The sequence below is a fragment of the Centruroides vittatus genome, unplaced genomic scaffold, assembly GCF_030686945.1.
Source record: "Centruroides vittatus isolate TY-2023 unplaced genomic scaffold, ASM3068694v2 contig_801, whole genome shotgun sequence".
In the NCBI taxonomy this organism is placed as follows: domain Eukaryota; kingdom Metazoa; phylum Arthropoda; class Arachnida; order Scorpiones; family Buthidae; genus Centruroides; species Centruroides vittatus.
In genome coordinates, this window is record NW_027122519.1 from 102,405 (window position 1) to 246,583 (window position 144,179).

At 30.5% G+C, this 144,179-nt stretch overlaps 5 protein-coding genes and 1 long non-coding RNA gene across 6 annotated transcripts; 2 read left to right on the forward strand and 4 right to left on the reverse strand.

Moving 5' to 3' along the window:
• Nucleotides 1-9,360: 9,360 nt before the first annotated feature.
• On the forward strand, nt 9,361-62,821 carry LOC136982038 (glutamate receptor 1-like). The gene is made up of 9 exons (XM_067278468.1): nt 9,361-9,408; nt 10,952-11,061; nt 14,811-14,895; nt 21,435-21,590; nt 25,822-25,966; nt 26,555-26,781; nt 39,025-39,290; nt 39,354-39,611; nt 61,636-62,821. The coding sequence occupies exons 1-9, from the start codon at nt 9,361-9,363 to the stop codon at nt 62,819-62,821; spliced, it is 2,481 nt and encodes an 826-aa protein (XP_067134569.1).
• On the forward strand, nt 49,062-81,630 carry LOC136982039 (glutamate receptor-like). Its single transcript, XM_067278469.1, has 5 exons — nt 49,062-49,104; nt 76,155-76,257; nt 79,047-79,156; nt 79,482-79,566; nt 81,466-81,630. Exons 2-5 carry the CDS (start codon nt 76,210-76,212, stop codon nt 81,628-81,630), a joined length of 408 nt encoding a protein of 135 aa, XP_067134570.1. The 5' UTR covers nt 49,062-49,104; nt 76,155-76,209.
• Nucleotides 81,631-89,947: 8,317 nt separating this feature from the next.
• Nucleotides 89,948-97,684, reverse strand: LOC136982040 (cysteine-rich venom protein-like). The gene is made up of 9 exons (XM_067278470.1): nt 97,524-97,684; nt 96,399-96,658; nt 96,237-96,324; nt 91,226-91,383; nt 91,048-91,145; nt 90,874-90,971; nt 90,643-90,792; nt 90,324-90,580; nt 89,948-90,232 (listed from the first exon to the last, which is right to left on the reverse strand). Coding segments are annotated over exons 1-9 (1,200 nt in total). The 5' UTR covers nt 97,525-97,684; the 3' UTR covers nt 89,948-90,142.
• A 3,696-nt stretch (nt 97,685-101,380) lies between these two features.
• LOC136982041 (protein jagged-1-like) lies at nt 101,381-104,506 on the reverse strand. Its single transcript, XM_067278471.1, has 9 exons — nt 104,422-104,506; nt 103,358-103,630; nt 103,018-103,290; nt 102,728-102,763; nt 102,488-102,646; nt 102,249-102,392; nt 101,863-101,931; nt 101,648-101,744; nt 101,381-101,547 (listed from the first exon to the last, which is right to left on the reverse strand). Exons 1-9 carry the CDS (start codon nt 104,504-104,506, stop codon nt 101,508-101,510), a joined length of 1,176 nt encoding a protein of 391 aa, XP_067134572.1. The 3' UTR covers nt 101,381-101,507.
• A 36-nt stretch (nt 104,507-104,542) lies between these two features.
• LOC136982029 (uncharacterized) lies at nt 104,543-105,183 on the reverse strand. Its single transcript, XR_010881825.1, has 2 exons — nt 104,729-105,183; nt 104,543-104,698 (listed from the first exon to the last, which is right to left on the reverse strand). It is a non-coding gene; the product is annotated as an uncharacterized lncRNA (long non-coding RNA).
• An 11,011-nt stretch (nt 105,184-116,194) lies between these two features.
• Nucleotides 116,195-143,510, reverse strand: Droj2 (DnaJ heat shock protein family (Hsp40) member A4-like). Its single transcript, XM_067278474.1, has 7 exons — nt 143,359-143,510; nt 132,604-132,742; nt 129,863-130,151; nt 127,254-127,481; nt 122,270-122,500; nt 121,982-122,181; nt 116,195-116,923 (listed from the first exon to the last, which is right to left on the reverse strand). The coding sequence occupies exons 2-7, from the start codon at nt 132,733-132,735 to the stop codon at nt 116,801-116,803; spliced, it is 1,203 nt and encodes a 400-aa protein (XP_067134575.1). The 5' UTR covers nt 132,736-132,742; nt 143,359-143,510; the 3' UTR covers nt 116,195-116,800.
• Nucleotides 143,511-144,179: the final 669 nt, after the last annotated feature.

Here is a 144,179-nt window from a genome sequence, read left to right on the forward strand (position 1 = left end):
ACAACCAAATAGAGTCGACTGTGGATATATGAAATCGTTTTTGCTGTCTCCTTAGCATTTGATATAAAACCCCATACTCAATCGATATAAACGCGTTTACATTTGTTAAAAATTTTTAATTCTTCTAAATTACAGCATTTTCCACAAATACCATTTATAGAGATATTGTTGGAAAAATTAAACCCTTGACAACTTCCCTGAATAATTTAAAATATATTTAAAGAATTATATTTAAATCTATCTATCCATTTATTTCTCTACTATAGAAAGTTCAAATACATTGTAGATGAGGGGACTAATAAAACTGCTGAAGCATAAAGTGAAAAAGCCAGTGACATTTCCAAAAACATACCTATCACATCACATACAATATGAATTTATATAAATTCTTAAATGAATGGCCTACATATCTGATCTGTTGTTGCTATTGAGTAATTAGTCGGTTATCCATTAGTCAGGATTAATGGTTGTCAGTTATCGGAAAAAATAAATTTAAATAATTACTACGTTCAAAAAAATATTGTCCAAAAATTTATCCTCAATGATTTCGTTCATTTATTATTTTTTATTCTCAAAATAAAGCAATACAAAATAAAAAAAGTCTTCTTTTCTCTTTATTTTGTGAATTTGTGTTTACTGTCCTAGAAGTTTTATCACATACACATTATTATTTTTATTTGCATGCTGGCAAAGAAAGATATCTGTGATAGATTAGTGTATAAAATACACTCGTTGTCTGAAAATGGGACAGCGTATGGAAAAATCAATGGTAAACGTGGATTTCCAATATGGATGTGAACTTCGTAGTTACAAAATCACCACAGAAGTTTATTTTATAATGGTTATAGGCTTTTGAATAGATCTTTCTCTAAAAAGATCTATTCAAAAAACTGTGCGTATCACCTATTGTTATAGAACTAGTATAATCTGCCTAAAAGAACGAAGAAACATGAGCATTGTCTGAATTACGATGAATACTTCACGCATTGTTCGTATTGTAACATATGCAGTTATAAAAATCCGTTGCGTGAGAGACTACAATAGATTTATAGCATGTACGCTTTCTTCCACATCAGACAGTGTTATCAATCTTTTCTTTCTGTTCATAAATTGTCTATACTTGCTTTTTTTCGTTTGTATTTTGCTTTGTATTGTTGGCTAAACCTGAATTGCAATTGACGATTTCTATGAAGTTATATTTCTGTAAAGTATTTACATTGTCAGTTAGACTAATTGATCTGCATAAAATGATAAAATCGAATTCACTTTATCTATATATATAATCGAGACGAGTTGATGATAATAATAATGATAATAATCAGTGCAGAGCCCAAACGGTTAAGAGTTGAAAGTTGAAATTTGGTACACAGTTAGGGTACGTCACGAGAACGCACACTAAGAAGGATTTTTCGAAATTCCTCCCCACGGGAGAGAGGGACAGGATTAAGGCTTAACACTTCCATTGTTGATGGAAGTGTTAAGTAACAATCGAAGTGTCAACAATGGAAGTGTTAAGTAACAATGGAAGTGTCAAGTAACAATGGAAGTGTCAACAATGGAAATATCAACAATGGAATTGTTAAGAGAAAGCGACGTGCAAGACGCAGTTGCAGTTTTTTCGTTTTTGCGGGAAATCGAACATATTTTTAGACCCATCTAAAAAATTCTCTAATTAGTCTGGAAAATGGGGTCTCAATTCTTGCATTCAGTGAAAACGGGTAAGGTTGACTATAACGTAATAATCTTAATTTTTGCTAAAACGGTTAGGAGTTGAAAGTTGAAATTCGGTACATAGGATACCAAATTTAAGTACCAAAGTGTTAAGTAACGATGATAGTGTGAAGTAACAATGGAGAACAAGAGAAAGCGACGTGCAAGATTTACGGGCTTTGGAAAAAAAGGAAAAAGAAAAAGAGTAGTATGTTAGAACACATTCAATTTTCAAATTTAAACAGATTGGTTCGGTTTTTCTCGACTTTTCTTCTTCAGAACATTCGATGAAAATCGAACAATATTAGAACATTCGATTTTCAAATTCGACCTTTCCTTAGAAATACTTAGTTCGTTAATGAAATTACTCTTTCTTTTGTGACTATAACGTAATAATTTCAATCTTCGCTATCGTTACTTTTGCCCGAGCAACGCCGGGCCTACCTGCTAGTTATTTAATAATTAAGATGACAGTTTTTAATGATTGTGACGACTGCATCTAATGTCCATTCATCACAGGTTTCCAGGGATCATCAAATTTTAGTACAACTGTTACGGTTTCCCGAAACGTTAAAGCCACCCTCACGTAAAGATTTTTCGGGGATTTACATAATAACATTATAGTTTTTATTATGTAAAGGTACGTATAAGCTTATATAAGAATATAAAATATTTATAGATTACCTAAAATTCTATAATTTATTTTTAGTAATATCTACTACTTTGAATTTTATTAATTGAGAGCAATATTTAAAATTTGTATACATTTATTAACTGATATTTATTTATATGTAAATAGCAATTTATAGTTATAAAAGAACAACTTTTGATCAGACGATATCTAAATTCGGTGATGATAATTATATAAATTATTTCGAACTGATGAAATCTTATAATTTGGAATTTTTTAAATTTGAAATGACTAATTAGGGCCTATATGTAAATTCTTAAAATGAAAACGGCTAAATCTTTTTTAATTATATTCCAATATCTCGACGCTATTAACATTCTTGAAAACACTGCTTCCAACTCCACGTTTACAGAATTCTTACAAATTTTTACTATTAAAATTATTAAATTACCTTAAAAACATGGTAAAATTTACATAACAAATAATATTTATAATTTTACTTAATTATTTTGCTTGTCCTTTGATAATTTCAAAATTACCAAAGGACATGCAAAATAATATAAGATATTCAGAACAGGGAAATGTTTAGGAACAAAATAAGGAACTTCAAGGGCTTTCAGGAGAAGGAAAATAACAGACGTGGAAGACTCTTCACTCAGGAGCAAAGACAACAGCAGAGCGAGAGAATGAAGAGGTATTGGAAAGAAAGGAAGAAAAACAAAGGGAAGGGAAGAGGGAAAAGCAAGTCATAATTAGTTGTTTGTACGTGGTCCAAAGATGGCCGGAATCGACACAAGAAGAAGATGCAAATAGAAAATTCATAATTTTTTAAAATAAAACGTGATACTAAATTTATTCTAATTTTTATGTCACGATTGATCACTGTTGAAATGTTTTCAACTTTTAAAAACTGATCAGAATAATAATTACATGACAGATACATTATTCATTAGTAAATATTCTGGCGTCATAGTTTTATACAATAGTCTGTTTGATGAATAGTTAAACACATTGATTGTTAAAATGTAAAAATATGAGGTTATAGTACTGTAGACATAGACGGTTAATATAGCCTATTGTTAAAATGCTATTTCTTTCATTTTTTACTTTTCGTCTTAAAACTTAATATTTACAATATAACAACAAATCTCCATTAATTTGACTGTAAGTAAATACTAATACTAATGTATTTCTGAATTTTTTCGTGTTTCAATGCTTACATTTTTTTGAGTTATTTCATATGAGAAATTTAGACTGCGAATGTAAAACCTAAAATGTAATACAAAATCTTACAATTTTTATAGTGGTTATATAAATTTCTTATATTTTCATTATAATTTTTTATAATAATTAACTTTCCTTTTAAATTTTTGTTTTTATTTCCATTTTATACAGTTAGTCACTACGCTGATATAATCTATATAAATGCATAAGAGATTTAGCAATTTGTTTAAATTTATATAAATTCTTAAACGAATAATTTTGAAAAAATTAATTTTACGTAAATTGAAACAGAAGTTCGAGATATTTGCCGATTAATGAAAAATATTTGCATGAAATTTTTGTGTAAGATAATATAAACTTTAGAGGATTAAATACTCGAAATATTAAATCAAAATTTTCAATATATGCACATTCATTATATGCACAAAAAAGAATTTCTAAAATGTTCTTATCGACAATTGAAATTTCAAATAATTACAATAAAAATTTAATCACAGAAATATATATAATAGGTATTTTAAATAGCAAACGTTATAGAGTAATTAAATTGGAGATTTTTTACTTGTAGAATATTAGAAATTATTTTAATGTAATTAGTTATAATTAAAAGTTCTGTTTTTAGTAGCTCATTGATCCTTTACAGTAATTATATATATTACATTGTTTAATTTAGTGTTTGTTTTCAACGTACGGAGATACGTAAACAAGTATTGAACGGAATAACAATTAATCAAAAATGTTTTTGTTTATTCCGCTAAATACTTTAAGCATTATTTAAAAACAATTAAAAAATTAAAATTTATATTCAGTATTTCAGCATCTATTAAAAAGTAGGTATTTTTTTATTGACCAACTAAAGGCACTTCATTTCTTACTCATTTCGAAATCAATGAGACTGTTTTATCTGAAACTATTAATTTTTGAAGTTATGTAACTGTTGAAACAAGCATGATTGGAGACACACTATCATTTCAGACATGGGCAGTTTTCATATAAATAGGTCTTAAAGCGTCATACTACCGCTCTGAAGATATGGGATCATCTCAGAAGAGTGATCTGTTCTGCATATATCGGGTCGTCCCTCACAACCCGACTGCCTCATTGTGTGCGCGACCAAATCTAAGATGGGTATAATTAAAACACTTCTTTGTGCCACAGGGTAGAAAGAATCAAAAGTGAAAAAAATTCGCATGTGATTTACCCATTAATAAATATGCTATACATTATCTATATTTATAAGATTAAGCCAAACATTTCACATGCATTCAAATTCAATAATAAGAGGGAAACATATAACAGGAAAAAAGTATGGCGATCGGTCAAAAAATGACTCCCCAAAATTTTCTGTATTTATGGATATTAGTGTGTGTCTGTGATGATGCACGATTTCGTTCACCCTCTTAGAAGCTGTAGGGGGTCGAATGTCATACTTCCAGTAGGGTCGGACTTAATGACGATTTTACTCCTTATCGGCTCTCCCGCACACTAAATCCTTAAATACAGAAAAAAACCTGATTTTTTTTTTTTTTTTTGCATTTCTCCGACGTTTCAAGCTCCCTTGAAACCAAAAATGTAAAAATATGAAAGTCATTTTTTTGACCGATTGCCATAATTTCCCTCTAATATATAACAGTAAAAAGGAAAAGTAAAATAAAATAATAATCCTGGATCGATAGAATCAAAATAAAATTGTATTAATATTTATTCTTTGTTTTCTCGGGAATATTTAAAAATAAATATTCTTGGGTTTGTCTGTAATATTCTTGGGTATTAAATCATACAAAAGAAAAACTTTTTTAATGATAAATCACGTAGCTGTATCTTAAAAAAAAATACACAACAAAATTTAAGCATTGTTCAATATACTTTTATGTTAATATTAAACTTAAAACAGTCGTTGATTGAAAAAATAAAATAATAAAACGAAGACAAAACGTCATTTATTTTTTGCAATTATTGTAATACGAATTTAAAGATTAGAAATAAACGTGCTGATCAATTGAATGCAAAAAAAATATTCAAATTTAATTAAATAGAGTATAACAAAGTAGCATTATATAATTAACTTTTAACATGTTAAAAACGAAACAAACTGTATATTTATTCTATTGATGTTTTCAGAGTGAATTATATTATACTTACGTTAACCGTTATTGGTCATTAAGTTGTTTACTTCAAGTGATATAACAAAGTCAGTGTTCTAATAAACAGTTTAGAGTTATATCGTATAATAACTTTATAAATAACAAGTAAGTAACAAAAGAAAATAGAATATCTTTAATTTTAAAATTTTAATAAGTAATTAATAATAGAAAAATTATGACAAACTTTTACTTTTTGAAAAGTTATATGATGTAATTTAGGCCTTAGAGCGGCGTTTTTAATCTGGTGTATGCAAAAGGCCAAATGTAATTTAAAATCGGCAATTTTTTTAAATTCTTGTCTTTTGCAGAATCAAATTCATTAGCTTATATACGCAAATCGTAAAAAGCTGCTGAAAGTTTTAGAGTTTTGGGCAGTAATTTTCAAATTAGAACAGACAGGAACAATAGTCCATCTGTCTGTCTATCAGCCCTTCGTTAATTTCGAGAACGAAGTTAGATTGATGAAAATGGATACCAGACCGTCTGGTATCTATTTTCATTAATCTTAGCTTTTCACGTCTGGTCCAGACGTGAAAAGCTACAGGGCAAAAACCCTATTAACGATATACAAACTTATGGTTGAGACTTGAAGTCTCGTGATATTTTAATTAAAAGATAATTACAAGTTGTAATGATGGCACAATAAATAATTGCTCGTATATTTTACGTATTTCTTACTTTAACTTTGATTTTGTAATATATAAAGTTATTTATAATAGGTCTAATTATAATCTCTGGATAATTTACAGTATTTTTTTTTTTTTTTTTTTGTTATTGTTAACATTATAATATTTAATTTAAAACAATCTGTATTATTATCATTTATTTGAGAAATTATTTAAAAAATAATGTAAAAACCGTTTGAAAAACGTATTTTATATTTTTAAATTCAATTTATAAAAACGCAATTTTCCATTATCGTGAAACTAGTGAATGTAAGTGTTAAAATAAAAAAAATCGAGAATCGCTTTCATGGAGAGTATTAATTAAGTAATATATAAGGACCCCAAGAATTTGTATGGGCTTTGGGGATAGATTGAAACCTCTTTGCTTCTTAGCGAGTCCCATTACTCTTTGTTTTTTGAACAAATAAAATAGATGGAATGTTTCTTTATTAATAAAAAGAAGTCTTAAAAATTTTATTTTCTGTTAGTAAAACTATTATTAATTTTATAGCGGGTAGGTAGGAATTACTAAGTTTTCTCTAGGACTGGGAGAAAATACCCAAGTCACCCCTCTCAACGGTTCAGGCAATACAGTAAAAAGTTGAAAGGACTCTTGCCTGTTTTTCCCTACAGTTGAATGGGGAGTTAAGAGAACCAGGAAGGAATTTTGATAATTTTTAATTATCCTACCATATAAAATTTAAATAATAATAAAAGCTTAAAAGGAGTAATTTTGTTAAATTATAATAAATTTTTCTATTTTTCAAAAAAGAATACCTTGACTTGTCTGGCATGAGCTTCTAGGCTATATCGCCCCGTGGTAAAGTGTGACGGAATTGTCACGTAATAGTAGTAGTATGCGTTTATGATGGTCGTTACGTGGGGAATAATGCCTTCCGGGAGATCTTTTAAGGGTAACTGGCTCCTATTCAGGCGTTACAGGCGTGGAGAAAACCCGAAAAACCCCACATGGCCAACCTGTCCTGGCACGGTGCGAACCCACGACCGAACACCCAGTGTTCAGGAAACGGAACATCTTTGCCACTGGTGGGCCAAAAGAATACCTGTTTACAAAATTTACAAAATTGTATAGCGCCTTTTATTCTAATCATTCGTTAAAAAATACATTTTATATTATTGATAATTATAAAAATACAGAGACCTTATTTTAAGATAAGATGAAGTTTTTTAAATTGTGGAAATCAATAACGAGTAAAATTTTCATAACTACCTGGAGATATGATATATGATCATCTCCATTCCTCAATCTCTTACCAAAATTTAATAGCGTCAGTACCCCATATATGAAAGTAAGGTTGCCAAGTTTGAAAATTTTTGGTTCATCAAGTCCTGAGATATAATTCAAAATAGACGTCGACACAAACACACACACACACATATATATATACAATTTTGTAAAGAAATTTTCTTACATTTTTAAACTCCTTGAATGTCAAAATGTTGAGAAGAAAAGGGTGCTATTTTTAATAATTTTTTCTTTAAAAAAATCACAAATATGTGTGTGTTTTGCTAATAATGTTTCTATTCAAACTACTTTTTATTAACTAAGAAAGTATTTGAATGTTGTTAAGAAACATAGAATTAGAGTGCAGCCGCTTTTTACTGTATACATGAATTATGTATCTGGAATGCGCAGTTAAGCAAACATTCGTGCAAATTAAGATCAATTATCCTATAAAAATAAATTAAAAATTCGCGGTTCGAGTACAGAAGTAATTATTAACGTAAAATTTTTCAATTTATTTTAAGTACCTGAATAAAAATTTAAAAATTCTTATATAATTAACACGTAAATAAAACCATAAAATATTCAGGTGTAAGATAAGTGTAAAAATCAACAAAATTATTTTGATATCCTCACAATGACAGGGATGCAATTTTTAATTTATTTAATTTAAATATAAATACTGTATATGCTCTCAATTTTTAGTAGTGTCTTTTTTCCTGTACATCATACTTTTCCTCATAACAACCTCTTATTGATTACCTATCTAACTTCGTTCTGAAAAAAAAATTTGGGTTGAAATAAAATGACTTTCTGTCTAGAGTAGAAGCTGTTATATGGTTAATCTGGGCCGTCGTCTTTGTTACGGAGCTGGCACTCCAGGGGGTGTGCAAAAAGAGACGTCCATGACTCATGTAAGAGCGGAGATCGCTCGGGTCAAGAAAGTCCAAAATAAAATATTTAAAGTAAGTGTGCCTATGCTTCTGTGTCTTCCAAGGTTTTAAGTACTTTATAAACGGTTTACAAACATAAACTAACCACTTAAAACAGTCTTTACCCTTTCCATACAAGGTCTCGCCTTTATGTAAGTCCATTCTCAATTTTAAGGAGGGACAGACATACAGACATGTGGACTCTCGTCCATATGCCTGTATGTCTGAGAGTGGGATTTTATAGGTCAATTTGAAAATATCACTTCTACTTGGTTTGTTTCTCTTGATTTAGCAGCCATTTTAAGCTTTCTTTTAACATCCTACGAGAAAATATAACGCATTATTTTAATTTTTACGCGTAAATTAACATATATTTATTACCAATACTTTTGAGATAGTGTAAATAATGGTTAAATTAAATTTAATATTAAAAGTTAAAATAAAGGTTTAAATAACAGGTTTATTCGATTACAAAATTGGGCAAAAGATTACAGGTCAGACAACTAAAAGAAACGTTGTGTTTTCGTTGTTTATTTGCTGAATAAACACCTACAAAATTTTTGGTATATACAACACATTCGTAAGTAGATATTTGACATTTATTGTTATTAATTATATAATAAAACGTACTCACATTTTAAAAACAATGCATGTAGGTCAACCTTCATAACATTTTAATATTCGTATTTTTTCATTAGCTAACATAATAATAAGGAAGATTTACGAGATGGAATGTTTTTATGAGATGAATACGAAATAGATCGATTTAGAAACTAATTAGAACTTTTCTCGTAAATTTCAGACCGAAATGAAGAAACCCATGGAAAACGTTACTGTTCGTGTTGCAACGTTTCAGGTACGATCAATTTGAATGAATATTATAATATTTGTATGTGATTGTTAAGAAACAACTTTAGAAGCTCTTGAAAGAATATTCTTAGCCATTAAATAGAATAATTTCTATAATAAAATTAAATTATCAAACCATTCCATCATTCATTGTATTAGTGACTTTTTAATTATTAGTGAAACTAAAAATAGTAAATGAACATTTAATTAAAACAATTTAATGTTATAACTATAGACCTATATATATATACATATATAGGTCTATAGTTATAGCATTAAATTGACAAAAAAACACTCAATACTTTTTTTGTCATTTTAGTATTTCTGTTACTGCTTAGATTTTGGATTAGTTTTTCGTTTTCAATAGGATAGATTTTTCATTTTCACGTGTTTCTCAGTTGTTAGGCAGAAACGAATAGTTTCTTTCATTTAATCGATTTAAATTTACTCATTTTCAACTTCCACTCGATCACCTTCTTGTTTTTCGCTGGCTTTTGTAAATTTTCAGTTTTTAGGGTTTTTTCAGTAAGTTAGTCTTGTCTTAGTTTAGGTCTAAACTAGATAGCTCTCTTTTTGTAGTTAGTTAAGACTTCAAGTGTTTAGTTTCCCCTATAATTTTGGTTTTTCTCAGTCAACTAGTTTTCGAGTTTTTTGGGTTTTTCTGGTTTTACTGCATTGAGTATTCTCGGTTTTTCAGTTTTTTCTGAATTGTTCTTCAGCCTTTTCGGTGGTAAGTTCATAGGCTTTACTAGGCTAGTTTCAACTGCCTAGCCATTTTCATAGCTTTTTCGTTTGTTAGTATTTTAGCATTTTCGTGATTTTTTATTTTTGTAGTTAGTTTTCCATTTGTAATTCGTTCCCTCAGTAGGTGTTTTGTTTTCCTGTTAGTTTCGTCTTTCTAGGCCAACCCATTTTCGATATTTTCGGGTTTCTCGGTTTACTGTTTTGCATTATTTTGGTTTTCAGTTCTCCTGTTCTTTTCCTTCGTTCAACTTATAAGTTATTAGATTCAAGGTCGTTTAAGTAGTTTCAAGGTCTTTCTGGATGGCGTGTCCATTTAGTTCCGGAAACAGTGGGGCTTGGAGCCCAGCTCGGACGTCTTCTGGACCGTAAAAAGCTTAAGGAGCTAAAGGACATTCTTTTGGGAAACTGCCCAGGAGAATGCAGCTCTGCTGTTCGGAAAGAGAACAGAACAAAAATTCGTAAAGCTGCAAATGATCTATTATTGCTTGCAGACGAGACTATCCGGGCATCGGTTTATCGTCTCAACAACGATGTTGATATGTTGAATAGTTTAATTAGCGAAGCAGTTTCGAAATCTCTAGCTGATAGTGTATGTTGTATTAAGCAAGAGTATTCCGAGAAGGTCGGCTCTCTCATTGTTACAAAAAAGGGCGGAAAGAGTTTAAAAAATCTACGAGGTATATTAATTTATTTATAATTGTAACCGAAATTAAGAGACTTCTATAATTACTATTATTTATCAATATCTTTATAAAAGAAATAAATTTTAGCTCATATATTTTAATTCAATTCATATTCTTCGACAGATGGAAAATGTAATCGAATTTAGAGAAATTAATAACAAAACAGAATTTATCAGACGTAGTGGAGATCTTGCTGATTTTTTTCTACTTTTACAAGAAGGCTTGGGATTCAGGTAGGAATTTTTGAAAATAAAACATCATAAAATATATGCATATAAATAAAAGAAATTATAATACATAAAAAGTAAATTATAATTATATAATTAAACCATAATATAAGTATATAAAGAAAAATTAAATTTTAATTTACGAGAATTTGCTGGAAATTCTTGTTAACTCGAACTCACATAGTTTGAAATCCCGTCAGTTCATAACTGTACTATTTTTTCCGACTAGAGATATAGTGATTTACAGTACATGATTTTTATCCTCTTTATGCCCTGTGGGCACTAAGAGAGCTTCTTATAGCAAGTCCATTACGAGTTCGGCCAAGCCCACAATGGAGCGGCCGGGTGATGGACAGGGCCGACATATCCGGTCGGACCACCCCCGAAAAACTTCTGGGGATTTTTGGACCAGTTCGAATCGATCTCGGGTTCCCCAGAGAGGTAGGCTGCCATCTTGGCCGCTTGGCCATCCGCCGTTGCTATTTACATGTTAAGGAATTTGGTAGTTCAAAATGTCCGAACCGTGATATGCGTACTGTACGTTAACTCGTTCATTTGTATGGAAGTGCCTCCTTGATATAAGAAAACAATAGACCAAAAAAACTTTAATCTTGTCAATATGGCTTTTCTTTTACGGTAACACATTTTCGGGTTTCATCTTACCCACGGACTACCCGTTTTTTTCTTATCTCATAAAATACGGCTGGTTTTCGGGATGGCAAAATTGGGCTATTGAGATATAGTCAAATCTCGGTTTACAAACTTAATTCGTTCCTAACAGTTGTTCGGAAACCGATTTTTTCTCAAACAAAAATAAAATACGATGCAAAATGGGTTAATCACTTCCTGACACTCCCCAAAACAAAACCTTTTTTTTTTTTTTCTACCTCTTTAGCTGTATTTCATGCATAAGATGTTTATAAGGGCAATATAATATTATATGTAGTAATATTTTATCTATATCTATACCTATATTTATTCTATATATAGATTCTGTCACCTGCAACCGGAAACGAAAAAAAAACGAAACTGTTTATAAAGCAGCGCTATAAATCGAAATTTAATCCTTACTGTTCAGATGAAATATAATCAAATCAATCAGCATAGACAACAGGTCCTTTATCCACACTTTCCGAACTATTGTGTTTAATTGATTTGATTTCAAAATTAATTAAATTTAATTTTATTGTTACTTTTAGTTTCAGTTTCAGTGTAAAGGGTGTTTAAGTACCTTTTGTAAACTTTATTTTTAGTTCTAGTTTAATTAACTGGCTACCTAGTAATAATAAATATTAATATTATATTATATAATAGTATATTAATTAATTTTTGTCATTTAATTTACCTTAAGCATACTTAAACATAAATTCTTGAACGCCACTTGTATTACGTAAATATCAATTAAAGCGGTTTATATTAATTAATTTGATTTAAATAGCAATGTCATCGATGATTCGTTACGTAATGCAAGGCGATCTCGGCGCCACTAACTTCTAAATCGTTAGTCCTGTCATTGATTGGTCGGTTTTCTTTAACATAGCAAGCATAGGAAATTGACCGTTGATGACAGACTCTGCCGGAGAAGCTTCTTCAGAAACCGAGTTATTCAGGCAACCGAAGCAAATGTGGCGTTCATAATTTTGTTCGTAAACCGAATTGTTCGTAACCCGAGGATTGACTGTACAAAGGTAAAATAACTCTATGTTATTTTACCTTTGTCGTTTACTTTTATGCCTATAAGGATATTATTATATCGAAACAAAATTTTTATTTAAAATGTTACCCAAAGTAACAAAAGTTCAAATTTATGCGAATTAATACTTTTTATAACGATTCTACTAAACGGCGTAACTTTATGATAATTTGGATGACAGTCAATTTTTTTGTTAGGAGTTATTCTTTGATTAAGAAAATCTTGGCACTTTAAGCGAAATGTACAAAATTCATATCTTGTGGGAAAAACTTTGAAGCGCGTACCTTACTTTTACTGCAGGAAAACTCCTAAGAAAAAAGTTTTAACTGTCATCTAAATTCTCATGATGTTTTACTTGGTGCAATTTTTACATCTCAGATGTATTTGTTTGGATTAAAATTATACAGAAGTTAATTTTTGATGTTTACCTAATAAAATCTAGGAATCTTGTTTATGTGTGGCGACAAAGATATAAAAATAAATGTATTTTTGGATAAATTTACGAGTTTTGAAACTGTGTTAATAATGCGAAAACTACACGAAAAACTTGTAGAAAATCAATCTTGAATATCATAAACTAAATAATTATTATAATAACACAAAGTGCTCAGCAAGTAATTAATTAGAAACAAACACCTTTTTTCGTTGCCGAGATATATTTAATTCACAAACGAACGTTTTCGGCCTCATCTATAAGCCATCATCAGGTCGAACAACAAAAATTGCTTACGTTCCATACATGGAATACAAAATTCAAACTAAACGTTTTTTAAAAAATGGAACTAATTAACGGAAAAAATAAATAAACATATAGTGAGAAACTAGAAAAACAAAAATAACAGTAACAGACGAACATAATATCATAGTAAATACTAATAAAATGGCAAGTTCATTAATTCAAGTTTCCTGTAAACTTCTTAACCGTGAACCTCCACGCCGATGGTAGGCTTTCAGCGTCCCTTGCATTCAAACACTTTTACTTCAGCCTGCTCTTATATATCTCAATCTTTTCTGCAGTTATTGCCAATATTGGGGAAGAGATAGGTTTGATAATAGATGCGTCATCCCAGTTTACAACAGACCCTTGAGTTTGCGCCATTTGTGATAACATCGTTGCATTCGACTGCTTTCTTATACTATATATACGCTTTTTGAGCCGCAGTCCCAAGCTCTTTGACGTTACCCCGATGTAGTCCTTTATTTTTTCCGTTAATTAGTTCCATTTGTTAAAAAACGTTTAGTTTCAATTTTGTATTCCATGTATGGAACGTAAGCGTTCCAATTTTTGTCTTTCGACCTGATGATGGCCTATAGATGAGGCCGAAAACGTTCGTTTGTGAATTAAATATATCTCGGCAACGAAAACAGGTTTGTTTCTAATAAATAATTATTGTTAACTTTGTTCAGAAAAATTTATTTATTGTCTCAAAATAAAAAACATATTTGTTCAGGTAAAATTTAAATATAATTTAATATATTTATTGGATTACAGTTAAAATATATACAGTAAGTCCTCTACTTACGAACTTAATCCGTTCGTAGCAGTCGTTCGCAAATCGAAATGTTCGTAACTCGAAAAGACGATGTTTGGCTCAAAGACTCAAATACAACGTTGTTTTTACAATTATGTAATGTTTAGGCTACTTGAATAATGTTGAATTAAGATTGTTAAAGGGAAGTATAAATTCAAATCAATCACGTGTACAGTACATTATTTATTAAAATTACTCATTTAAAACAACTACAAATGTACAGTACATATATATGTACTGTAAATGTTTTAACGTAAAACTTCAAAAATAAACTTGACTATACATAAAAAAATAACCAACTGCACTTTAACCCGCCATCTGTCGGCTTTGTTCGTAACTTCGAAAGTTCGTAAGTCGAATGTTCGTAAGTAGAGGACTACCTGTATTTAATTAAATGAGTTTCTTTAAACCGATGCACCAACACTTTTTGAATAGGAAGATTTTTTTCAAAAAACAATTACTATTATATTATTATTTATAATTATGAGAGTTTTAATTATTAAATATTTCATTAAAATGTTTTATTACAGCACATATCTATTTGAAGATGTTGATGAAGGTATTAAATTAAAAAATGGGACTTGGACTGGTCGCAATGGACGTGTTCACAGAGATGTATGTATTTTTTTCACACTATTCTTAAAAATATTTACAAGAATCAAAACAAGAACAAAAATATACGCTTCTTAACTTATCTTTATCCATAGGACAATCTTCATGGAACATTGTTCTTACATTCCTATATTTACTTTGAGAACGATAATTTTAAGCAATATAACTAATTCAAATGTTAAAGCAAGTCAAAGGGTCATTTTAAAACTCAAAGAATTTGCAACTTTTCATTAACTAAAAAGCATAAACTAGAAAGTTTGAACCGCAGAGAATAATTATAAGATGGCTAGTGATAACGTTAACGATTATAGGTCTCTATACATAAAAAAATAAAACAGGAACAAACATATAGCACAAGTTTTTTTACAAAAATTTCCACATACTCATACAAATGCAGATGCGCTAATTTGGATACCTGTAAGAAAGATTGGCAAAATGCAACCCATATACAGTAAAGCACAAATAAAAGAACAACAATTAAAAGACCCCTTTTTGTAGGCAGATTAGATAACAATTAGTGGGAGTCCCGTTCTCCCAGGGAACAAATTTAGACATCGAAAATTATTATTTAGACGCGGATGATACACTCTGTCATAGGAAAGAAAATCCCGAGAGAAACGAAAAATGGGATAGAATAGTCATACCCAAAATAATGGTAGACTGTGTTTTAAAATTGTTTCATGATATCCCCAGCTCGGGACATTTAGCGTGAAAAAAATGCAAAAAAAAAAATTGTAGACATAATTCTTTCGGCCCAAAATGAACAAAAATATTACATATTGCTGTGACAGTTGCCAGGAATGTGCAATTAGGAGAAGGCCCAAATACGGACATCAAGTCCCATTGCAGACATTCCCTCGAGTATCGAGACTCTTCGAACGCACTGCTCTGGATATCCAGGGTCCCTTTCCTATTACTAATAACGGCAACAAGTATCTATTGGTCTTCATTGATCATTTTTCTAGATAGGCAGAAACCATCCCGTTGCCTCATATTACTGCAAAAACCGTGGCAAAAGCGTTTGTTATACAAGTTATTCTTAGACATTCAGCCCCAAAGCAATTGCTCACAGATAGAGGATCCAATTTTGTCTCTAAAGTCATGAGGGAGGTCTGCGAATTGCTACGCATAGAAAGGCTCCTTACTACAGCTTATCACCCCAGTGCAACGGAATGTTCGAGCGATTGAACAAAACATTGATCGACATTCTAATATTACGTTCACACACAATCCACGACTCACTTCGATCTCGATTTACTTACAATCTGCATTGTGACCGTCGCTAGTCGAACGTCCTGTTGCACCAACAAACAAAATGGAAGTCTTGGTTACAAATAAATACAGTATTTTTTTCTTGCCATTTATTTAATAATAGACAGATGTCGTCTCTCCAAATACAGTATCTTTTTATTTCTCTGTCGATAACCCGACACGTGTTCTGCCGCCATTTTGTATTTTCTCGTGCGCGTGGGATCTCTCTTATAACTGGATCTAGTTTCAAGAACTCTCTTGAGTCAATCGCGATTGAATGTCGTTTCAGTCAAGATTGAAACAATCGAGGGAGGTCGCACCAAGGCATAGTCTCCGACCTTGGTCACAATCTAAATTGAAATGCTCGGTGGGAATGGGGTATTACGCACTACGTTGACATGGACCAGAGAAACTGGAATGAGATGATTCCCTATGCTGTCTTTGCGTACAACACAACGGTACACTCGAGCACTAATGAAACACCCTTCTTCCTTTTGTACGGACGCGATCCGACTTACCCCTTTGACATAGTGACAGAACCCAATAGACCCCGATATGATATAAGCAGAAATTGTGCAAGCGAATTGAAAGTGAGGATGACCTCATCTGACAAGTTAGTTCAAGAGCACGCGGAAAAAGCTGCAAATGATAGGAACACCTATCATCAACGCAAACATAAGCCCTATAAATTTTCAATCGGAGACAGAGTTTTCGTGAACGAAGTAGCTGTTCCCTCAGGCTCAAAACGGAAATTAGCCCCTCGATGGCACGATCCATATAGAATAATTGCAGAAACGAGTCCCGTAGATTTTATAGTCCAACACATCCAATCCGGGAAGAAATTGCACAGGCATGCTAACAGAATGAAACCTGCGATCGCTAGGCTGGAATTTGAGCCACCAGAGGCAGGAGAAGATAGAACAGATGCGCAATATGCAAATTTGTCACCCCTAACCGTAGTACAACTACAGACAGAACCAGTCAATCCCTGGGATGAGATCATCCTCGAATCATTGCAGCAGAGACAGACAGATACTACAAACACCACCAGATATGTGGAGGCTGATCAACCCTGACCGTGTAACATCCTGCGTACCACTATGCTCTCTGATGTGAAAGACCAGTGAGTACATATCCCTGGATCCTTCCCAAATCATCTGGAACAATTCAGCCGAAAGTGACGATGGTGCGAGACGCAGACATTTCCGAAAATCCACAGGATGAAAGTCTCCCACACTTGCCACCTAACACTCCAATCGAATTATTCATCAGTTGTAAATGGTAGCTTTTCTTTCTTGCAAAAGAGAGGATATCATCTTCCAAATGGAGAGAGGTCCATTATAAATACGCGTGCGCATTTAAACAAATTGTTGCGATTTGTGTTCAACTAAATAACAGGGAGAAAAAAAGCCAAGTGATCGTCGTAAGCACTATAATGTGTTTGTAGTCAACAAGAATCAAGCGAGACACGGTTTCAAGTCATTAATTAATTAAATTGTTGCGAAATCAGAGCTTTAGTAATGTGAACGCTTTTTGATAGATAATTAAGGTGAATCCTGAAAAAAGTTTACTCGTTCTTGTTGATGATATGTGTTGCAAACGAAATCTTAAATTTTGTACCTTTGTCAAAAAAAGGAATTATGTTTTGTGAATCTCGATTTCACATCTCAGTCTGAAAAGAATATGTGAAATCGAGATTCATACACTCGTGGTTGAAAACCAAAAATTGTCACGAATCTGAGACAAAACTTCAGCTGGAAAAACATTGTCACGAGAAACAATCAAGCAAAATCTCTCCTAGATTGAGCGATTCATATAGTCCAACTGTGATGAAAATTGTCCCTCCTACTTCAAACGCGCGCAAGACAATCAAGTCTGTCTCAAGGAAAAGCAACAGTTGATTGAGCAGACTCAACGAAACATGACTATATTCAGAGAAAATATCGAAGCCGTTATCAAAATCAACCATCCAGAGTCGAACATTCCACAGAATCAAAGGAAATGTCCCCTCAGAACTACGAGACTTTGATTTACAATCATCTGCATAGGAAACGGATAGTAAAAGCTGTCACACATTCACCCGGAAAAAGCGCTGTCTGCAGAGGATGACGAGGTTATTAGACACCAACCGTCCTTGCAGACATCCTTTCATTCTTTGTCTAGTAAAAATGGAGAACAGTTTCTCCAAAATACTTGACAACATTCTGTTGAAAACTGGAAACTTCCAAACAGAAAAAGAAAAATGCACCACGGAAGACACGTGACCATCAGAGATGAAGTCAACATGCCCAGGTGTCCTGGAAGTAGCAAAGAAACTCATTTTCTGAATGACAGAGAGACCAGACAAACCCCTCTTCGGCCTTTTTGGAAAAAAAATTGAAACCACAGGGATTGATATGGATTGCTCAATCTCCAAATAAGAAAATTTTATGTTGTCAAAAGAATCTGCACCTTGACAGAAGTTAAGAGATGTTACGCGAACTCATCAATCAATCGAAATTTTATACAATCAAATGAGAATGAGATGTTGAAAAAAACACACATACACAATTTCAATGTAACGCGAGATCAGACACACGCGAAAGAACAACAAAACTGTAGACCATTGTTGATGTTATGTCACTTCCGGAAAGACGGAAGCATGGATTGACAGCTTCCAGAGCTGCTAGGTAAAATGTCGCTAACGTCGGAGCCACATTATTAAATGGTGGGGGGCCCTGTGAAATCCCAAAACGGGTTGACATTAAACACTTATATTAGAAAATTGTTAAAACGAAACTAGAAAAAAAAATCCTTTATTGTTAAAAACCGATCAAAGATAGGATTAGTTGTGCTAGTTATATGAAACCTCGACAAGAAAAATGCTATTGATGTAAAACAAAACGCAATTATTGTAAATGATTAATAATTGTAAACGCACGTCCTCCAGTAGAGATGGACCTTTGACAAGGCGCTCGTATACAAATAATTAGAACATAGAAATTTTGAAAAGTGGAAAGGTTAATGACAAAAAGGAACACCGCGTCAGGTTGCTAAAATTATAAAACGTTACAGACTAGACAACAATGGGGAAAATATAAGCGCAAGTTCCAAAGTTCCATCAACACTTTCCATTCAGAATTAACGGATGGTGTCAAGTAGATTCTTCGAAGCGGATCTTTCTCGTGACTCAAACAAGGGTCGTCTTTCACTTAGGAACAGACGTGGGACAAATCGGGGAGCGGGAAAGAGGGACGTAGAACCAATCAGGTAGACAAAAAGGGACAAAACGGAGATTGATAAGGCTGATTTTGAAGGACACGACAGAGACTCTCCGAGAAGTTTCGGAAGCAAAAAGACATGTGCGCCAATTCATGGAAGTTTCCGTACTTGTGTCCATCGAGAGAGTCGTGTCGCCGCCACCATCCAACAAATCTCCTCACCAGCCGCTACCCCAGGGCCTATTTTCGAGCGACATTAAAAAATACCCTCGACACTTAGAACTTTCGAACATTTACTTGTTTAAAGAACTTTGTGAATAGTGTAAGTTATTTCGTGTTTATATAAACGGGGATTTTTGTGAGATACTTGTCATCTGTTTCTCCTCTGCAACACCCACACACTCGAACGACCCTAGGTCATCCTGTCATGGGATTAACGATTTCCCCTAGAAGTCGGCGAACTTACACTGGTGTCCGAAAAGTTGGATTTTAAGTCCCCAATCTTCACTAAGTCAGTGAACTTACAAAGCAAAAAAATGTACTAAACTGAAAACGTCATGACTGAAAGTGCAGAGTAGCTTTGGAGACTATATCCGGATCATATATTCCCATGATCGCTCTCTACGGAGCTTGAAAAGAAACACATTGCAGAATACCCTTAAATACAAAATAAAAAATCCAGCAACGAAATGCTTAACTTTCCCAGAAGCATTTAAAACTGCATATGTGGTGCCATTTGTTTGATATGTTATTTAAAACATTTATATTTTAAATTATTATAATTTTACAAAAGCTAAATTTTGAGGATCGGGGATGAGTTTTATAAAAAAAAAAAAAAGTCTAAATGCTAATATGCTAATCTATATAAATAAAAATGTGAATGTTCGTTTGTTCCTAATACTGTAGCTAATCTCTGAAAGTTTTTCACCGATTGTTTTGAAATTTTGACACAACGTTGCATTCGAATACGCGCGTGTTTTTATATAATATAGAAGTCGAAATTGCTCTCCCACGGGGGAGAGGAAAAATATTAAGGCTTGCCGTGAAGAACTGGGCTTCTATTATACTATTTTTGATGCGGTTTTTTGCGTTTTTGATTGGGTTTTAATAGGGTGCATCAAGAGATTGTACATTACACTAAAAAGGATTTTTCAAAATTCTCCCACCGCGGGGAAGTGTTATACATTTATATAGATACATTTTGAACCACAGCAACGCGTGGCAAGTACTGCTAGTAACGAATAAAATCGTCATCAAGTCCAACCCTACTTCAGATGTGATACACGACCCCCCTTTATCATCCCATCTCCTTCACCTTTAATTACCAAACTTTAATAGCATCAATGTCTTAATAAACAAACTTCCCTGCAAAATTTCAGAAATTTTCGACAAAAACGCAGAATTATTAAACTTCAAAGAAGGATAACAAAATCTCGTGCTCCATACACACACAAACATTTATACACACAGAAAATGTCTCCGAATATTTTTGCATTTCTCAACGTTTCAAAATGCCCTAAGTCAAAAAAAGATAAAAAGTTTTCAGGGGTCATTTTTTGACCAATAGTCATACTGTTCCTCTATTATATATAACAGAGCGAGAAAATAAAAGTTCTCAAACAAACATACTGTAAATCACTGTACGATTACGATTTCGCTGGATATTTAGTTTGCAATGGAACATATGAGAAAATGATATCTAATGGATTTGACCATTTTTATGCACGCAAACGGTTTTACTCAGGCACACTGTAACTTATTTATGGCGTTAACAATTTTTCATGTTTTTACAGTTTTTAATGCATCTGCAATTAAGTCTTTATAAGTTTCTTTTCGCGAAAAAGAACATAAGCCAAACTTGATCTTTTATCTTTATCTCTAAAATCGAATCGTTTTTCTACATGAAATTACAGGTGTTACAGGCAAAGTTACAGTACAATGTTTACGAATTTTACAATAAAATTGACAAAATACATCTTATATTTTTCTATATTAAAACTTATATAATAAAATATTACAATATTTTACTGAAATATAATATATATTGTATAATAAATTATCTAAAATAACTTAAACGATGTTTTCAATTAGGAAGCGGATATTGGATTTCCTACAGGAATTACATACGATAGATTAGAAGCAGTGGATTATACTGACATCTATCATGTATTGAGAGTGAATTTTTACACTAAAAAGCCTGAAGAATTATCAAAAATGCTAGCAGTAATATATCCATTTGAGATTTCGGTATGATAAATAAATTTTATTATAACTAATTATTTAATTTGAATAAATAATTTTTATGCAAAACCTTATATCAAACTAAAATTGTATACTATAAATCATCAAAAATTAAACTTTTTCATACATTAAGCTTTTAATTCAGCGATAATTATCAAGTTGGAATTTTCACAGGAACTATGATTATATTGTTGCATTCAATTTGAGAAAATACAGAACAGTTGTAATTGTTACTGCAATTCTTTACACAAGTTACAGCTGTGATAGTCTTTCCATGTCTTTCACATACAGAACACTTGCAACTAAAATATTGTGCTTTTATTTCGATTGTCGTTTCTTAGCCAATATGAGCATCTGACTCTCTTACTGAGTCCGTACTGTTGTTCTGATGTTCATGGAGGTTTTGTGATATAATTTTTCCGTGCAACGGATTCTCGTGTTGTTTCAAATGACGGCACTAATCGCATATCCTATGTGCAAATTAGTTAGTATTAAAAGAATTAATTATAGTCAAATATTATAGCAATAATTTCGATAAAATTTTAGTTATTGCTTACTAAACTCAAGTTGTATATTATACGAAAAAATTATAGAATTAATTATCTTATTCAATAAAACAACCGACTGTGGCCTTTTTACAAAGTTCTTAAGTTCTTCTTACCTTATTATAGTTTTTAGTCTTTTAGAATCAAATTTACGGATTTTTTAAAATGTATACCAAGGGTTCCGAAAAGATCTCAAGCATTGTTTTACTTCTATTCCAATGAAAGTTTTGTGAGCATACATACATAATATTAACTCTAAGCAAATGTCGCGCACATACAAAAACAACGGAAAACATAAAGTTTATAATCACAACAGAATCCTTAGAGGTTATCACTTCATATATTAAAGCTTAAGAATTAAAAATTTCGAAATCTATTGTTAGCCTAAAAATGCCATTATATTAAAATTTTAATTTATTTGTTGGCTGAAACTTATTCAAAACTACAACTGTTTATACATTTCCAATAAAAAATAATCCGATAAAAAATGAAATTGCTTAATTTGTTTGTATTAACCAACTTACTTGTTTGATACTGAATGAAATATTCAGTATCAAACAAAAAATATTTTGTAGACAAATGTTGATAATCTAGCACGGAAGTAATAACTAAGTTTTATATCAAACAATTATTTTAAAATAAATATTCTGAAATAATCATCGTTAATATTAATACTGTGAAATATATCCCGCATAGATTACTTTGTGTCTAAAAATATACTTGAGATCTCACATTTTCTATCAATTATACTAAATTAATGATATAATTTACAAGTACTATCTACAATAATAACATGCGAATGATTTAGAAAATGAAACTTAATGCATGTTTGGCATATTGAGACCAGGCTAAATTATTTTAAAAAAAAGGTGTTTGACGTGAACAAGTTATGATTAATGGAAGCATTTAAAATTTCCAAGCATCTAGAAAGGGTGAATGTATTAATTTCAAAAAAAAGGAAAAAAACGATATCCAAACCATGGCAGTCTCTAGTTCACAACCCAAAGAGGCAAAGAAAATGACATAGAGTCGACTTAAAAATTTTTGTTGATAACATGTGTATTTATTTTATTTTTTTATTTATTTTAATGCTTTCATTTAAAAAATACGTAAATTATCTGTTTGTAGAACTTTTAAAATACGTAAATCGTTTTTTTTTCGAATTTTGTAAATTTAAAGATAGAGATTAGAACTCAGTTCGATTTTTTAATTTGTATTTTAATATGTTTTTAACCTGAGGCAAACCTATGAACGGGATCGAAAAATTTTGTTTTGATTAAACTAGTGCTGGTGAAGTATGTAAGATGCAGTGTGATTGGGAAGCTTAATGCATGGAATGCATCAGTTACAGGCTTATTGAAAAGTTGAACGGATGGATTTAAAACTTTTATTTCTATTTTCTGCTTAAAATCAAGGATCAAACTGCATTGAAATGCTTGGTTGTTTATCGACAACGGCAGTTATCAAACTGAAATGTTAAAAAATGCTGCTGTTTAGGGTGTTGCGGTAACAAGAATCCAGTGAAGATGCTGTGACTATTCGGTGTGATAAACGGAAATCTGTATTTTAACATCTAACACATTCAGGTTAGAAAAGATTTTTGGGCAGTTCTGGAATGTAATCTCTTCAAACTCAAAAATAGGCTACCATGTATTTACAATATGTAGGCCTATTCGAAACGTTTTACAATATTTGCTATGTATAGTGTTTTAACTACTACGTATTTACTAATACAGATTTCTAATAAATTTTTACACTTTATGAATTTGAAATGAGCAAAATGTATATATTGTGTTCAATTGACGAAATAGTTACTTTATCTTTCGTTTCAATGTTGCATATTGTATTAATAATTTTTTAAATTAATTAAAAATCTACTAATGTGAGGTAGTTAATAAGGATTTATCATACCAGTAATAATAAGCACAATCACCCAGGTATCAATGGAGTATATTTAATAAAAACAAGAAGGGGTGTACATTAAAATCGATTACATTAGCGATTAACATGAAATAATAAATGAAATGATATCAGTGATAAGTCTATAGATTTCATCGTTTAATGTATGTGGGTTTGTGCTCAAATATCGACTGTGATCTAGGCAAATTATTCTATAAATTAAATTAATATAAATATATTGTTATGTTTGTATTTGTATATATATATGTTACAGTAAAAACCCGTTTTTAGTTAGAACGCGTTTTAACTAGTTGAAACTAGTTTATACTCGATGTCTTTGTTAAAACCCGCTTTGTCTAGTTAAAACTAATTTTAACTCAAATTCATTTTTGACTAGCAGTAAATTCCAGTTTTAACTAGACAAAATGGGTTATAACAAAGACATAAGACATCCAGTATCAACTAGTTTCAACTAGTTAAAACGCATCCTAACTAAAAACTAGTTTTGACTGCAACATATAGAGTGATTCGGGGTAAGATGATAAGCGGGGGAGATGCCTACTTTTTGATATTTTCCAATATTGAGTACGGAAACCTGTGGTTGGCTACCGTTACCTCATTTTCTACATCTGAGAAGAATAAAAGCAAGATAATAACGAAGTTTTTGTGGTGAAATGTTTCTAGAATTATTTTAAAACTAAAAGTTAAAATAGAATTTATTAAAAATTGCGAAAAACAATTAATGTGTGAGTTAAGGTTCTAAATTTTCCATTGTGAGCTACCGCCAATCCCGATCGGACATGCTAGAACACGTGACTCCACTAGGCATCTTACCCTAACAAATGGGAAAGATGCCACATTTTTCTTGGGGTAGCATGCCTATTTTTTGTTAATTGAATTCCACTATGCCTATTTTTAATAAATTTTTGTTTTCTCGTTTTATTGAAGGATATGCATAGAAATTATATAAGGACTTCTCAAAATGGTTTTTGGACTGAAAAAAGCTTTCAGCTAGCTATAGAGCACGTTAGAACGGGCGGAAACTTAACAATACTTATACTGCGCTGTTATACTTACTATGAAGTACTTTGTGCTACATATGCAATAAATTAAATTTGGTTAAGATATTCGAAAATTAATTTTATGCGATTATATTTATCTTACCCTAATGGCATTTGGCATCTCACCCGGATACTTAGGGTGAGGTACCTAAAATGCCAGACAGTAAAAAAGTCGTCATTGCAAACACAATATACAATTATTTTTCATATACTCCAAAGTTTTATTCAAAAAACATGCTCAAGAATATGATATTTTCGTTAGAGGCCTCCAAAACCCAAATTATTGCTATAATTTCCTTCATAAGCGAAATGTTAGGCATCTTCCCCCGAATCACTATACATAACTTTATTTATTTTCCCCAAACATATTTACGTAGCTAAAATTAGTTTTAACTAAAATCAAAACATGTACAGCAGTAAATTAACAGTCAAACTAGAATTTACTGCTAGTCAAAAATGAATTTGAGTTAAAACTAGTTTTAACTAGACAAACGGGTTTTAACAAAGACATCCAGTATAAACTAGTTTAAACTAGTTAAAACGCGTTCTAACTAAAAACGGGTTTTGACTGTAACATATATATATTATATAATATAAATACATTTATGCTTATTATCACTGATGTGATAAGTCATTATTATATACCTCACATTAGTAGAATTTTAATTAATTTAATTATACCAAGAGCAAAAAGCAATTTATACTAATAATTTTTTTATTTAATTATTTTAGGTATGGATAGCAACAGTCATATTTTTCGTAATTAGCAGTTTGTCATTTTATTTTATCATGAACCAGAGCAGAAAGTTGCACGGAAAGAGAGAAATAAAGTTTTACGACATCACATGGGCTCTTTTTGGAACATTAACTGATCAAGGTAGAGTAATACAGACGAGTTATCCGGGTGTCCACTTATCCGCATAAGTGGACACCCAGATAACTCGTCACTGGTCGGTTACGTAGTGAATTTTTTGTGGTCCCGGCCGACTTACATAGGCATTAATGTTATTAACCTTAAAAAACTCTGTTTACTCGACATCGTTTAACTCGTCACCACTGGATAAATCAACATACTTTTTCTGTTTCACACTTTTTAGAATTCTGATAAGTCGACTCTCCCCCTGAAAAATGAGTTCACACCACATAGCTTATTGTACGGTGTAAACTCATTTTTTCAGGAGGGAGTCGACTTATCAGACGTCAAAAGAGTGTGAAACAGAAAAAGTATGTTGATTTATCCACTGGTGACGAGTTAAACGATTTCGAGTAAACCGAGTTTTTTAACATTAATAACATTATTGCCAATGTAAGTCGGCCGGGACCACAGAATGCTGACTAATTAACCTATGGTGACGAGTTATCCGGGTGTCGACTTATGCAGAGTCGACTGTAATTCATTTTAATTTTAATATTTAATAACTTTATAAAATAACTAAACAATTAAAATATTTACTTATTTATTTAGGAAATGACATTTTTGAAATGAATAGAAGCAATAGAATTATGATATTTGCGTGGCTAATTTCGTCGTTTGTACTTCTGTCCAGTTACAGTGGAGCGATTATGTCTTTCATTATTCATGCTGGTCACGAAGAAGTTCCTCGTACATTTGAAGAATTAATTGCAGCAATAAAAGAAAATAAATATACAGCTGGAGCTTTATTTCATACTGGAGTGGGAAAATATGTTGAAGTAAGATTTTAACCATATGCTAATTCAATCTAAATTATTGTGATAACAATCTTGTTTCTATAAAAATCACTGTGTACTTTGATCAATTGTTCGGGACATTCAAACGTATTAACGCAATTGATAAATAATTGCGTATAAAGTCAAACCTAGCAGAATAGAGCATAATAAATGCAGAGACAGAGATTTCGTCATTTCACACTTTTGTAATCTCACTCGTGCTTAGTCCAACGAACACACTTAATTGTTTACTGTACTAACGTTTAGTTATGACACTAGACGTTGCAATGAACGAATATAACACTAAACATTAAATTTGATGCGTCTCCGAAACTCTTCATCTTAAAAAAGCAGAAAAGATCCTGTCTGGACCAGTGACATGCCGTCATTGGAAGCGGTGGAAGCGCTGCTTCCACCTTCCAATGACTTTCCCTTGTATTTTATAAAGTATAAATTTTCATATTTTAACGTACTTTGAACTAATTAAAATTAATATTTTATTATAACTGCATTATGTATCTTTTACAAATTTCTATACTACACGTGAAAAAAACGATAAGATTGCTATTGTATATTCGAATAATTCAGTGGCGGAAGAAATGTCGAAACCTGGTCAGTTTACAATCAGCCAGATTATATAGGCATTGGCACATGCGGTTTACAAAGCACCAACCTCATCCAGTTTAGCTGGTAGAAGCAACACACGCATAAGCATCCAATTTTATATCCTGGACCGGTTCTGGGCTGTTAGCGGCCTGCCTGCTAGATATTCGGCCGCCTTCGCCCGATTATGTGAATCTTAAGTAGACTAGATCAACGGCGGGCAACCGCCGGCCCGCGGGCCAGCTACGGCTCGCGAAAAGTTTCTATCCGGCCCGCGAGATCTTTAATAGATTATTAAATTGGAAAAATAACCAATTAATAGTTATTTTTCCAATTCTTTATAATTTTCGAAAACGATAAGAGAAAGAAATGTAGTAATTAACTTTTTATTTATTTAACATTTGCAGACTAAAGAAAATTACAAGTCACAGGAAGGCGTCAATTAATTACTACGGCCCGCGGAACAAACGTAAAATTTATTCTGACCCATGTTATAGAAAAGGTTGCCCACCCTAGACTAGATTTATAACTTAACCCAACCGATAGAAGTTTATTGACATGTTTTTATGATAGTTCTGTATAGTTGACAAGAGTTTTAAGAAAACTCCATTAAAATATTTGATATATTTATTCTGCGTTTATTCTGCTCTCCCATCTTATATTACTTACGGATTTCAATGTTAAACTGATGATATTACGATTTAGTACGTTTCATCTATAAGGGGATGTAGAAAAAAACGCATACAATTCTTGTACAATGTTAAAAAATTAACTGTTACTTTGGCGGCATCATTTACAACCAAATTTAATGAATGAGACGTAGAATGGTACAAAAAAAGCTCTAGAATTTATTTTCCTTAAATTTACGATTTATATAACCATTGTCATAAAAAAAACAATCCTCATACCGGTACTCCAATATCCAATATCACTTCCTAAGCCTTTTAAATTTCCGGTACTCCATAGGAAAAATAGCCTACGAGCACACCGCAAACACATACTTGAGCTCGCACACCTGGTGTGCTACAATTCGCTGTTTAGGTTCGACAACGCCACGTATTTACAGAAAAGGGGGGTCCCCATGGGGAGCCCAATTTCGGGCGACCTGTATGAGTTGGTGTTACGGCAGTTAGAGAGAGATGTCATTCACAGGTTTACACACGATATTATTTTATATCGTAGGTATGTGGATGACGTGATGGTCATATGGAAGAACAAGCCGAACGTCCATGATTTTCTGCGCAGTGTTAACGACAACCCGTATGGGCTAACGCTTAAACTAGATCAACTATCGGGCACCGATGTGCACTTTTTAGACGTCGCCATTCAACTCAAGGTAAACAGTATTGAAACGCGGGTCTATTACAAGCCCGACTACCAACCTATGTACATACCTGCTGGGTCTGAAGACCCGTATCGATATAAGATTGCGGCGTTCAGGGCGTTAGTTAGGAGGGCGTACACTCATAATTCTAAATGGGAGGACACGCTCACAGAGCTGGGACACATAGAAGACATAGCCGCTAGCCATGGATATAAACGTGGCCTCGTCCGTAGATTAGCGCGTAACTTCCGTAATACAAACACGGCACATAGCGCTTCGGTGGCACGGGATAGCTCCAATTCGGGGCCGAACCGGCGCACGGTGGTCCAGTACAACAGAGGTATGCAGGACCTATACAAGGAAATAGCGCGGAAGAAGGGCACCAAGTTGGCGTACTCAAGAACCCAATCGATCTATTCGCTACTCAGGAACGCCAAAGACAAACCGGATTTTCTAAGAGCACCAGGGGTATATAGTGTCCCGATAAGGGATCACAGGTCCCAAAGGGACCTAATATACATCGGATCTACCAAGAGGTCCGTTCAAAGAAGGATCTCGGAACACAAATATGACGTTGTCAAAAAAAGACACACCACCGCTCTGTCGATGTACGCCACCGACCCCGAGATAAAGGCAGATTTTGATAAAACCAGCCTCGTTAAAACGTCATTCGACACGGACCGCATCAGGGCCTTGGAGACCCTTGAGATTTACAAGGCGTCAAAATCGGGGAAATGTATTAATTTCAAGGATGGCAACGTATTATCATATGCGTGGCGGTATGTATCCAAAATGCACCCGCAATAGTAGCATCTCAGGATAGTGTAGTATTCCTGTATGGAGGGACAGAGGCATTTTTATGATGGTATCAGGGGGATTAATTGCATGTTAGATCATTCGCAATTATTGCACGCGGGAGAGGTTCGATCATTTGAATTTTGAAATAATTCTTTTTGCATTCTATTTCAAAACCGTCGATAAAACCTGACGAAGATCGCGGAGGCGATCGAAAACGTTAGTTAATTAGTTGTTAATTTTTCGTATGGAGTACCGGAAATTTAAAAGGCTTAGGAAGTGACATTGGACATTGTCATAAAAATTTGTCTTTCCACTGTTTTCCCAAGACTACAGATATTCAAGTACAGTACATGGTAACTGGTTTCGAGTTATTTCTACTTAAGAAGTAATTAAATAATTAAGAGATTAGGGAATTGGGAACATAAATAAAACCCTGCCGAAAGAGCCAGAATTTTACTTAAACAAAAGCTTAACCGAACCAATCTCTAGCCCAATACAGTGGGAACTGATTTCTTCGTAATATTAGATAATAAAGACAGAAATTTTTCCAGTTCAATGAGAGTGATTAAAAAGTTGTAAATTTTGGAAATTTTCGTGGATACTGGTCCTGAAAGGAATTAGTTAGAAAACAAATGACAGACAATCTACTTAGTATTAAGTTCAACATATTTAGATTTTTACAGCTATGGTGAGAAACGTTTAAAATCTACAACAACCCTGTCGCGTCCTTTGAGATATACTAGTGATGCAATAAAAGAGGCATTTGACATTGACCGGTATCCGCACCCTCGGGATTTGGCACGCGCACACTACTACCTACCTGGACCGTCTCTGATTCTATCCATTAGCTACTCGTATCGAGCTATTTGACTAAGTGGATTGTTTTAAAATTTAAAAAGTAAAGAATATTTTATGTTATTTTCATGTACGTTTCTTTACAAAGCTATATTTTAATTACAATTTTCTTTAAAAGTATATTAATACAATTGAACAATATATTGTACCAGGTATGTATATCCACCGCACATTTTATTTCGCCGAGTAAGTTTTTATAATTTATTTTTAATTTTAGCCCTTATATCATGGCTAGCGATTCAGAATGTAATTGTGATATTAAAAATACATTTAAAGAAGTCTACAGTTTTTATTGGCTTATCGAACAAATGAATACGAATGGACCCTAGACCAGTGATTTTTAACAGGGAGGCCGCGGCCCCCTGGGGTCCATAAGAAGTTTGCCGGGGGCGGCCAAATTATGCAAAATTTCCTTCAGAATATAATATAAAAAAATTGATGTATAACCGAATATCGTATTGAAAAGTGAAATAAGAAAGATAAAGTTTCCTATTTAGATTTTTTTATTTATTTGTTATTTCTCCCTACATACAACTTTGTTAGTACAGAAGAAATAAATGCAAATATGCTACTTACACCGCAGTATTTACTTCTTTTATTCCAAAGCAATTCTAAGAAACTATTAATGCTTGGAATTTTAAAAATAATTAGGAAAAATAGTAGGCTTTGAAAATTTAAATATTTTTGCAAAAGATATGCAAAATCTTTACCACAAGTTGTGGGCAATTTAGGTTAGTTTTAGTTTAGTTTTAGCATCGACATTGGTTAGATTTATCGACATGTTTCTTATTTTATTTTCTGTTAAAAATTAATGAGTTTTCATGTTTAATTGTGAAGTTTGAATGTTATTTAAATAGACAATGAAATAATAAAGTTATGATTTACATTTATTATATAAAAAAATAAAGCAATAATAAAAAAATCAATTTACTATAGATAATTTAACAAATATAAATTATTATTAAAAAAAACTGGGTCACAAAAAAATTATGAAATATTTGGTGGGCCGCAAGTATAAAAAGGTTAAGAACCACTGCCCTAGACCATCACAGACGTGCAATTAACTGATTGCCCCTGGAAGTCGGCTTCTTACAGAAACACAGCTTCCCTGTCATTAAATGTCACAGCACCCACTGGTCTGGACACGTCTTTAGTCTTTTTCGCGCCTTCTTCTTCAACAATTGTCTGGCTTCTCTCGTGATGTTCTCTTTCGCCTTTTTTAACCGTCGTAGAGAGGCCATCGTCATTCAACGCCTGCTTGTAAGTTTTATGACGTCACATTACTGGTCATTTCCACAGCCGATCACCAAAGCGTTGCTGATCTTTCATGTTAAATCAAATATTTTTTATCAAAAGCATTATTTTTAAAACATAATTTATCGATGTAATATTTAAATGTTATAAATCTATTAAATAAATTTTAAGTAATACAGTTTCATAAATGCACTGTATGATTAACTTTTAAATTTATTACATTAACTTTTTAAACAAATAAATATATGAAAAGTCTTGCAATTATTAATTTTTATCTTAGAAAAAATAATAATTCATTTTAAAAATCTATATTTATTATTACATATTACTTCTGTAAATGTATTTACAAAGACTTAGATTTCTGTTTTATTTTATATGTGAGAATCGGGGGTTACGCGATGAGGTCTAACCCGTTATCCGACAACGGAGAGGTGATTCCCGTTCACGTGGTCAGTGGATGGCAATTTAGGAGGGCAAAAATCGAGTGGGAGGTCGTAGATAAGTCGATAAGGTGTTGACCGCGTTTGCGTAATCACACCTATTTAAGACTCTAAACATATTTAATAAGGATATTATATAAAAGATGCATACATTACTAAAAATGACAATAATGGATATACTAATAATAATAGTTTAGACGCGACAATAGTCCTTCACGGAATTATAAATGAGGTGGTTAGCGGGGGTTTGCCGCTCGTAGTCAAAAATTACCTTGCTATCCGTAAGTCGTCGGCGTCAATTCGAGTGGAGGGCACGGAGGAAGATTGTGGATTAATTCTATTCGAGATCCTTGACGTCACACACTCTAGTGGGGGTGTGAACACATTTTATACCTAATTCAAGGGGTGTGAACTGTCATATAGTCAGGATTTATTTGCACACCTGTTATTGTGTTCATGTCTAGATTTAGCTGGTACGGACTCCGGGAATTGAGATGTTTGTTTAAATTACAGACCTAAGTGCTTCGCAGAGGTGAACTTAAAATATAAATTTCTATTGACATGACAGCTCTCACCCATCAATTAGCGTGTAGCTGACAATAATTATTGCAATCTTGTCTACAATTTCGATATTGTTTATGTCCAATGTCGGGTTCGACGACGATCTATGTGATTTATTGCTGCGGCCACGTGTCACGTGCAACAAAAGGGGGATGAGAACATCGCTTATTCTCGTCTTGTTGATTCTATCGTCTATCGATTTACTGTAATACAAACGATTATTTCCTTCTTGTTTATATATATTTTTAACAGCTATTTTGTAAAGATCGTTGCGGTTGTTAACCTTGGAAGGCCTCTTTAACTTTCTTACTTCACATTCTTCCGTAGAATTAAAGGTTTATAAAAAGAACGATACTATTCAAAAAAAGGGGGAAAGGGGGTGTTTCGGATCCTCGCATATATATAACTTAATATATAAATATTTATTACTATTATGAGAATAAGGGCAAGTGAGTGGATATGTGTAGGTAAAGTATTTAAAGTAATTAATTTACAGATTTATTGTTAAGTTTGTAATTTCCTTTTTCTTCCAGGCATATCTATCAAAGCTGATATTCTTGCTTGACAATAATTATTTAAAAATATATTTGAAATTATATTTAAAACATTTTTCAAAAGAAAATATGGCATTGTTCCACAGATACATGGAACACAGACAGATACTAAATAAATTAGTTCAATTCTTTCAAATGAAAGTTTAGTAAATAATTCTTTTTGTTTTTGCACTGTATAAATTGATCTTCATACATAGCTTGTAATAAACATTGAAAAAGCTTATATAATTCTAACAGTTAAAGAGAGAAATAAATCAGATGGATATGAAAAACCTCCTCCATCAATTTACTTAATATAACTTATAAGTTCAGAATGTAAAATGTCAAATTCTAATTTTTTATCTAAACAAGATATTACTGATTTACACTTTTCACATGAAATCTTCTGTAATAATTTATGAACAGCATAACCAGCAATAAAACTAAAATTTTAATGGAAGGCAAAGGAACTGTTATCATTTCACATTCAATAAGAACATCATCAAAACATTCGAAAGAAATATCCATCTGTGATTTAAAGGAATCTTGCATAAAATTTTCTACTTGAGTTGACATCAAATCTTTAATATGGAAATTCTTTATTCTCTCAGATTTCAATTTCAGTAACCTTAAAAGTTTTAATTTTTTTTTCACATTCTAAAACCTGCACAACACTAACATCATAATTACCACCACACATTTGGCGATATTGTCCAAATCTAGCTTCAAGATTATCTGTTTGGAACTTTCCCAAAAGTATAAACTTCAATGAAAATTTTTCAAACAAATATTCAACAAGATGAATCATAGCATAAGTTGTATGTTTTAAAGCACTTTATCTTTCAGTTTTACTTCTGTTTTGTTGTATCCTTGTAAATGACTCAATAATGCCTCAAATTTAGTCCATTGATCACACTTCTTTTCTGATCCTAACAGCCATATAAAGTTTTTGTTATCTAATTGGGTTTCATTAAAATATATGCATATATCAAAATTTTGAAACAGTTTAACAGCATGGGTTACTTGTGGAATATCTGACATTGTAATTTTATATAATAAAACATATTCTGTATCAAATAAAAGCAACCAAGAATTTGAAACATGATTAGAAATACCATCTTTCAAATATGCAAATGATTTAATATCTTTTTGGCACCATTTACGAAACTGTTGATTATCACGTTCAAATAATTCTTTTCTTCTGTCATCACCAGTTTTTCTTTTGGCAGGAGGCTTATGTGAAAGGTAAGCTGGACAATTTGGAAATATAGATGGGTAGGCATCTTCGGTTAGTTTTGGTCTTAATCTAGAAACTATTAACCATGACCCATCATCTCTTTTTATTTTAGGTCAAAATATACCTAGGTAACACTAATGGTGGCGCTATGGCCGCGCTACCGACTGTTCGTGCTCCTGACTGATCTCCCGGGTGGGAGCCGCCGGCAGGCCGCTGTGTGCTAAACGTCACTAGTTATTGATTCACGGTAGTTATTGAACAAAAGAAAAATAAGGAAACGTGTACTAAAAATATAGTTAATCTAATCTAACCTAACCTAACAGAAGCGCCGCCATTGGGGTTACCTAGGTATACTTTAACCTTATTTTATCTTCTTTGATGATAAATTTGTCATCAAAATGTTTAATACATACAACACTGTTTTTAGAAGGGGAAAAGTCATTATGTATATAGCTTTAATCCACTTACTAATCATTTCTGCACTTTTGGAGAAAGAGAAAAGTGTTGTGTACTCTATAGATGTAATTCTTTTAGTCTGTCACACAGCATCTTTGAGGAATCTATTAAGTAAATACATATATTTAAATTCTTTTTAGTTATAATGTAAAATAATTAGTAACATATTCTTACAGATATCTACTATAGACAATCCAATATGTTATTAACTTTTGATATATAATTTTTTCCCAATTTTATCCTAATTAAACTAGTTTATTTATTTCACTTGGAATTATAAGAAATTATTAATATTTTAATGAATGAGACAACTTAGTTAACTTGTACACATCAGGGATTGTACCAATTGCCGAAATCTTATATTGAATTACCAACAAAAAAATCTTACTATTAGGCTATATATAATATCCAATATATAAATCAAACTGACTTTATATCCACAAAAAAGTACGTATAACTAAAATGTCTTTTCTTTCAAAGTGTATTACAAATTAGACCTAATTTGAAAATGTTGAAAAATGGTCTACATAATAATTAGTTATGTAGTGTACTTAAAATACCCCTAACTTTTTTATTTTCGTATAATTAATATTCAAAAAAATATCTTCCCTTTGATAAACTATATGAATATAAATATCTAAATAATATCAAATTAGATAAACTTATAAAATAAACCAGAAAGACTAGCTTCAAGACATCTAACACCACGTTGTCCAGTAAACTGTAAATGACCAGTAGTCTGACGTCACGATTAGTTAACGGGGGTTACAAGCAGGTCTTGAATAACAATGGCCTTGGTCGTAGTCTCGGACACGCCGCCACATGGTGCCTCATGGTGTTCTGCTCTTCACATAAATTACCGTATTTACTCGCATATAAGACGAAGATTTTATTCATTTATCATAGCTTTAAAATCCTAAGTCGTCCTATACGCGCGAGCGAAAGATTCTTTGCGTATTTGCAAATAATTTTTGTGAACCGTATATTCGCATTTTTTACCGAATGCTTACCCTCTTGTATTTAAAAACATAAGTATTTTATCCGAGTCATTTGAATCGTTCTTGTATACTGTCGGGAGCAGTGGTGATATTCAGCGGGTTCGCACAGGTTCGGCCGAACCCGTTGGTAAAATTTTCAGTTTTCCGAACGGGTTCGCCCGAACCTTGTTAAACACACGTAATATTTCTCAGTGGTTTTGTTTCTTTTAAAAAATATGTTAAAATATACGTACTATACTCTGTAACACTACTAAACTAGAGCCTTATATCCCGTTCGCACCGAGCATTTCAATTTAAATTGTGAGCAAGGTCGGGGACTATGTCTTGGTGCGATCTCTCTCGACCGTTTCAATCTCGACCGAAACGAGGTTTAATCGCGATCGATTCAAGAGAGTTCTTGAAACTAGATCCAGGCAGATCCCACAATCTCACGCGCGTGAGATCTGTCTATTATCAGCAGTCCCATTCGGGGTGAAAAATTTCTCTGCCTAAAAAAGAAAAACAAAAAAAAAGGGTCGACAGCACTAATATACTATTGTTACCTGGTCTTCGCCAGCTCTGGTCTTCCCACATGTAGCCACTGCTCTGGTCAACATACCTATAACGAATGCACAAATATAGACCAACCTCCGGTATGTTGTAACTGTAGACACGAACACACCATGGCTGGGCATAATGCCAGAGATAGTTCTTGTAGGGTATACACGAGAATCAAAACCAATCTAATAAATAGAACTGACTATGGAATTACAGCCTAAGACTAAATTAGCTTCCTGCAATACAATATAGGTAGAAGCATTGCTTCTACTTCTATCTTAACTTCTATCATCAATCAATTTGATCTCATTCTTTGCCAACAGCCATATTGTGTGTTCCTGGATTTCGTTAACTCTAGCTCACCGTGTATTCATCGTCTTCACATCTAAATACTTAGTAACTACTTTAAAAGAGCTACAAGAGTCCTACAAAAGTGCCAAGAAAGTGCTTCAAGAACGCTTCAAGAGTACTTCAAGAGTGCTTCAAGAGTGTGACAATCATTCACGTCAAATACGCATCGAAAACGATAGTGAGATGCGTGAATGAAATAGAATTGTAGAATTTGACGTCAATATTGAAGAGAAAGGTACGAATAGCTGCAAACATAACTGGACCAAATGGAACTGACGCTAAAGAAAGTCCATATGCAGCAAAGAGACGACGCAATTTTACAAACAATTATTGCAAGTTTACCGTCTCGGCGAAGACGCCTCTAGTTTATAAAATTGTTCGTGCTATGTTTGTTATTGTCTGTGCTCTGTGCTCTGTGTTTTTTTTTTTTTTTTTTTTTTTTTGTCTACATGTCACTATATTTGTAGTTGATGTTATGCTTTATTCTGGTTAAATAATTTACATATCTGTAACTCATATATTTATTGTAACTCTGTTATATTTCATCCGGTTATGTATTACGGCACCGGTTATGTACCTTTGGTATCTTTTTAATTAAATAACTGAACTGAACTGAACTGGTCTTCGCCCAGGGCCCCTTACGTTCCAAATAAGCCACTGATTATTAGATATATCGCAAGAAAAGGTATTGTATTTATTTCTAGCCAAACCTTCCATTTTGTTTGTCGGTGATTGTTAGGGAAAAATTTTCTGCTAGCGAACCCTTTGTTAAATATTTCGAATATCACCACTGGTCGGAAGTAAAGATGAATAGCAATAGGAAAAGCAAAGCTTTTCAATTGAATTCCAGATTGAAATTCTAAAATCATACGGGAGTACGATATAAGTTTTAATGCATTCCCATGTGAAAACAGATGATTATTCGGAAATCAGAATTCGGAGTGTAATCGTCGAAGAGTGAATTCGACTGTTAAGAATTGGCAAAAAAAAGGTTCTCGATTGTCCAGCTTTACACGAAAAATTGTGTTGTCGATTTTACAAGATTTTTCCTTAAAGCTTAAGATGCCAGGAATTTTTGCAGGACAATATGTGCATTTACGTTCATTTGATATTTTACTTGTGATTAAACGAAATAAAATTAGAATTGTATTAACAAATCTAATTTTCTTTATTTTGATCTTTAAAGTCACACCTCATCCTATATGCGAGGTCGTCTTATATGCGAGTAAATTGGTATATTAAAAACATGACAGTTGTTTATAAAACATTTTTAAAACGATTGTTAAAGTAAATTGAAAATGTTACTTAAAAAACTGATGTTTTTTAGAAACGAAATTAAACAAATATCACTGTTCTTAAACATGATTTATTATTGATTTGTTGTGAAACCGTGTTGTATTGTTTTTAGAAGGTAACCGTGTTCAACTAAATAAAGGTGGAAAAAGCCATGTGATTGTTATTAACAAGATTTTGTGTTCAACACTTCTGCGATTTATTATAATAGATTATTTGTAATGTCAAAATTATAAATGATAAACAGAAATAAACTTGTAATACATACTATATAAATATAATTTATATGTACTGTACATACAAATTATTAAATATGAAAAATGAAGAATATATTAAATAACTTAGGTAAATTTTTCCCTGCTTACAATAAACATCACCGAAACATAAATATTTGATAGTTGTTTATTTTCTTATATCTTCTATAATATAAGACCTGTCTCGATTATATGTATTATATATAATCGAGACAGGTTGACAATAATAATAATAAGCGCAGAGCCAAAGCGGTTAGGAGTTGAAAGTTTTGAAACTTGGTACACGCCATGAGAATGCACACAAGAAAGAAATTTTTGGAAAACCCTCGCGGGGTAGACAGAGAGGGTTAAAGATTACCCTATAGAACTGTACTATTTTAGATGCGGTTTTTTGCGTTTTTGCGAGAATCGAGCATATTTTTAGACCTATTTTAAAATTATCTAATTAGCTACAGAAAAAAGTGAACCTAATTCTTCTACGCTGTGAAGCGAGTAAAATTGGCTATAAAATTAATTAAGACTAAGATTAAAATTATTATCTTAATCTTCGCTATTGGTAGTTTGCCTGAGCACTTGGCTGATCTGCTAGTATAAAAATAATTAAGCAATTTAAATAAATTTTTAAAATAATTAAATTGTAAGTTATCTTTTTTGACATATCAACTTATCTACAATTATATTTTAACCTTTATTCAGAAATAATTATAATAATTTTTTTTTTAAATATAACTTCAACATATATATGATCTTAGGATGCTACTGAAATGTCACCGTTACTATTTTGGATAAAAAAATTACACGAACAAGGAAAAATCATAAATATTGGACCAAACGACGATGTTTACGAATTACTTTTAAGGAAGAAATTTGCACTTATACACTACGATGTAGACGGAATGGCGTATACCAGTGCTTTGGGAATTAATAACTATATATGTTCAAAAGAACCTCTTTATTCCCAGTATGAAATATTGGCTATAAGAAAGGGATATCAATACAAACAACTTTTTAATAAATGGTAAGTTATTAATTAAAGGAATCTCTATTATTTATTTATTAATAATTATTTTTTTTTGCTTAGCATTCGTCGAATAATAGAAAGTGGATTATATAGTTATGCAATAAAATATCAAGTAAATAAACTGAGACATACAAAGGTAATTCCAGAAAAAGATACGGATCCCAAACCATTAACAGTAGAAGATTTAATTGGAGGATTTTCTGTTCTTATAATTGGATACGTTTTATCAATTTTAGTATTTATTCTAGAGCTATTAACAAATGGAAGCAAATTTTCAAAACTATTAAAATCAAAAAAGTCTACTTCAGTTCTCAGCATGTAAGGTGTTGGAGAGTTTCCTAGTATTTCAATTAAAATCTCAATATAAATATAAATATTTTAGTATGTTGGAGAATAATTACTAAATCTTGCTTAGTTTAAAATCCGTTTCTATTTACAATAAGAAAAATCGCTTACTAATCTTTTAGGTAATGTATTTTTCAGTCGAATTATAATTTTTTTTTCTGTGTTTATGATGATTAGAAGTATGAAATTGACTTATTGAAAGTTTTTTCTGTAAATTACGATTATTTTTAAAAATAATTCAGAAGGAAAAAAAATTTTTTTCAGTACAAATATACAAATCATTCGAAAAGAAGACATTTAATCGCTATGTCAGATCAAAGTTTTATTTTGATGTAGTTCATCAGATAACATTAAGCTTCGATATATTTTCTAATCAAAAATATTGGAGCCTATAATTAAACGGACAAATATGCATTTCTGAAAATTTAACGTAGTTGTTGTAGTTTTTTTTCTTTTCTTTGTCATGAGATAGAATTATTTCTCAAACTGAAATAATATAGAATTATTTATATTACTTATTTTTAAGCATTTACTCTCGTAGTATAATATTACTATTTTTCTGTATGGTCATCTGTATGGTCAAAATCTCGAATAACTTAACTCTTATTCTGAATGTAAATACTCATAATTATTAAGTGATTTGAAAATATTGAATATGTCATATATTATTAAGTGATATATAATAAAATTCTATAAAAATAATCCCTCTTTTAAATTTCAATTTAATTTAGACATTAATTCATAAATTAAAAACTTTGAAAATTTAATAATCTGTATTTTTAATGTTTCTATTCAATGTTCTTTATAAAATATATCAGAAATATATAGTATTAATTTTGCACAATGAAAATAGATTGTCATTAAAGAGATAAATAAACAAAATATTTTAATTCATATTCATTGAAATATATACATATTGTTAAAAGTATCTACTGTTTTAAATATAAAATAATAATGAATTCTCGAAATAATTAGTTTCTGCTCTGTAAAATAAGTTTTAAATAAAATTGAACTTTTTGCATGATAGAATTGAAATTACAGCCATATTTTATTGATAAGAAATTAATTGAATATCTAAATTTAGAAAATTTCAAAATTTTTGCAGTATAAAAGGATGGTTATAGATTTAATGTGTATTATAAATATAACAACACAATAAAATTAAAGTATTTAATATCTGAAATTATGTATTTTTCTTATATTGTTATTCGTATTACCGTAAATATACTATATATACCATAAAATGTACTTATTAAAAGTTAATAAAAGTTAAAAATATTTTTTTCTGATTAATAATAATTAAAAATGTTTTCGAATATTTTTTGTACATCGCAAACAGTATCGCGAAAGGTCTTGCTAAACTTTAAGGATTGTCCTGCACTCGGATTTTACTGTAGGCCGTACTATTTTAGATGCGGTTTCTTGCAAGAATCGAACATATTTAACATATTTTTAGATCCATCTAAAAATTTTCTAATTAGTCTCGGAAGAGGGTGAATCTAATACTTGCTCCCGGTAAAAACGGGTAAGATCGGCTGTAATCTAATAATCTTAATCTTGGCTATCGTTACTTTAAGCGCGAGCAACTCCGGACTCATCTACTAGTATATATATATATATACTAGTAAATATACAGTCAAACCTGTTTTTTGCGGTCTTTTTTTGTGCGATTTTTTATTTGTGCCCTATAGTCGGCGACTAGTCTCATGCGTTTTGTCATGTCTCACGTTGACTTATTATAGCTAAATAAACTTATTATAGCATAAATGAACTTATTATAGCAATATTATTTCATGAATATGAGAAAAATAAAATAATTTATTTTTTAAGTCAACAAAACACCACCTGGACAAAAATATGTAAAACAGACGATAGACAAGACGATGCAGTCAAGTGCTGACATCTGTTGTCAATAAATTCTACGTCTGTTTTAATTACGTTAATTAAACCTTCAAAGTGCTTTCACATTCCTGGACCATTAAGATAAGATTCATTTCAAAGCGTAAATTGAAGGTAAATGTACTGTATTATTTACGTATTTTCTAAATCAGATTCCAAAAGGTTTGGCGAGATTCCAAGTAGCTGCCAAGCCTCGTCATGATTTCGTTTAAAAAAGCAATTCCTAGTTATTTCGTGCGGTTTTGAGTTATTTTCTATGTGAGACTTTTTATGCGGTCCCTATTGACCGCATAAAAAATATTTTTTTGTGTTGTGAAAACTATTTTTTATAGCCACTCGTGAAGTTTCGTGCGATTTTTATGCGTTTTTTTATGCGGTTTCTATTCACCGCATAAAAACAGGTTTGACTGTATATTATATATATACATGTGTGTGTGTGTGTAAACGACAAAAGGCCCTCCAGTTCAACTTAACTGTCCAAGGAACTGTCTAGTCCAATGTTCTGGGGGAACAGTTCTGTATTCGGATTAGTTCCAATTCCAGAATCAGACCTGTATTTCCCACCTCTACTTATTACCCCGTCTTGCCCTACCTACACCTAAATGCAATTTAGTATTGCACTTTCAAATTCTAATATATTTTTTATTTATGTAAGTATTTTTTCTCCATTTCAATTTAATTTTATTTTATTGCTTAAATTCTAATTAATGTTTTTTATTGTAAATTTCTATTATAACAGATTTAGCTTTTAAACTAAACAATAGATTAATTAAATACCCTAATAGCACAGTTTAAAACTATCTGTGATATACCGTAATATAAAAACAGAGTTTTAAATTTAATAATCCAGTAGAATTAATGTTGAAGTATTTAATTAATGTCTGAAAATACACCTTTTTCAAATATTGTTATTTGTGCAAGATCTGCTGTAAGTCAGTAAAAGCTTTAAAAATTTATAAAGAAATGAAATAGCATCACATTAGAATATACTTGGCACTAAGAAGTATAGTATTTTCAGAATGGAGTATTTTTTACAGGAAATAAATTATATATACAGTTTTAAAAGTCTCTGCAGTTAGATACTGTACAGAGAAAAACATTCGTGAAATGGGCGTTATCAAAATTCGTAGCAAGCACAATGGCAATGTAGTGTGTTTTAGACAGATGAAGCAAACTTTTCATTACATGGAAAACTGAACACAATATTGACGCACATGAGCATTTGCCTATCCACATGCGTACGCATCGCAAGCACTTAATTTACCTTGATTGAAAGTTTAGAATGGATTCTCTGCCTAATACAGAGTGGGACCGTTTCCTTTGAGGAGCGTTGACGAAGAACTGGCTGACACGCTACCATAGTCAAAGCGCAGCGTTATTTGATACTGCTGCGTGTCCTGTTCGCAATAAAGAAAAGAGCTGCCCACAGGTTACAGTTATCCGAATGTGGCACCAACTCTCATCGCTTCTCCAGTAAAAACTTTCTGATCAAAACATTTGGTAAAGAATGTAGTGTTATCAGTAGGCATTGCAAGATCCCTTGGCCTCAATTGTTTTCAGATTTGACATCAGTAGCTTTCTAGTTATGGGGTATATAAAATCTACAGTGTATCACTTAGGTTCTTTCACATTATCAGAAATGAAATATGTCTGACCGGAAGGTCGGCACTGCTTCGATGCCCTTTCAGGAATGACACCACTGTGTCCCGATTGACACGGAAGCCGCGACGGCAAATCAGTTTGGATTAGAAAGTAGGTCACGCGAGCTGCCGCGTGAGTCAGCCATCCGATTCCGGATGGAAACCGCAAAATAGCGAGCAGGAAGTGACTCATGCAAAAACTAGATTAACAAAACAACCGTTTATTTGTAAAGAAAAATACATTTTATACATTTCATATCGTTAAACGAGTTATAATACGTCGAGCTAAAATGGGTAAAGATACCTCACGTTTCTTGAGAGAGAGAGTTTACATGAGGTTGGCGTGGCGATAAATACCTGCAGTTGAAGAATCCGGTTGTAAACTTTATGCTGGAAATGATTTATACTATTACTTAGGGAAGTTGAATAAATGCGAAAGTTCGCACGTTAGAACAGTTCTGGATAAGATGTATTCCGGGAGTTGATTCTAGATTTCTTTCAGGTTTGACGGCGAAGTTATTCCGATTTGCAGGCACTAATGTTTCGGATCCAAGTCGAAAAGTTAATTCGTTTCAGAGCACAGATTATCGGTCGATGAACTGGCGACAACTGACTAAATTTGCAGTTACTTGCTATATTGAACTGATAAAATCGAGACAGTACGTCAAAAGGTTATGAGAAAGCATCGCTTTCACTGCTGAGAACTTAACAGATGATTGACGATTTGTCCCCGCTTTCCAATTGGTCCCCCCCGTCGTTACGAATTGTAACGAGATCGGATTCGATAGGGATCGGAATTGTCAGTCAATCTCGACTGACAATTCGATCCCTATCGAAGATGTTTGGTCTCAGTACTTAAATTAATCTATTGTTTCAACCTGAGAAGACCGACTTTCTCGGAAATTTCTACAAACATGTCGTTTTATGGACATAAAATATTCATTTTTCGTTTTCCCCTTTTTTTCGTTTCACGGTTTCCTTTTACAATATAAAATCATTTTAACTATTATAAATATTAGTTTCTATTTAAAAATTTGTTTTGTTTTGCACAAATTCTATACTCATTTCCGAAGCTTCACATTATGATTTAGTTATGTAAATAAATTACGTAGTGCAAAGTCTCACATATGCAATTAGGAGTGAAATCTGTTCCATCTATCCAGATGTGCTATACTCTGTGCTCAAAGACAATGTCACTCGCCTCAATTTTGTCATATACTATAATGTCAAATAAACTTTATAATGTTTTTACCAAGATAAGAATTTTAATATTTGATTTTTGTGTATAAGTTTAAAAATTTTACGCAGAAATGTTTTCGGCATTCATTATTATTTCTACTCCCAATTTAAAAAAAAAATTAATCTAAAAAGCAATACAAACGTAAATATAAAATATTTACGTATGTTCAACTAATTTTCGAACTACTGTTTGTACCCCACATTTTCTGATATACAATTATTCTGTTAATTATAAATGTTTATATCATGAAAAACTTGTAGAATTTATAAACAACTTCAATGTTTACTGTGTTCAGTTTGTATTTTTTTTTAATTAATTTATTATATAAACTAGCAGATGAGCCCGGCGTTGCCCAGGCAAAAAATAACAACAGAGGTTAACACCAGGACTGTGGAGTAGTGTAAAAATCTACCGACTCCGACTACGACTCTGACCAGGGACGGACTTGTTACCAAAATAGACCCGGAAATTCTACTACAAGAACGTCTGCAGTACACGAAGTGTTTAGCCGACAGAAAAGAGGGTAAGGGAAAGGGGTGGGGAAGAAGGAAGGAGAGGAGATAGACAGTAGAGAAAGGTAGGATCCCTCTAAACGGCATACATATGGCTACAGTACCCTCTATGTTTGATGTTGGAATACAGTTTTAATGCTGCAAGGCCGTAGTACCCCAAAAAGTCTAAAAGAAAACCTGAGTGTAGCGAACACCAATAATTGAGTGCCGCCACGTATAGCTAAGTGTAGACGTTAGTGCCAAATGGCTGTTAGTAGGAAGACTTATATCTGCTTAATACTAATAAAACTGAACGAAATTGCGAATCTTAATACTACTTAAAAGTTAGACAGACAGCGCGAAAAAGAAACGAACACAATGACAAACTAGACAAGACAAACGGGCAAGACCCATATTTTTATTTATTAGTTTTATTTCTTTTATTTTATTTTTAAACATTAACTTACTAACTAAACTAACTTATCTTAACCTAGGAGAAACTTAACCAGTGAACTAAAGCTAACAAACCCTAATCTAATTTAACCTAACCTAACCTATCCTAATTGGAAACCAAGCTAAGAGTCCCTAATCTAACTTTCAATTAGGACTAACCGAATTTAGACTGAAAAAGAAGACGGAAAAAAATTAAAATACAAAGTTAAAGGCAGCTAAATGCTGAAAGTTGAAACAAAGCAACGAAAAGCTCATTGCTATCCGTGCTCCTGGAATGAGTGCTCTCAAGATCCCCACTAAGGGATATAAATGTGAGTAGATGATGGAACATTGTACGTTTGTGAATGAGTTGGTGCGGATTACAAGACCAGTTGTACCCTTCAAGAATAGCAGCTCTCATTAAACTATCCCTAATGTGATTGTACCTATTGCAGCGAAAAACTAAGTGGTGTTTGGTCCTCCTGAATACCACAATCACATTGTGGATTATCCCCATGTTTAAAAATATGCAAATATTGCTTAAAGTTGCCGTTTTAACCAATCGGTCAAAATTGACCCCTTTCAAATTTTTACACTTTTGACTCGTGTATCGCCGACACCTTACGACTACTTTACTAAATCCTTCCACTCGCATCAACATAAAATTAACGAAAAATGTGTCGAAGTGTGTCACGTAAGAATCCCATCCAGTGACACCGTACTCGGATCTCGCCTATCTGATGTCAGAGAAAAGATTCTCGTTAGACATAATAAATAGTTTTATTTTACCCTATGCTCCGTTTCAATATACTCCAGATACAGGGAAAGTTGAAACAAATGGCATTCAGAAAAATATTTTTTTCTAAAAATTTTGTTTAGAAAATAGTAGATAATACATAATGACGTCCAACTAATTGCTACATCTGACGACAAGGCATTTAACCTATTAACGTTAATTAACGATTATTTAATAAAAAAAATTCCAAACTACGTACTGTGCCAACCGGCTCTGGTCTTCTCTGTAATAATTGATCGCGTGTTGAAATGTTTTCAACTTTTAAAAACTGATCAAAATAATCACGTGACAATTATATTAGCGGTCAATAAATAATTTGACGTCATAAACTTCTACAATAGCCTGTTTGATAAAATAGTAGTTAAATAGATCGAATGTTATATTGTAAGTATATAATTTGTAGTCATAGACTAAATATAGCATATCATTTAAAAGATAGTTCTTTTATTTGCTACTTTTCGTCTTAAAACTCAACATTTACAATATAACGATATAATCTCCAGTGATTTCACTGTAAGTAAATATTAATATTAATGTATTAAGATTTTTTGTTTTTTGATGACTACATTTTTGAGTTTTTCATATGAGAAATTTAGACAACGAATGTAAAACTTTCGTTATAATGCAAAATCATATGAGAATTTTTATAGCAGTTATATAAATTTCTTTTATTGCCATTAATATTATTTATAAGAATTAACTTTTTTTAAAATTCTAATTTTTATTTCCATTTTATAGATTTAGTCACTTACATTTACATAATCCATATAAATGTATATGAGATATTAAACAATTTGTGAAAATTTATATTAAGTCTTACATGAATGTCTTAGAAAATATTAAGTTTATCTCATATTTAAAATGTAACGCTTTTCTTTCGATTGCATCTACTTCATTTTAATTTTCAATTATGTTTCTAAATTTTAAAAATATCATACGCGTATTTATTAATATTACATTTTACATTGATTGGTTGATGTTAATTATCGATCAAAGGAGTTAAAATTATTAGGCTATTTCTGATTGAATGATTTTTAGTTACGTGGAGAAAGTCAGTACTTTTATTTGTATCACTAAATGTTGACAAGTCATCATGGTCTGTGTGACGTAACCTACATATCTGATCTGCTGTTGCTATTAAATGATTAGCCGGTTATCCATTAGTCAGGATTAACGTTGTCAGTCATCAGAAAAAAATAAGATTAAATAATTTTACGTTTAAAAATATATTGATCCTCAATGATTTTGTTCATTTATTATTTTGAAAAACAATACACAACAAAAGGAACGTCTTTTTTTATTTTTATTTTGTAAGTTTATATTTACTTCTTGGCCATTTGATCACGTACACATTATTATTATTATTTTCATGCTTTCATAGAAAAATTTCTGCGGTAGGCTATACTACAAAATACAGTCGTTGTCTGAAGATGATGCAGCGTCTGGAGAAAATCAATTGTATCGTGGACTTCCAATATGGATGTGGACTTCCTAGTTATACACTTGTCACGGAAGTTTATTTTATAATGATGATAGTTTAGAGAAAGATCTATTTTGAAAAAATATGAGTATCATGTGTTGTTATAGAACTAGTATAATCTGCCTAAAACAACGAAGCATTGTCTGAATTACGATGAATACTTGACGCATTGTTCGTATTGTAACATATGCAGTTATAAAAATACGTTCGTGAGAGACTACAATACATTTATAGCATGTACGCTTTTTTCCACATCAGACCGTGTTGTCAGTCTTTTCTTTTTGTTTATAAATTGACTATATACTTGTTTTTCGTTTGTATTTTGTTTTCTATTGTTGGCTAAACCTGAATTGCAATTGACGATTCCTATGAGGTTATATTTCTGTAAAGTACTGTACGTTGTCATTTAGACTAACTGATCTTCATAAAACGAGAAAATCGAATCCGCTTTATTATTTTAATAATGAAAAAGACAGTTTTTAATAATTGAAACAACTGCATCTAGTGTCTATTCATCCCAGTTTTTCCAGGATCTTCAAATTATAGTACAATTGTCACTGTTTCCCGAAACATTGAAATCTCCCTCACGTAAAGATTTTCCGGGGATTTACATATTAAAATTACAATTTTTACTACGTAAAGGTACGTATACGCTTATATAAGAATACAGAATATTTAAAGATCACCTAAAATTCTATAATTTATTTCTAATAATGTCTACTATATTGAATTTTATTAATTCAGAGCAATATCTAAAATTTTGTATACATTTATTTACTGATATTTATTTATTTGTAAATATCAATTTATAGTTATCGTCTAATCAAGTTTTTCTTTTATATATAATTTCGGTGATGATAATTATATAAATTATTTTGAGTTGATGAAATCTTATAATTTGGAATTCTTTTTAATTTGAAATGACTAATTATATGTAAATTCACAAAATGAAAACGGCTCATTCTTTTTCAATTACATTTCAACTTCTCTACGCTATTAACATTCTTGAAAACACCGCTTCCAGCTTCACGTTTTCAGAATTCTTACAAATCTTTACTATTAAAATTGTTAAATTACCTTAAAGGCACGGTAAAAGTTAATATAACTAATAATATTTATAATTTTATTTAATTAGTTTTAAAATTAACAAAGGACGTGCAAAATAATATAATAAATGCAAATAGAAAATTCGTAAAACGTGAAACAAAACTTATTCTAATTTTTATATCACGATTGATTGCATGTTGAAATGCTTTCAATTTTTAAAAACTGATCAAAATAATAATCACGTGACAGTTATATTATTGATCAGTAAATAAGGTGACGTCTTAATCGTATACAATAGTTTAATAGATTGAATGTTAAATTGTAAGAATATAGTGTATAGTCATAGAGCCTATTGTTAAAATGCTATTTCTTTTATTTTTTACTTTTCGTCTTAAAACTTCATATTTACGACATAACGACATAGTATCCATTGATTTGAGTGTAAGTAAATATTAATACTAATGTATTAAGAAATGTCTCGTGTTTCAATGCCTACATCTTTTTAGAGTTATTTCGTATGAGAAATTTAGACAGCAAATGTAAAACTTTTGATATAATGAAAAATCATATGAGAGTTCTTACAGTAGTTATGTAAATTTCTTATATTATCATTATAATTTTTTTTTAATAATTAACTTTCCTTTTAAATTTTTGTTTTTATTTTCATTTTATACCGTTACTCACTACGCTTTCATAATCCATATAAACGCATATGAGATTTAGCAATTGGCTTAATTTATATAAATTCTTAAACGAATAATTTTGAAAATATTAAGTTTACATAAATTTAAGATGAAGTTTAAGATATTTGCCGATTTATGCAAAATATTTGCATGAAATTTTTCGGGTATGATAATGAAAACTTTAGAGGACTAAATACTCGAAATATTAAATCAAACTTTTGAATATAGACACATTTTAAAATAGAATTTCGAAAACGTTCTTCTTATCGACAATTGAAATTTTAAATAATTAGAATAAAAATTTAATCACAGAAATATATACAACTAGCAGGTAGGCCCGGCGTTGCTCGGGCAAAAGTAATGATAGCGAAGATTAAGATTATTAAGTTATAGTCACAGAAGAAAAAGAGTAATTTCATCAACAAACTAAATATTTCTAAAGAAAGGTCGAATTTGAAAATCGAATGTTCTAATATTGTTCGATTTTCACGACGTGTTCTGATTATATCGTTCAATTTTCATCGAATGTTCTAAAGAAGAACCGAACTAATCTGTTTAAATTTGATAATCGAATATATTCTAACATATTACTGTTTTTCTTTTTTTTCCTCCAGCGCCAGTAAATCTTGCACGTCGCTTTCTCTTGTTCTCCATTGTTGTTTAACACTTTCGTTGTTACTTAACACTTTGGTACTTAAATTTGGTACCCTGTGTACCGAATTTCAACTTTCAACTCCTAACCGTTTTAGAGAAAATTAAGATTATTACGTTATAGTCAACCTTACTCTTTTTCACAGAATGCAAGAATTGGGACCCCTGTTTCCAGACTAACTAGAGAATTTTTAGATGGGTCTAAAAATATGTTCGATTTCCCGCAAAAACGAAAACACTGCATCTGCGTCTTACACGCCGCTTTCTCTTAACACTTCCATTGTTGATATTTCCATTGTTGACACTTCCATCAACAATGGAAGTGTTAAGACTTAACCCTGTCCCTCCCCCCCGTGGAGAGGAATTTCGAAAAATCCCTTCTTAGTGTGCGTCCTCGTGACGTACCCTAACTGTGTACCAAATTTCAACTTTCAACTCCTAACCGTTTGGGCTCTGCACTGATTATTATTATTATTATTATTATCAACTCGTCTCGATTATATATATAGATAGGTATTTTAAATAGAAAACGTTATAATTAGAGTAAGAAAATTGGAGATTTTTTACTTGTAGAATATTAAATATTATTTTATAAGTAATAGCGTCGCATTTAAATAACATTATTCATTTTTGACAAGATTACAATATTTTAAAAAATTGCTGGTTTTTCTAATAAAATTTATAATAAAAATTGATACTTTTTAAGTTATTTAAGCATAACGAAATGAGTAAGCATGTGCTGATTCCTCACTTTTTTCGTAAATTTGAAAAATTTTGGTGGCTGGTTTTTTTTTTGTAGCGAGGTCACTCATCTTCTTGCCCCTCTCCTGATTGTTCTACTGTATACAAGTAACAGTTCTTTTGATGGCAGTTACTTTATTTAACTTTTTAATTTTATTTGTAAATACAGAAGCATTATGTGCATCTCAATTAATATTAAATACATTTTACACTGTTTGATATATTTATAATTTTAAATTAAATATCAAAAGAATTAAAATTTGGAAAGTTTTTTCAGATATGTAAAATATCAATATTACTAAAACAAGCATATAATATATTTTAAATATCTCACAAATTAGTTTAAAATTGATTTCTAGATATTTAATCGGTTCGAATAAGAACAATTTTCTGGGAAGATTAAAATATTTTATTTTTGATAAATAATTATTACACGTTTTTTAAAGTTTGGCTCTTTGTAATTTAAACATGAAAATAGATATAATAGATAAATATTTTGCCGATCGTAAAATAAAAATATTCGAATGATGTGAGAATTCTTTAGAGATGAAATATGCTCACTTCAATAACACCCACACTTTTTCACATACAAAGAAAAAATTACTCTTTCAGTTTTAACCATAATTTTTATTTTCTTTAAAGTCTTGAAAATGAAATTTCTTACACTTAAATTTATTTTTATACTATTCAAATAACAAGATAAAAACATTAATCACTTTCAACCTTCTTCATCGTTGTTTACAATATTTAGTTGTAATTTGATGTCGATTTTTTAATTCAGGTGTTTTTTAAAATCTTCTCGGATTAAGCTTAATTCTTTTAATAACACTTTATTTTGTTTGTTAGGAAGCTGTATTTAAGGTCTTTTAATTTAGTCAATTTCGAACTTTTACATAATTTCAAATCGGAAATGGATATTGACGTTAATAACGTGTAAATTCATTAGAGGAGCCTTTCGAAAAAAAATTAATTGTTTATTGTTACAATTCTCCATAAACAGGTTCATCTATTAAAAAAGAAATTTACTTTTAGATCAGTATCGTACATTGCGCGTGATTAATACACAGTACTCTACATCGTTAACTAATAATTAAATCACTTTTGCTTTGATATTAAATATATATTAAAAAAGTCAAACTTATAAAATCTTTCAAATTTTATAAATTAATACATATTTAATTTGTGAATTTACTTATATTAATTTTACGATTCTTATAAACGTTTAAAATATCAACAACACTTTAAATAATGGAAATGTTGCAAGAAGACATTGTTTTCAATCTCAATCAATATTAACATCCCATTAGAATTCAGACTTCTGTTTTATTTTAATTTTGATTTATTGATTAAACCAAATAAAATATGAAAATTTAAGTTTTTGGATTAATGCAAAAATAGAATCTGTTGTATATATTAAAAATGTAAAACATTTTATTTGATGCTTTGCACATTTAATACACTTATTCAAAACGTAGTTGCAATTCATTTTGTATTTGCATGCAACAAAAAATAAAAACGGTTAAATTAAAGATACAATTTTTAATTTATTTCCTCATTTTGTGGTACTCATCATAAAACAGTTTTAAAACAAAATTATAAATAAGTTTTTTAAGTTATAATTAAAGGACAATCGTGGCATGCTTGAACATTCCTGAACATGCTTGAGCATGCTTTATTTTTGTCGATTTTAACTCTGTGTGTATTACACACACAGAGTTGCAATCGACAAAAATAAAATCTAGAAAAAGTTAATTTTCTAGATTTTCTACACTTCTCAATGTAACATATTAAAAAATAAATTGGTTTTTTGAAGGATTTTGAAATTGCCAGTAAATGATAATTGATAATTGCTAGTAATTGATAATTTTTCCAAGTCTGAAAACTAATCTTCAAGTATCCAGATTATGTTTTTCATTTATAAAAAGTTAGCAGAAACTATATACTGTACAGTACATGACCTGTTAACTTGATGTTTAAATTTTTAATTACGGTACAATTACTATTAAACATATTTTAACATGTTAAGATAATATCGTTTTCACTGAAAAATTGAATAGTTTTGCATTGTTAAACACAGGACTATGGAGTCAGAGTTGGAATCGTGGAGTTTTGGTGTTTTAGTCAGAGTTGGAGTTGGAGTCATCAAAAATCCGCCCTGACTCCAACTCCTTTTTACTATCCCAACTTGTTATGTACATAAAAAACTAAAAAGCATTTGAATCGTGTCACATTTGATCCTCCGAGTTTTTGCAAATCTATACATTTCTAGACCTCTCAAACCCAAAAAATGTCAAATAAAGGGAAAAACTCACGCGCGCACGCATATACGTTGGTATCTAAATTGTTTACTTTCTTTATTCTGTTCTGAAATATTAAACAATATCTCAGAATGAGTAAAGTTTAAGAAACAAAATTTGGCACAGTAGCATGTGTATAAAAGGCATTAATGCTAAATTTTGGTTCTTATAGGTCGACAGGAAAGAGACATAAAAGGGATCACGTATCATATCTCCAGTGTGGTCGAATTAATCAATATTTTACATGTTATTGGCATTCACAATTTTATAATATAATCGAGATGGGTTAATAATAATAATAATAATAATAATAATAATAATAATAACTCTCCCGTGGTCACCACCTGGTCGTGGTGGGAGAGCCCAGTAATTTTACTGATCCATAGGGCAATGCAGGCTGGAGCATAAGCTCCTAGTAGGGACACCCATGCCAGTAAGGTCTATGGGAAGAAATGAAGCTCAGAGTGACCACACCCACATTCTGTGGAGATATTTATTATGGTGATAACTAGATCAAAGTGTGATACCGGCTCGGACGTCGCCCGGGTTAACAAGGTCCGCGTTCGTGGGTTAGGCAGAGGCTCACGTTCGAAAAATAGGCCACAGTCTCCCCTAGTTACCGGTGGCGAAAGCAGCACCGGCCCAAGCATGGCTACTGCAATGCCCTCAACAGATGTGAGGAACCAACCCAGCCTTGGTGTTTCTGTGGCAATGCATCCACAGACCACAAAGGCTGGAAAACCACGCCAACGGATGAAATGGACAGTAGAAATGAACGAGTTTATCATCCGTACTTATTACACAATCACAAAACTTGAAACAAACATGACAGCATACAGACAACAACTACACCATAAATTCACACAACAATATCCTCACCTCACTGTCACTGAACAAAGGGTTGTTGATCAAAAAAGAACAATTATACACAACAACCTTATTCCACAAACAACACTTGAACTTATCAAACAACAGGTTGCTGATCAAATACATCAACAGACAGAAACATCTAACATTAATGAAGATCATGTAACCTGTCAGGATAATCCAGCAACAAGCATTGATAATAACACACATACAACAATTAACACTAATGATACTACAGACACTTCCTTGTCCATCACTGATAACATAGACATGAATTTAGTTAATACGCTCTCACTTATATTTCAGGAAACACTCACTAAATATACAGGCACAGATCCCACACAACGACCACGAATACCAAAAATCAACACGTCAAAGGAAGTAGGAAAAACACTAAATTATGTAAACACTCACTTAATACCACACTACATTCATTCAATTTCTACACTCGCAGACATTCATACATTAGTTTATGCTGGGGCAGTCACAGTAGTGACACACCATGGACTGAAAGTACAGTCACAGACAAATACACAGAAAACACAATACTATCACAAGCCTGCTTGGCAGAGAAGAATAGAAATACAAATAAATGACATTAGACAGCAATTAGGCAGGCTGACACAATACACTAAAAGCAACATAACACCCAAATTAAGGAAACAGCTCAAAAACATTTTCAAGAAAATAAAAACACATACAAAACATGAACATCACAACACACACATTACAGAATACATTGATACACTAAAACAAAAACTTGCTGCCAAAGCACGTAGACTCAAACGTTACAAAACATGTACACTACGAAAACAACAAAATAAATTATTTACAAACAATGAAAAACTCTTTTACAGACAAATTAATAACAATGCAAACACTGATACACAGCACAGTGGCACACCAACAGAAGAAGAACTCACAACATATTGGTCTTCTCTTTGGTCCAGTGCTGTCACGCATAATGCTGATGCAGGCTGGATCGAGGAGGAGAACAGAAACTTGCACAACATACCAACTATGCCCTGTGCTGAAATAAACATACATGATTTCCAATACACTGTTAACAGAACACACAACTGGAAGACACCTGGTGTAGACAACATTCACAATTTCTGGTACAAAAAGTTTACATCACTGCACCAGGAACTAGCTAAACACCTAACACACATTATCATCAATCCACAGGACATGCCAAATTTTCTTACTCAGGGCATCACCTACATGAAACCTAAAAACAACAATACCACAGACCCCACACAATACAGACCAATTACATGTCTCCCAACACTTTACAAATTATTGACATCCTGTATCGCAAACAAAATATACAAACATATTGAAGAACACGACATTCTAACAGAACAACAAAAAGGTTGCCGTAGAAATCACAAGGGATGCAAAGAACAGTTACTCATAGATTCAGTCATTCTACGGCAAGCACACAAACAACACAGAAACATACACATGGCTTATATAGACTACAGAAAAGCATTCGACAGTGTTCCACACAGTTGGCTGCTACATATTCTACATATGTACAAAATACATCCATCACTCATTGCATTCTTTCAAAACACTATGCAGCACTGGAGAACAACACTACATCTCAGGGTTAGTAACACTTCCATACAAACAAACCAAATTTTTATTAGGCGAGGAATTTTTCAAGGAGATTCCTTGAGTCCTCTCTGGTTCTGCTTAGCCCTGAACCCATTATCCAACATGTTAAACAACACGCAATATGGTTACAATATCAGACACGAAAAAACAACACAGTTTACACTGTCACATCTCATGTACATGGATGACATAAAACTTTATGCATCCACACAAAAACAACTTCATCAACTCCTACAAATCACACATTCATACACCAAGGACATACAAATGGAATTTGGCCTAGATAAATGCAAAACAGTTCACATAGAAAAAGGAATCCTAAAGAAAGAAGATTTTGCACTTGGAAATGGAGACGTTATTGAATCCATGGAAGAGGGCGAGTTCTATAAGTATTTAGGATTCCAACAGGCCAAACTAACAGAACATACACAAATAAAGCAAAGATTAATTAAAGAATACCAAAGTAGGTTAAATGCTATTCTCAGAACACAGTTAAATGCAAAACACACAGTTAAAGCAATAAACACATATGTCATCCCAGTACTCACATATTCTTTTGGAGTTATACATTGGACTCACACAGATCTTGAGCAACTCCAAAGGAAAACAAGAACAACACTTACTAAGCATAAACAACATCATCCTAAATCTGCCACAGAAAGATTAACCCTTCCACGTAAAGATGGCGTACGTGGCCTGATTGACATAGTTAACCTTCACTACAAACAAATACAGTCACTGCGAGAGTTTTTCTACAAAAAACAAGAAACATCACAATTACATAAAGCAGTAACTCTAGCAGACTCGAATAACACACCATTAAACTTACACTCACATCATATGGACACAACACAACATATAAAAAGCATAGACACCATTAAGCAATCGTGGGCTCGAAAGGCACTCCATGGCAGGCATCCTTATGATCTGGCCCAGGATTTTGTTGACAAAACTGCGTCAAACAGCTGGTTAGCTCGGGGATGCCTCTTTGGGGAGACAGAAGGATTCATGATTGCCATACAGGATCAGGTCATAAATACTAAAAACTACAGAAAACACATATTCAAAGATGCAACACTCACAAATGACACATGCAGAAAATGTCACATCATGCCAGAAACTATACAACACATCACCTCTGGTTGCAAGCTCTTGGCACAGACAGATTATTTACACAGACATAATCAAGTAGCAAATATAATACACCAAGAGCTTGCAAAGAAACACAAATTAGTAGACATCCACGAACCATACTACAAATACATTCCACAGACAGTATTGGAAAACAACACGCACAAAATGTACTACGACAGAGCCATAATCACAGATAAAACAATTTACCACAACAGACCAGACATCACACTCATTGACAAACACAATAAAATCACATACATTATAGACATATCCATTCCAAACACTCACAATATACAAAACGCATGTGCTGAAAAAATTAGCAAGTACACAGAACTCTCCCAGGAAATAAGGCATCTGTGGAGGATGGATGGGGTGCTTATTGTACCTGTTGTTCTCTCCTCTACAGGTGTCATACCACACACACTACACAAAAGCCTGGGCACATTAGAATTGAATAGAAACACATACATCACACTACAGAAGGCCACTATATTGAATACATGTCATATTGTGAGAAAATTCCTGAATACAGACACACACACTGATACACTTCTTTAATTTCTGTTTTGGTTACTATGCCTTGACTTTGGTCCGGCATAGTACACAGCCACCGGTGTTAACCGAGTATATCTCACTTAACCCAACATAATAATAATAAGCTCAGAGTTCAAACGATTAAGAATTGAAAGTTGAAATTTGGTACACAGTTAGGATAAGTCATAATAATGTACACTAAGAAGGGATTTTTCGAAATTTTTCTCACGGGGGAGAGGAAGACTGTTAATGATTACCCTGAAGAACTTAGTTTCTACTGTACTATTTTAGATGTGGTTTTTTGCATTTAACTAATTAAACTAATTTGTTTGTGTACGAATGTATTTACTATTTTTATTCATACATGCTTACCAAATACCATTGCAGTAGTATATATTTGAGAGACTCTGGGATAATTTGTTAAAAGTTTAACATTTTATAACTTTTATTCCAGAGAGAGTCTCTGGACAAGTCTCTGGAGAGTCTCTTGATTTCAAGGGAAAAACGTCGAGCAGGGGCAAAAATGCGATGGATTCTGGTATAATTGTAAAATCGCTCGAGCGATTCTGAGATAATTCGTGTCCCAAAAACTCTCATATATATCGAAACTACACCCTTTTTTGATACCCCTTCGGTTATACTTTTCCGCGTGATTTGAACGAGAGTTTTGGAATAAAACGATTTTTTAACTGTTATATATTTATTTAATTTTTTAATATAAGAGAACTAATAATCTTATTAGAAGAGCGTTTTTATACTGTATCAACATTCTGGACCGTCTTAAGGAGATTAGTACAATTAAAAGAATTGCAACAAATTTAGGTTACAAAACCACCACAATTGAAGGCCTGGTCAAAAGTTACAGACAACATAAAGGCAAAAAATACTAAAGTAGATGCAATTAATAAATTCACATATAATAATCATATAGAAGGAGTGATGAATGAATTGAGTACTTATAAAAACGCAATAATAGTATATAAAAGAGCATCCAATATCTATAGCTTACTAAGAAACGATAAGGACAGCATGAAAATACAAGAAAAAGCTGGAGTTTATAAAATACCATTTGAAAATCAACAATCAGGAGTAGCAAAGGATTATGTGGGTGTAACCAGAAGAAACTTGGCAATATGTTTGTGAGAACACAAATACAACGTTAATAAAGGGCACGACACCATATTAGCAATCATAGTGCAGACAGAAAGAGCAAATGTCAAGTGGGATGAGATAAAAATCATTAAAACGGTCTACTTGCCATTCATTGCATTAGAAATGGAAAAGATGGAAATATATATAAATAAAATAGAAAACCATTGCCTAAATGCCAAGAATGCTAATGCACTTCCAACAGCATGGAAGTACATGATAGAAAAAAGCATGGGAATTAAAAACCCTTAAAACTTGTTGTAGTTATACTTAGCCTTGTTTACTGTGTTTATTTATTTTTGTTATTTTATTTTATTTTTAATGTTATTTATTTATTGTATTTATTTATTTTTCATTTATTTAATATACACAATTATTGTAAATCTTTTAAATTTAAAATGAAGCGTATTTGAAAAATGTTGCATTCCATTTTTAATGGTAATCGTAAGGCTGAAGATGACCTATAATTTAGAGAGGTTGAGACGCAAGTACAAACGTTAAACTTGTATGGCAAGCAGAAGTACACGTTTGACGTTTTTAGTCCAAGTAAAAGATCTTGCGGTGCTCGTTTACAACATCACGTGACTCAGTGAACGTCGCGCATTGACTCACGGGAAATTTGTTGAAAAGATGGCAGATACATTTACGGTCAGGTTATAAACTCTGTAACGTAACCGTATCCGTAGCTGTAAGCGTATCCGTATAGCGTGATAATAAACTCTGTATCGTATCCGTATGGCCGTAACGTATTCCGCAAGAAAAGTTCCGATCGATCAAACTTTTACGGTAGGGGTACAGAGAATTGACCAATTGCTCATGCGCTTAGTCGTCATTAGTCTATATACAATCGGAAGTTGTACCGGAAGCAACCGACAAAACTTTGACAAATTGGTTGAAACGTAACGTTTGACCAACAATGTTGATTCTGAATAATATAAAATTTTAAGATAACAGTTAGGCCAGAAACACGCATGCGTAAAATTCAGTGTAAAATCTAGCATAAAACAGAAAAAGTAAAAATTTTTACACCAAAATTCCTCCAACAAAGAGAAGTCTTTTCTGTGACGTCAAAGTAGACACGTGCTTTTTATTCTAACAATGGCGGCAATGAGGGTTAACAGTATAATTGTGACGGTCTCGAAAAAACGAAAAATAAATGAAATAGAGGAGTTTATTGAATCCGTTCAACAGCATAAGTGTTAGGTATAAGGACACTGTATTTAAACAACGTTTATGGATAGCTATAGGTGCAAAATTTCAAATAACAGGTAGGTCTAGTAGAATCGATATATAGGCCTAGTATTTAGATCACACGTTCTTTATTTGAATTCGGAATATAAGTCTATTAATTTAAATTTTCTATATTATAGAAGAGGAAGTGAAGAAAAAATGGAAGATACAAAGAGATAGATAGCCTATATGAAAGGAAAAAAGTAATAAAATTAGCACTGTTAAAAAGTAAAAAAATTAGCCAGAATTTTTACGCGTGTGTTCTGGCATAAAAACCTAAAACAGAAACTGAACTGAAAGCTGATTTCCGATTCAGTTTTCTGCCAAACAATTTTACGCATGTATGTTCCTGGCCTTAGTTTCGTCATAAAAAATAGAAAAAGATAAAATGAATAAATAATTATAGTATTAGATGTGGCACTTGTGCAGTTTAGGGGGAACAGCTGTTTGAAAATTTTTTCCATAGAATTAATCAATTCTAGACTAATTTGACTAGAACATTTCCAAAACATGTATAATTTTTTGGGAATATACTATAGTATTTTTACTGTAATTAGAAACGACTTATTATTATTATTGACTATATGAAACAACAAAGGTAAAACTGCTCGCTAACGACAATAATTCTATCATGATATATATTATGATGATAAATATTAATCAGATGCAACATAAAATGTTTAGTGTCTTGATGTAAATAAATATTATACAATTTTGTTTACAACATAAAAAAGATTAGGCCATTTATAAGCAAAGCAGAATTATTAGTTATTTATCGCATTATCATACATTATTATATGTTGATTTTAATCCATATTCAGAATGGAATCATGTTTTAATATTTCTATCAATGATGTATCTAAAGTTCAGCGAATTCTTCGCAAAAAAAATGTTATCAGGAAAAACGTTAGAGATGAGTAGTCACGTGACCGAAAAGCACCGACAAATCTCACATGACACGATTCGTATGCGTCCGCCGTCCGATGTGCTGCTCCGCGACAAAAACTAGCTTAAGCAATGGCATCTTCATATGGTGCACATTCAGTAATTTCACCTAACCTAACCTAACCTAACCTAACCTAACATATTTTATATGAATTATTCCCAAAAAATTATACGTGATTTGAAAATGTTCCAGTCAAATTAGTCTAGAATTGATTAATTTTATGGAAGAAAACCTTTCAAACATCCATACCTATCGTGACCAGACGTCCCGTTTTGAACGGGACTGTCCCTTTTTAGAGTTACGAGTCCCGGTGTCCCCGAAATGAACTCTGGGACGCAAAATTGTCCCGTTTTCTGAAACCGCGCAAACATTTGAGTACAGTCAAACCTGTTTTTGTGCGGTGGATAGGGACCGCATAAAAAAGTCTCACGTAGAAAATAACTCAAAACCGTACGAAATAACTAGGAATTGCTTTTTTAACTCCTTGGGCCTTTTTCTGCAACACCTAATGGGGAAAAAATCCTCTAAGAATTTTAATTTTTATATTAATTAATTATTTCCACTTAAATACGAATCTAACATTAAAAAGTTAAAAATAATCGTTAAATAATGATTTTATTTGATAAATATAGCTGCAGGAAGTGTTATTTCATTTAACAAGGCGTGAAATTTCACACCTGCAGTCTAAAGCTGGAGGGGAGCTAACTTACCGCATCTGTTCAAATATAACATAATATTTACGGTTTTTATGCTATTAAAATAAGAGAGGACCGAAATAAACGTATGAGAAAAAATTTTACTGAATAAAAAATGAAAAAACCCGATGCGATCGGTGTGCGAGAGCAAACCGCGTCGTTCGTTGACGCGACGATAGCCGAGAGTGGCGAAGACGTCATCGCTCGCGCTTTCTTGACTAATTGTTTGGCAGATTTTTCGTTCGCCCACTTCTCGATATTTGTTTTGTTGTTGTTTGATGCTCGTGTACCTAGTAAATAACTTAAACTTCTTTTGTTTTGGAATCATAAGTTAAAATTCCGAAACGCAAGTGTACGTTCAATGTTAACTTACAAGCAAAATATCCGTTTATCAAGCAAATAAATACTCCCTCAGATGTCAGATGTGAAAAGTGTCGTACAGAATTTAGCGTTTCCCATGGTGGTGCCAGTGATATTGAACAGCATTTAAAGTCTGAAAAACATAAAAATGCCGATCGTACCGCCGCTTCGAGTTCTTCGATGTTAACCTTTTTCAAGAAATCGGACGCACCAACTTTAAAGGATTTGGATATCGCCGCGGCAGAAGGCGTCTGGGCTTATCACACGATACAAGAAAACCACAGTTTTCGCTCTAATGATTGTGCGTCGAAATTAATTCAATCATGTTTTGATCCCAAATTTACATGCGCGCGTACGAAATCAGAAGCTATTGTAGTAAATGTTTTGACGCCTACAGCAATGAAAGAATTAAAAGATGATCTTGATAAGTCCAATTGTATTACAATACTAAACGACGCTTCAAACCACGGTAACAAGAAAATATACCCTATTCTAGTGCGCTTTTTTCAACCTTACGTAGGTGTGCAAGTAAAAATTTTAGATCTCCAAGACCAACCAGGTGAGACTTCTGACATCATTGTCGATTATTTAAACCAAGTGTTGACAGATAATAATTTGACAGCAAAAGTCGTGGCATTTTGCGGAGACAATGCCAACGTCAATTTCGGAGGTGCGGCTAGGCGAGGAACTAACAATGTGTTAACGAAATTGCAATCATCACTGAAAAAGCCATTGATAGGTATTGGATGTGGAGCCCATGTAATTCACAATGCAATAAAATCTGCTGCAGACAGGCTACCCTTAGATTACGAAAGCATTATTGTGAAGATATATTCATTTTTTTATATTTACACGATTCGAGTTGAAGCTCTAAAGGAGTTTTGCGCCGAAACTGAAACGGAATATCAACAAATGCTCGGCTATAGCAAAACTAGATGGCTTGCTCTTATGCCTGCCTTGGAAAGGGTTTTAAAAATGTATCAGCCATTAAAAAACTACTTTTTGAGTATTGAAAAATGTCCCCTGTTACTAAAAAACTTTTTTGAAGATCCCACATCTGAATTGTGGCTTTATTTTTTACACGCTCTGTCAGCAAGTTTTCATCAGGCTGTATTGAAACTGGAAGGTCAGACTGTATCGGCAATTGAAGCTGCAAAAGAAATCAATCAACTAAAAGACAATTTGACTCAGAAACAGACCAATCAGTTTTTCATTGGTCCGTCAATTAATAGTGAAATCGAAAGATAATGTTACTGACATAGATGAAGAGTTTGTGAAAAGGACAGCTACAGAATTTTATCAAACAAGCCGTGAATATCTGGAGCAGTGGACTTGCTTTCTTACCAAAGAAATGGAGATATTTTATTGGGCAGATTTAAAAAGGTCCCCACATGGGAAGACGTTCAAAAATCTCTGGATGTATTAATTGAAAAGGAATATATTGACTGTAATAAAGATGCAGAAGTTTTTGACGAATTTTCGTTAATTTGTAACTACATTACATCGGATAAAGTAACCGAATGGAATAATCTAAATGTTTCCACCAAAACTCGTTGGGTGGAAGTATTCAAACACTTTCAAGCCAACAATCTTCAGCATGAAAACTTTTCTATTTTTAATTGAATATATTTTATGTTTGCCTGCTACAAATGCTCCAGTAGAAAGAGTATTTTCTATGATGAACAAATTGTGGCCATCTGAGAAGACCCAGTTACAAATTTCAGTTCTAAAGGCGATGTTGATAATTAAGGTGAATATAAAAAAAACGTGCCAAGAGTTTCATTCTTACTTAAAATCATCACCAGCTATATTAAAGCAAATTTGTTCCTCTGATAAATATAAACATAACTAAACGTTTCGGGTATATATATTTTTTAATTCGTAACTTTTAAGCTAACTGACTTTTTCTGAATAAATAACTTTAAAAAAGTGTTTTTTTTATTGACTACCTGTTAATTAACCTAAATAAACCAATGTCCCGGTTTCAGTCAAAAAATAAATGGTCACGTTATCCATACCCCCTAAACTGCCTATGTGCACATCAGCTGATGATTTTGCTAATGCTTACGATGGACTGCTTCGTAAACCGTAAAAAAGTTTGTTCCTTTACGGACACGGAAAAGGCTTTACGGTAGTTTATAAATATTGCTATAGATATCCGGTGTAACAAACATTTACGAATACGGATACGGTTACGTTACGGACTTTATAACTCGACCCTTCATACCGAGGGTTACCAGCAAAGGTAAATAAACAAATTAAACTATTTAAAAGTATTTATAAAATGTTTAATAACACTAAATAGTTACTTTTAATTAGCGTTGTCTCCAACGGTACGATCAGACGATGGGACTACCTCATACTTTTGTGAGACCCGTATTAGGCCGGTCCAATGTTAAATTTTAATTATTTCGAAGTCCTCTCGGGAGATAACGATCGAGATCCGCGATAACGATCAAGTTTCGAAGGATGTACAATCTTCCGCCGTCAAACTCACTTCCCTCCTTCTCAGGATCCGACCTGAGTCACGGAATTCAAGTCATCATCCTCCCTCGCGATTGGTGATCGTGGTGGAAGGGACTTAGAGTATAAATAGGGGGAGATCTCTAAGAACGGGGAGCTGACGTCCGAAGAAGACGAACTGCCCGGCGACACCGTATCCGACTCGAAGGCCAAGTCGAGACGCCGAAGCCTCCGCCGACAAGCCAATCCTGCCGCCCACCTGTCGCTCCGCCAGGAAAGACGTCCGAGTCGAAGTATATTCTCGATCAAAATCGATAACCGAGAGGTATGAATCCCTAACAATTGTGAGCTCTCTCTCTCCCGCGATTAGGGACAGGATGCGTCGCGTTTCTGTAGAAGTTCCTATGTTCCAATAAACCATTATCTGTGTTGTCCTGTTATACGGATCTTGCCTTTCTTTATCGACGACCCCACACACCCTCCTCCACTCGACCTGACAAGTAACTGACCGATCCCGACAAGTCGGGATATCGCGCAAAATTAGCCATCCTTGACAGTGGGGCGAGTCTTGCCGACCTATTCGCCGACAACAAGGAGGTCCGACTTCCGTCCTACCTCCCGGCGTTTCCCACACTTTTGTCGAGGGAAATAGTAGCTTATGTAAATTCGAAAGCAGCTCGGAAAATTAATTTTCAGAATATTTACAAACGTATTACGCTGTTGATGGTAGAAGATGCCGTGGAAGAACAAACCTACCGTGGAAGAAAATAAGCTATTATGAAAACAAATATATGTAAATTCTATAGGCATTTCACATCACTTCTTAAAAAATTGAATAATTAAATCATTTCTGGATTAAAATCGTCTGTTTCTTTATGATATTATTCGTAACTGCTTAAATAATCATTATGTTAGTAAAATACGTCATAATTTTAACCACAAACAGAAAAAAATGAAGAAGTTTAAGCCGATCGTCTACTCACCATTCTAGACGAAGCGAACGCCACTATCGACCATATAGAATTGACAGATGGCAGCGCTCGTCCGTTTACCGTCCCGTTTTGGGGTGAATATGTGCGCCTCAACCTCTCTAATATGCTTCTCTATAGTACTACAATATTTTTTTCCGAACGGATGCTTCTTCTGTTGAAAAATGTATCACAAAATTGGTTTCCTTTTCAAACATGACGTTTTTCGTTTTATTTCCAAACTGTCGTATTTCCGTACAGCCAATTACACAGTGTATTTAAGTTACGTATATATTTTACAGCAATGACTGCGTTCTGAAGTGCAAGTGCTATTAGAGAGGTTGCGGCCGTCGTTTTCAGCCCAAAACGTGAACGTCGTTATCTGGCAATACTAGAAGGTTGATAATGTGGTTGGCTACATCTAGCATGGCGAGTAGAACATCGGCTTAAACTTCTTCATTTTTTGTGTTTGGTGTTAAAATTATGAAGTATTTTATTAAAATAATGATTATTTAAGCATTTATGAATAACATCGTAAAGAAACAGACGATTCTAATCCAGAAATTATTATTTAAATATTCAATTTTTTTGCAAGTGATGTGAAGTAACTATAGAATTTACACATGTTTGTCTTCATAATAACTTATAATAATTCTGTAGAAGTAGGTTTGTTCTTCCACAGCATCATCTACCATCAACAGCGTAATAGGTTGTAAATTTTCTAAAAATAATTTCCCGAGCTGCTTTCGGATTTACTTAAGCCATTACTTCCCTCGACAAAAGTGTGAGGTAGTCCTATCGTACGGTAGGAAACACGACGCTAATTAAAAATAATTATTTAGTGTTATTAAACATCCTATAAATGCTTTAAAATAGTTTAATTTGTTTATTTACGTTCGCTGGTAACATTCGTCGTTGTTAAGCGTTTCCGCCATTTTTCAACAATATCCCATAAGTCAGTACGCGATGTTCACGTCGCGCTACTCATGGGATATTGTTGTGAACGTGCGCCGCAATGTATTTTACTTAGAGTTCGAACGTCAAACGTGTACGTCTTTGCCGTACAAGTTTAAAGTTTGAACTTCGGCCGCAACCTCTCTAATATGTGCACCTCAACCCTTCTATTAAGTCAAAAATGGATTTTAAAGTATGTGAAATGAAAGTAATCAGAATAAACACTAAATATATTTGTTACAAACAGCACTATTCTGATAGATCGGGGATGTGCAAATATACTATGTTAAAAAGAGGTAAAAATGGTCATGTCGACTAGTTGATTTGTTTCCATTGGGGAATAATCGTAAGCTGACAAAGATAGATGCTGTGAAGAAACTTTTAATAAACTGGGAATAAGTGATGGGCATACTGCAATGACATTTTACAAAAAGTGATTTCTTGTTTAGAAAGTGATTGATTCTAGATAGGTACTATGACAGAACAAATACAATATGATTTTTATTAATAATATTATGTAATTATTAGGTTTTAATTTTCTTTCTTTTGTAATTAGTGTATTTTTTAAACACCGTTTTTTATTATCTTCTGTCAAATGAACAAGGTTCGTGTGATTTTCATTTTTGTTTTGTATCTGATTTTGTATATTCTATTTTGTTTTTATATACTAAAAGTTTTTTTACCATGTATTTGTTGTTTTTTTATACATCATCTACTTTAATGCTGCAATTTTGTTCTAAAATGATTTAAGTCCATGATTTGAGGTACCAAAATTTCCTTTTCATCAGGATTTTTTTCACTGTTAAACCTATATTCAAAATATAAAAGTAAAGCTCTGTACCAAAAATTAAGTTTTTACCTTAACATTTAAAGCAATTATTTAAAATTTGCGGTTTTTGGAAATTTGTATTTTCTGGAGATACATCACTGGAAATAAGCTCTTTAGTTGGCGGTGCATTACAAATTTATTTCATTGCTAATTATTACAAAGTTTATTTCGTTATACTTTGAAGAGATTATTATCATATTATATACACTTTAAAGCAACAGTGAAAAGAATTGTAGTCTGTAATGAAGCACCATCAAGTGTGCGTTTAAAAACTGAATTATTGTTTTATTAATTAATTTTACTAAAATGACAATTGGTACCGATACCGAAACTGTACGTAATGAAAATTCTTGACACCGCTAACATAGTTTTCGTCGTCGGAACGATTACTTAACGTCCCTAATATCACGACTTTACTTAGCGATATAATTATGAATGTAAAACGTAGTCACTTAATAAGGGTTTCATACTTTATTGTGTCTCGTTATTGTAAAATAAAACCAAAAAAAGATTTTAAAATCAATAATATTTTTAATTTTATTTAATTAGTTTTTAAATTTACAGAATATATTGATTTATGGTTTACATTAGTCAGAATAAATAGTTTCAACTTGGCCCGTGCTCTGTTTCAATGCACCTCACCCAGGTATGGGGTAAATCGAAACAAATATCGTTCTCAAAAAATCATTTTTTCTAAAAATTCTGTTTATAAAATAGTAAGTCAGATAATACGTAATGACGTCCAATTAATTGCTACATCTGATGACATGACATTTGACCTACTAACATTAACGATTATTTAATTTTAAAAAAATCCAAACTACGTACTGTTCCAACCTGCTCCCGTCTTTCCTATCAAGATTGATCGCGTGTTGAAATGTTTTCAACTTTTAAAAACTGAACAAAATAATCACGTGACAATTATATTAGCGGTCAATAAATAATTTGACGTCATAAACTTCTACAATAGCCTGTTTGATAAAACAGTAGTTATATAGATCGAATGTTAAATTGTAAGTATATAATTTATAGTCATACACTAAATATAGCATATCATTTAAAAGCTATTCCTTTCATTTGCTACTTTTCGCTTTAAAACTTAACATCTAAATATATAAAATTACTTGTCCTGACTAACTGATGATTGACTGAGTGACTGATTGATTCATCATCGCTCAGATCAAACCGCTGAACCTAAAAAGGTAAAATGTGGTACACAGGGTACGTCATGAAAATGCACAGTAAGAAGGGATTTTTCGAAATTCTCCCCGTGGGGGAGAGAGAAAGGATTAAGGCTTAATCTGAAGAATGGCTTCTACTGTACTATTTTAGATACGAATTTTTGTTTTCAAATACATTTAGTCTTTATTGAGTTCTTATATGTATTAAATTGATAACATTTCAGACATTGTTATAAATATTTTTTATATATTTCGATTTTTTAACCAAATGTTGGAACTATTTAATATTCGAATTTATTATTGCATATTGGTTTGATTATAGAACGATTGTAAACGTTCCATAAAATTGATCAGGTTGAAAACTTTCGTTGGAAGCAGTAAAATGATTCCCAGCTATAAAGGGTATGTGTTATATAACAATTACTATGGTTGTTGAAGATTACCGTTGATAGTAATAACTTCATTTCCAAACGTACAATATTTACCAAATCATCCAAATCGTTTACCAAGCAACGCCGGGCACATTTGCTAGTTCACAATATAACGATATAATCTCCATTGATTTGACTGTAAGTAAATATTAATATTAATGTATTAAGATTTTTTGCTTTTTGATGACTACATTTTTTTCTGAGTTATTTCATATGACAACTTCAGATAGTGAATATAAAATCTTTGATATAATGCAAAATCTTATAAGAAATTTTATAGTCGTTATATAAATCTCTTTTATTGTCATTGTCAATTTTTATAACTTTTTTTAATTATATAGAACAGTCGCAACGCTTATATATTCGATATTAATCCATATGAGAAATTAAACAATTCGTGTGAATTTATAAATATTCTTACATGAATGTCTCAGAAAATACTAAGTTTATCTTATATTTATAATATATCACTGTTCTTTCGATTTCGTCTACTTTATTTCAATTTTCAATTATGTTTCTAAATTTTAAAAGTATCATACACGTATTTATTAATATCACATTTTACATTGGTTAATGTTAATCATCGATCAAAGGAGTTAATTATTAGGCTATTTCTGATTGAATGATCTTTAGTTACGTGGAGAAAGTCAGTACTTTCATTTGAATCACTAAATGTTGACATGTCATCATGGTCTGTGTGATGTAACCTACATATCTGATCTGCTGTTGCTATTAAATGATTAGCCGGTTATCTATTAGTCAGGATTAACGTTGTCAGTCATCAGGAAAAAATAAGATTAAATAATTACTACGTTTAAAAAACTATTGATCCTCAATGATTTTGTTCATTTATTATTTTGTAAAACAATACACAACAAAAAAGTCTACTTTTATTTTTATTTTGTGAGTTTAAATTTACTTCCTGGCCATTTTATCATATACACATTACTATTATTATTTTCATGCTAGTATAGAAAGATGTCTGTGGTAAGCTATAGTACAAAATACACTCGTTATCTGAAGGTGGCGCAGCCTCTGGAGACAATCGATAGTAAGCGTGGATTTCCAATATGAATGTCGACTTCATAATTACACAATCGACACGGAAGTTTATTTTATAACGATGCAGATTTGACTTTGACTTTGATTTAAAGATAAGAAGAGCTGTTTGTAAAATTGCAACAAACTTTGCCCTACGGTGAAAAGGAAGGAAGAAGAAAAGAGTAAAGTCAAGAGTTAGGGGAAAAGGAAATAAAGGAAGATAGGACAGTGTGAAATAATAACGATGTAGATTAGAGAAAGATCTATTTTGAAGAGTGTAAGCATCATGTGTTAATATAGAGACCTAGTATAATCTGCCTAAGGAAACGAAGATACGAGCCATTATCTGAATCACGATAAGTTTGTTCGTAAGTAGTTATATAAACACTTTGCGTGAGAGACAACTAGATAAATAACGTGTACGCTTTTCTCCACGTCAAAACATGCTGTCAACGATTTTTTTTCTGTCTGTAAATTGTCTATATTCTTGTTTTTCGTTTGTTATTTCTGTCTATTCTCGGCTAAACCGGAATTGCAATTGACGATTCCTATGAAGTTATATTTCTGTAAAGTACTGTACATTGTCAGTAAGACTAACTGATCTTCATAAAACGAAATTGAATCCACTTTATTATTTAATAATGAAGAAGACAGTTTTTAATGATTGCGACGACTGCATCTAATGTTCATTCGTCTCGGTTTTACCAGCATCTTCAAATTTTACTACAACTATTAGCGTTTCCCGAAACATCTTTCCAAAACATTGAATCCTCCCTCACGTAAATATTTTTCGGGATTTACGTATTAAAATTACAATAGTTATTATGTAAAGGTACGTATACTCTTATATAAAAATATAAAATATTTATAGATAAACATAAAAGTATATAAATTATTTCTAATAATATCTACTGTATTAAATTTTATTAATACAGAGCAGTATTAAAAATTTTGTATACATTTATTTACTGATATTTATTTATTTGTAAATGGCAATTTATAGTTATAAAAGAAAAACTTTTGATCAGACGATATCTAATTTCGGTGATGATAATTATATAAGTTATTTCGAGTTGATGAAATCTTATAGTTCCGAATTTTTTAAATCTGAAATGACTAATTACATGTAAATTCACAAAATGAAAACGGCTCAATCTTTTTCAATTACATTCCAACTTCTCTACGCTATTAACATTCTTGAAAACATTACTTTCAACTTCACGTTTTCAGAATTCTTACAAATCTTTACTGTTAAAATTGTAAAATTACCTTAAGAACACGGTAAAAGTTAATATAACTAATAATATTTATAATTTTATTTAATTAGTTTTAAAATTAACAAAGGACGTGCAAAATAATAAATGCAAATAGAAAATTCATAAAACGTGAAACAAAATTTATTCTAATTTTTATATCACGATTGATTGCATGTTGAAATGTTTACAATTTTTAAAAACTGATCAGAATAACAATCACGTAACAGTTATGTTATTGATCAATAAATAAGGTGACGTCATAATCGTATACAATAGTTAAAAAGATTGAATATTGAATTGTAAGAATATAGTGTATAGTCAGAGAGCCTATTGTTAAAACGTTATTTCTTTTATTTTTTACTTTTCGTCTTAAAACTTAATATTTACAATATGACGACAAATCTCCATTGATTTGAATGTAAGTAAATATTAATACTAATGTATTAAGAATTGTCTCGTGTTTTAATGCCTACATTTTGTTAGAGTTATTTCATATGATAAATTTAGACAGCGAATGTAAAACCTAAGATATAATGAAAAATCATATGAGAATTTTTATAGTAATATAAATTTTTTATTGTCATTATAATTTTTATAACAATTAAATTTCCTTTTAAATTCTAATTTTTATTTTCATTTTATGGACTTAATCACTACGCTTACAAAGTCCAAATAATGAACTTAAGCAATTCGTGTAAATTCTTAAACGATTATCTTAGAAAATATTAGGTTTATATTAATTGAAACTGAAGTTTAAGATATTTGCAGATTTATGTAAAATATTTGCATGAAATTTTTGTGTATGATAATGTAAACTTTAGAGGACTAAATACTCGAAATGTTAAATCAAAATTTTGCATATAGACACATTTTAAAAATATAATTTCGAAAAGGTTCTTCTTATCGACAATTGAAATTTCACATAATTAGAATAAAAATTTAATTATAGATATATATATACTAGAAATTTTCAATAGAAAACGTTATAATTACAGTAAGAAAATTGTAGGTTTTTGTACTTGTAAAATATTAGAAATTATTTTATAAATAATAGCATCGCATTTAAATAAAATTATTCATCTTTGACAAGATTACAATATTTGTAAAAATAAAAGAGACACAGTCGTTCCAAAAAATGTTTAGAAGATCACCATTTATTTTTCATTCATTTTCTAGAACACTGTAGACGACCAGACCTTCCTTTGTAGGCCACTTAGCCGCTCAGTTAAAACGTTCCTTAAAAACATAAAAATAATCCAATTAAAATTCAAAAAATTTATAAAAAATGGAAATGGTGGACCTTACGACGTCTTAAATTCTCATCCTTTTCCGTTCACTTTTCAGTAAGGTCCACCATTTCCAATTTTTAAAAATTTTTTGAATTTTAATTGGATTATTTTTATGTTTTTAAGGAACGTTTTAACTGGGCGGCTAAGTAGCCTACCAAGGAAGGCCTGGTCGTCTACAGTGTTCTAAAACATGAACGAAAAATAAATGGTGATCTCCTAAACATTTTTTGGAACGACTGTGTCTTTTTTATTTTTACAAAAATTTTTATCATCCGACGTATTTTCAAAAAGATTACAATATTTTTAAAATTTTCTAATATTAACTTTCTCAAAGTCTTATTAAGCAGAAACTTTAAATAGAATGAAACATTTTTGCCGGTTTTTTCTTATAAAATTTATAATAAAAATACAGTGGTGCCTCATATAATGTACTTAATCCGTTTCAGGTCACGTCCGTTAAGTGAGAAGTCCGTCATACGAAACGCATTTTCTTCATAGAAATACATGTTAAAACATTTAATTCGTTCTGAAACATAAAATAACCGTACTGTTCCATAAAAATCAATGAAAATGGAGCAGTCACCAATTATGCTGGGTAGTCAGATGTTGTGAGGAGGAGGTGAAGGAACACTTTCTTCACATTCATACAGACACACACTTTTTACACATTGCAGCGGGTCTCTTTTATTGTTTTTTAATTGCAGTCAGATTCAGGAGAGGCTACTGGGGCTTGCAGGGTCAACTCCTCTTGTTCCATCCTTTGTTTTTTGGCTGCTGGCTTCTTGAAAAACAAGTCCAAGGTGGTGTGTTTCTCTCTCTTCTTCAACACCTGTTTTCCAAAATACCTACGTCAAGAAGTTATTCTGGGAAGCCGTGAGGGGGAAAACGTCTAAAAATAGTAGATTGTCAATGGCAACGGCAAAAGAGTGGAACAATCATTCGCACTTGATCGCAGAAAGTCCGTTGCTCGAGTCACGTAACAGCCAAACAGAAATTCCGTTGTTCTCAGCGTCCGTTATTCGAGGCGTACGTTATACGAGGCACCACTGTAATTACTGTTTATAAAGCTACTCAAGCATACGGAAATGATGTCTTCTTACTTTTTTCTTAGATTTGACAAATTTTGGTGATTGTTTTCTTTATAAGGAGGTCAATCGCCTTCTTAATAGTAAAAGTTCCTTTGATGGCAGTTGCTTTATTTTATTTTTTAATTTTATTTGTAAATACAGAAGCATGTTATGTACATTTTAATTAATATTAAATACATTTTACACTGTTTGATATATTTATAATTTAAATTAACGGTCAAAAGAATTAAAATTTGGAAAGTTTTATCGGATATGAAAAATATCAATATTATTAAAACAAATCTTCATAGTTGTTTACACTATTTTATTGTAATTTGATTTCAAGTTTTCAATTCAGATGTTCTTTAAAATCTCGGATTAAGCTTAATTCTTTTTAATAACACTTTATTTTGTTTGTTAGGAAATCGTATTCGAGGTCCTATTGATATTCTTTTAATTTAGTCAATTCCGGAGTTTTACATTATTTCGGATCGAAAATCGATGTCCATTTCTTGACGTTAATAACGTGTAAATGCATTAGAGGATCCTTTCGAAAAAAAAATAAACTATTTATGGTTACAAATCGCTATAACAATGTTTATCTATTAAGAAAGAAATTTACTTTTAGATCAGTATCGTATACAGCGGAACGATCAATACAATGTACGTTACATTTTCTATTTTAATTACTCTACAAACTCACTTTTTCCTCTGATATTAAATATATGTTAAAAATAAAATTTATACGATATATATAAAATTTTATAAATTAATACATATTTAATTTGTTAATTTACTTATGTTAATTTTGCGATTCTTATACACGTTTAAAATATCAACAGCATTTTAAATAATGGAAATATTACAAGAGGACATTAAGTTTTCAATCTCAATCAATAGAAACATCCCATTAGAATTCAGATCTCTGTTTTATTTTAATTTAGATTTATTGATTAAACCAAATAAAATATGAAAATTTAGGTTTCTGGATTAATGCAAAAATAGAATCTGTTGCATATATTAAAAATGTAAAACATTTTATTCGATACTTTGCACATTTAATACACTTATTCAAAACGTATTCGTAATTCATTTCGTATTTGCATGCAATAAAAAATAAAAAACGCTTTAAATTGAAGATACAATTTTTAATTTATTTCCTCATTTCGTGGTACTCATAAAACACAAGATTTGTGCTTTATGATGAGTTTGAAGCTTCATTTCTTAACGTAACATATTAAAAATAGATTGGTTTCGTAAAGGACTTTGAATTTGACAGAATTTTCTGAATAATTGATAACTTTTCCAAATTTAAAAGATAATTTTCAAATATCACAGTTTGTTTTTTATATACTGTACATGACAGTTTAACTTGATGTTTAAATTTTTAATTATGGTACAATTACTTTTAAACGTAATTTAACATGTTAAGATGATGAATACAATTCGAAAATTCATCAGAATATATTTAATATTGCTACATTTTTCTAAATTATTTCCAAAATTAACACTCACAATTTATACAATTTATGAAACAAAAATCTGATTTAAATAAAAATATCTGTGTTCATGACGCGTTTAAACTTAACACGACTGAAAGCTTTTCTCAAATACTGAAAATCAGAAGTTACGTCATACTTAATTCTTTCTACGTGTTGTATTAAAAATAAATAATTATTTTAATAATTACATAGATATCGTTTCCAACGAAAAATTGAATAGTTTTGCATCGTTTAACATTTACAATATATTTAGTGAGATAGAAAGCTATGCTATTTAGTCTTAATACCTGCAATATCTTGTATATGTACAGAACAAAGCTTTATGGGATAGTGAACAGTGCGTTCATTGACTAAATAGTCAAGATACTATAGATATAGAGTATTAATTAAAATGCTTATTACGTACTTATTCCTGTATGACATAATTTTTATTTACTTATATAGTTATCTCAAATTATGAGAAAGTTTGAAAAAGTTTGAGAAAGTTTGAAACTTACCTTTCTCCTCTCAACGATTTTATACAGTAAATACATATAAAATAAATTTATTTTCAGACTGTTACCTGCAACATAATAAATCTTATATGTAATCGTTTCATAACTATATTCTGGAAATTATAAGAGTGATACCCATCAGTTGCCTCATGGATAACACTACTAAAAGCTTGTAGTCGGTCATGGATTCACGCCTCTCCATCAGGCCTGTCGCGTAGAACTTTCCGGGGTTTATTGTCGTATCAAATATCTAAATAAGGGGACATTTCCATAGAAATGTCCGCTGGAAAGTACTCTTCAGCAGGTAGCCCTTGTATGGTAGTGCTTTATTCCCTCAATCCAATCCTATAAATTATAAATATACGTAAGCACTTTTATTTCCTCCAAATGTTTAAAAAGTACCATTTTTCTGAAATTAAGAATTATTTCACTTTATATTTAATATTTTCTGTAATTTAGAGTAATTGTATACAATTACTCTAAATTACAGAAAATATTGATATTACATTAATTAGTTATTATTAGTTAATTATTAGTTTGTAAATTGATATTACAAGTGATACAGTGCACTGTGTATACTATACACAGTGCACTGTATCACTTGTAGTATCAATTTATAAACTGTTTTTGTTAAAATATTTTAGATATTTTTTGTGCTTAGAGCTTTATGTCTATTGGGATGATGAGGTATCTGTTTACCCGAAATGCATTCCCCATATTAATCAAAGTTATACACTCAAACCTGTTTTTGTGCGGTCTATTTTTGTGCGATTTTTTATTTGTGCGATTTGTTTTGTGTGATTTTTTTGTGTGCGGTATATGAATTTCAATCAAATTGGTATACTGCACAAAAATAATTGCACAAAAACAATTGCACATTGCACGTATAAAAAATCTCACAAAAAAAGACCGCACAAAAACAGGTTTGAGTGTATTTGAATAATTTATATGATATCCCCTATTCATTAACTGTCGTAAACTGATAGGCTATTCGCTTAATATTAATTCATTTTCTTTTAAAGAATCAAATTTGGGAAAATATGAATTTAAATAAAAATATCTTTATATAGAATTTTATTTCATAATATAAATTTGCTTACACATAGGTAAAACAAAAGAAAGCCAGTACTTGGTTTTATCTATTTACGAAATATCTTAAAAATGAAAAAACCTTTAGAGAATGTCACACTTCGGGTAGCAACGTTTCAGGTAAGTTATGTGTTTTCAAATTTAAAACATTTACTATTACTGACATAATCTATTTAAAAATAATTGGAAATAAGGTTTATTTAAACTAAATTATTTATTATTACATGTAAGTACTTATCTTGTTCTTAAAATCAGATTTTTATCACAAACAAGAATAGTGAGATAGTCTTTATAGAAATAAATTATACTATTGAATACATTTTCAATTAGCAGTGATACAATGATCATATAGTATTTTCTCTTTTTAAATATTTTATTTTTTCAAGTTAATTTGTGCCTATACATAATTTTGTATAGTTTGTTAAAACTATACAAAATTAAGTATAGGCAAAATTGGTTTTTTCCTATCGTCAGAAAACAATTTTATTTCTTGCGAAAAAACAATTTACTTTGACTTTAAGTTTCTGCTATTTTAACCACCCTTGATAAACCTTCATGTCCGGTAACAAAAACGTTTAATAAATCGTCCAACGAACGTTTTTGATCTTACTCAAGGTCTTCTTCAGGTTAGATTTCCAAATTTGAAATGCTTGGAACGGAACAGATTTTAAAATATTAAGTTGAAAAACTTTTGGAACATAACAACCAACCGAAATTTAATGGTTGGAAATGCGTGAACTCCAAACTAAACACATATGGCCACACGTGTGTCTATTATTTGTGGGATCGGTATACGAGGCATGTATAAGGAAATATCGAGCATAACAGGCACCAAATTAGACTACAAAAGGTCTCAGTCAATATGTACGTTACTACGAAATGCAAAAGACAAATCTGACGATCTTAGAGCCCCGGGTGTGGACAGTGTTCCGGTGAGGGACGAAAGGTTCCGGAGAGACTTGTTATACATCGGTTCCACCAAACATTCAGTTCAACAAAGAGTTTGGGAGCACGAGTACGACATTGACAACAAAAGGCGCACCACGCCCTATCCACTTATGCCACTGTCCTAGTAGTGCACGCTCACCTTTCTAGGCACCAGGCTGATAAAAAGCGTCTTTCACATCGACCATATTACGGCCCTAGAAGCCCTAGAAATATAAACGGATGGCCTGTAGGGGTGGGTACTGTACTGTACATCAATTTTAAGGACGGTAAATCATTATAAAGACGGTCGTAAGTCTGGCGTTACTCGTGCGAGAAACATGGTACCGATAACGCGCTTTGATTGTATATTATTTACTTTTATAGCGGTTCCATGAATAATACACACGTATGTGTTGCCCTATGTGTATAGTTTAAATGTCATGCATTCCAAACCCCTAAATTTCGGTTGGTTGTTATGTTTCATAACCTTTTAAACTTAATATTTTAAAATCTCTTCCGTTCCAAACATTCCAAATTTGGAATTCGATCTTACTCTAACCTGAAGCAGACCTTCACTAAGGTCGAAAACGTTCGTTGAACGACTTATTAAACGTTTTTGGTACCCGATATAGGTTCGTCAAGGGTGGTCATTATCACAGGTAATTAAGTTGGAAAATATCTTTGTTTTAACCATTTTCAAACTAATTGCTATAGGTAAAGTGAATTTACATAATTAGGATAAATAAATACAATTTCAACTAAAAAAGCAAAATATTTGCTAAAGTTAGTGAATTATTATCTGGAGTACAGTAAATAGTTAAAAAATAATGGAATTATAAGACAATTAAGATAAATTATTTCATCACAGTTGAAGAGTAACTTATAAACGTTATTAAACATACAAACCTCAGTTTTCGAACATAATTCATTCCTGAAAATTGTTCAAAAACCGATTTATTCTGAGACCGAAACAAATTTTCCCATAAGAAACAATATAAAATGAATTTTATATTGTTTATCAGAAAAATTTTGGACCTCCAAAACAAAACTTTTTTTTACTTTTTTAGTTGTATTTCATGCACGTAAATGACTACAATTGCAATATAAATAATATTAAAACATATAAAATATTAAAATATTATAATATATATTATATTAATAAATTTTTATTATTTAATATAACTTAAGTATATTTAAATACAAATTCATGGATGCCATTCCTATTACCGTGAATGCCTATATCGTAAATGCCAATTAACGGGAATTTTATTAATTTCATTTAGATTCAATAGCACGTATACCAAAAAACAAAAATAGTACCTTTCCGTATACGCGTTGAAATCTAATTTAAATAGCAACATCATTGATAATCCGTGTCCTGACGTCTAACTATCTTGGCACCAATAACTTCTGAATCAATGGTCCTGTCGTTGATTGATCGAGCCGTCGATTGTCTTTAAGTTAAAGACAATCAACGGCCCGGGTGTGTAGGGGGTTGTGTTGACCATCTGTGTTTCTATAATCTGTGGCTGGCTGTTGTCGAGTGAATTGTTCGGCAACCGGTACAATTACGAATTAGAAATTCTGTTCGTAAACCGAAATGTTCGAAAAGTGAGTCGTTCGAAAACCGAGGTTTAACTGTACATACATAATATATAGAAAACGAAATAGCGTTCTGTCACTTATTCTGAAATAATATAAATTATTTTTGCAATTGTTAGATTGATACATTGTAAAATATTTTGAAATCATTTTAGATAATATTCAATATATTCGTGTTGTTATTCTTATATGAATATAACTTAAAATTTGTATGCAACTATTCTTTATAGTTGACAATCTATGAGGTATATAAATTTATTTATAACTGTTATAAACATATTGATAAATAATAGTATTAATAATTATACAAATCTCTTAATTTTGGTTACAGAAATAAATTTTAGCGCATGTATTTTAATTGAATTTATATTCTTTGACAGATTGAAAATGTAATCAAATTTAGAAAAATTAATAACAAAACAGAATTTATCAGACATAGTGGAAATCTTGCTGATTTTTTTCTACTTTTACAAGAAGGCTTGGGATTCAGGTAGGAATTATTGGAAATAAAATACTACTACATAAATAAAAGACATTACAATACATAAAACATAAATTATAACTATATAAGTAAAAACCATTATATAAGAATGTAAAGAAAAATTAAATTTTAATTAACAAAGATTTGCAGAAAATTATCGTTAATTCGAACTCGGATAGTTCGAATTCCCGTTGGTTCGTAACTGTACTATTTGTCCCGGAGATATAGAGATTTACATGTTAATAAATTCGTAATTATTATTATTATAATTATTTGTAAGTATGAGAGTTTTCATCAATAAATATTTCATAAGTGTGTTTTTGTTTTATTACAGTACATATATATTTGAAGATGTTGATGAAGGCATTAAATTAAAAAATGGAACTTGGACCGGTCGCAATGGACGTGTTCACAGAGATGTGTGTATTTTTTTAACCCACTATTCTTCAAAATATTTACAAAGATTAAAACAAGAACAAAAACATATACTTGTTAATTTATCATTATTTATAGCGCAATCTACATAGAACATTGTTCTTACATTCCTATATTTACTTTGAGAACGATAATATTAACCAATACCACAAATTCAGATGTTAATGCAAGTCGAACGGCCATTTAAAAACTAGAAGAATTCTCACCTTTTGATTTAAAGTAGAAGGTTTGAACCGCAAAAAATTATTATAAGATGACTAATGATAATATTAAGGGTTATAGGTATCTATACAATGAAAAATAAAACAAAAACAAACATATAGCACAAGTTTTATTGCAAAATTACAAAAATCTTCACATGACACTACATTCAATGCTAACTCCTTCTGCAACTTATACACTTTCCATACAGTCCACACTATTGTCAAATCAGTCTTGGAAGAAATGTTTGGTGTTTAATAAATGCTCTCTTTGATCGGGCATTCGTCGTCTAACATCTAATATGTCATGGTGAATAAATATATGATCAAAACGAGAAGAACAATTTTTTCTCAATCACCTTCATTTCTGATCATAAACTATTTCTTATTCCTATATTTAAGAGAAGTTGAAGAGACACTATACAATAAATAACAGAGGAAGACAATGCCAAAAAAAGGAGGGAAAACTGAAGTTCCAAAATTCGGATCGAAATCTGTATAATAAAATCTTAATTTTGAGTTTGAAAAATAAAATTTAAAGTGAAAAATGTGCTAAACTGAAAACGACACGACCGAAAGTGCAGAGTACCTTTTGAAGACTATATTCAGGTCTCAGGATCTCTCTCTACGGTGCTTGAGAAGCAAATTGCAGTATGACCTTAAACACAAAATAAAAAATCCAGCAACGAGATGCTTAACTTTCCGGGCAACATTTAAAACTGAATATGAAGTGTTATCTGTTATGATAAGTTATTATTAAAAACAGTTATATTTTTGTTTATTATAAAATTTAAAATTCTGAGGGTTTGGATGAGTTTTATTTTAAAAAAAATTGTAAATGCTAATAACGAATAAAATGGTCATCAAGTCCAAATTAACTTCAGATATGACACATGACCCCTTTATCTCCCCACCTCCTCGACCTTTAATTACGAACATTTAATATCATCTATTAGGATAATAGACAAACCCTCCTGCAAAATTTCAGAAATTTTCACGAAAAAGAACAGGAGTTATTAAGCTTGAAAGGATGTGAACAAAATCGTGCCCCCATATACATACACTAACATTTATACATACAGAAAAAAACTCCAAAGTTTTTCGCATTTCTTGATGTTTCAAGGTGTCTTGAGTCCAAAAATGTAAAAATCTTCGGAGGTCATTTTTTTGACCGATCGCCATACTTTCCCTCTGTTATGTACAACAGAGCCGAAAAAATAAGAATTTTCAAACAAACACCTACTGTAAATCATTGTACGATTACGATGTTGTTGGATATTTTGTTTGCAAAAGAACGTACGAGAAAATGATAATGGATTTGACCATTTTTATACATGTAAACGGACTTACTCAGGCTTACTGTAACTTATTTACGGTGTTAACAATTTTTCATATTATTCCAGTTTCTAGTAAATCTACAATTAAGTCTTTATAAGTTTCGTTTCGCTAAAGAAACCATAGACCAAACTTGATTTGTTATCTTTATTTCTGAAATCGAATTGGTTTTTAACATGAGCTTACAGGCAGTAATATTTGAAAGTTACAGTATAATTGTTAATAAAGTTAACAATAAAATTCACAAAATACATCTCATATTTTCTGTATTAAAACTTATATAGTAAAATATTGTAATATCTTGTATGATAAATTATCTAAAATAACTTAAACGATGTTTTTATTTAGGAAGCGGATATTGGATTTCCCACAGGAATAACATACGACAGATTAGAAGCAGTGGATTACACTCACATCTTTAACATATTGACAGTGAATTTTTACACAAAAAAACCTGAAGAATTATCCAAAATGCTAGCAGTAATATATCCATTTAATATTTTGGTATGTTAAATAAATTTTATTACTAACTGATTATTTAATTTGAATAAATAATTTTTATGCAAAACCTTATATCAAATTAGTAAATGCATCCTATTAATCATCAAAAAATTTAAACATTTTGATATACAGTAGAGCGTCGTTATCCGAAAGCCGGTCAACCGAAACGTCGATTAACCGAAAGCTTTCCAGTCGGACTGTGTCGTGCTGAATCGAACGTTTTTGATAACAGATTAACTTCTAAAGTATAATTTTTTGTTTTTATATTCTTCAATATATTTATTTTGTTTGTACAAAATAAAGAAATAATTTTTAACGATACAATAGCCTCGATTGTTATTATAAAAATTTTCGTTAGACTTAAAATCGACGAAAATTCAACACGAAGCGACACGCAACGGAAAAAATTTTAACATCGGATAGGTTAATATATTTTTTCGTACATAATCGGTTATCCGAACAACCCGTCCCCAATTGATTCGGATAAACGACGCTCTACTGTAAGCTTTTTATTCAGTGCTGATTATCAAGGTGAAATTCTCACAAGTACTATGATTATATTATTGCATTTAGATTTGAGAGAAAACAGAACAGTTGTAATCGTTACTGCAATTCTTTCCACAAGTTACAGTTGCGATGGTCTTTCCATATCTTTCACACACAAAACACTTGCAATTAGAGCATTGTGCTTACTTTTCGATCGCCGTTTCTTGGAGAATACGAGCATCATCTGACCTTCGTATTGTGTCCCTATTGTTGTTCTGATGTTCATGGAAGGTTTTGTGATATAATTTTTTCGTGCAACAGATATTCGTGTTACTTCAAATGACTGCACTAATCGCCTATACTACGTGCAAATTGGTTAATATTAAAACAGTATTATGTAGTAACCAATGACTTCAATAAAATTTTAAGTTTATGATTAGGCCTACACTTTTCTCTAACTGCACTTAAATAATAACCAAACCTCGACAAAAATTTTTAAAAATGCAGCCTTTTTTATTCACTTTTCAAACGTTTTCGGCCATTTGAATGACCTTATAACATATACGGATTGTAAAGGTCGCTTTTAGCGTCCTAAGTCGAAAAGCCACGCGACAGAGATAATTAGTCCCACCTGGAGTTGGGGCCATAAAACGGCCGGAAAGATCAAAGGAGTAGCGTCTCCGATTAGGGGTCAATGTGTGTGCACGTGTCGGCCGGTTTGGAAAAAGAAATGTAAACAAGGGACGGACGCGAAAGTAAGCCACGTCGTCGGGAAGTAGGGCGGACGTCTTTGGAAGCTCCCAGGGGAGAAGACGGACCCTATTGGTCGCAAGTGGTCGCCGTAGAATCCCTTAAAAGCTTAGGGTGGCGAGAGAAAAAGTGAGAAAGGGCGAGAGACCGGATACGTGGAGGTCTCTGACACTCGGACAGCCTTTGAGGTGTAGAGAGAGAGCGTTCTTCTTTAGGAAAGTCCTCTGAAAAAGGTTGAGTGCAGAGACAAGACGGCCACGCGGTTGAGCCATCTCCGAAAGGCGACTTGAGTTCCCCGGAGTTTAATAGTCCCCGACAGACAAGCTGACGTGAGACACCACACCTGTGTTACATAGTGTACGTAATGTTGTTGAACCTGTACATCTTGTAAATATTTGTTGTGTAAATAAACTGTATATATTTACTTGTTGAGTGTGGAGGTGTAGCTTTCCTCGAACCATCTTACGGACATTCTCGAGTCACAAAACCCAACTCGAGACGATTCATCTTAAAGATCGTGACGGATTAGATAAGGATCTTCACTCGGATACTTGTAACTCGTATATATTGTAATTCTTTACTTACGTGCCTGCGGACTAGACATCTAAGAAAATTCAAACGATTAAGAAGTTCCAAAACACATTTCGTTATAGAAATCGGAATCATTCGTCTTTTTGTTCCTAAAGAAGGTCATTCAAATAGCCAAAAACGTTTGAAAAGTGAACCTTGAAAAATGAAATTTTTTAAAAATTGCATTTTTAAAGGTTATTGTTGAAGTTTCATTTATGATTTCTAAATGCAGGTTGTATGTTATATGAAAGAATTCTAGAATTAATTATCATATTCAATACAACAACCGACTGTAGAATTTGTAAAACAAGTTTTTAAGTTTACCTTATTATACTTTTTAGTCTTTTTATAGATCAAATTTACGGATTTTTTAAAAAGTATACCAAGGGTTTCGAAAAAGACCCAAGCATTGTTTAATTATTTTACTCCTATTTCAATAAAAGTTTTGTGAGCATACATACATAATATCTCCATGCAAATGCCGAGCACAAACAAAAACAACGGAAAACATAACATTTATAATCACAACAGAGTCCTTAGAGGACACCACTTCATATATTAAAGCTTAAGAATCAAAACTTTCGGAGTCTATTGTCAGCCTAAAAATGCCATTATATTAAAATTTAAATTTATTTGTTGGCTGAAACTTATTCAAAACTACGACTTTTTATACATTTTTAATAAAAAATAATCCGATAAAAAATAAAATTGCTTAACTTGTTCGTATTAACCAACATTTTATTCAATATCAAACAGGAAATATTTTGTAGACAATTGATAATCTAGCACGAAAGTAACAACTAAGTTTTATATCAACCAATTATTTTAAGATAAATCTCCTGAAATAATCATCGTTAATATTAATACTGCGAAATATATCCCGCATAGATTACTTTGTGCATAAAAATATACTTGTTATCTCAATTTTCTATCAATTATACTAAACTAATGCCTTCATCTATAAGTACTATCTAGAATAATAGTATGCAAATGATTTAGAAAATAAACTTAAATTAATGCATGTTCGTCAGTTGGGATCAGGCTAAATTATTAAGAAAGGTGTTTGATTTTTGTTAGTAACATGTGTATTTATTTTATTTTTTTATTTTAATGTTTTCATTTAAAAAATACGTAAATTATTTGTTTGTAGAACTTTTAAAATACGTAAATCGTTTGTTTTTCGAATCTTGTAAATTTAAAGATAGAGATTAGAACTCAGTTCGTTTCTTTAATTTGTATCTTAATACGTTTTTAACCTGAAACAAACCTCTGAACTGGGTCAAAACGGGTTTTTTTGATTAAACTTGCGCTGGAAAACTATGTAAGATGCAGTGTGATTGGGAAACTTAATGCATGGAATGCATTAGATACAGGCTTATTGAAAAGTTGAACGGGTGGATTTAAAACTTTTATTTCTATTTTCTGCTTAAAATCCATCGTCAAACTGCATTGAAATGCTTGGTTGTTTATCGACAACGGCAGTTATCAAACTGAAATGTTAAAAAACGCTGCTGTTTAGGGTGTTGCGGTGACAAGATTCCAGTGAAGAAGCTGTGACTATTCCGTATGATAAACGAAAAGCTGTATTTTAACATCTAACACATTCAGGTCAGAAAAAAAAATTTCTGGGCAGTTTTCTTCAAACTCAACAATAGGCTACCATATGTTTACAATAGATATTGTATGTAGGCCTATAACAAAAGTTTTACAATATTTGCTATGTATAGTGTTTTAACTATTTTCTTATACAGATTTATAATAAATTTTTACACTTTATGAATTTGAAATGAACAAAATGTGTATATTGTATTCAATTGAAGAAATAGTTACTTTATCTTTTTTCATATTCAATGTTGCATATTGTATTAATATTTTTTTATTAAATTATTTTAGGTGTGGCTAGCAACAGTTATATTTTTCGTAATTAGCGGTTTGTCATTTTATTTTATCATCAACCAAAGCAGAAAATTGCACGAAAAGAGAAAAATAAAATTTTACGACATCATATGGGCTCTTTTTGGATCATTTACTAATAAAGGTAGAGTAATAATTCGTATTGATTTTAATATTTAATGACTTTATAAAATAACTAAGCAATTAAAATATTTACTTATTTCGAATAATTTATTTAGGAAATGACATTTTTGAAATGAATAGAAGCAATAGAATTATGATATTTGCATGGCTAATTTCGTCGTTTGTACTAGTGTCCAGTTACAGTGGGGCGATTATGTCTTTTATTATTCATGCCGGTCACGAAGAAATTCCTCGTACATTTGAAGAATTAATTGCAGCAATAAAACAAAATAAATATAGAGCTGGAGCTTTATTTCATACTGGAGTGGGAAAACATGTTGATGTAAGATTTTAACAATACTCTAATTCAATCTAAATCACTCTGTGATAACAATCTTGTTTCTATGAAAATCACTGTGTATTTTGATCAATTTAAACGTACTAACAGAACTGATAAAGACTTGCGTATAAAGTCAGACCTAGTAGAATAGAGCATAATATATTATATTAAAAATATTAAATTTGTTTATAAAACATTTTTAAAACCAAATTTTAAAGCGAAGTAAAAATTTTACTAAGAAAGTTGATGTTTTTAGAAACAAAATTAAACAAATATTACTGTTCTTAAATATGTTTTATTATAATAGGTTATTTGTAATGTCAAAATTATAAATGATAAACAGAAAATAAACTTGTAATACATACTATATAAATAACAGTAGAGCGTCGAAAATTGGAGTCAATCGGGGACTGGGGTTGTTCCGATTAGTCATTTGTTCCCATTACCGACTTTGTACGAAAAAATATATTAACCTGTCCGATGTTCAAACTTTTTCTCCGTTGCGTGTCGCTTCGTGTTGAATTTTCGTCGATTTTAAGCCTAACGAAAATTTTTATAATAATAATCGAGGCTATCGTATCTTTAAAAATTATTTCTTCATTTTGTACAAACAAAATAAATATATTGAAGAATATAAAAAACATGAAAATTATACTTTAGAAGTAAATCTAGTATCAAAAATGTTCGATTCAGCACGACACAGTCCGACTGAAAATCGTTCCGATTTCCGGCCACTCCTATTACCGACGTTCCGATTAACGACGCTCTACTGTAATTTAATATAATTTACATGTATATACAAATTATTAAATATGAAAAATGAAAAATATATTAAATAACTTAATTAACTTTTTCCCTGCTTAGTTAAGTAATTTATTAAATCTTTGAAATAATTAGTGAGTTGACATACTTATTTATCTACAATACTAGTTTAACCTTTATTCAGAAATAATTGTAATGCATTTTTAAAAATAGAACTTTAAAATTTATATGACGATAGGACGCTACTGAAGCCACACCGCTACTACTATGGATAAAGAAATTACACGAACAAGGAAAAGTTATACATATTGGACCAAACGACGATGTTTACGAGTTTCTTCTGAGGAAGAAATTTGCACTTATGCACTACGATATAGACGGAATAGCGTATATCAGTGCTTTGGGAATTAATAACTATATATATTCCAAAGAACCTCTTTATTCCCAGTATGAAATATTGGCTATAAGAAAGGGATTTCGATACAAACAACTTTTTAATAAATGGTAAGTTATTAATTAAATGAATCTTTATTATTAATTTATTAATAATTATTTTTTTCGTTTAGCATTCGTCGAATAATAGAAAGTGGATTATTTAGTTATACTGTAAATTATCAAGTAAATAAACTGAGACATACAAAGGTAATTCCAGAAAAAGATACGGATCCCAAACCATTAGCAGTAGAAGATTTAATTGGAGGATTTTCTGTTCTTATAATTGGATACGTTTTATCAATTTTAGTATTTATTCTAGAGCTATTAACAAATGGAAGCAAATTTTCAAAACTATTAAAATCAAAAAAGTCTACTTCAGTTTTTCTCAGCAAGTAAGGTGTTGGAGAATTTCCTAGTTTATTTCATTTAAAATCTAAACATAAATATGAATATTTTAGAATGTTGGAGAATAATTACTAAATCTTGTTTAGTTTAAAATTCGTTTCTATCCACAATAAGAAAAATTGCTTGCTAATCTCTTAAGTAATATATTTTTCAATCGAATTATAATTTTTTTGTGTGTCTATGAATATTAGAAAAATGAAATTGACTTACTGAAAGATATACTGATAATATTACTATTTTTCTGTATGGTCAAAGTCTCGAATAACTTAACTCTTATTCTGAACGTAAATACTCATAATTATCAAGAGATTTGAAAATATTGAACAATTGATATATAATAGAACTCGTTTAATAATAATCTTTCTTTCGAAGTTCAATTTATTATAGACATTAATTCATAAATTAAAAACTTTGAAATTATAATCACCTGTATTTTTAATGTTTTTATTCTATTTTCTTTATAAAATATATCAGAATTATATAGTATCAATTTTGCACAATGAAAATACACTGTCATTAAAGAGATAAATCAATAAATTAATCAATTAAATGTCTTAATTTAGACATTTTTAAAGTCACAGTAGTATAAAAGGATGGTTATAAATTTATCAACACAATAGAATTAAAGTATTTAATATCTGAAATTATGTATTTTTCTTATATTGTTATTCGTATTACCCTAAATAAATTATTTATATTATAAAATGTACTTATTAAAAGTTAATAAACGTTGACGAATATTATAAGTTCCTATTATCTAATTGATCTTAATGAAGGTATAAACATAAATAAAATCACTCCGGTGTTGTTCCTTTATATATTTTGTTCCTTTATATATAAATAATGATTTTTTCTGATTAATAATAATTTAAAATGTTTTCGAATATTTTTTATACATCGTATACGGGGTATTTTCGGAAGGTCTCACTAAAAAGTATACTCAGAATTGGAGATTTTCACAGCAAAAATTTATATATACAGTTTTAAAAGGTACTGATAGATGGCAGTTAGATACCGTTCATAGGAAAACATTTTCACATGGGTTTCAAAATTTGCAGGAAGCACAATGTCGTGAGTTTTAGAAATATGAAGCCCTCATTTCATCACGGGGAGAAGTGAACACACTACTTCCGCATATGAACACCTGCCTATCCACATTCGTACACATCGCAATCACTTTATTCACCTTGAGTGAAAGTTTGAAATCTTTTCTTTGCCTCTTACAGAGTAGAACCTTTTTCTTTGAAGTGCTCTGCCCAAGAACTGGCTGAAACACTACCATAGTCAAAGCGCAGCGTTGTTTGATACTGTTGCGTGTGCAAATCCTCTCCTCTTTGCAATAAAGAAAAGAGCTGCCAACAGATTAGTTATGCCGAATGTGCCACCAACTGGCTTCTCCAGTAAAAAATTTCTGAACAGAGAATTTGGTAAGAAGGTAAAGAGTTATCGGAAGGCACTGCAAAATCCTCTGGCTTCCATGGTCTCCAGATTTCACATCAGTAGCTTTCTATTTGTGGGGTATTTACAATCTACAGTATATCAATTAGGCCCTTATACATTGTCGGAAATGAAATATGCTATTAGGAGTGAAGTGAGTTCCATCTATCCGAATGTGCTATACTCTGTACTCAAGGGCGATGTCACTCGCCTCAGTTGTGTCATACACTTTGATCTCAAATAAACTTTATAATGTTTTTACCAAGATAAGAATTTTTGTATTTGAATTTTGTGTATAAGTTCCTCAATTTAAAAAAAAGAACTTAATCTAAAACACAATGCAAAGGTAAATATAAATTATTCACTTATATCCAACAAATTTTCAAACTACTAATTGTACCCCGCATTTTCTGGAATACCATTATTGTGTTAATTATAAATATTTATATTATGAAAAAATTTAACAATTTATAAACAGCTTCAATGTTTATTGTATTCAGTTTGCATTTTTTTCTGTATTAATTTATTATATAAAAGGAGACAATGTCGCCCACCATAACACGGTTTACCTTTATTACGTTTAAAGTGTATATTACGAGTATATTAATAAGCTATAGCAGGGGTTGGCAATCTATGGCACGCGTGCCAAACTTGGCATTCGGGACGATTTTCAAGCGCACTTTGATTGAATAGAAACGTAGAAAAAGTTATATTTTAATTATTACTTAAACATTTAAATGGAAACCATAGTCCCGTATAGGTCTTAGTACTGTACATCAAAAGCTTTTTCTTGGTTGTATATTTAGATTACAGCGCATGAGTTTGCGCTTCGTGCTTCCATCTATGTATTGTGCATACGCCTCACATGTAAGAATATAATTCAATTAACAACTTAATTTCAAAATCATATATTTTCGAAATCCATTATAATCGAAATATATATAGCATATAACAATCTATATAAATAGTCCAATTTTAATAGTATATATAATGAAATTATAGAATCATGTCGGCACCCGGAATAACATTATAACTTAGGTTCGTCACAACACCGCTGAAAGGTTGCCAACTCTAGGGGTTGAGTATTGACAACCATGTATTTCAGAGTCTGTTATATCACTACAAATATTTCATTGCTCATATAATTGAATTTTATTATATTTATTCCATATATACAGTATATTTCAAAAGTAATTTTACACATATGAAAAATATGCATACAATTAATAAATAAATAAGATTTGTTTTTACCGAAAAAAAATATTTTTAAAAATACCATAAAAACCTATTAGACAGCCAAAATATAAGAGATACTAATAAAGTTTAAGGGCATTTTCCTCCTTTAACTCCATATTCTTTAAACTCGAAGTATTGTGGAGGAGCACCGGCGTTAACTTCAAAAGTATAAAATACCTACAATATTTCAAAAAATATATATGATGTAAAAATATGGTTTAAGCTTAAGATTTGGTATTTAATATTCAGAAAAAAGTTACAAACTTGCCTCCATTTCTGTATCTGATTGCATTAAAATTCCAATAGTATGCCAAGACGAAGAAATTCTGGTATCTTTCATTCCATCTGGGAAAATCAAACCGGGAGCAGCAAAATGGAAACTTACAAATGATCCCGCTTTTTCACCGGCTACATTTGGACCAAATCTCCCAATAAAAAATGCACATAATCCATCTTTATGTTGAAATTTTCCAAAATTTATTGTCATTTTTTCGCCGGCATTAAACACCGCGGTTACATACTTTCCTGTTTTAATGTTAATATTACAAACTATACATTATAAAAGAATTGTATGATAAATGAATTACCTGTATAAAGTTTCTGAGTTGAGAACGATCTCGATCCAGTCATCTTTACGTCTTTACATGCTTGTGGATCTTCGTTACTAAAATCGCAATAAAGTAAATAGTCACTCGAAGAAGGTCGACTTGGTTGAGGACCGTCGGGAGTAAGCGATTCTATAAATTTCAAAATATATTAAAATTGAAATCTAAATATACAATATTAAATATAATTTTAAAATCCCCGTTTTATCTTACTACATAATCCCTGATAAGTATCGGAACATTTAGTGTTTTTAGGACAAGCAGAACATTGTGATCCAACTTTGTATGCTTCCGAACCTACCAAATTTCCGCTGAAAATTAAAAATATAAATACTTAATACAAATTAAATTAGTTGATTTAAATTATATTAATGAAATATATCTTACGCCGGTCCGTAGTTACAAGTATAGAGAACTTTTTTGACACCATTCTCTTCATATCCAGCTACACCACATCCAACTTTAAAGGTCTTTGCCCAAATAACCTAATTTATCAAGTTAAATGTTTAATTTAATAAAATTTATTTTATGTACATAACTATAATAAGTATTAAATTATAGGTACTTGAGAAAAATGCCCATAATTTCCATGAAATTGAAAGGGATTATTGTATTCTGGATGAAAATATTTTACTTCGCTAGTGTACCACATTTTAATTCCATTCCAATTTATAGATAAACTTCCGGCTGATTGAAAGAGATTCTGTCCAACGCTAAAGTTCCCTATTAAATAAAATAATAGCGTTAATATTAGATGAATTGTTTCAAAATTCGAATAGACCTAAATGTGTATTATTATTATTATTTTTTTAATCTTCTGTCTAAAAGGGATTCTTATATTTAATTGTGAGCATCTACGGAAATTCTTAATAGGCAGTATTCTGTATTATACAATTATATAGAATTATATAGAAAAATGGACAAATTGAAAAACTTCCATAACATAATTATTATATTTATGATATTAAATTTTTAATATAAGATGCTATATTTATTTTTGATTATTAAATCTAATTATTATCATCGACTAATGTATCGGTACAATACATTGTCTTCCAAAAGAATGTTATTATTTTATTATTGTAATTACGTTAATAATTATTTGAGAAGGTTGTAATATGTATGAAAAAGTCGGAAAACTGTTCAAGTTTCAGATTTGCCCATTACAATTTCTCAACGTGTGCACCTCGTGTCATATGGCACACATCCAACCGATACTGAAATACTTCCTGATGCAACTCCTCCTACAGCATCCATAATTCTACAGGACGTTTGAACTCAGATGGGAGATGAAACTCGGACAGTTATGTATCGATTGATGTGCAGTACATAACTTACTATACCGATAATAATTAACATAAGTTACAGTAATTTAAAATGGAAATATTAATATTGGAAGACTCTGTATATCCGACAATAAAGTCGTCAGTATGTAAGATGGATAGGAAACAAAATTTCAACTAAAATAACGAAAAAACCCAGAAAATAGATAAGATTTGAACCAAAATTCCAAATAATATATTTATCAATAAAAACGAATAAAATTTTTAAAATAATACTAACAAGAATTTAATTTAAATAGAGCTTTAAATGAATATGTAAAAGCCATTATAAAGCTTTTATTTAAAAGTTTATTTAAAGTTCTTAACACACAAACATTCACATATATTTATTTGAAATAAATACCGAGAAAAAAATTGTTATATATATATAATATATACATTTTTTTATATATATATTCTTATTTTTTATTTTTTATTATTCTTATTCTTCATTTTTTTATATATTCTTATATATATATATTCTTATATATATATATAAGAAAACGAGCAATTGTTCATTGTGACTAGGTCACAATTAAGGATTGCAATCCAGTAGTGTTTTCAATCCAGCTGGATTTTTGCTAGACCAACATCATTTCAGCTGGATTCAGCGCGGATGTATTTTTGGTGCAATAAAGTGTTATCTATCTATCTATCCAGTAATTTATGTCTTTATTTAAAGAAATAAAACATTTTTTTTTAAAATACTTAAGAAACTTTTATTGTTTAGACTGGTCACTATAAATCAGTAAAACTTCTTACACATTTAGGTAGCAAACTTATCTTTCTTTCGGTTTAACACTTGAGATAGAGATAATTGACTTTAAATGTTTAGTTAGATTATAATTATAATGTAATTTTTAAGTTAAATAATAGCAAAGGTAATAATACTAATTAATTTATACTAATATATTATAATAATGTAAGGACGGATAATCAGTGGCTAAGTGGCTATCAGTCTTACCAGTTTTCTTATATAGACTCTACATATCAGTCTGTATTTAGTTATAAGTAATTTAATTATTAGTGTTAGTAAAGTAGTGAATAAGTAATTAGTAGTAGTCTAGTAGTTAGTTATTATTATTACAATCATGAATCACATACATTCATATCATCATATATCTAAGATACTGATACTAATTAATTTAATTAACTATTTAATTAACTAGGTAGTCTCAGTTTCTCACTAATTTTCACAATAAAATTGCCTAGACTAGCCCACTAACCACTCATAGAATAAAAGTTAAAAACTTTTACTTAATAGAATTAGAGTAGAAGTTATAAAATATTAGTCCTGTATTGAATAAAATATTTTAAAGGATTAAATAAAATTAAATCAATCACTTCTGTTATTTTTTGACTTTTCTGGAAGTAGGATCTCAAGAAACAAATGGTATTGATGGTGTTGTCTCCCAACCTACTTCTTAATGAACTGCATATATATATCCGCTGCGGAGAAGGCCCTTTCTGCCTCTACGCTAGTTGGTTTCAGTCATCAAATAATCATAAATCATTCTGTCACGTGATTCATTGACGTCACAACCGACCGTAAATTAGAATTATGCACCAGGATTTCCGCTCTCGCTAAATAAAGTGTCTTCGCGCTAAATATTTTATTTAGCGCGAAGACACTTTATTTAGCGAGAGCGGAAAGTCAACTGGCAATTATATCAGCATAGGTAAAAGGGCGGGCGGTGCGGTGTAGAGAGGGGGTGTAGCAAGTGCCGCACTGAACGGCAACGTCGCTCTCGCCGCCGAGCGATAGCGCACGTAACAAAGCGGCAACGCCGACAACGTAGACTTTTGCCCCATTATTTAGAAAGTTAATTGAGTATTTGCGGATCCGCAGCGCTCGATCCAGCACCTGGTGCTGGATTCAGCAGGCCGAAGAATGCGCCGTATCCAGCTGGAATGTTTGCGGATCCGCAGCGAAGAATACGCCGTATCCCCAGTCACAATGCCGGGCTGCAATTTTTAATCATCTTTTAATTTAAAAAACCACGGAAGTTAATATGTAGTTAATCGGAGCCATATCTCGTCTCGACTTTCATCTAACTCCGTCTTCGTTAATGTACGGACAGACAATTAGACAGATGAAAAAATTGAGAGGTCAGCAATTTTAAAATTGCAGCCTAATAACTTGGATTAGATTTTTAAAAAATAATTATTACCTGTACGTAAAAATCAAGCAAGGCTAACACTTACTTTATTAATTTCGATTAAACTCAAATATCCTCCTACATAAAACGGTGTATGGCGGTTTATTTCTATTTTCTTATTAAAAATTTTGAAAAAATTGATAATTTTTTTATCATCTTAACATTAAAATTTTTTCTCACTTCTACAATGTTTTTATTTACTACATTAATTATATGTAATTGGCAATGTTCTGAATTTTTTACATCATTTGTAAATGTTAATACTGCGTGACAGCTGCAATTATTTATTGGCCACTGTGCAAAACTATGCAGTTAACGCTTGTCATAGCAAAAATTTAGAAAGTAATAAGATAAAAATGTGTCTTCGAAACAGTAAATATCATTTTAAAAGTAATTTTTCTATGAAAAACTTTAGACAAAATACTTGCAATTTCTAGTATATATGAGGTAATAAAATAAATTGAAAACTCGACATTTCTGTCTTATTTTTATAGCATTTCTGTAATAAAAATTTAATGTAAGTTAAGTATTACTATATCCGAACAAAAGAACGTAGCGGTCATTGATATTAATGGAAGTCATTTACGTTATCATATAACCGGTTTATAAATAATAGGCTTATTAAGAGTGTATTCCTTCATTATTTTTTAAGTAGAAATATTCTATAAAATGTAAATTACATCCTTTTTCTATTTCGGAATTATATGTATTATTTGTTTCATAGCACACTTTGTGCATACTACATTATTAGATAATGACTAATAATCTTACAATTTATATATTTTTGCTCAAAATATTAACAATACTACACCCAAAATTCTTATCATTTAGCAAATTAAATAAAAATTAATAACAAAATTATATACTAAAACTGCATTAAGTCCTGTACTGTAAGTTCACGTACCAGATGATCGTAAGTAAAGAGTCTTTATTCAACGCTTTCTACAGAGATTTAACAGTCCAAATGCTGTAGTATGGTGACATTTCAGAACATGCAGAAGACATTTTCATAAAAATTAGTATTAATACTCACCAATTTCGCACTTTTGGCGCTGCAAGCAACGAAAAACGTAGTTTTCTTGGCTGCAACGCTTTATGCAAAGTTCTGAATATATGTGCAAAGTAAAATGTCATTTTTATTAGTTACGTTAGCCATCACTTTGCCGGAACGCCTTTTTTTGTTTATTATTATTCTTTTTAGCGAAAACAACGGCGTACATCTGAAATTTACGCCCTGACCAATCACAAGCTCAGGAGAATAATCATTCGATTCCAGTGACAGACTTGCCCACTGGAAAATTATCTATTTCCAATATATACAAACACAACTATATTTGGTACGGGTGGACCGTACCAAATAAAGGTTCGAATAGTGCATGTGCAGTGTCACAGTAGTTGGACGTATCCTATGACAGAATTATCTTGCATAAGAAAATATTTGTTGCTTGCAGCGCCAAAAATACATTAGTGGTACGTTTTGATACTAGTATTTTACGGAAATGTCTTCCACATATCCCGCAATGTTACGATACCAAATTTGGTTTTATTTTGACTGCTAAATATCTCCGTACAAAGAGTTGAATAGGGTAAACCTAGGATCACTTGGTATATTTTATCCCTCAAAATTATTTAATTTTGCATTTTTAAATTAAAAAATATGATTGTAATTAACATACCGGTTTTTAATAATAGAATTTTAATTGATATTCTATTCCATATATATTTCACAACAAACCAAAAACTTTAAACTTAATAACAAGTTAATATTCAATTGTAGAATAAACGTGACGCTTAATATCATTCTCTAATTTGTTGAAGTTTATAATATAGCGGCAAAAACTACAGCGAGAATCTCAATCTTTAATTTAAAATCATTCAACCCTGTTAAATAAAATATTTTGATAGTTATAAAATCCTCCCTATCGACAATTACATCACCAAGTTGAAACGAATTGTATGTGACTTTCCATTTATATTTAGTTAATTTCTCTAATTGCATATTTATGAGCTACCTTGACATTTTATGATACGCATTTTATTTAAATTTATATTTATTTTTACGATTAAAATTAATATAAAGTAATTTTTATCCTACCTACTGCACGCTGATCTCCGGAATCGTGGTCAAATTTACATTGGTTTGCATGGGCTTGAGCTATAGCTGCTAATTCATCATCCCATTCCTAAAAAATAATACTTATTATTATAAAAAGTATCTGTTATTGTAAAGTTTATTTATTTGTTGTTATTATTTTACCATTTGCATCATGTTAGCAGCAGAGGGCAATTTTTGATATTGAGTTTCCTTTCCAGTTGCCAATTTACTTCTTAATTCATTGTGCACTTTTAATATTGTTTGTTTATCACTCTCCGAAACTTTTCCTCCTGCTACGACCTTGCATGTTGAAGACATGCAATAAGAATGATTTTTGCTGAGTCGTCGATATATTGCTGGACAGCTCTGAGACATGACCATCTCCGAGATGGACATTGAGAGGATTAATATTGCGAAAATCACTAAAATAAAACAACATTTACCTTAATTTAACTAATTAAAGATTTTATTTATAATTTTAAGTTACTGGTATGTGTTATATACAATAATATTTAGGTTCTCCTTAGTAGAATAACAGTATTAAATCCTGCCATATAAAGAAAAATCGCTGTACTGTATTTTAGAAGAAAACCTATTTAAGTTGAATAAATTTAATTAACGGTTTATGATATTTATTAAGTTTCTAAAAATATTAATAATTTCTTTATGCAACTCGATACTAAAAAGAATCGATGCTTTTGTTCCACTTCATTCAAAAACACAATGCATCATGTCGATACGATATCCTTCCTAGACAGGATTAAGTATTTACGTTATAATAATATTTCGCTTACATATATTTATATGTACTGGCCACTAACACTGGAATTAGCTACATGTTGGCATTCCATATTTTATTCCGATTTGATATAAAATAATTGATAAATTCAACTAAAAAAGTCAGAGTTAAAAATCAGAAAATCAACCAATCTTCAAAAAACCGTTTTAAAACGTCATAAAAATAAATAAATAAATTATGAGAGTGCCATTATATTGCGATGAAATCTGTCAGAATTTAATAAATGCTAAATAAACCGAGAAATTTTAGAAAGTAAAAATAAAAATTATTAATTTAACAATGTGAATCGAAGCATGAAAAATTCAATCGGATTAAGAGACTAACTAGAAAATGACAATGTAAATTATCAAAATTTTAATCATCATAAAATATTTTTTAAAACTTTTTATGACAATAAATATAATGAGCAATTTCCTCTATAAATTTACTTCTATAGAACAATCGAAGAAATAAAAAATATAGTAGGAAAAATCGAGTAAAATACTTACTATTATAGTAATAACGTCTAAAGGAAACTGGGAATAATAATTTTTTTCATACGACTATGCACTTCCAACTCGTCGATTTCATATTATATAGGCCTGCGATTAATTAGTTACAGTTAAAATTTAAACGTAACTAAATCCACCAATCAGAAAGTGATCTCCGGTTGAAATATATAATATTTTAACGTCGTAGTATGATTTTTTGATGACGTTTCTCGGTGCAATGTTCAGCAAGTTATAATAATAATGATCGTTCCGCGAACCGGCAGATGGCACAATTTTTACACACAATTTCTAACTTTATTCAAATGTTATTTAGATTCTTTTAAATATTTTTAGATCTTAAATTATTTTATTTTAAAAAACTTAGCGTGCAATTTTATTTTTAAACACGTATCAATTTTTAACTGAATAAAATGTAGTATGACAGCACAATATAATTATGTTTATTATCGTTTATACTCATTGTTTTTTAAATTGTAAAGTTCTTTTTTAATAATTATTCGCATATAGTTTAGCTTTAGGCTTAGTCATTGCTCCATTAATACTTTATGAAATTAACACCTGGACTATTACTTAATTCCAGCAATAAAGTTTTAATTATAGGCATAAAAATGAATATTTTAATCTATACATATACTATTATAATTCTCATTTATTTTGAAATTATAAATAAATGTTATAAAACTTGTTTTTTATTATATTAATTTGGTATATTCAACGGTTGTGAACAGATGGATTATAATATAGATCAACTAGATAATACACAATGTCACTACATCACAAATAAATTCAAGTGAAATTTCCAACTGTGTATGCAACTCGTAGATGACATTAAATCTCTAATTTCCGCTTTTATTCACCTTTTTTCTTAATTTAAAAATCTTTATATTTTTAACTTATATCCCGGATAGAATCTACTTTTATTAGTTTGTTTAATAAATTTGCAAACGTTTTACTAGAATTATCACCTTATTATATTATATTAAAAATTGCAAAAGATGATGTCATAAATTCATCCCATTGATAAAATGATAAGATATTAATACATCCCGCATACAAGTGTTTTTCTATATCCCTATACACATCAAATAATGCAATTTTATTTGTATTAATATTTTTTCTTTTAATTTAGGAATGTTATTCTCCAGTTTATCAGTTTTGTAATCTAATTTATCCATAGACAGCATTATAAATCATTTTTCCTTGTACGCATCCATGTCTTAATGACATAAATTCTGGTTTGTTACTTAATTAAATTTTACTTATTGAAGCATTTACGCATGAAAAGTGCAACTATTTCGGCGAATTTAGAATCCTTATCAATTTAACTACAATTATATATAATTTACTTATGATTCATTCTCAAAATAATTGTAATTAGATAACGAAATATGTAGTTAACCATAATTATACTACAAACCGGCAATTATAAGAGGATTTGTATTATTTGTTTAGTAGTCATCTTCATTTTCATTTATATTTACACAAGACTGTCCAGGAATAGACATATATTTATTTTCCTTTATGTGTAGCTGTAAATTGACACAATGTATTTTACTCTCTAAACTTTTAAATATTAAAAAAAATCTAAAAATTCTATTTACAGTTTTAAAAATAAATTCTAATATTTTCTCTCTACGTTCAGTTTATTTATTTAGTTTATAAGTTAAATTTTTCGAAGGTCGATGTATTATCAACGTCCTCGGAATTTTTATAACAGGAAATAAATATTGATTAAGTTTTATTCAAATAGATTTTAGTAAAAAGCTCTCATTTTATTAAAAAAAAAATCTATAGATACGCATTATGTGTATATTATTTAATTTATTTTTGCAAGAAGTAACACATTATAATATCTTCGGCGTTTTCATAGTCTACGTTAATATTTTAAAAACATGTCTATTTTTCAAAAGTTTTCAGAATATTAATCATTTTTGTTATAATAATAATTATTGAATTTTCAGAAGTATTAATGGATGATAGATACATTTCTATAAATGATACGATGCGGAAGAAGTTGGTATCTGTACTAAAACTATTAGAATTTTAATTATAATAAGAAATATTTTAAAACTATTTTACTTACTTTCATATAGGCCTATATATTATTTGTTCGTTTTAATACTTTTACGAGTAAATGTATTCTGGAAATATTCACCTGAGTATGACGTAAAAACATAAATAATCAGCTTATTGACTTTCTCATTTATTGGTTTGTGAATTCATAAATTAAAAAGTGTAAAAAATGAGAAAAAATTGAATTAGACCGGCAAATTAAACCATAATTTATATTCAGCATTAAAAAATGATTGAGAAAAAAATATTTTTTTCATGTTTATAGTTCAATATAATTTATTATTATTACTTGATTGCCTCTTGTTCTTGTTTTAATTGTTAGGAGAAGCATTAAATTGCTTGAGAAAAGAAAATTTGGTGTTTATCACATATTTTTTAGAATTGAGAAATTTAAAAGCAGAATTCGCTTTTTATTAAGACCTGATTTTATATAAATAGTATTAATATTTAATAGTTTTTATACTGATGTAAATGTATAAAAACACAATTGAATGTTATTACAGCGGAAATCACTGCCAGCAGGAAAATAGAGAATTCTCAACACCTTATTTGCAGAGTGTTACCAATCGCTAATTCGTAATATACACTTTAGTGTGTACTTTATAAAGAATTGGCAATTTAAATTCAGTTTGAGATATTAATTAAACTAGCATATTAAAAATTATACTATTGATAATTTTTGCGATCAGTGATTGAATTACTACACAAATTCGGATGTAATAACTAATTTTAATGCACTTAAACGTCTGTATACCAATTACAGTAATTATTAAAACTCATTTAATGTAAAGGTTTACGTCTGGACATATTTAGCGCATTGCTCCTTTAACATATCTGCTTTCTTTTTATGAAATCGTATTATCAAAAGACGTAAAATACTTATATACAAAAGGAAAATCGAATGGTTTTTATAGCAAAAACGAGCAATTATTTATTGTGGCATTATCACAATGCCATGCTGCAATTTTCTGTCACAATGTTCTCAATTTTAGTAGTGTTTTGCTCCTGTACAGTACATCGTAGTTATCCTGTTAACAATGGAGTCGTGCCGGTCATCAACCTAACTTCGTTCAGGAGAAAAGTTTAAATTGAAATAACATGACTTCCAGTTTGGACCGGAAGTCACGTTATTTCAATTCATACGAACTATATACATACAATACATACTATATAGTTAATCGAGGCCTTCTGCCGCCAAGCTTTTTGTATCTGGTCTCGACTTTCATCTATCTAACCCCATTTACGAGATTAAAGAAGAACAGATAGACAAACGGGTGCCAGTGAGAATTTGTAGGTCTTTAAATACTTATTAAGGCATTGGAATCCAAATAATATTTTAGACATTTTCTTATAATTATCACATATTTTTATTTTATCATATTATAAAGTGTCAATCAATTTTTATAAATGGATGAGTACAGAACTTTTCGGTATCTATGAAACTAAATACAGCATACAATTTACTTTACAATCATCATTGTTATCACGCTTTTCAAACACACGAACTCACACTTTGTTTTGAAGTACTTCAATTTAGCGCCACTCTCGATTTAATGCCAGTTTCAGAGTCGAACAGATGAAAGCACTAAATCGAAACTTAACTATATTTAAATTTATTAATTAAAAAATATATTAATGTATAAACATCTTTTACTTTAAACTAATAGATTACAACGTTTTAAATAACAAAAAATATCAAAGGAATAAATGCAGGCGTGTGACATCATTCAAGATTTAATATATTTTGTTTATATTATGAAAAACGTTTACAAATAAAATTTGAAAATTATTATAATTATGTTATTAAAACAATATAATTATAATATTAAAAGAACAAAAATTTATTGTACAATTGTAAATATTTGTTAAAACAATACAGAAACTCAGTTTCTCGTTACGGTTTGAAAGTTAATTTTCTACGGGTATCAAAGGATCTTTTTTCATTTTTCTAAATTCGAAATTAAAAAGAAAATTATGTATTTATTAAAGCATTAATATATAAACTTAAATATTCCTTTCTCACAATAAAATCATTAAAAAATTATTACCTAATCCGCTTATACGAAACAACTGCGATCACTCCAAAAACAAGCAGAATATTAGCACTCATCGAAATTATTAAAACTAAAAACACGTTTGAAGAACCTAAATAATCAAATATTAAAATAAATAGCATTAATTTTCTAAAACATCGTTATAAATTTTATTTTTATTTTGTTTTATTAAGAAAATAATGACATATTAAAAATTAAAGTATTATTACCTGCATTATTATCATCATTTTCGCAGTTTCCATCAGAACATTTTAATTCACTGGCGTAAGCAATAGAAACTGAAAATAATTATTTTTATTTTAAAGAAACATTCTAATAAAATTATATGTTCTACAAAATGTATTTTTCAGCAATTTACGCTTTTATATTTATGATAAGGAAATGTTCCACGATAAGTATTTTGAATTAAAACTTATGGTATATGAATACAGCTGAAATATGTAAATAAATCGAGATATCAATAAAATTCACTATATTTTGACAAACGTTTTCCAAAATATAGTGAATTTCGAAACTAAAACCTTATGTGAATTTAAACATGTAGTTAAATAAAAAAAACTTATGTGTTACTAAGTGTAGAATCATTAAAGCTTACGTTCACAGCCAGTTATCTCATTATATTCTGCTCCATTTGGACAAAGACACGAATAACCACGACTTTCTTTAGGATTCACAAAACACTCTGCGGAAACTTTATGGCAATGTTTATATCCTACACTGTCTTCCGAACATACTTCTGCTGTTTAATAACATTCGATTTAAATATATTAAGAAGTAAATTATTAAAAATTAGAAAATTCTGTTAGTTTCGGAACTGTTATAAGAATAAATTACAAGGATTTTCGTTGGTTTCACAAGTGCCTTCTTCTAATTTAGTGCCATCCTTACACACACAAATATATCCGAGGTAGGAATATGGATCTTTAAAACAAAGGGCGTCTTTATCTCGGCATTCATCGTAGCCTGTTGTATCTTGTTCGCACTCCGTTAGTGCTGTTAGAAATACGCAAGATATAATTTCCTAGATTAGATTTCAGATAATTAGATTTTGAGAATATATTTTTCATTCATTACCTTCTGCAGCTTTAACTTCTGTTTCATAACTTTCATCTGAAAGTTATTCCAATATAAGTTTATACATTTCTAAATTAATTTACATAGATCTAAAAATAAACAGTAAAACCTGTGTAAACCGGAATTGAGCGAATATTTTTTCCAGTTTGGTATGTTTTTGTTTTAAACGAGTTCTTTTTTAACATAGGAAATTGCTCCGTTCCGAATAATTTTTCCATTTAGGCACGTTCCTTTTTATTCAGGTTCCGTTTTGGACAGATTTTCACTGTATAATGTAAGTTTCATCTTACCTATACATTCGTGCAATTCTTCATTGAATGTTTTCCTTTTATTGTAACATACGCAAGTAAAATTTTGCATTCTGCGATTTTCAACACATTTAGCTTCTCCCTGATCACAATAATCTGCTCCCGATTTTCCGTTCTCCATTTTAATAAAACACCAATTGACTCTTTCACAATATCTTCCGTACGCTCCTTCTGGGCATTCGCAATGAGCTTGATTGCCACTTGTGCTACAGATCCCTCCGTGCTGACAGGGATTCGGTGAACACATATCTCTGCCTAAAATCAATTTTAATATATAATTATTGAGAATATTAAAATAAAAATAACACCGTATATGACTTACTTTTACATTTCCCAATTTCATAATTAAATTCTTTCTTTCTATTGTAGCATTTACAGCTGAAATTTCCGTCTCTTTGTGACACGCATTTGGCTTCTCCTCTGTTACAATAGGATTTACCTGTAGTTCCGTCATCTCTCAGAACTTTACACCAATCAACTCTCTCGCATCGTTTCCCTTTCGTTCCTTTAGGGCATTTACATTCGAATCTTTCGTGTTTATTTATCTTACAAATACCTCCATTCTGACAGGGATTAGGATTGCAAGCATCATCGTCTATAAAATTGAGAATAACATTATATATATACATATATATACATATATATATATACACAGTGGCGCGTTACCTATGGGCAAAAAGGGCAATTGCCTGGGGCCCCCATCAACAGGGAGCCCCAAACCAATCTTTTATAAACTCATTACTGTAGTAGGAATATCGAGATTTAAATTTGACGCCATATCTGAGGCCTCTAGATTGCCGGCGTGGCGTAGCGCCTAACTTAATTAATTAATTGATTAATTTTGATGCAACCTCTGAAAAGTCCAGATGTCGCATCCAAAAAATGAACGAGAAAACTGGGAAATTTCCCAAAAATTTCTGAAGTCAACGCTATATGTACTGTACGTGGTGCCCGAAATTCAATTTTGAATTAGGGCCTCCCCCATTAATTATTTTATAATTATAAAATAATCAAATAATTGATGTTAGAAAATCAATCATAAATATATTTTATATTACGCATATAAATTGCGTAATATAAAATATATTTTGAATAATTGTTGCTACGTAGCAATATTCAATATCCGATAACAATTGTCATAAATAAATCTGTGCATTGATTGATAATAAATACATTAGTCAATACTTTCACAAGTATGTTTATCTCTGATTGCTTATCCAATTTGAAATATTTATGAAATATTCTTTTCAAATATGTATATTTTTATTGAAATATTCTGAAGGCAGACTTTTCTACAATAATTTACTTGTAATTGATAAAGTTTTACGTTTTTAAAACGAATTCATTATTTTTATTTATTCGAATATGAAAATAATAAGTACTTACTTGGTTCGCTAGTGCTGATCACTTCTGGCCCTGTTGTTTGGATCACTTCTTCTTCCGGCCCTGTTGTTTGGCCCTCCTCAGGCATCGTTGTTTGAACCTCCTCTTCTCCTGGCCCTGTTGTTTGAACCTTTTCTTCTTCCTCCTCCTCTTCCGGTCCTGTTGTTTGAACCTCCTCTTCCTCCTCAGGCATCGTTGTTTGAACCTCCTCTTCTCCTGGCCCTGTTGTTTGAACCTCCTCTTCTTCCTCCTCCTCTTCCGGTCCTGTTGTTTGAACCTCCTCTTCCTCCTCAGGCATCGTTGTTTGGACCTCCTCTTCTCCTGGCCCTGTTGTTTGAACCTCCTCTTCTTTCTCCTCCTCTTCCGGTCCTGTTCTTGTTGTTTGAACCTCTTCTTCTAGTATCCTTATCAATTTTTTTTCTGATTTTGTTGGTTGAATTTCTTTTTTTGACTGTTTAGTAGAAATACCTTCTGATTCAGGTACTTCATCTTTAGGTACTTGTGAAATTTCCCTCACTAATTTTGTTTCGACGCTGTTCGTATTTACAATATTCACTGGTTGCTCTGTAAATTCACCTTTTCTTCTAAAATCTTTTAAAGTAGTAAAGTCTTCATTATTTTCATTTAAATTTTCTGCTGCTAAACTAAGAGCAAAACAACTAATTAAGAACAAGATTGACATTTTTGCCATTTCACGCACGTCAACTACTTTCATTGTTCGTTTAAAATAATGTCAATCTGGATCAACCTTTTAAAGGAAAGATTATAACAGGTATCTTTCAAAAATTATCTATTGATTACGAAACTTCGATAAACAATCTATATCAATTTTACCTGTAATTTTAACTGATATTTACCTGTTGCGTATATGGGCCTATTCTTCTAGGAAAAGATACAAATTATCTTTTTAAGTATCCCAAAAGCTTAGGTTACAAAGTAAGGAGAATAAAATAATATTCGAATAAATAGTATTTTACAGATAATAAATACTTTTTTCTTTAACGTTTATAAAAGCTATAAAAGTCTATTTTTAAAATTGTATGTTAAATCATTAGCACGTTATTCTATATTATATTCATACTGGTATATAAATTCCCTTCCATAAAGTATAAAATAAATTTAACATTGGACGTGATATAATAACTATCTTATGAGTAAAAAGTACAGAATATTCTATAATTTTATTTTACTTATTAATTAATTTCTAGATTATTAATATTCTATAATGACTTCAAAACCTAGTATAACTAATGCTCAAGTAATAACTTATGAATGCAATAAGTATTTACAATAAACTATCAAATATTTTTATAAAAATAGCTTATATTCTTTCTATTATTTATACAAAATTATTTTTATAGAATACACTACTTTTATTTAAATTTGTGTAAATGATTTTTCGTTGTCAATGAAGATAATAAGTATAATTTACACATGCACACGTGTATATAGATGGGCAAAATCCGATATAGCGCCAACCTGTGAACGAATTTCCCCATAATTATTAAATGGAAAACTCCGTGTTTGTCAATTACTAATTACTCAAACCTTCTATTTAAACCTTATTTTTATACATAATCTTTATCGTTTGAGATTTAGCACTAAATCGAGAGTTTAGCGCCACTCTCGATTTAGTGCCTATTTCGGAAGCAAACAATATCCGCTAAATCGATGTGTTATGAATTATTGTTTTCTCTATACTTTGAAACTGTTTATATCAAAGAGACGTGTATTAAAATAATGTATGAAAGGAGAGATGTTAATAATATGAATTCAGAATCATAAATAGAGATAAAAATAAACATAATATTTTTTATAAATTCCATACAATCATACCGATTGGATCATTCAAAATTACAAAAATATACGCTCTTAAAATTAAAGTCTAGTTGTTTAATATTTGTTTTTAAATCAATTATTTGGAAAAATAAGTTTCTCTAGATTAGTCTAGAGTAAGTTTAATAAAGCTTTCAACAATTTAAGTGTCAAAGAATATGTTAAAAAGTATTTAATTATTATATTATTCAAAACGTTTCGAAACAATTCTCAAATTTAATCGTAAATTAATAAATTTAACGACTTGTTACTTTTGTTAATTAAACGCGTTTGCAATTACACAAACAATTAGTAAAGAAAAATGAGTTATTTATTTTTAAATTTGAAATTTAAAACTTTATTATAATAATTACTTTTATATCCGTTAATTAAATGAAGTGATCTACAGAATTTTATTAAGAATATTATGTAGTTAGTATCAAAAAGATTTTATGCACGATATTTTCTAGTTTAAAGAATGAAGATGCTACTTTAAATCTGACGTATTATATATACTCAAAGTCCAGTATAATTTAAATAATATTCTCAATAGAATTAATAAGAATTAAATTAAATGCATTTCGATAAGGAATATACAGCACGTTTAAGTTTTATCATTCTAAACTCGTGTCAAATCAAATTTCCTACGATGTCACTGTGTATCGTTCACTGTACGAATATTCTGTACATGAATATGTTAAAGTGAATCTAATATATTTCATCATTGAGAATAAAAGTTAATCGCGTGTATCGTGACATGTTTTGATATGAAAGATAAGTTAATTGTATTGAGCTTTTTGATAGTGAAATTTATTACACAATCGCATATTTACAACATAAACATAATTTACACATACACGCGTGTATATAAATAGGCAAAACTCGATATAGCATCCTTTTAATTAGCGCTAACCTCGAGAAGTGTCAATAAATACCTGTGAACGAATTTTCCCATACATTTTAAATGGAGAGTCCTTCATGTTTTTCAATTACTAAACCTCATTTCTATTCATAAACTATTGTTTGAGGTGTTTCAGTTTAGTGCCACTTACATTACTCAATATAAATCACATTCGTATTTCATATTTCTTATTCTCTTTGGCATACGAATTAGATTGAAAGTAAGGTCTTGCTATTCATACTCAACGCTAATAAATGCTGCTTTTTAAATGTAATATAAGCTATTACATTGAAAAAAAGTAACAACCGTTATGAGGGCTCCTCTTGTTAACGCTGTATTATAGCTACGATAATTCAATGTTGTCTGCAAATACGTTTTGTGATTGGTATGCAATTTTAATCATTGTAATAATACGAAAACGGCGTGAGTGACAACTTTATTGTTGTAGTTTTAGGAACAATGATAAATGGATTTTTTAAAGACTTAATTCGAACACAATTGCAGGCCTAGGAGTGCTATTTCCCCTTTGAAAAAGTGAGAAAAGTGAGTTGAAATACAGAAAAAAGTGAATAAAAAGTGAGTGCAATAGTGACAAAACAAAGTGAAAACACAGAAGGAAAACTCAGCAAAATAGCGGTAAAAATTGTTATTTTCTTTTTATTCTGTTATGGTTAAACACATTTTAAAAATTTCTGTATATACTGTAATATAGTAGCCACTCGTTATATCGCGTTTTTTTGGTCCCCCAAATTTTAAAAGCATTTGAGTCAATTAATTTTAAATTACCAATTGCCACTGAATTTCTATTTGCAACCAAATACGAGAAAGAGCTAAATATGCAGAACAGGTGGATAGATCGATTGTCATTTGTTTCCTTTTGATATAAAAAGTTGTTTATTTATTAGTTTTAAGTACAGTCTCCTCATTTACAAGTTTCTGTGAATTCGAAATTTCATACCTTTATGTGAATTAACGGTATTGCGTCAATTCACATAAAGGTGTAAAATTTCGAATTCACCGCATAATGTGTAAGGAAACGATCTCTCTAATTCTGAACGAAAACTTTAAAATTTTTATACAGTAGTAACTTTATTTTGCTTTTTAGAGAATTTTTACTCTAATTTTATAAGTTTTGATGTTCTATTATATATTCAATATTTATTTTTTTAAATTTTCAATTACAGCATTTATAATTTTTATTGAAAAATATAAACTACACGAATTTCTAATAAGCGATTTATATAGTACTGTATAATAAAATCGCAATTGATGTTTTGTTTTTATATCGACAGTATTTGTCTTTCAATGTCATTGTTAAAGAAACAATAATGCTAAATGGGCGTTCATGGTTTCGATGTTTACGTAAACGTCAATTAATTCGATATAACCTACGAATAAAATTCAGGATTGAAAAACTAAGCTTATTTTATATCAGAAACACTTGCTGATGAAAGAATAGCGATTCCATAGCATGTATAATCTGTTCAGTAAAAGCCCAGAATTTTTATTACTCGGTTATATCGCGTTTTTTTTCTGTCTCCCGATAACCAGTGGCTTCTGTATTTCAAGTAAAACATGAATACTTGAAAAGTCTTTGGCTTCTGTAAATAATCAGTCATGAAAGATGATGTTCTTTTATTAAGATTATTCTGCATGTTATCAGCTTCCTTCTTTTTCGCTTCCTCTTGCTTTTGAACACTTAACACTAATAAGCATCACACGTGCTGCTTGTACTTCATTCATGTTCTTGCTGTTAATAGCCTTCTCCAGTTTTTTTGTTTGCTGCTTCTAACAAAACTTGGACTGTCGCATGTATTTCATTTTCTTCTACATTTTTCTGGTTTAAACTCAGTTGCAGTTCCATAATCTTCATGTTACGAACAGCTTTCTTTTGTTGTTCTTCAAAACATTTCTGTGCTCTTTTTTCCGTTTCTCTTATTCTTTTAACTTCTTTTCATTTTCCAATCGTTCTTGATAATTTCTATGCACCGAGGAAGCTAATTTCAGTCGTCCTTTGTAATAGGTACAAGGTGTGGGCTTTGGTCATACATGTTCAGTCCCTCCTTAACAATCAAAAGTGAATTAAGCATTCTTTCCAACACTGATGCTCTATCAGGAGAAAGTGCCCGGCATAAAATTGATCCTCTCTTTCATGGGAACGGGATTTTCGATGCTGATTTCACTAATTTGGCTATTCTCGGATATTTATCATTATCAGAAACTGTTTATTTTTTAATGCTTCGAGATGTGTAAATATTGATTTCAAAATAAAATAATAAATCTGAAATAAATATACAGTACTCCAAATAATATAAGTAAAATAATATTTTATTAATGATTTCATAAATAACAAAAAACTTTTTCCTGCAGATGAATAAAAACCAACATCGTTGCAAAGTTGTTAACCTTTGGGAAGCCTGTGAAAATCTTTCTCACAAGCAATTACGTGTTGTACTTTTTACAACACTTCGAATATTTTAATTTATTTGGTAAATTTTATATGTAAATATGAATTTACATTTTCGTTTACTTTTTTAGTCTCTCAATTAATGCACAATTATAATCGGCATAAGAGAAGATTAAAAAATGGATATTTCACAAGCAAAGTAATCACACATTTTATGAAAATAACACTTACTATATGGAATAATTATACTTGTAGTCAATTTAAACATACATTTATGGGAAGATGTAGATGTGATTTAACGTTAACAATATGCTATGAAATCATTAAAGTAATTTTATTAAACTCAAGTTTATGAAATTATTTAAAGATAAATCAAGTAAAAAAATATTTTTGTAAACGACAACTCCATAACCCGATTGTTAATTAAAACCAAATAATCTGCCAAATTATTGGGCTATAACCAGAATAACTAAATGGTCAGAAACGAAATCTTTTTTAGTGGTAGGAGGTTACGCTACTATCTCGTGTTAATTTTAATAATTATATATTTTGAATTTAAAAGCGGCAGCAGTGTTGTCAGCTTGAGAGATTAATCCCTCTGCGTAATGTGTTTTCCGCTGCAAAAGGACTTTAGTGATTTTCTTAGAAAACAGCCAAAACTGCAGGGATGCTTAGAATACTTATTTTTAAACTCTGTAGAAGGAAATGCAATTCGGATAAGGTAGATTTTGGCGAATAATGAAAATATGGCATGAGTACATAACTTTACTCAACACTGGCTTCTGAATTTGTAATGAGAGGGATTTTTTAAGTGCATAAAAGATTTTTTTAAATACGTTAAATAAATTTTTGTTTCCTATAACCTAACGACACTGAGCGGGCAGTTGCAATTTTGAGTCTGCTCAGGGCCGCGTATTTTCTTCTAAAAAATTCTATTCCGATAGTCCGATAATTCGGCAATTCGTTTGGCTTTAAAATTATTTTTGGTTTGTCCCACATCTTAATTAAGCACGTGAAAATGACCAAAAAAGTGAGAAAAGTGAGAAAATGACCTGAAAAGTGAGAAAAGTGAGGATACTTCAGAAAAGTGAGTACAAGTGAGAAAAGTGAGCGACTCCGAGGCCTGCAATTGTTAGTAACAATGACTGCTTCAGACACTTTTGATTCCACTATCCTTTTAATTTTTACGCATTCCTCTTCATCCTGTATCTTCCTAAGATCGTTTGTTATATTCAGAAAGATTACGAAAAACACTTTAATCGGCTATGAAAGTTTCGTGAAACCACGCGTAAGGTACAGTAGTATCTCGGTACTCGAACTGCTTCCCAGCTCGAACAATTTGGTATTCGAACTCATGTTCGGGAAGAAATCGTTTGGTAGTCAATCTGTTTGCTCGACACACGGACGAACAAACACGACCAAACAAATATTTTTGTTCTGACTTTAATTTTGTCATCCATAAAAAAATTCCTTGGTAAAAATGAGTAACTAGTTTAAAAATACTGTAAAATAAAACCTTAAAATTGCCTGTCTTCGTCAGACAAAATTATAGCTAAAATTTATAGAAGTATTTTGCCACTGTATTGCGTATGGGTAATCCTGGATGAAACAAAGAAAACGTGTCCGTCTTCTAAACAATAATTTCTCTCTTCCTCTTCGCCGTCATCACCACCTTCTATATACGCTATCAACTCTCCAAAGTTACAGGTAAAGTGAGAACAAATTTTCATCTATTTCATCTATTTATTGTATTTAAGGATTCTTTTTTCCTTTTGTAAATTCTTAAATCTGTGTCAAATTCTAGATGCACAGATTTAACAGAAAGTTCGTATATAATGTAGTTATTAAGGATCTCTGGTCCCTAAATTTTCTATATTTGGTCACGATTTTCATCAAGCTCCGTTCTCGAGATTAGCAAAGAACGGACGAATGGACGACAATGGGAATGTATAGGTCTGCAATTTCAAAATTGAAGCCCAATAAGAATTATTTTGTATTTTATCGTCTATAAAATAATTACATAAACTGAGATTAATTGGTAACAATTTTCTTTTAATTAAAAATAAATGTAACGTCATCAAATAACACAACTATTTTCTTAAATAGCAATATCAATCTACGTATTTTATGTGAGGTTATCTTTTGTTAAACTTTCTATCAGAAATTTCGCAACAATCTACAAAATAAAACGGATTGTGATAAATACTTAACGGATATAAACAAAAAACTGTTAATTGCATAATAATTCATTGACTTGAGTCATGTGAATTCAGTAAATAAATTTTCAGTCTCATTTATAATCTTTTAGTTGAGCAAAAATATAATCCGATTCGGATCTCCTGATTTTGTGCCTGCTGTACATAGACCAGAAGACATTAGAATTGCATTATCATCTATATCTGTAAATGAGAATGTTTTTGTTTGTTCGCTATGCACTCCTAGACCGTTCGACCAATTGCTACGAAACACGGCAGTTCCGTTAATATACTACTACATTAGATAACGTGGTACAAATCACTCCAAAATATTTATCGGATTTCTGTCAATTAATTTTTTTGTACATTTACTGGATTTACATATAGTGTCATCTATTGGCAAAAAGGATTTAAAACTTGAACATAACAACACCTAAATATGGGTCAATTCCCCATAAAACTCCTCCCAGGAGCAGTGCAGACGCTGATGTATGAGGCACCTTTGCGCATTTTTCGGCGCCCCTATCTTTTTACGCCTAAAACAAATTAAATATTTATATGCGCATTCTTTCACTACACGTAAATAATGAAACACAAACTGATTAAATTACAAGTATATTTTATTAATTAAATTGAAATATTTTCATTACTAGAAAACGTTTTAACTAAGGCAGTCAGATCCAACCCATCTAATAATTCGCTTTCTATAGAGATTGTTGATAAGTTTAATAATTTTTCCTGCGACATTGAGGACTTTAAATAATAATTTATCTTTAATTTTGAGAAACATCTTTCGACAACTGTTACCGATAAAGTCAAATATATTCTTAAAGCAATGGCACTTTTAGGTAAATTTATTATTACCAAAAAGAAAGACGTTTTAAAATTTAATTTCGGATCTTCGATGCATTCGTCTTCTGATATGTAATCAAACAGTCTTTTCTTTATTCTTCGTCTTGTCTTGGCAGAAAATGTTGACTCAATTTCTAGGTCTTCTGCCATCTGAGCCTCACAACTTATAACTTAATTGTTTTAAATTCATTCAAATCGCCTCTAATTTCTTTTAAACTTTCGAGAGCTTTACTCAAGTTACAATCAGGGGTCTAATATCTTGCTGGATTCTGCGCTCATTCTTGTTCTTGAGTTTCTGTTCTCTCTCGATCTCTTTCTGCAGATGATGATAGAACATTCACTAGTCCGTCTTTCGCTTCTGTACATCTTCCTCCAAAGATGGTTGACAAATTTCAGATGATGGAGATGCCGATGGTATTCCATCCTTCTTTCTTTTCGCTGAAGATTCCTGGAATCTTCTCTACAGCCTGACAGTTGGTGGTTGACACAATTCCTCTTTTGCGGCCTTCAGTTTTCTATTTGGGCACCAGATAATTTTTTTTTTTTTTTGTTTTTTCCCCGGACTCAGACATCTATACTAAATTAACCAGTAGACTTTTTTGTATAAGAGAATTCATGATTTGTTGTTATAAAAATTTTTAAATCATACTTATCGTGAATTTACGAAAACCATTTGGAATATTAGACAATTAAACACTTAACCCTTTCCCGGCCAGGGTACCGATCTATCGTTACCCTGTTAACAATCGATTTTTATAAAATTTATCGACAACAGATGTCAGCACTTGACGGCATTGTCTTGTTTATCGTTCATTCTACATATTTTTGTCCAGGTGGTGTTTTGTCGACTTAAAAAATTTTAATTATCGGTTATTTTTTCTTAATTTTTCATTTTCTGATAATTTTTTATTTTATTTTTAGCATATTCATGCAATAATATTGCTATAATAAGTTGATTTATGCTATAATAAGTTTATTCAGCTATAATATGTTAATATATCGTAAATATTTAAGTTATGACCTTCAGTTCTGATATTTTATATATTTTTTTTAATTTTTAATTTTTAATTTTTTTTTAAATCTAAAATATTAGCAAATGTTACTTCTATTGCTATTGGTAATCGTATGTTTATTACAAAAATATATAGTCTTGTTTGATATGAAATGAATAAAGTATATTAGTTAATTATATTAGATGAAAGCAGAATAAAGTTCAGATTTCAAACAAATGTTTGATATAATGTGCGATAATTTCACAACGAATAAACGTACGTGCATAAATGTAATATCAAATTGTACAGAACAATATTCTACGTCATTCTTGCTCAGTGACAATAAGAATAAAGTAACCAGACAATGTTAATTTTGACAAAAAGTAACAAATTTTCAAGTTTGAATGTCAATTATCATATATTATTTTTTTTTTCTCATAAATTTTTCAAACAAACTTTATTGAAAAATGTCGTATTTAAAACTAACTATATTGGTAAATATATGTGATTTTTTTCATATAAATCAAATAATAATTTAATTTTTCGTGAATTTTTAAAATAATATTGCCTGATTTACCTATTTTGACCTTGGCCGTTTTACAAAATAAGGGGGCGTGGCAGACGGCAGGGAAAGGGTTAAAGCTTAATATATAAAATTGCATTATATTTTCACTTCATCAACTGGAAATATCAAATGAGGATATAATTTTAAGCAAGTGGCAGTACTATTCACATTACTGGCAATTTCTTACAATTATAATGTAGTGAACTATACAAAGAAAATAGATCTTTAATGCATTTCCTTTGCTTACAAACAAGTAATTTTCCTGGTGGCCATAAAACTGTGATTTTGTTACACTTCAAAAGGAAAAATTGTTTTAGGTCTGTAGTTTTTATCAATGGTAAATATTCTATATAACTATATTTGCCTGTTATAATATCTCTTTGAATAGAGCCTTGCAAATATAAGAATAGTTAAGTCCTAAATAGGATCCGCAAGTTTTTCCTATGTATTTCAAATTTTTAAAAATCTTGTTTCTAATTAAGGTCATTTGAAATCATGTTCAAGTAATCACAGACCCCGTAGCTGGGATGACCAAAAAATGGGAAAATGCATAGAAATTAGAAACAAGACAGTGAGGTAGAAAAGGGTTTCTAAAGCGTTTGGTGTACCTGAAACTACATTGATGAAGCTCGAAAATGAAACGTATGGTGATCCAAAGGAAGGAACAAACACAAAAATGGGAAGGCCTTTCGTTTACATTCATTCTTACTAGGGGTCCGACAAAGGCAAGATTTTTCCCAGAAACTAGTTTTGTCACTTTTCTGAAGAACTTTTAATTTGAAAATCTGATCAGTTGTAAGTGAAATTGGGTTATGCTGAGTATTAGAAAACATATGGAAGAACTCATTTTGTTAAAGTCCGTATGAAATTCACATGACAAAACTGGTACAGAAAAAAAAAAAAAAAACAGAATAGAGCAGAAAGACTTTGGCTACTATCCTATACTGATCCTTTGATTAGTTTGCCTATAAACAAAATTAAGCTGACTTCAATTCAAGCATGTCATAAATACAATGAAGAGTTTTTCTTTTTATAATAAACTTCCCGCTCGCTTCGCCTACTGTTTTCAATATTTAGAACAAGAATTTCAATGTGTATACCTTCATCCGTCTGTTCGATTTTAGTTTTATCGATAACTATGGGGAAACCGATTGTATCATCCTGTAACCCCCTTGATACAATACAAATTTTGTCCGACACTTTATAGGATGCAAATTTCTAATATAATCGCGTGTATCAATTTAATAGACTACGTAAAGGTTATATAGTCTGTATTAAATTCCTTCTATATTGAAAAATAGACATTTATTTTATTCAAATGTACTAGCGTGTTAAAACAAAAAATTAACCGCTCACGCTTAGCTAACAACGCAATTAATTTAATAAAGGCTATTTAACACAGTAATAACACAGTATTCTAGCAACACCTACGGGTTTGCTAGAATACGACGTTAATTTGACTAACGACAGAATATATTTCGTGTCAGAGATTCTGATTGATTGTAACCAAGCGCTGTATATTCTTTTGATCCTATAACAGTTCCATAGAAAAAGACATCTGTTAAATTTTGATTTCTCAACAAACCTTATGCAAGAACATTTTTTTAATAAATTTTTAATGTTAATTAAATACACTTTAGTAAAATGCTTATATAGCAAAGAGAATAATATCCCTATTCAAAAAAACCCAATTCGATGTGTATTTAGAAACTTTTTCCAGTTACCTTACTCCACAGAACTACTCAATTACGATTTCAGAGTAATGGTTAAGTGATATGTTTACATAGTTAAGCTTAGTCCATTATTATTACCCAAATTATTCAAGTTGTGTGGAATGAGATAGGAATCTTTAGAATTACTGGTAAATTCAAAATTATGGAACCGATTTATTTTCAAATTCCACAATTTACAACATACTTATAAATGGAGACTGCAGATTCTTAGTAATACATAAAATATTCTAAATAAGGTATTTACAGTTTATAAATAAGGGTATTGTAGAGATTCAATATTTTAAAAAAATCAAACTTGCAATAAAAACACACGAAATATAGGATCAAATCACATAACGTTACTTTATTTTCTAATATGAATTTCGAAAAACTGCAAAATTTTGATATAACCGACATTACTGTTTGTTTACATTTCAAACTGGAAATTTATAAGAACACAAGTCAAATGAATACTTGTTTATAAGTATTCACTTTAGATTTCATCAAACATATTTATATTGTATATAATTACTTATATATATATATATATATATATCATAAACAATGTGGATGTACAACTAGTTACATTACAATAACCCTAAGATTTTTGGTGCTCACCTCAAAAATTACATTTTTATATATGTATATAAAACTAATATAAATACTGTAGGAAGCATTATCTAATAAAATAATCTTATAAACACAAACCAAATATTTTAGCATATACAATAATTTATTTAAAGCAACAAGATGGAAATTTTGTCAGAGGTAACTTCGTTTCAGTTATTCAATGCAACGATTTCCGTTTCCAACAACTTTTCACAAATCCATTATAAATAAACAATGTCCTTTTTATATAATTTGTTCATTTTAAAGTGCATAAAATTTAAGTGCCATAAGTATCACGAAGGCTTACAGTTATAATATTTGAAAAGAAAACGAATTAATGAGTCTGGCACTGAACTCCGCCACGTTGATGACCATAGTCGTCGTCTTCTTCATACACTTGTTTATGTGTGCGTTGTCTTCTAGCTTCCTGCTCCGGATCCAATTCTATTAAACTAACCTGAATAAAAAATTGTATTAATGTAAAATAATAATAAAACTAATAAAAATGTTTACTATGGATATAATTTCATCTAAAATATTTTTTGTATTATATAAAAAGAAATTTTTATGCAGAAAATGAAGAAATCATTTGGAATACATTTGTTTCCTTTTTTAATTGTTTTAATAAACAAATTCCTAAGCATAACATACTTTAAAAAATGTCCATAGCTATTGTACAAAATTTCAATAATAAAATATACAGTATAATTTATAACCTAAAGTGCTACAAATTATTGAAAATGCTGTATTACCAGATATTTTTTGTAATTTCACAAAATTTGATAAATTATATGCAATCTGAACATTGCAGATATTGCTGTAAATTTTGTATCAGCACACATACTACTGCATGATTCCAATTTATTTATCATTGGACTGATTAAAAAGTATGTGTAATCTTACTATGCATGACTTTACTGTGATTGAAAAACCTATAGAAAGCTTAACAATGAAGTATTGAGTGCCTAGGAAGTTGGATAACTGAGATAACAGATTTAATTATGAAATTAAAAACAGAATAAGAAAGGCTAAAGATACTTTCACAAAGTATTAAGAGATAGAAATGTATGCAAAAAATTGAAACTAAAAATACTTAAAACAATGATTTGAGTGTGGTTACATTTGGATGCAAATCATGGACAATAAACCAAGAGGCAGTTAATAGGATGGATAGAATAACCAATGAGTAGATTTCATGAAAAGAAATCTGATGGTCAGCATCCAGAAGAAAAACAGTATATGATGGGTACATAATAAGAGGGAACTCAGGGGAACTGATGAAAATTGCAGTTCAAGGAATGGTGGAGGGCAGACATAGAAAAGGAAGACCTAGGCTAACATGGCAGGACAACATCAAAAAATGGACTGGCTCAAGCTTGGGAAAAGCCTACAACCCTGAAGAGTGGAGAACTATCCATCAACTGCAACCCTCTGTAAAAAGGATGCCATGTGAATGAAGTGTTATTACATAACATCAACCTTCATAATGATTCATGTGCATATAAACAATTTTTCCCAACACATCACAGTATATATTTGGAATTGCTTTAGCTCTATACTTTCTTTTCATAGAAGTTATTTAGTATGGTGTGAAGATTCATCACTTTGGATACATCTTAATAGCACTTCTTTCTGATAATTGGACTTTTGTGATATGTTCAGTTGCCTAGTAGAGTCATTGTTCTTTTCTGTTTTTTCAGTTTGGTGGATTTGTAATGTTTTCAATTCTTTCAGTCAAAACACTCATAACTTCACTTTCACCTATGTATATGTATAACCAATCATTAGTTCAGTTTCTTAAAAATAAACCACTGGACTGTTCTCGGGTTCAGGTTGAAAAATTATTTGTATGTTGCTGGTGGACTTCATCAACAGAAGAATCCTCTTCACAGGATACATTGTAGTGATGCACATCGAGTGGTCTACACTGAACAGTGTATTAAACATTGCACCATCATTGAATTTTAATCTATCACTGTTCACCAGCTTTCATATAAATATCTGATATAAGTTGATCAGGAGACTGGCCAGGATTTTAAAATAATGTAATATTTGCATTTGTATGATGTAAATGTTTCCAAAAACAAGCTTGCAAGCAGGTAGATATGCTTAGCAATTGTTCATAACAAAAATGGCTTTGTCAATCTTGGAAAAGCATTTTTCTAAATTCTTTGGTTTTCCCCATGTATTTGCTGTTGCCATCACTTTTTAAAAATCCAAACACTACTGTTTTCTACAATAATGACAAACTCTTGTAAATAACCATGGCATGTAGGTTTCTTGGACTTTCCTATAACTAGTGTTTACTAATTCTGTCTGTATTTTGTTTAATTATCTTAGCTAGTCATGATGAGAAAGGAGCTAACAGCGGACTTTGGCTATTGTGACTTTCCTTACCAGTTTCATTAATGCTGTATATATCCATGAGGGTAATAAATCATTACTCTCTACCAAACTCCCCAAAAACATCTGCTCTGCAAAAAACATGGTCAGCAGATTATTATTCTCCCAAGATATTTAGATTTCAAATGCTGTGTCATTATTTGAATCTTTGAAGCCAACGATCATTGAAAGCATCAAGCCTGGGTGATGTCCATTTTTACATGAAACTTTTTTCAATGATCACCAAGCCAATAACTGGTACTCCTTCAGCATTAACACTAGAATTGCCAGAAGGATTGTCTCTAACCTATAAGCCCATTAAAATAACCAACACTTTAGTATTTCCAGCAACAATGTATTTAATAAAATAAAAATGTTTAATAAAATATATCGTTGCTGGAAATACTAAGGTGTTGGTTATTTTAAGTATATTCCAGTAAGTTATTTGTTTTATTATAAGCCCATTGTTTACTAAATCTTAAAATTTCAAGGAACTGCTTTGTTTTATCATTATTAGAACATGATTCCTACTGAAGTAGCAATATTTTCATATATAGATAAAACTTATTTAAGACCTTTGTCTTTCTGAATTAATCTTTTTATTTCTTGCAGCTAGAGATGTCATTTTGGTTTTTTATATAGGCAATTAAACAAGATAGCACAAGCTGACTATAAAATTTTATGCATTCAATATTCAGTATTCTTCAGCTATATCAAGGAAGGAGAATCACATCTCATCCCTTATCATCATAAAAGAATACTATGGATGTGTTAATAAATATCTGAGTATGATTTGGATGCTGTTGAATTTAGTGACAACTCATCCTTTTCAGAGAAGAATTCCTCATACAGATGAAGGATTCTTCTATCCAAAAAGCCAGACAGCAGTGATTTAATTCCTGATGACAACTGACTTGCATAATTTATAAGTATCTCCAACCTCTCATCAGCTTAAAACCTGTATTATGCTGAAATAACATTTTTTTTACATCTAATTTCCTGCTTAGTTTTCTCTTACACTGATTTTCTATATAGGCTACAATATTTTTTAATAAGAAGCTAAAATTAGCAATATTGCCAGTAACTGATTATATAATTAGTCACTTTTATAGCCACTTAAAAGAGGTTTTGGATGAATAAACCAAAATGTCATGTTCTTCGAATCTGATGCTCACCCGAGTTCAAGAATTACTCAGAAACGATACTTTCTCAGATATTTTATTTATATGCATTTCAGATTGAAATTCTCACCAATCCCTCTTCATTAAAGGTACAATCTGCAATACACAGCCTATACTAATATTTCAGACTTTTCAAAATCAATCACTAACATTTTTGTTACTGTGATTGATTTGTTATTACACTTTCATTAATAATTGTATTGTTGAATTGTCTTCAGTTGGTTGCAAATATTTATAGTGGCAACAGTCTGATTTAAACGTGCAGTCTATTGTTTAGAAGTTGGACAGACCTGTTTATTCCATTTGCTGACTTTGCCAAATGATGGTTGAAAGCAACACCAAAACAACTCATGAAAGACTCCATTTATGTACACTACTACAGGCAGTTAGATTTGAATTCTTTTTGAAACCTGTAGCCATCTGGTGATGCTTTCAAGTTTGATCCTGAATGATCTTTACACCAACCTCTGACAATTATACAGAAAGCACCAATGAAATCATTTGATCCAACACAAATAAGGTGATGTAATGAGTCTTTTTATTTTAACACCACCACATTCATTCCCATAGTCAACATTCCCACCTTTGCTCTGATTTCCATCTAGGCTCTTTGGTGCACCACATGTCCAAAAAAATTCAGATCTGCAGAATATTACTGGACTTGATCATCATTGAACAATTTTGGATTATTGGCTACTTTTCAGAGGATACTAAATTAACAACATTCAAGGTTATTGCATGCTAGTTTGGACATCTACAATAATCCAGAATTTTTGAATTCCTGACATTTTCAATTCCAACATATTCAAATAAAATTTTGTTTATAGTTCTAAAGATATTTGATCACAATTTTGGATAAAAAAATTTAAATTTTGAAAAGATTATTTTATTCATTTGTATAAATTTAGATAAGATGCAGTCTGAATCAAAATGAAATTTTGAATTTATAATTTAGTGTGAAATTCATTGCACATTGATTTATTTGTTGTATATTACAGTAAGGATCAATAATCAATATTATGCTCTGTCATTATTTTTAAACCATATTAATCACAAAAGTACAATATAAATTATTCTTATGACTATGTAATTGTTAAATGAAATTCCAATTCAAAAACAAAATTAAGTTTAAAAAAATAAATTTAACAGCCAATATTAAAAATACAAAATTATTAATTGTATTATAAAATAATGAAAATTATGAGGATTATGTAAATTATAAATAAATATATTTAGTTTAAAATAAAATTAATTTTATTATGTTGATGATATATTTATTATTATTTGAAATTCTTAAAATATGGCTAAAATTTTTAAATGCATCATTTTTATTTTTAAAACTTAAAGTATGCATGTACGAATTAATACATATTGTAATATTTATAACAAACATAAAAGTATAATGTCTTTTAAGCAAATCAATTTAGAAATATTTAATGTCATACTTTTACAATAGCAAAGGCTATGATGATGGTGGTGGTGATATTTTTCTCAAGAATAAATAATAATAACAACAACAATATTTAATCAATTTCCTTCAATTTAAGCCACCTGTTTATCATTTACAGAAAAAAAATTCTCTCTCTACAATGTGACTAATTAAAATTAAATTATAATTTTTACAAAAATGACAGATTAACTGATGGTCTTTTTCTGTCAAAAATGACTAGTAGATATTGATCAGATTCAAATTAAATATCTTATTGTTTTATCAAATTATAATTCTCATTTCATTTCCATTTAGAAATGGAATGTTATGAGCATCATAATTTGACATACAAATATCTTACATTAATTTCATAAAATGTATTTAGTACTTTTAAAAATATATATAATAAACATTGAGAGAAAATTTTAAATTTGAACATATATGAAGGATCAGTTATTTGAAAATCAGTACATGATGTTACATACCTGCAATAGTTAAGTGAAATAGAAATATAAAAACATACCTCCTCTGCATTATCTGGAATGATTACTTCTAACCTAGCTGGAAGTAGCTCTTCTAATCTGGCTACAGCACTTGGATCAATTTGCGTAGGGAAATGAACCAAAAATTGGATAATCAGACGACCTTTTTCAAATGGATTCTTATATTGGGGCATACCTTCATTAAGCACACATTTAACTGCTCCATGTTTAATTACTTCACCTTTATAATTAACATTACAAGTAAATAAACAAAGGTTTAAACAAAACAAAATTATAAGTGAAAAATATAAATTTAAAAAGATATTTACCTGGGATGACAGTTACCACAAGATCTCTATCATCTAGAGTTTTAATACATTTTTGGAATCCACAAAGAGCTTCAGTCAATGTTAATTCCATTCTCATAATCAAGTCATGTCCACTTCGGCGGAATACTTCGTGTTCTTTCTCATCAAGAACAATGATTATATCACCAGGTTCAAGTCCAGGTTCTTGATCACCTTCACCACTAAATGTAATTCTCTGTCCATCTTCCATTCCTAGCAAATTTCAATTGAATCATAAAAATCAACTCTATTAACATTTACACTAAAATAAATGTTAGAAGTTCATTCTTAAATAAATCAAAGTAATTCTATTGGGGTACAGATGTGGTTATGTGAGATAATCCGTGGGTTAGGAGTTTGGTCCCTAACCTTTGAGCAGCATCAGTCTAGCAAAGACCGCTCTTGTTGTTACTGGATGGCTATTTAAAATAGGAGGGTTGTTAAAATGTCGAGTGGAGAGGTTGTAGGCAAGTTGATATAGTCCATGTTTCAATTAATTGAGTCAGCACCATGTTTAATGAAATAACAAATTTAATATTTATATATATATATATAAACCCAGATTACAACATACAGCTACCTAACAGGTGTATACACAGCTCTCGCAAGGTTCTAGGGATATCATTCCCTCGTACTATCTATTCTAACTAAGAGAAAGAGAGAGTTTACAAATGTAATCGAAAGTATTCTACCTTGTACAGTTGTCTGTTAGTTCCCAATCCTGTCTATTCGAAAATCCATGAGGCAGTCATTAGCGAGGTAACCGAGGGAACAAGGAAACAATCTGGAAGTCACACATTTCACTAGGCAAAAGATATTCTTTTGAAATTCATCGTCCCGAAGATTGGGTGTGCTGTCATTATATCCTCATCAGGTGTGGGAAATATGATCACATGATCCTTTGCTGATAGTTATGACACTTCAAATGTGTCATCACTGGGCTGGCTAGGACAGTGAGGATTAGTCTACTTTGGGTGGATAGTTTACTCCTTCTTTCGATTGTTTTAGATTCTTCCTGTGGACTTGTTTAAATGTCAACTTTCTCACATGTTAACAATTAGTTGTTAAAATTTTATTTCAATACCTTCTCACATCAATGAGAGGGGAAGAGACGTTTTGCTTCGAAGATCCCCTTCTAATATGAGTTTCTTAGTCAATTGTTTATCATTAAATTAACAATGGATTGTCTCCCATTTTTAACTCTGTGGAAACTGGACAGAATAAAGAAAAGTTTCTTATAATTTCCTTTTTTTGCAAATCCACAGAAAAACAACTGCCTGATTCTCAAAGTTACATACATAATGTATTTCATCAAGTGGTAGTAGTAGTAGTAGTATTGAGTTGCCATTTGCCATACATTTTTTAAAATTATTATTTAAAGAAAGTTTCAAATCTTATGAAAGATTTTTGAGCAACAACCAACACAGTTTCATGTCCCAGAGTTCTGCAGAAGATGCCTTTGTTAAATTGTGTGACACTTTACAGCAAGGAAAGAAGAAATTGATGTCTTTTAATATTTTTATATTTCTAAATCTATTTGCATTCATTAATAATGGTCACTCTGCATCTCTGCCACCACAAGCATGCTTTGCTGTTTGTAGGCCTTTGGGAATGATGATAAAAGAAAGAAAAAAGATGGTGGGACCCATATCTATCGACAGTATCCTGATGGCAGGATCTATAATTTTAACATATGCATTCAAGGCTTGGTATCTGGACTGATACTCTGGAATGTTGTTATAAATGACTTGATAATTAAATTATCACACTGTTTCTGATCCCTTTTTTTTAACCCAAGAAATATTCTAGGAAATTCTTGTCATCCCAGAAAATCCTGCAAATTTCTTAAAAATTCACTTTTTTCTTATTTTGTATTAAGGTTGAGGAAATTTTGCAAATAGAAAGTATAATTAACCCATAAACTGTCAGAATACATTTGTATTTATTAATTTTAAACCTATTTATTACTTTTTTAAAAATTTTTGTTTGTTATGGCATGTCACAAATGATCAATAATCAATATGTAGCTTATTTGTGGCAGGACTCTGAAAATTCTTTACTTATCAGAACCTGCAATATCTGGAATAATTGTGCTTATGTCGTTTTAATTTTTAACCATGCCCAGTAGCTTCAATAACTGCATAACGCCAAGTTGTGCAAATTGGGCAAGGATACAAACGAGTACGAAGTCTGCAAGTATGAAGTTTTTCTTCATAACCTGATTATTAAAGACAAACGAACTGCCGAATTATTGGTCTATAAGTTTGATGTTTCTATTAAAGCAGCCGAGGTAGACAAATCAAGAATACTAGAGAGCAAAAGAAGTACTACAATCTCAAAAATGAACTAGAAATCTTCCAGGCTGCGGATGGAAAAAAAAACATCTGTCTTCTCTTAATGGCATTAAACACAATTCCATTCACATCAATTGAATCGGAAAGAGCATTCTCGGAAGCAGAACTTTTCACTACTAAAATAAGAATCAGATTGAGTGATAGGAATATTGACTATCTTTGCTTTTTAAAATCTTAATACAAAATATTATTGTAAATTTTTATAATAAGATTTTAAAAACGAAAATTTCCTTTTAAGTTAGAAGTTTGATCTAAGTTCATATTTTTTAAATTTTCAACTCAATTCAAAGCATTTTGTTGTTGTTGTTGTATACAGTTTCCAGCCAACTTTAATAAATTTTTTCTATTTGTGAAAATTTCTATGTAATTCAAAGGTAATTTTTAATATATATCTTATACAGCATTATTAGTATGATTTTGGAGGTTGCAGAACGTATTAAATTACTTTAGAAAATGAAAAAAATTATATCATTTGATTTCAAGATATTTTTTATATCTTAAAAATAATTAATTCTATACCAGGAAACAGTTCATTTTTCCCCAAAATCCCAGGACAAGCAAAAGACCGGAAAATGAGAAACCCTAGCCTGGACATTTAGACACACAACACAAAAACTGGACTGGTGGAAACACTTGGAATGGACAAAGCATCATATAGGTAGGGATAGTTAAGTCAGATCATGATAGGACTATCATACTGTATATTTCTACCCCTATCTATGGTGTTTTATCATGAAATGGTTGTAACCTTAGGTACACCTGTATTAATAAATCTACATTTAATAAACTAGGTAAAATCTAAGATTTTATTGGCAATGTAAACATTGAACTTTAGAGTCAAACCGTAATTATTGTGTAAAATCTGGAAGTTAAGAACCTAAAATTTCTGAATTATTTCACTCCTATTATAAACGGCTTAATCAATAACATTCCATACCCGGGAAATTGTTGACCCTCGACTGGCAACAATCGTCCCCTAACTGTCAACAAGCCGTTATTCCCTCGGAGCAGGTAGATCAACTTGCACGATAGTTTACAGTTAGCATCCAAACTAGTCGTTTATTTAAATCCCGGGAACACCTATGGCCCTAATTGTGATCAGTTATCGATCATGTGACTGGTTTTCTCATCAAAAACCTATAAAAAACGATTCCTTCCCCCCTAAAGGGCTCTCCGATCGTCTCTCGAGTACGACGTACACTGCGCCATTCGCCGAACCCACAAAAGTTTCTAAGTTCTTTTAGTGCCAGTGTCCAACTACGACTCCATTCGCCGGACTCCGTCTATTACAGAATTTATAAAGATTTTCTAAAGTACTAAAGAATTCTACAGTTTTAAGTGCCCGTTTACGACAGTCTACAACTCCTTTTACTGGACTCCGTCTATTATGGACTTGTTAAGAGGTATGAATAAATATTTGTAAACTCTCTCTCTCCGGACCCCCTTTTTGTATATGAGGGTAGAAGTGTAGTTTTGTTCGTTTCGCTTTTAATAAATCTTGTTTTGTTATAAAATGGTGTCTTTCTTGACTGTCGGCTTCGCCTTATCGTCGACCCCATCCTTCCTCCTCCTCCACTCGCGTTAACGCGCCACTGACGTAACATTCATCCTTGACAAGTGAGTCGCCGGAAAGGGAGGTACGACTCCCTCTTACCTCCCTGGGATCTCACAATTGAAAACATTTTAATAAAAATTACATTGTATACATTAAAAGACTTACATAAAAAAAATAATAATTTTCTTTGGAGTCTATTCTTTAATCCTTTTAACAGTCCAATTCAGAAGTAACAGTAAAAAACTGGCTTGAAAAAATTTTATCAATCTTTTATTGTAAAAGTGAAAAATCCTACAATAAACAGTCGATATTTGATCAGTTTTAACTTGTGTAATTTTTTTAATATTTTATGCTTGCTGTTTTTTGAAGATTTAGTTATATCTTCAAGCCAGTTTTTTACTGTTAAAAAGATTAAAGAATCGACTTGAAGGGAAATTATTATTTTTAAGTAAGTCTTAAATGCTTCAAATGAAGATAATCCTGGGTTATGTTGTTTATGCAAAAATGAAATTATTAGTTGCTAAATTTAGTAAAACCTGTATGTAACAATCCTTGGCTATGAGGGAAAAAAACCCTTTCTGTGCTATATTGCAGTGATGCAGTGTTTAATGATTTTGAGCTTTAAATCTACACAAATACCCTGCTTATAGCAGAATAGAAAAGAGAATCTAATTTTTAGAACAAAAACTTGTGTATAAGGAAAACTACATAAATTTGAATTAGTTTAAAAATCATCAATGACAGGAGTGCACTACAAGAATTTTTTTCTGTTGTCTTTTTTTCATGAATGTACAACTTAAGCCCACAGTATAGTTGTAGATTGATGGCAGCCAAGTCTGCCTTTTTAAAAAAATTTTAATTATGCTTTTCTCTAATTTTTCTCAAGTAACTTTTAATAAATACCATGTTTACTAAAACTTTAATGCCAAAAGACAGTTGTTTAAAACATTGTTTAACTATTTTGCTATCAAGTGTAAATTTCAAAGTTTTGACAAATTTTTAAATTATTTGAATGAATTTATGAAATTAACATTTTCTGTTTAAAATTTACACTTACCTTTATCAATATGAACTTCTAATAGCTTTCTTTCTCTCACAACTTTTCTACCTTGGCAATTTTTACACCTGTCTTTAGGATTTATGCGCTCTCGTTTGCCTTGACATTCAGGACACACAGTTTGAATTTGTTGAACCATACCAGGACCTAACTGTTGAATACGAACCTGCATTCCAGTTCCTCTACAATTTGGGCATGTTTCCACAGATCCTTTTTTACCACCACGACCTGTAATTAAATATTTATAATTATAAATTATTGGCATAATTAAAAAATAAATAAATTTACTTATTATATATTATTCATATTTTAAACTTTAGATATAATTATGAATATATAGTAGAGCATGGATTATCCGAATACCAATCAACTGAAACATCGGTTAACCGAAAGAGTTCCAGTCAGCAAATTCAAATTTCCGCTAGTGCTTTGATGCTGCAGCATTCTCCCCTCCCTACCAATGTAAACTGTAGACTGACTTTAATGTACTACGTTATGTAAGATATGTATTTATAAGATGTGTGATACAAAATATATACAGTACAGAAAGTCAGTCAGAAAAGAATGAAAATTTGAATTTTCATGTATTTGTCTACAATACAATTACGTAAGATTGATATTTAATCTGACTCCATCGTTTTAAATAGTTTATTTAGAATATACAGTACAGTTTTGTGTTTAATATATTTTTCGTAAACGATTGGTTATCTGAACAACCCCAGTCCTAAATTGTTTCAGATAATCGATGCTCTACTGTGTTCAGATAAGGGAATATCTATCTATAATATCATTAAACTATGGATAAATCAGTTACACTATTATTGGCCACAAAACAAAACACAACCAGTAATAATTAAAGTAATTTGAAAATTTATGCAAATAGTGTAAATAACAATTTTGATTTCATCAGACACTCTTACCTATAAAAAACTGTGAAAATGTATATACCATCATTCTACAAAAAGTTCAAACATTTTTATTTTAAATTTCCATCTCAAACATCCTACATAAATAAACTAATATCATTCATATAAAAAACTTAACTATTTCATTTCATTACACTCTGTTTTAACAAAATTATTTAAAAGAAATGAAATGTTAATGCTTCATTTTTAAACAATTTAAATAAGTTTTTTTATAAAAAAAATTAATGATTTTTAACTTACATGTGAAGATCAATACACACAAAAACATGATTAATACTCCACCCTCTTCTTTTCTTATTTATTAAGCTTTAGATTCTTATAAGAAAAACAACAATAATGTTTAAAGATTAATGCATTATATTTTGCATTATTTTCTTTGGTTTAAAAAGCCGAGTCCATTTTTCTGTTTAAATATTTTTAATAAATTGTGCACCAATGAATTCCTTTTCTTTATTTCAATAATTACTACTAATTTTTGATTGTAATGATTAATTTTTTCAAGTATTACATCTGTCTGAATAGAATTTAATTTAGATATTTTTTGAAAATTTATTTTGGTAAGCAGCTGACATATCAATAATTAGGGTTGTTGAATATTCTTATTTATAACTTATGAGAAAAACTTAAAAAGTTGTTTCCTTTTATAATTAATATGCATAACTATCATATTATTCCTATAGATCTTAATGATTCTAAGACAGGATTAAGTTAAAAAAAAAGAAAAAAAAAGCTAAACCTCATTGATTTTTTTTGGATTATTTTATTTTCTCATAAAACTAAATTTAAAGCATAATTTGTAAAAATATTTATAATTCTGTTGTTATGAGCCCACTTAATTATAAGCAGCTTTAAATCTACTTTTATTCTAGTTTATGTCCAAGTTTAAATCATGTCTTTCTAAAGTAACAAATAGATCTCAATAGTCAACTAGTAGATTTCTGGTTCATCCAGATTATAAAACAATTCTCAGAAGTGTAAAAGATATAAATATGGAAAACCTATAAACACAAAAAAAAATCAAAGAACTCTTAAGTGCATTTTTGCATGAGTAACATTTGCAGCTTGCAACAGTAGGCTTGTTTCTATAAATCAGCATATTATGTTCATTATTATGCATTCCATGGGGATATTCTTTGAGTTTATTTAATATCTTAATAAATCTTTTCTAATCTTTTAAGATCTTCAATTATAAAAAATTGCTACTTTCCTGTTGAACAAAAATGTGTGCTTCTCATGGCAGTCAACATGTGTCAACATCATACAGTAAATCTACTGTAACCTCACAAGTTACAGTATTAACTAATTCACTCAATATCTACAGCTACTATTGTTTCACTGAGTTTCAGTCATATTCTATTGTTTGTGAAGTTCAGTAAACACTAAAAATGACATCTAAAAGAAAACGTGGTTATAATAATGGAGAAGAAATTAAAAATATAAAATAAAATGTATAAACTGTGTTATGTTCTTAATGAATTTTCTGGATCATATAGTTCAGACTCAGTCCCATTCAAGCCATATAAATGGGTTTCACTGCACTTATCACCTTTTATATAATGCTCATCTTAGATAACTTAATCCCTTGTCTATAATAAATTTCCTTTCAACTTTTTTTTTTGTTTTTACAATGTAATTTTATATAAGTAAAATTAATAATTATTAATTAAAATAAACCATTCTCACCTTCACATTTGTCACAAATTACATTTTTCTGAACAGCAAGTTTTCGAACTGCTCCATTGTATAACTCTTGTAGAGTAACAGCTAATTGATGAATCACATCTTTACCTCTACATTCACGTCTTCTACTGTGGCCACTACCAAAAAACATATCAAAAATATCCATAGGAGATGAGAATCCACCATGTCCACCAGCATGTCCCTCTTTTATTGCTTGTTCACCACCCTGATCATATATCTTTCTCTTTTCTGGATTAGACAATACTTCATAGGCCTGAGAAATTTGCTTAAACTAAAAAGTAAAATAAATGTCAAGATTTCATTCTGAAATCAAATTTCAGATTTTAAACATTTCATTAAACATTTACAAATGATTCTATAAAATCAAACAAATATTAAATAAGTATTGATATATCAATATATTTATCTATCTTTTCTACAAAACTTTTTAAAATTTTATATATAAAGTATTAATACAATGTAAATTTGTCTATGTATTTATATTTCTATAATAAGAAATTGCATATAGTTAACACAAAAACCAAAAGATTAGAAACAAAGAATATCATCTATGTATAAAAATTTTTTTTATTAATTACAGAAATTTATAAAAAACTTTGCTACACACTAAACTAAAATCATCACATACAATGTAAGCAACATATTAAAAACAAGACATAATAAGAATAATGCATGTTATTTATAAAATGTACGAATCATGTCACTATTACATTACAAATGCATGCATGACAAAACTAAGATTAGTCATGTGTATGTTTGTAAGTCTTTCTGTGCAAAGAACTTGCACAGGAAAAGTTCTATATAGTGGTATAGAAAACTTGTATATAGTGGTACCTTGTACTTTGACTAATTTCAAACACTAAAATCAACAAAAACTTGCCTTGGAGTTCAAATGATGCTTCAAAGTTCAAACTGTAAGCTCAGTGAAAAAAATGCACTCAACGTAAACGCCATCTGTTGTGCACCACAGTCATCTCTCACTCTTGTGTTATGCTCATATTTTTCAGTTCTTTTACACTTTATTTTTGGTATATTAGGTTATAGTGTGTGTTGTTTGTTGATTTTTAATGATTTCTTCCTGAAATTTTTCTTTGTTAATAGTTTTTGGGCATCCAGTACATTTTGTATCCTTTATTTCAAAATTTCCTGAACAGAACTTTTATGTTTGAAGTTTAGATGCATCATTCCCATATACATTACATCCTTTCCAAAACAATAATCTGATATGCCACCTTCTGATGCCACCTGCTCACATAATCTGATATGCCATTTTATCTGAAGACATTTCAATTTGATTTTATTCAAACAAAATGCCAAGTAAAATGTTTAAAATAAGCTTCTAAACAAAGAATACTATCTCACATTAGGAATAATGTGTTAAGTTTCCTAACTGTTATAATCAATTCACACATCTATGATATGTAATGACAGCTGTTAAAGCAACAAAGCCTAATAGGAAGGCTGTAGTATTAATGATTGAGATGAAAAATGAACTTATTGCAAGGTATGAAAGTGGTACATATGTAGCAAATCTGGCAGCCAAAGTCTATGGTGGGCAACCAATAAATGCAATTTTTATTTTATTATACAGTATTTAAGTATTTTATTTATTGTTTTCATGTTTTCATTTATTATTAGGGCATTTAATTATGTTGTTTTTACCTTAAATTATGTATATTTATTATTTTAAGTTTATTGAAGTGAGTATTGTTTAAGACCTGAGAATGACCTACTAATTCATTTTCAATTTTTTCTAATGGAAAAAAAAATTGATTTGGACTTTGAACTTTAATTCATTCCAGAAGGCAATTTGAACTAAATTCGAAGTATGACACACCACAGTAATTAGTGAGACACACTACACATCATCTTCATTCACAGTTATTATATTAAATATTCTCTTTTTTTTATGATTTGATTTTGAATTACAGCTAAAATTCCTATCTGAAGAAATAAATTTATCAATAAGACAGAAAATGTGGAGAAAAAGTTCTATTAAAGTTTCTTATGACTATGAGCCCAACTGTTATCCATAATGCTGAATTCTAATCATTTATTCTAAAAACAGAATTGTAATGCAAGCTGTGAGAACAACTTCTATACATCTTTTGAAAATGTTTCTGTTAACTGGATTTTGATATTCAAGATATTTTTGTTTGATACATTTAGTTTGATGTATTCACTTATTAGATGATTTTTCTACAAATGGGCTTATTTTTGATATATCATAATTTTAAAGCAGCAATTTCCTCAAAAAACAGAAAATACAAACAACAGATTAGCTCATTGTTACAGTAATAAATTAATAGCTAGTTTAGCTCATGTTTGAAAATTCTGAAATGTCAAACTTTTAAATGTGACATTTATACTACAAAAGCTAGCATGATCATATATCATGACATCTTGATAGGTTCTTTATAATCAATTTTTGCTTCACAATTGATTTTCATTATATATAATTTTCACTTAAATAAATTTAGTTTTTAGTGATGTAATGTATTAGTTATATTGTAATTTCAAAGAATTAGTTTATCAATATTCTATTTTTCTAACAAAAATCAATAAAGACATTTTCTGATAACACAACAGAACAAAATTATAATTTAATAAATAATTTTTACTTAAAAATACATTTTATAATAAATTTAAAAATCTACACTTTCATTAAGCTTATTGAGTACTTTCCAAATATTATTGTTAACACAAAGCAAATTACTACTTACTCTTTCTCCTTCATTTGGGTTTTTATCAGGATGATACTTCAGAGCTAATTTTCTATAAGCCTTCTTTAGTTCATCAGATGTACAGTTTGGTTTCACACCCAATATATCATAATATGTTGTTTCTTTTACCATTTTTTATCTACAAGATAAAAATAGTTAACTACAAGTTACATTTAAAAAAATTTAAATCATCATCTCACTACTGAATATGAATTTTCATAAATTAAACTTTAAAATTACAATCTTTGAAAAGTTATTTATAATGTAATCAAAACATTTCAAAATCTTATCTAATTAGGAATTAAGGCAAATGATTTTTTAATTCCGTAATAAATTTTCTTATTTTATATTAAAGATAATAAATTATTAATAATAATAATAATAATAATAATAATAATAATATGGCATTACATGATGTAGATTCTTCTGATGTTTATTTTAACTGTATTATTGAGAAATGAAAATATTGAAAATTCTAAATGGCTTCAAAAAGTTTGACTTGATTAATAAGTACTCAAATTAAGTTTCAATTAAATTAAAAAGAAAAATTCATATCATCAAGATTAATACTAGCAACAAAACCAGTTTTCAATAAATTGCAATTCTAGCAAAAACCAAAATTAGTTTTAAAACAGACAATGAAATCAGTATTGTGTTTACTTGGCTATTTTGATTTTTAGTTGGGATTAAAGTATGAATTTAAGATGGTTCTATGTATATAGGTCATTCAAATGAAACACATACAATATATATAACAAAATACACTACTATTTAATTACCAATATGCTTACAAAATACATTCAATCTGGTATCTAACCAGTAATGTCTAAACATAGTCACCTCTATCGTTTAGTCAGTCTCAATTCTGGTTTTCCATATACCATCTGCATAGAAGCTTACTAGTTGTAGTCAAAACCAATCTTCCATCATATATCATGGACCTCTTGATCATAGGTAAAATAACATCCCTCTAATGCCTTTTTTCAGTGGCCCAAAGATGAAATAATCACAGACAGAGGTTTAGATTGTATGGGAAGTGTTCAAGACCTCCCAGCAAAAACACTGCAAGATGTTTGTCATTACTCATATTGTGTGAATCTGGCATTTTCATAAAGAACAATGCCATTAGACAAGTTTCTCACTCATCTGCTTTTGATAGCATTATGGAGACCTCTTAAGGTTTCACAATTATTGTGTGGTATTGATGTTGAAGCCATTCCAGCAGGAAAGGGTCCTTTCTCAAGAAAAAGACAACTGGTATGACTGCCAACTGTTGCAGATGAGCATGTCTTTGAAGCAGAAGTGAGGATTGATATCATCATTCCCTACTTGTCTGCTTAGTTGCTGGATTAAAATGGTGACACCAAGTTTAATCACTAGCAACAGTTTGTGTCAAGAAATCTGTTCCAGCTTGTAATGTGTGATATGTTGCAGGGAGATTTCTATACACAAGGTTTTTGTGTTGTCAGGTGCCTCAGAATCTCTTTGTACACACTTTCTAGTCCTTCAATTCTTCATGAAGAATGTGAGAAATGGACTCAACACTTATGCTGACATTCTCAGCAAGTTCATAAATAGATGAACTGCAATTTTCCTTAACTAACCTCTCTACCACTGCATGATAAATCATTTTATTTCTCTAAAATTATATCACTGAAATTTATTTTCAACTTGAGTTTGTATTTTAAAAAAGCAATATTAAGTGTTAGACACATGTTTACTGATTTCCTTTTGCCTACTCATAATGGTAATATAATGTGTTTTATTTCTACTAACAAATAGTTATTGAAGATATAAGTTGCTAAAACCCATTGAAACATCCTGTAAATTAATAAATTTCTTAAGAAAAAGTACATTCATAAGTTGATTTAAAAAAATGGTAAAATACCATCAACTAATAATAAAAAAATTAAGAAGTTTATCATCCCAAACTACATAAAATGAAATAAAACTATAATCCTTTCCACAAAAATCTATCATTATAAATTTTTTCTTTATCAGTCAAATATAAAAGTTTCCATACATACATACATAAATTATAACAACTAGTTTTAAATGAAATAACTCAATAATTACATGAAAATGTCTATAAATTCATTTTATATAAATGCAGATAATGTCATATTTCTCTTGATATCCATTGATAAAAACTGCTATTAATTATTAGTTATAAAGCTAACATTTCATTTTAACCTTAATATAGTGTTAAATAAAATTTTAAAATACTTGCTAAATAATAAAATAAAAGCATTTTTAGAAAATGGGCCCGCACACCCATACATCAGTTATGTGAAACCATATCCATGAAACAGTTTTTGAACCACTAACACATAACGCTATACTTAAAGAAAAATTATGAAATTCTAACAAATTTTAAAAATCCTTTATATAAAATATAACATACTGTATAGAAAAATTTCAAGAAATATAGGGCTGTGCCTCAGAATCTCTTTGTACACACTTTCTAGTCCTTCAATTCTTCATGAAGAATGTGGGAAATGGACTCAACACTTATGCTGACATTCTCAGCAAGTTCATTTCAATAATTTCATTAATACAACATTAAAAATGTTGTATTAATGAAATCATTCTTACATGGAAACAGAAAAGCATACATTTTTAGTCTATTTTTCTACAAAACAAGCTTTCTTCATAACATAAAAAATGTGGATGTGTTGCCTTTAATGTTGTTTTTATTGGGTAATGGTGTGGGGAAAGACAACAGATAATAGAAGGGCAAACTCAGTAACATTCATACAATGGATCAGAAACAATTTGACTATTCAACACCTTTTAACTAGAGAGAATAGGAACATTCTTATTATGGAAAGTCTCCACAAGTAGAATAAAATGATGATCATTCTAGAAACTAGGGATGAATGTATAAAAGGAGAGAATTGTCAAAGAAAGCTTAAACCTTTTGGACTTTCTCATTTTGTTTCAGCTTTCACCTTTCTGGAAACCTTAAACAATATTTTCTAATGTCAATGTATAAGTGCAAAGTCTATTAAATAGAAATCTCTCTATAACAAAAATTTCTCTCTCCTGAGCATTTCTGTTAAATACAGATTTTTACTGTTTTAAAAGTATTTCAAATAATGTCAAAAAATTGTTACAAATAAATCAACAACATTTAAAATTTTGGTGGCACCATCTGTTATCATATTTTATTAAAAAAACTTTTTATATATTTAACTATTATAAAATGGCAAAAAGCTAAATTTTGAGACTAGGGATGAGTTTTATAAAAAATTGTAAATACTAATAACAAGTAAAAGTGTCATTATGTCTGCCCCTACTGGAGATACATTCAACCTCCATTATCTCCCCACCTCGACATTTAACACCAAAATTTAGTAGCATCAAATCTCCCTAATAAACAAACCACCCTGCAAAATTTCAGAAATTTCCAACAGAAAGTACAGGAGTTATTAAGCTTCAAACAGGGTGAACAAAATCATGCCCAATACACACATACACACAAAAATTACCCCAGAATTTTTTTGCATTTCTCAATGTTTCAAGGTGTCCCAAGTCTAAAACTGTAAAAATCTGGAAGGATCATTTTTGCCAGATCACCATACTTTTCTTCCGTATATCAGCCAGTAAAAATAGTAATAAGTAGTATAATGTAGTATTAGACAAAATGAATTGAAAAGAAAATGATTAAACAATACTATTTTTTAATCAAATTTTATAGTCATCAAAAGCACACAAAAGCAACACATTCCTATTCTAGAAATATTTGTTCTAGCTTAAATGAAATTTAGACACTTATAACTAAACATTTACTGAGATCAAATGAATCCAATGCAATTCAAATATTGAGTTTTATGAAGTACATAAAATTTATAACAAATCTAAGCAGTTAATCACTCCTGAATTAATATTAAAAATAAACATTACAAGGACAAAGTCAGGATTTGATGATAGATCCTTGATGATCCTAACATTTAAGATTTGCAAATTATAATACTTTTGATTTCTTAACAAATATTTATGTACTTGTATTAATTACAAAAAAGTAAAGAAATGGCATAGAACAAGAAACAAGTTGCTATTTATAAACTGATATTTTAGAATACAATATTAAAAGGATCAAATGTGGTTAATGTAAGTGAAACTAAGCAAAGCAAAGTGATGATTTTTCCTTAAACTGAGTTATTATTACACTAGCCAAAGGTCCGGGCATTATAATTGGCAATGCATCCGCATGGTAAGCGGTAGTTGTGGGTTTGAGTCCCCCTCCAGGCCAATTCCTTTCTTCCAGTTTAATATAAATTATTTAATTAAAAATTATAATTATTAAATTTGTTATGAGATGGAGCCTAACACCTCTCTCAAATATCAAATTGTTTGATAATTTATTAATATTATAGCCTTTATTTAGTCTGATAACATATGGCAGTGGTTGGCTTTAGTATTACAATGTATCAGATTTTAGTAGAGTTGTTTGTTTAATTTATTTTCTTTTGATGATATAAAATTTTTCAAACAGAAAATGACTTGATATTCCCTTCGTATATTCATTACATTTTGTAAAATTACTACAAAATATTTGAGCATTGTTAAAGTAAAGGAACTAATAATCGACACATTAAGAAAAAATATTCCATTTCTACTAATAACAAATATTTATTCTGAAATATTTGTTATTAGTAGAAATTTCAAGCATATTAGAGAGGTTGCAGCCAAAGTTTTCAATGGAAAAACGTGAATGTCAGACATTCAGTACCACCTTGTTAAACCTAGAAATCTGATGATGGCATTTAGAATGTTGAGCATGATTCCACTGACGTTCCAAACGCCATTGTCAAACTTCTAGGCTTACAGGAAGGTAGCACTGAACGTCCAACGTTCACATTTTTGCATTGAAAACATTGGCCACAATCTCGCTAATCACTATACAAAGGTTCTGTAGCAAACTTAAAAGTATTTTTGAAAAATACATGGTAATTAAAAAAGGAAAAAAGAAAATTTTCATTCTTATATCAATGTTCTTGCACTATTAATTGGCACAGCCTAAAACAAAAATCACTAAAAATTGACATATTGTGCTAACAATAATCGACATTTAACTATGAACATCAAAAAATTTAAGTAATAAGAATTTAATCCTATCTCCAGTTACAGCTATTTTTGGAATTGAAAGTATGTTTATTATTTGTGAATAAGTAATGAGCAATTACTTATTGTGACAGCCTGGCAATGTTACAATCATATTTTTAAATTATTTAATTTAAAATATATGCTCTCCACATCAAATTAGTAGTGGCTTGCCCCTGAACATATACTTTTCTTTTAACAACAGTCATGCCAGTCATCTATTAACTGTTTTCAGGAGAAAAGTTTTAAATTGAAATAATGTAACTTCTGGTTTACATCAGAAGTTCATATATATTAATCAGGGCCTCTTGCTCCTAAGGTTTCCATATTCAGTCTCGTATTTCATCTAACTCCATTATCAAGAAAGGCAGACAGACAAACAACAGTGGAAATTTATAAGTTTACAAGTTTTTCAAATTGCAACCCAATAATTCTATCAGATTCATTTTGTATAAAAACAGTCTTTTTGTCAATGCAGCAATTTATTTGCATAACTTCAAGATTGTCTTTTGTATCTTCTAAATACTTGCATATTTGTAATTCTCCCCCCACTAGAGAAAATATCTTGGAAATGTCAACCATTATTGCACTGACAAGCTTTAGTGTCTTTACATTAATAGCACAAATCATGTCTTAACCATTTCTAGGAGCCTAAATCAAAAAATGACACATTAGGGGACCACAAGTTTTTGAAGGGTCATATGTAATTAACAGTCAGTATACAATTACCTCTTAATCCAAACATTGCACTATAAATTACATCATCAAAAATATTGAAAAATTACAATGATTTGCTTACTATTTATTATCTACTAGTCTACTTATTATCATCAAAATACAGGAGTATATTTATTTCATTGGAATGGAATGGAATCTACTTTCATTAGATGATGTTGCAATTCTTCTGATGTGAACTGAAGATTGTTGAACAATATTCCATTATAGTTCATATAATACTTTATAGTCAAGAATCCATTGTAGTCTGATTAAATACTTGCTTACGTGTGAAGCAAACATTTCTTATTTCACAAGGTATTTTCAAAACAAGCCATTATTTATTGTTAAATGAAGAACAAGGGGAGAACTACAGTGACTTAAGAACTCCTTGAGCAAAAACACTTTTTAAATTTTTGTTCAAACTTCAAAACATGGTTTTTAAAAACATTTACAATGGCCATTATGATTTATCAGATCATCTGCAATACAATTGTCATGCACCTGTTAATAAAATGGTACTTATTAAATATTCAAAGTGAAGCTTATTAGACCACATGCATCCCACTGTGATAAAGATAAAGGAAAATACAAGTGATTGTCTGAGCACATGTTTTTGGAAGTGATCACAAGTATGGCTGTTTCATGTAAGTATTCATTTTTTTTCTATAACTATTGATTATAATCTTACAATTTAAATGTGTTTATGTTCAGGAGACTTCTAAGATTATATAAGAGTATTTTTAAAAAACTATATTAATTACAGTATTTCATGAGATGAGCTAACTTTTGAATGTGTCGTATATGACACGTTGGTTCTTAGTGTTACAATAATTACATTACAGCCTATGAACTGTTTTCATATTGGTAAGTTATTTTCTTTTATAGTTATTTTGTCATTTAGTCAGCAATATGTATTCTATTATTTATTTTAATTTTTTATTAAATTAATTTATTAATAAAAATAATTATTTATTTTTATTAATAAATTAATTTCTGTGATTTGGTTTTGTATAGTTATTTATCTGGTCGGCAGGATTTTGTTTGTTAAGAATTTATAAATTATTATCATCATAAATCATATATTAAAACTAAATCATTGACATTTATTATAATTTTTTCAGTGTCAATAGATGTAATAAGGAAGGAACACGATAGGACACTTGATATTGATAGAAATTTGTGTGGACTAGAAGGCTGGTCCAGTGATGAAGACAGTGACCAAACATTTAAACCAGTCAGAACATTTATCAACCATCAAATGACTTACATCCTGAAGAATGTAAGTCATTAGATAATACATTTGACAATGATGAAAATGATGCTTTAGCTATGTAAATAGAGGAAGATTTCTTGACATCAGTGCAGTAACAGACTCCACCATTGCGCCATACAAATAGACTTAAGCCCTTGCTACCAGCTCCTGCATTTTAGGAAGAACCCTGAAAGGGTAACAAGTGTCAGTCTGAAGAATATTTCTTGAATTATATTCCACAAATCATGCACAAATCAAATATCACTGATTCACCTGGAAAAACTTTTGAACTTTACTGCTGATGAAATGAAAACAATTTTTGGATAGTCTACAGAAGAGATAGCAGAGCAATAAAAAAGAGGAAGAAAAACACACTTCAATATTTTAAATTTAAAGTAAAAGTGTCAAAATGGCTATTACATTCAGATAGTACAGAAAATAAAAAAATGAACAGTGAAGATGACGAAGAAAAGGAAAATAATAAAAAAATACTCCACAATACTCCAACTTTACATCCCAGAAAAATACAATGCAAAAGTGGAGCAATACACATGCCAGAAATCATTGCAAATGGCAAAAATCACTGCTGCCAAATGCACTGATATAAAACTGTATGAGCTGTAGTGTACTGTATCAAATGCAAAATCCATCTGTGCCTTGTGACAAATAAAAATTGCTTCAAACCATGTCATATATAAATATAAAATGTCAATTATTGTACAAAAACAGTCAAATAAACCATTTTTGCATGAACAGAACAGTTTGCATTTTGTACAGGTAGAGATCCATTGTGTCATATATAACACATACCATTTTTTAATGACCGAAGACAAAAAAAATTGAAAAAAATGATAATTTACTAACAAGTGTCCAACAGCCAAAGGTCAATAGTATAACAAAACTTCAATTAAAAAAAGTTTTTTTAGTAGTGGATCTCAAGAGGATTTAAATTTTGAAACAGGATGATGTTTTGAAAATGTACAATGTATGATATAATAAAAAATAATCTTAAATCTGCAATAATAATATGAAAGTTTCCATCTACAAACCAAATAATTATATGTATTGAGATATTCACTTGTTTCATACATTGATTCTTATAAAGTGATAATCTGATATAGCAAGCAATTTTATTAGTCTTCTTCATTCATGTAGGCCTATATAGTAAACTTTTGATACAGCGAATGATTTAGTTCAGTGGTATTCAATCTATGGGTCACGACCCCAAATGGGGATGCAGAAAATTACCTTGGGGTCGCACTGTTAAAATGTTTGAATACCATTGATTTAGTTGATCCTTTGACATCCACTACATAATGAATTTTAAGCAACCAAAATGATCTAAGTAGTAAAAAGACAAATGATCAAAGATTTGATATAATATATAATGGAATCATAAAAGTTAATAAGAAGTTAATGGAATCAAAGATAATGGAATACAGGAATCTGCCAGAACTCAATAGTGTTGAGTGTTTTAGAAATCTTAACTCAAAAGATTCAGTAGTTTGGTAATGCTGACATTTCTTCATATTTGTAATACAGTAGAGCATCGATTATCAACCCCCAATTAACTGACTTATCGGTTAACCGACCACGTTCTAGTCGGCAAATTCAAATGTCCGCTAGTGATGTGGCGCCACAATATTTGGTTATGTCTTAGCTACTTTAATATTATTTTTGTTAAATTTTTGCATGTTTTAGCTGGCAGCACTGGCTCAACCATGAAAGGGAGGCTAGTATTTAAACCAGGTCTAATACATTATACTAATAATGAATTTTTTCATACTTTTCGGTTATCCGACTTTTCAGTTATCCGACCAACCCCAGTCCCCAATTAAGTCGGATAATCGATGCTCTACTGTATTTAGTTAATTTTTTTTTAATGTTTATATATTCACTTTTATACATAATTTACAATGAGAGTAATCATGAATTGTGATTTTTTCACTTAAAACTCAGAAAAAAATTGTTAATATAATGAAACTGTAACACATCAAACAGAACTAAGTGGAAATAAATATGTTATTGATATTATTAATTAATAAAACAGGTGTGTGTATTTATTAATTAATTTAAATAGTGCTGAGAAGGAGATAGAAGATAGATGCTATTGATAAAAAGTTTTCATTTTAGCCTTTTCCACTCAATTATTCTAATACCAAGATCATATCTTATTTCTTTCTGCTACAGTCTCATTAACACAAAGTGCAATAAAAAAGAAACCAGATTTGATCTATAAAGATTTCAATATTTAACTATTTTAAATATACTTGTGGCTCAAATGCTCCTTGGAAGTCACCGTTTTGAAAATTCTAAACACCAGCTGCAATTCAAACTGGACCTCTTCAATTATATCAAAATTATCCTTTGAATTCAATTTCATTCTGTAGAACCATGATTCTCAATCTGTGGTCCATGGAGCATGGGTGCTCCGTGAAACCACTTCAAGTGTTCCACAAAAAAATCAAATATACAATTAAAAATTGTTGCAAAAAATATCAATACAATGTAAAATAATTTTTGTATGGGAATGTAATCAGCAAATGCCATTATAATATACTAGACTGAGTGCACTCTTGATTTCAAAAAGGTTTGTCACATCTGCTTAATGATGATGTAAGTGTTCCACGAAAAAATCATCAAAGTTTAGCATTCCCCGACTTCAAACAGATCGAGAACAACGGCTGTAGAACGAAAAGAAGTCACAAGAGGCTAAATCTGGATAGTAAGAAGGGTAGGGGAAAACTGTCATACTGTTTTTTTTCCATAGATGTTTGCATTTTGAAGGCAGTGTGTGCAATAGTAGAAACGTCGAAGGATACAGGTTGCACAGTTGTTCTGCTCTCTTGTGACAAACATCCTCAAAGGTCTGAATTTACTGTCTGATCAAGAGTAACAAATTTCCAGTACACAATCCCCTTATGATCAAAAACTCTGATCAGTATGCTCTTTGTTACAATCCTGCTTCATTCTGTTTTCTTGAATTTCTAAGATTGCATTTTCACCCAACAACTTAGTTCCCACAGACCTCCTAAAGCATTTCAAGTGTGTCTGTGTGTATTTCCAAATTTAATGCAAAATTTAAAATTTGCTCTTCACTCAACTTTCAAACTCCTTCTCGAACATAACATTACGAAATTGCACATAGTAAGCATTCCACTTTGAAAAACAATACAGTTTATCAGAACCGACACTCGAATGCCTACAGAAATCCTTGGCAAAAATACAATACTATACACAAATAACCGAACAGCATGGACAATAGTTTCTTTCCGATCACACCTCATATAATTCAATTTTAATTAAGAAATTATTAGAAACTTGCATATAATTTTTAGAAAAATTATATACAAGTTTTAAATATAATTTATGTAAAACGTTTAGTGTCTTTGATTATGTGTGACGTATGTATAATTAAATTAACATGAAAAAAAAACAATTAAAATTTTGTGTATATTACCTAAATGGCGTGTAAATTACGATACCAAACGTAATTTTAACCATTTTTATATTAAATTACCATAAAATTGATATATATCATCATTTTTGGTCAAGTCTTTGTTCGATTCTACAGTGTTAATGGATAATATCTGGAAACTGGATGGAACTCGAATAAAAACGCTAAATTTACCATAATTAAGTAATTAAGAGCATTTTAAATGTTAAATTAGGCAACTTACATTTGTTTTCTTTTGTTAAACCAGCGAATATTTTCGATTGCTTAAATATAATAACTAGAACGACAGATATTAACGGAGCAACTTCTCTTTTCTGGAAATTTCTTCAAAGTTCTACTCGGTTCGCACTCACTGCGCACGCTCGCCAAAACCGGTTACGAGCTATTCGAAATGGATTGCCGAATATTATAAATTTACGAATTAATTGGTATTACTTAATTAAATTTCTTTTTCGTAATAATATTTGCGTTTTTGTTTTTCGTTAATTTTATCGATTGTTTTTCGTTTCGTTCGGAAATATTTGGAGTTACCGCGAAATCGGTAAGTAATTTTTAATGAATCCATAATCATCTGTTATTGACGTCATTGGTTGAAGTATGATCTGAAAATAACAATGAAAGGCCATTTGGTTATGACTGCATCGTTTTTACGCTGTTTCGTTATTAAAATTTAAATTTTAACCAGTTCTTTACAGGAAAATAACAGCGAAATATTTATTAAAAATATATTAAAAGTTACTTCCGGTTATAACTTATACTGCATTTCTTTTTTTGTAATGACGTTTTCCGTTGGTTACTTTAAATTACTCGTAACTTGCGACATTGCATATTAATTAATGACGTTATAATCAATAACTTTGCGTTTCGAAATTAATTTAAAATATTTATTATTCGTTTAGTATTTTATTTCGCTTTCGAGTTCCAGGACTAAGAAAACAATAATTTATTCTATATATTAAATTCTTTCAGTTCATTAAATAAGAAAATTAATATGGCATAAAACTAATTCCACACTACACCGTACTGTTACTCTACGTTATAGTT

Excerpts from the sequence above, each read along its gene's own strand:
- LOC136982038 (XM_067278468.1), top strand. The coding sequence starts at position 9,361 with ATGAAGAAACCCATGGAAAACGTTACTGTTCGTGTTGCAACGTTTCAG. Across the intron at positions 14,896-21,434 it reads ATGGACGTGTTCACAGAGAT|GAAGCGGATATTGGATTTCC; the intron begins GTATGTATTTTT and ends GTTTTCAATTAG. Across the intron at positions 25,967-26,554 it reads TGGAACATTAACTGATCAAG|GAAATGACATTTTTGAAATG; the intron begins GTAGAGTAATAC and ends TTATTTATTTAG.
- LOC136982041 (XM_067278471.1), bottom strand. The coding sequence starts at position 104,506 with ATGCCTGAGGAGGGCCAAACAACAGGGCCGGAAGAAGAAGTGATCCAA. Across the intron at positions 102,764-103,017 it reads AGAATTGCACGAATGTATAG|ATGAAAGTTATGAAACAGAA; the intron begins GTAAGATGAAAC and ends AATAACTTTCAG. Across the intron at positions 102,393-102,487 it reads TGAAACCAACGAAAATCCTT|CAGAAGTATGTTCGGAAGAC; the intron begins GTAATTTATTCT and ends GTTATTAAACAG.
- LOC136982039 (XM_067278469.1), top strand. The coding sequence starts at position 76,210 with ATGAAAAAACCTTTAGAGAATGTCACACTTCGGGTAGCAACGTTTCAG. Across the intron at positions 76,258-79,046 it reads TTCGGGTAGCAACGTTTCAG|ATTGAAAATGTAATCAAATT; the intron begins GTAAGTTATGTG and ends ATTCTTTGACAG. Across the intron at positions 79,157-79,481 it reads CAAGAAGGCTTGGGATTCAG|TACATATATATTTGAAGATG; the intron begins GTAGGAATTATT and ends GTTTTATTACAG.
- LOC136982040 (XM_067278470.1), bottom strand. Across the intron at positions 96,325-96,398 it reads CTGCTAACATGATGCAAATG|GAATGGGATGATGAATTAGC; the intron begins GTAAAATAATAA and ends ATTATTTTTTAG. Across the intron at positions 91,384-96,236 it reads CGGAGATCAGCGTGCAGTAG|GGAACTTTAGCGTTGGACAG; the intron begins GTAGGATAAAAA and ends TTTATTTAATAG.
- Droj2 (XM_067278474.1), bottom strand. The coding sequence starts at position 132,735 with ATGGTAAAAGAAACAACATATTATGATATATTGGGTGTGAAACCAAAC. Across the intron at positions 130,152-132,603 it reads ACCCAAATGAAGGAGAAAGA|TTTAAGCAAATTTCTCAGGC; the intron begins GTAAGTAGTAAT and ends TTTACTTTTTAG. Across the intron at positions 122,501-127,253 it reads AGAAGTTCATATTGATAAAG|GAATGGAAGATGGACAGAGA; the intron begins GTAAGTGTAAAT and ends GAAATTTGCTAG.